The 144,179-nt window shown below is 34.4% G+C and overlaps 2 protein-coding genes across 2 annotated transcripts; one reads left to right on the top strand and one right to left on the bottom strand.

Annotated features, from left to right (window-relative positions):
• The first annotated feature begins 3,969 nt into the window (after nucleotides 1-3,969).
• On the top strand, nucleotides 3,970-13,115 carry LOC132553630 (peroxidase-like). The gene is made up of 13 exons (XM_060217887.1): nucleotides 3,970-4,180; nucleotides 4,328-4,457; nucleotides 4,915-5,129; nucleotides 5,973-6,152; nucleotides 7,209-7,263; nucleotides 7,426-7,535; nucleotides 8,142-8,243; nucleotides 8,964-9,056; nucleotides 9,584-10,076; nucleotides 10,518-10,742; nucleotides 11,445-11,614; nucleotides 12,066-12,168; nucleotides 13,016-13,115. The coding sequence occupies exons 1-13, from the start codon at nucleotides 3,970-3,972 to the stop codon at nucleotides 13,113-13,115; spliced, it is 2,187 nt and encodes a 728-aa protein (XP_060073870.1).
• A 10,430-nt stretch (nucleotides 13,116-23,545) lies between these two features.
• Nucleotides 23,546-121,104, bottom strand: LOC132553635 (potassium voltage-gated channel subfamily H member 2-like). Its single transcript, XM_060217895.1, has 20 exons — nucleotides 121,015-121,104; nucleotides 120,464-120,590; nucleotides 119,506-119,748; nucleotides 109,245-109,394; nucleotides 108,458-108,751; nucleotides 107,064-107,111; nucleotides 103,053-103,282; nucleotides 100,098-100,130; nucleotides 41,975-42,412; nucleotides 38,439-38,835; nucleotides 37,631-37,830; nucleotides 36,835-36,922; nucleotides 30,179-30,343; nucleotides 29,610-29,803; nucleotides 29,167-29,278; nucleotides 28,089-28,331; nucleotides 26,619-26,746; nucleotides 25,927-26,126; nucleotides 24,194-24,443; nucleotides 23,546-23,860 (listed from the first exon to the last, which is right to left on the bottom strand). The coding sequence occupies exons 1-20, from the start codon at nucleotides 121,102-121,104 to the stop codon at nucleotides 23,546-23,548; spliced, it is 3,945 nt and encodes a 1,314-aa protein (XP_060073878.1).
• Nucleotides 121,105-144,179: the final 23,075 nt, after the last annotated feature.

Genomic DNA, 144,179 nt, shown 5'->3' with positions numbered 1-144,179 from the left:
TACATTAACACGTACAAAGATGACGTATGTCTCTGACATAAGTTATTAACGTCTCAAATGAAGACGCCAGCAAACTGTTGTTAGTTTTATACATTTTTTTCATTATAAAGGAAAGCCGACATTACGGCAGATGTTTTTGACGTTGAATAATCTTGGAATATTAGTGTATGTGTACTCACTTTTCTGAACTAGTTTAAGATACAAAAGAAACGTTCAAACTTATCTTTCGCAGTAAACAGTAAACTTTTAAAGTTGGAAATACATAATCGACGAGAGTAGCATGAACAAGGAATGATGGACACTGGTCCATGATATACATACACGTGCAAAGATGTGATAATGGTCACTTATGATTTATTTATAACAGGGAGAAAGCGTCATATAATCAAAGGGATAATGAAAAACTGGCATTGTTATTGTAGTATTGATGACATATGGAAATATATTAATTTCGCACGAGAAAGCAAATTGGCATTTCAAGAATAAATCTGTTCAGATATATTATCTACCTGATAAGACATTAAACATATTTCATCGAGTGAATAAGAAAAGATAATATGTTTCCGTATTATATTGCCCCAATATACCATGTGCCCGTGACCACAGAAATGTACCAGCAACCACAATCTGTTGTTGAGGTGCAGCCTTCAGAGCAAACACATGACAAGTCATGCGTAATAAGCCTAATTTAACTGTTTCGAATAACTATTTTGTAACTTTACAATTCTCGCTATCCATATATGATATATTTCCTTTGAAGTTTTACATAAAATGCAATTTCATTCGCATGCAATTTTGTCATTGTTCGAGCACACTACATTAAAGTTAATAAGCTACATTTGCACGATATTGCATGTATATGCTCAGACGATAAACTTGTCAATAAGTAAGTAAGTAAATAATACTAATATATGCACAGCTGCTGCTTCTTACTTCATTCGAAATAAATTTCCATAATTCATATTTATCCTCTGCGTATCTAAACCAAACTGTTTTATCCTTTATTGATTAAAGACTTAAAGACAAAATATTTCTACCTGAAAGATAGTTCGTAAAGAGTCTTCAAAAATAATATGTTAGTCTCCGGAGCAGCCAAGTACAGTGAGGTAAGTTTAATTTCATCTGTTCATAAACTAACAATATCATCTGTACAAACATAAAAGTGATGTTGACTTTTTATATACATATGTACATGTAGCAAGACCATTTTGTCATTTCTGAAATCTATCATATAGGAATCTGCCTGTTAAAAGCTTATAAAGAAAATAACATTACAGAGTAGAAGTTGTAACAAATATGTTTTTCTCAAATATTGATCGGACAAAACAAGTACAAACGAGACAAGATTATTAGAATATTTACATAGAAAAATGAATTATTTGATTTATATCATTTATCATGCAGTGTAATAACGTATCAGCGAGCGTATTTGGCGTAGAAATGTATTGCGTATGAAATTAGTTATATTCGTTTTGTGTGTTCATGTATTCTTAATTGGCAAATGTAAACCGAACAAGATTTTAAGGCTTGTCTTTCGCGGAGTTATCAGCATATATATGGTTTTCTACAATTTTCTAACCTTTTCTAATCATGACAAAATTGATTCTCAATGGACATTTCGAATTCAAACTCGAAAGAGTAATACGATTTTTATTGCTGTTATAGTGGTACAGTGGTATAGTGGTAGAAATATACATCGTCATCTACAATTTTCAAATTTTAAGCATGGATACTTTCATTTCAGATAGCTATCTTCATTGTTTAAACAAATCCAACTCTTTATTTGAGATTACACTGGAAAATGTGGACAATGTTTATTTGACATCACATGATATTAGAAACTCAAAATTGACAATGATACCTGGTCATCTACATAGTTTACTTCAACCAAAAGCTGGAATTGACGTAACAAAGCAAAACTTTGGCACATTAATGTCATATAAGACAATAAGCGTTAAATTTTTGGATATGATAAGATTGGCAGATTCTAATACAATATGATGTGTAGTGTAATTAAGATGTTTTTACCAACGTTGCCTAAACCTAGCGCAAACAATTGTCCTTGATTGTACAAAGACTTGGATGATGCAACGAGGTACAACAAGATCATTTTTTCATGAAATCTTTAAACCTCTATAACATCTGTCATAACAATAACGCTGAAAAATTGGTTTTAATCACACGTTCATATACAACATCATGTTTTGGCTTTTATTGAGTGTTCGTTCTGTGTGGAGTCGATATACCAAAGTCTTTTGAAAAGATAGTGACTGCTCTCTGTTTAATACTCAGCATTGTAGGAGAGTAACGACTGGTTTGCCCATTATCACTTAACATAGCCTGGAGTAGTGTTTTGTTCATTCCCTTCGGCATTATACTTTCAGTATGATTGCGCTATAAAAAAAGCATCCGTGCAGCCCAGGGATGATTACAGGTGCATATACCAGCTCCTACAAGAAAATGCCAACAAGTGAATATAATCATAATTCAAATTCCAATTGAAGAAAAAGTGGGCAAAATATCAACAATCTGCAACGCAACTCAGGAAAGAGTACGAGAGTAAAACACATAATCCGGAAGATTAAACGTCTTGTTTCATTGACGACATCCGCCATGTAAATATTGGTCAATCCAAGCGTGTAATGTCATGTTCGCAAAAGAGAACGAAGTAAACAGTAACGGAACCAACAGGCAAACTCACCATCATCAACCACGTCCAGCTTCATATCGCACAAGGAAATAGAAAATAATGAGATCACTATCATGACCGTACAAATACATGCACTATCTACACTGAACACGTTCATAATTTTACAATTTGCATTCATGAAACTCTTAACTTGTACTATTTCAATAAAGAATTTTGGGCTCATGTGAAAATCTTAGATATTTTGTTCAATGCTACTGTGGACGGTTAGTTCTTTGTTTAGGTCCGTGCTGTTGTGTGTATGTGCTTAAGAAAGACTTTGTCCCAATTGTTTTGTATATAATTCAGATGATCTCTCGTGCCTTGTGGTGTTCAGTTTGGTAGCCCTCAGCTTCTTTAATATGGGAACTGTACCTCACAATGACTCTGACTGCCCACAAGCATATTCAGCACTAGATTTGAAAATGGCAATCCAAGCATTCTTAGTATATGACACTAGAGCCCATGTACCTTTCTTTATTGGGTTAATCCGGCCAGTATAGAATCTGATGCGGTCGACACATGTTGCTTACACAAGAAATGACTCTATAATTTGCATTTGACGACAGCATTTAATCTTCTTTTCTCGTACGTAAACGTGTAATACAATAACAATTAATTATTGATATGATTATATTATCTTTTCATATAGTGAATAAGGTTAGCTTAATCTACACTGGACACGTACATAATTTTGATTCGATTAATTAATGTTTGAATAATTAGTGCAAAGATAATTTTGTGCAATCCGTGATAATTGTTTTATGAAGAATGCACTTAATTAAAGCAGTCATATCTTAGCACCGCGAAAAGCGCTGAAATAAGATTACTGCTAAAATGCGTTTATAATTGCATTCATGAAACGATTCCTTAAACAACAATGGAGACGAATGAGATGCATACTACAATGTTATCACAAATGTAACTACATGTACAGCAGCAACATGCAGCAACATGCTATCCAGTCATATCTATACGGGTTTGCCAGTCTATGTTATGACTATCAAGCAGAGCATCCGTTAGCACCCGTAGAAATCATTCTGATCCTTTCTTGACTATTCGGTTCATCACCTGTAAAGTAAAATACGAGATGTCATGTTCCCCAGTAGACCAACCAAATATTAGGTCAGAACGTTTTTGGGAAATTGTTTTAATACCGATCTACAGCTAAACTCATTCTCTCTCCTTCCTCGATATACAATAAAGCATTTGAAGCGCTGATCTTATAAAATGTCTTCTATCCGCAGCACTAACTCTGCCCATCGTGTGCAGATCTCACAACCATGGCGGCTTTCTGGCGGGGGCTTATCACGTTCATTGTGGTGATATGTGCTCTTTCCCCAGTAGAACAGGTTGGGGCAAGAATTCACAAAAAAAAGAAACTGCCAACAGAAGAAGAGAAACACTTTGCGGACCTTATCAAAAATGCCATAGAGTATGCCAAACGGGCATGGGCCGAGGATACACTCAGGAAATCGGAATCATACCAACATGGTAAGGTGTTAATGATACTGTATATTGCATGATATCCCGTTCATTGGACGTAACCCTGAAAACCGGACTATATGATAAGTGCCTGAAGTTTCGTTTCATTAGTTAAAGTCACATAGTACATTTTTGTCTCTTTGCGTGTTTACTTAGGTATTGATATGAAGAACCAAAGAAGCACTAATGGGCAATCAAGCTTGTTCGCTGATGAGGACCCGAAAGGTCAACGTCTTGAGGAGCTGGCATTTATTTCACTAGAAGCTACAAAGAAATTGGAACGATCGTAAGAAAAAGAGAATTTGAAAAGAACAAAATTTGATTTATCTTCTATCTATCTATCTATCTGTAATCTTAAATGACACTGCTGTTACACATAGGGCTAAATTGAACGGGACGAGAATGTCCAGTCAGTAGAGCGTCGATCTTCGCATCCTCGGCTAATGATCTGAGGTTTGTGGTTCGACGAACTAGAGACGGTTTGTATTGTCAAGAAATCAGAAATTGTGTGTTCACTGAGGTAGCCAAAACCTACTTTAAGCTTCTACATAAGGATGTATCGATAAATATTACATACCATTGTTATTACGTATGATCTATATTGGTTTCAAATGCCACGTGTTTGCAGAGTTCGCGACTGAAGCTATCGACGTAAACTAAAAACAAATTATTCGGTAAAAATACAATATTATGTGAGAATTGTTTTGATAGTCAGATTAAAACGTAGTCAATATTTCTTGTAGATCTAACATTTCAATTGCAACGATGCGTAGTTCCAAGACCTGGTTAAAGATATGGAGATCTCTGATACACGCATACTGCGATAAAACAAAGATCACATGTGACCCAAAGGCTTTGTACAGGTCTGCGAATGGCTCGTGTAATAACCTACAGCACGTCACATGGGGAATGGCATTCACCCCTCAGCAGCGCTATCTACCACCAACGTACGATGACTGTATGTATTTTAATATTTATTATCAATTTCACTTTTGATTGAAGAATATTGCTTCACTGAAAAGAGCGAAATATGTCAAATGTAGCGCGAATATTGTAAGAAATAATTGTTTATGGATACAACCAATCGTGCTCTGTGTAATGGATCAGGTTATATGTTACCTATATTGTTGTAGTTGATTGATTTTGTTAGAAAAGTTGGAAAAGTACATTTGGGCATTAAACCATGACGAAAATTGCAAGTTCAACTATAAGGGTAATAGCATGAGCAATATCTTTATAACAATATAATTTATATAAGCTGATTGAATATTTTGTCTAAAATAAAACAAAAAAATTATTTTACGTATAGCAGTACACGCACAGTGCACACAACAGGTTGATAACCCGATAACAGAATACTCCGTTATCAAGTTGTCAGTTAGTCACTGAGTAGGGATAATTTGAACATGGAATCTGGTACACAATTACTGATGACAGTACTTTTAAAAGTTAAATAAATCACTAATCTGTAGAAAAGATGGTATTGTGAGAAAGCTGCTTATACTTAGAACTGACAGCTGATCATGAGAATGTTTATGATAAAAAACATTTGAAAGCCCACCTTGCTTTGGCTGAAATGTATCATAGTGAAACACTACTGTTTGTAAATAAACCTCAAATGTACAACTATATGATTTAGGGATTCCCATATTCACCAGTTAAATGACATGAAAACCTTTTTTTAAATTTTGTTGGGAACAAATTATAGAAGTATAAAATTATATTTAAAAATACATTCTTTTTTTACATTTCAAGTTCATTTAAAAAGGAGATATTATCATTTATAAAAAAATCTAAACAGGGATTGACTTACCGAGAACAAAATGCCATGCCGGACGCCTGTTACCCAGCCCAAGGAAGATTAGCAATACCCTGTTCTGTGAACATGGTAAACCAAGGATTGCTAAGAACCACACTATTATGGTGATGGCTTGGGGGCAGTTCATAGATCATGACGTAATCTTCACACCCCTCCCGAAAGGTCAGTCTTGCATCAATGTTTACTTTCAATTAAAATTACATGATAATTGTTTAATTTGGAATTATGAAAAACTCCTAATCCTGTGTTTTAAATTAATTGTTTGCAGAAGACGATGAATATTTATCACAAATGTGATCAAAACAATGTTCTTGATTAATGATCTGGTTTTTGGTTTTATATAAGAAACTTACAGATGACGCGTTGAAGTTTATTGTTGTAAAACGTTCACCGTATTAAGATAGAATAAACCAATGCATTATCACGTGCAACTAACATAAAAAATAAATATAATTTCAATTCATATATGTTAATTTTTAGTCCGACAAATTATATTTCAGAACGATTTTTGGTATTCATGAATATAGGAAAAAACCATACAAACAGAGAGCAGAAAAAGTATAAAGTATTCATGTGTGTATAATACATATATAAATACTCCAGCTAAGCCTCGAACTCTTGAGCAGTAATCGGTCATCTCGCCACAGTTCGCCACTTCTATGTAAATTACATATTCATTGTGTGATAGCCTAATCTTGTCATTGATGAATGTTTAACAAAAATCATTCATAAGGGTTGTATACTGCTAAACAAGCATTTGGTGCCGATTCCCTATTCGACATCGATGCGAGCCTCTAGACGCCGCTATACTGGTACCACAAGGCAGGAAGCAGTTTACGTTTGAACATATTTTAGGATTAAATGTTATTTTCCAAATATTGTGTTTTTGTATCAAAAAGAAATTTATTTGATTGTAAAAAATGTATTTGTCTTTTCATGAATAACATAAAATTACAGAGCAAAACACAGCCTAAACATACGTATACTCTGTACAATGTCCACGAGTGGTCAGATCATCTAAATTCGTCACGATGTGTTTAGATAAGTTGTTTTAGTTGTTACTGTCAAAATTATAAAAATAATATTATCATGTTAATACGTATTTTACTTTTCTTTTTAAAGTCTTAAAACGTCATGATGAAGACAATAGAAAACAAAATTCAATATTATACTCAACGATTTTTTGTATGAAAAATAAAGAACATTAACTCATTTCAGGAGCTAATGGTTCTGCCATAAGTTGTTGTGATAAGGAGTCCGGCAAATCAAAGAGGTATGCGAATTCAGTTACTTCTTGGTAAATAAATAAAAATGAATTAGTAAAGATTAAAACAGATACAGTCTCTTATATAGATACAAGTGAGTACTTTTTTATAGTTTGTGTTATGCCTCTATAGTACATATATAGTGAACTGATATGATCTACTACACACAGGCCTGAATGCTTTCCTATAGACATACCAAAGGACGATCCTCATTTTACTAACAAGACGTGTATGAACTTTCTACGGTCGACTGCAAGTCCATCTCACTCATGTCTTCCTGGTAAGCATGCGATATCGGTCACAACAATATCATTATCATTGTTTAATTTCTTTCTGATGAGCACCATTTCAACTTTCTAATTTAAGAAGCTTAACACGACTGTTCTTTCCATTCCGAACAATGGGTAAAATGATCATGATAAAATAATACAATTATTACATTTCAAATAATATCTGGTCACAGCGTATCCAACCAGATTAGATTGGTTCATTTCAATTTAATTTGAGACAGTTTCCATCTACGAGCTTCAGGTTGGCATGAGGTAATACAAACGTTAGCATAGCAATCAACTACCTTTTATCTATTCATTTATTTATTCTTTTCCCTAATCCTGATAAGAAAACAGGAAGTGACGGGAGGTGAAAGTGGACAACATGTTTTGCCTAATTATAGTTCCATACCAACGGTGTCCATTTTATAAAAAATAATTTTTTTAAAATATGGTTAATTGAATTTTTAGATAACATACATCATTTAAAACAATATCGTTTAAATTGTAACTCGTATTAAAATTTGAAGATAAAAAATTCACATAGATATTTGGAAGCGAGATTCGCGTTAGATTTGTCGCCATCATTACCCTCCTTGTAACATCATTTGTTGCAGCACCTCGCGAACAGCTTAATCAGGTGACCTCTTTTATTGATGCTTCCACTGTATACGGGTCGTCTGACGAGGAAACCAAGTCACTCAGAGCAATGAAGAAAGGTATACACGTGATTTTATGTCTTCATATTTTACAAAATAATTTTCACGAAAACAAAGTAACGAGAAACTAAATAAAAGAGACAATCTCCAATTCTTTAAAACAATATCAATGTCCACTACTGCAATAACACATTCCTTCAGCTGGCTTCTAACACTAAGTTTGAATATTTCAATTTGTCTATCATGATTATAAACGGTAAAAGTTAATGATCTTGCGATTTTCATATTCTGTCTGAAGTTTATCTGAAGGGCTTATACTCTTATCCATGTCGTTATGATGGCAAAGGTTGCACAAAAGACACCGGTAAATAGTGCCTTTGAATGCCAAATTAGAGCCAAACAACTAAGTTCATCATACAGCTGTTCCGTCCTTCGCAGACTAGTCAGTGATACTAGGAGTCTGCATTTTTAAACATAGAAGTCGATTTAGAAAAAGCTGAAGTGATCGAAGTAAAAATCTAGATATTGGGAGTTCACTAAGTCCCATAATTCCACGAATTCCATACCTATTACTTATCTTTCATTACAATGTCAACTGCATGTTTATATTTAAACAAAGAAGTCGACTAAGAGAAATCCGAAGTGATCGAAGTCAAAATCGAGATGTTAAGGGTTCAATAAGTCCACGAATTCTATACCTATTACTTGTTTTATCTTTCATTATAATGTCAAGTAAATGTTTATATTCTGAACCGTATGTATATATGTATATATTTACAGGTTTACTGCTGACTTCCAAAGGTGGACTTCCCCCTGTTGGCAAAGAGAAATCATGTGTTCTTACACACCCTAAAGAGTACTGCTTTCGTGCTGGTACGTTGGTTTTAGGACGAATGTATTATGTCTAGTCCAACGAAAATCCGCATAACGCATTCAAATCTTTATCATAAAGAAATACATACATGTACATATGTCACCAAATGAATATGCGATTTCTAATGTAGAGTTTTGGAAATTATTATATTCGGTAATTTATTGAACTGTGATTTAATATGGTAATACAACTAGTATTCGAAATATTTTTTTTCTGTATGTGGAAGTTATATTCACATTTTTGTGTTTGAACAAACATGATTATAAAATTTTACATTGAATCTTATGTTGATATTTATCGTTTTCATATTAAATTAGTACTGTTTTCCTCAAACCATTATCGAAAAGCACATGTTATGAACTATAAGTATATATATTAAACGATGTTAATGATATTTTATGGTTACGCACTTTGTACTATAGCAAACACGTATAGCAAATATCTTTTCGAGTTGCTGCAATTTTACAATTCAAGAACGTTTGTATGTATCGTCAATTGTAAAGCGTACATTTCTGCATGTTTGCAGGGGATAAGAGAGTCAACGTTGTACCAAACTTGAGCGTTACACATATTTTATTTATCAAACAACACAATAGAATAGCCAGAAGACTGGCGAGGATAAATCGACATTGGACAGATGAGATAATCTTCCAGGAAACAAGAAAAATCATAATTGCTCTTATGCAACAAATAACGTACAGAGAATATCTACCGAAGACATTAAATGCTGAACACATGAGTCGGTATGGACTTAACTATTATCCAGGGAAATTTAACAATGTATATAACCCTTCAATTAATCCCGGAACAAGAAACTCCTTTGCTGCTGCCGCATTCCGTTACGGACATTCGCAGATTCCGCCAACTCAGTCTGTACTAGCTGCAGACCATTTGACGTACAAACATTATCCTCTGGAGGACACGTACCATAAGCCATATTTGGCACAGGAGGACGATGGGAAGAACTTGCCAGGTCTTCTTCGGTGGCTGTCAACAGAACCGACTACCTGCAATGACAGGTAAAATGTTTTCCTAGAGACCATCCCTGGTTTTACTTAGAATTAATTTATATATATGCTTCGTTCCCATTCTTTTACCTAGGACATTTGTAAGATATCTGTAAATGGTGTATGCAGTAAACAATTTTGGTGTTTACGATATTTCCGAATTATTCAAATAATAAGAAAAAAAATCTGTGTATCGCAAGAAGAAACCACATACACATAAGAACACTTCTTATACTAATTATATAATGAACGACCGAATGTTTCCGGAGAGATTTTTTTTATTTTCATCACCTGAAAAGTCATCGGTTTTCAAAATGATTTATTATCAAGCACATAATTCAAGTATTTTGGGTACTATTATTGGTATATACATATTACGTTAAGAAAACACATGATGCCAATTTTCATTTCTGAAAAGTTTCAAATAATTAAATAGCGTTTTTATCGGTTAAGGGTTTTTGAGCCGCAAGTGCGTGACCTGTTATTTCTTGACAAGAAGGGAAATAGTCTGGATTTGCCCGCCATCAATATACAGAGAGGAAGAGACCACGGCATGCCTTGTTATAACGAGTGGCGTGAATGGTGTCAGCTACCAGTAGCTAAACATTTTGACGCTAGAGAAGGTGGACTAGTGGATCACGACCCCGTGTGTGCGGGTCTACTCAAAAAAGCATACGGGTAAATTATAATCATGTATGATGTTAAGGTAAACATTGGTGTAAACATTTCGGGCAAGATGTCGTCAACTGACGGACAAACTCGTAACACAGGGTTTCAAAAGATGCAGGTTGATGAAATGAAGGGGAACTTTTATGGTCGCCATAGTGATCTAATTGAGAAATATTATATTTCTTTGTGTGATTTGAAGCTAGATGTGTTTGATGCTCGTTAATTTTCCTGTTCTGTTGTCTCTACCCTGTCGTAATTTGGGAACATGACTTTTCTTACTTGGGTTGGCCAAGGTTTACATGGCGGGTGTCGTCGATAAAGCAAAAGACACCGACTCTTCCGCAACACCGGGTTTTAACTCCTACTTTTTTAAGGATTCTCCATGTAAATCTTTATTTTCTTCATAGTTTGCCCTAGTTTTATGGAATTTGAGTTTGGATGATTTTGTTGCCACGTATATATTTTCTTGGTTTACACCACGTTTGGCATGATAATTCATTTTTTGTTTGAAAATTAAATAAAAAACCTGTTGGATAGATAATCGAACTCTTATCTACATTCAAATGGTGTTTAAAGTATCTTGATCACACAATTTCAATGTTTTTCCATTTATGTTCTTGTCTCATTTCTTCATATGTGTAATTATAATCTGTTATGTTATCAACAAAGTGGATTTCAATACTTTAAGTATTATCTATGTCTTCACTACAGGCATGTGAATGATATTGATCTCTACGCTGGTGCTATCAGTGAGAAACACATACCAAACGGTGAAGTTGGTCCTACCTTTGCATGTATAATTGCACGACAATTCCACGCATTTAAATACGGAGATCGGTTTTGGTACGAACAGGTTGACAAACCAACAGCTTTCACGAGAGGTAAACTTCGACATATCCGCCAAATACAATCGGATTATTTAAATTTGCTGCAACATTATCCTTCATGGAATCCCTTATATTTCTATACAATTGTCAAATAATTTACTGGCATAGATAAGCCGTTTCCAAGACAAAACCTGAGAAAATTATAAAATTGATTATTCAACAAATATAGAACAAATATGATTGTTATTTTGATCAGCTGATTTTACAGCCTACTTAACTTTTTTGTGAATTTTCATATGCTTAAGTATTTGTTATTCACTTGTACTATCGCATGACCTGTTTTTTTTCTCATACTAAACTATATATGTAGCATTACTTCATTAGATACAAATTTCATTATTTCAATATGTTACAATATATCATCTGCTTCTTATCTTAAATTAATCGATATTGATTATACATAGGTAAACAGCTTAAAGTAATCATGATTTTCAATTTTATACAGCACAACTGAAGCAGATAAAGAAAATCACTTTATCAAAGATAACGTGTGATAATTTCAAGATTAAGAAAATACAAAAGGATTCTTTTACGACCATATCGCCGAGGTAAGTAGTTTTACAATTTAAATAATACTTTTCTTAAGATTTGATGTTAGTATTGTATAGTATTGTTTAATTGCTTTCCATTTCAGTGTTTTGTTGCTGTATATAAGACACAGGTGAATAGCACCTTGCGATATAGTGTTTGTTTAAGATATTATACAGTAGAACCAAACACCGAATTAAACTTTTGTATATAGCTGTTTCTTCCTTCAGTATCAATAGTTGATATCGCGATACAGTTCTCCGAAATGTATGGTACCCTGTCAAAGTAGGGTATCTAATATTTCTAATGTACTGGTTTTTTATTCAGTGACCACAATCATGTATCAACATTAAAAGCAAAAACATGATAATTTAAATGACACTGAATACACGAGACTTTGATGTGATGAATATTATCAAGCTACAACTTGATTATGATAATGATTAATGATCGTTAATACCGACATTGAATGACCAAAGATCGATAAACATTTATGGCTGAAAGGTACATTGCATAAAAAAATGATATTGTGAACTTTTTTCACTGTTTTAGAATCCTTTGTTGGGAAATGAAAATGTTTTGAAGCAATAAACTTTCTGATCTCATCTTTTATGTTTAAATACCATGTATAACCGAGTACATTTATCGATTGTATCAACTATAACCTAAACTGTTGTTGCGATTTTTTTCTTCTGACTGTTAATGCCCACTTAAGCTTGTTCTGTTATATTTGTATATGTTTAACATTTAAACATTTCGATGGTTGCCTTCTACTTTACGCTGTTATACTTGTCCGTTTTCATTTTCTAGTTATTTTTGTATGCCTTCTTCACTCTACACATATTTTTGTTTCTCTTTTACATTCAGCAATGATCTAACTGCTTGTAACAAGTTACCCAAGCTGAGACTGAGACCTTGGAAGGAGACAGTTGCTCAAACAAAAAAGAAGCACGGCTCGAATTATTAAAGAACATTACCTGTTTCTTCAATATTTATTGTTTCATTTCGTCAAACAAAACTTAAAAAGTGTATTTCTTTCATGATAATTAGGAGCTCGCCTTTAAAATACATGCACTCCATTCTATATCCAAATAGCTATTAAGAACATCAAAAAATACCAACATGGCAACATAATCCAAACTCAAATTACATAAAACAAAGGCACAATATGAAGAAAAGAAAATTTTACACAAGGACTCCTGAAAAAGTAAAAGGAGAATAAGACCAGGTGTTCTGGAAGGATAAGTGTCTTCTGCTACATCGACGACATCCGCCATTAAACATTGGTAAATCGAAATAAGTTGTCACGTTCTCAAATGAGAACAAGGTATACAACAACGGAACCAATAGGCAAACTAACAAGCTTCAAAAACGTCCAATTTCATATCGCAAAAAGAAATGCAATATTTGTCACCGAGATCATTAAGGCTACCATACACAGGGAATGAGCCATTTTAATACAAATATAGAATTAGATACAGTATATCCAAATGATACATCGAACTGCGTCATCCAGCTAAAACAATTCAAACTTTATAATTTTTCGGCACCTAGTCAGTAAGGTATGAGAGTACAACAACCAAATCCCCATAGATTCAAGCCCAAAATCGACGAAACGCAGACAAAACATGAACAAAAAGAATATTTTATTTCTCCTGATAAAATATAAGAAGAAAAAGACAAAGTATTCTGGAGGGTTTTTCGTCTTCTGCTTTATCGACGACATCCTCTACATAAACCTGTATTAATCAAATACAGTTAAAATCGCAGATCTTTTGTGTTTTCTTTTCATTTGCTCTATGGCTGACAATTGATTTCGAGAAAACAGTACTAACAAAATGCCGCAGTGACCATTTCCTGGGCAAATAAATTTGTGGACTGACATTATCTTCAACATTAATGTTATCCCACGAAAACTAAAACAACGCCCGATTCTCCTATAACACCGAGACCACCAGGTATACCTATGATCATGGAATATATCATATTAATTTTAAACATAAACCACGAAAATTCTAACGATGTCATTCTGCCTTGATAACAAACAAGCAGGCATGCAAAAGAGCATCACAGACATAACATCAGCGATCAGAAAGTATATCTGTTCAAGAAGCATCGACAGATCATACGTGGATATTTCTCGACAAACCTCCTTGAGGCATGCAGGCAGAGTGCACATAGCAAATATTTAATAGAAACTTTATACCAATGCCAGAAAATGCGGTTTACCGTCTCTGTATATGCGAGTCTAGTAAATATTCAGGTATAGGCCAAACGATGAATGAAACACATACGGGTATTGCATGCCTTCCAATGCCAATGTTATATTATGAACCGATTAATTGGATATACATTTCCCGCAATAATAGCATTTTGAGGTTATATTGCTGGACTCAGATACGATATAATTATAGTACAACTACAAACGAATTGATCAAGTTATAGCACGCAGTTTATCAGAAGAAACTTGTTTTAAAAATTAAAGTTTGCAATAAGAAAATGCTGAAGTACGAGAGGGGACAAGTATACATGTACTTATATTATAACTTTGTGGAACATAAGTTTTACAGGCAAATATCGAATACACACTTTCCTTTCGTGAATGTCGCGACAATAAGCAGCATTTTCGAGGGTACAATAAACCTGCAGAAATAGAAGAAATTTCGTTTTACTAACAAACTTATTTTCCAGTGTTCTCTTTCTTTACATATTGATCTGTCTGTCAAAATATCACAAAAGAATTCAAAATGTTAAGAGTCATTTTATAGACATAACAAGAATACACATTTTTCAACAGCGACAATGGTCACATATGAAAAACGCGTTTCACGACTGGCAGAGAAGAGCTTCTTTTTGATAAAACACTTTTGGAAAAGGGGCAAAATACGTTTCGTACTGCGACAGTGGTCGAGTCCATAGACCACCGAACCTAGTCCACGAAGGTACCGAAGACTACACAATAACATGTCACATGATGAAATGCAGCATTTGGCTAACCATTCGGCTGTGTCAGCGACCAGGGAAATTTAGTCGAAGAACCAGCTCCACAGTCGTTTAGGTTTTTAAATTTGTCTTCTGATCATAAAATAAATCAAAGCACATTCCTTTCAAGTTGTTGCAGTTTTCTTCAACCAGCCAGAAAGAAGCAAGATACACATATCACAGTATTGGTAAACTTTATTATAAAACTGTCCAGACTCCACGGATTCTACATACATAATTCAATCTTGGGTATTTTTTTCTTCATCATGAAACAAACATGTCAACAGAGACTCATCAGCTGAGTAGCAAAACATCATGGTAACCAATTAACTGAGTATCTATAAAGACGTAAAACTGTTAATTGGTCATTAAATATTGCCGCTAAGTAGACTGAATATCGGATTTGTACCCTAATTATCAGATGATTGGTCAACAGAATGATACATTGTTGATATCAACACATTTTATACAACAATTGTATTCAAGATCATGCAGCAAGCCTTGGCGAATTTCTATGCTCATTTGTCATCTTCCCCGTTTTTCTTAATTTAGCCAAAACATATGCCAAATATTTCTTTTAATTCTTAACTAGAATATTCTAAAATTTGTCAACAAATATCGATAATGTATTCAATGAACAATATTATAGCATTCCGTTTGTTTCTGAGGCTACATTGTAACTTCCATACACATACCGTAACTTCTCTATTCCGATGTTACTCTGTTGCGAATAAGTTATATAGTCACCATTGACGGCAGCTGATATCTACTCATTTCAGGAATTAATGACGTAACACATGGATGAAGAGAGCATTTATTTACATACATTATTGCATAGCAAATTCTAATGCAGAAACTCTTAGATCTACACAAGACAATTCAATGGATTTTTCTACAGAAATCTACTAAATGGACTTTGCTGATACCATCCAAAGACTATACATCAATATCTAAATGTGAGAGCACTGAATGAAAGCTTACAGCACATTAGACTAAATCTCAAACTCCCTAATATCATTCAGAGAAAATATTTCGCTCTGTACAATGTACTGTAGTCTAACGTTGTCTGTCTAGACACCAAAAAGGATGGTATTTTGGCTACCATATGTGTACAAAACAAAGTAAAATAAAAAATTTGGCAAAATGAATAAGTACTGAATCTATTGTACGCATTGCATATTTTGGCAAATGCACGGTGTTGAACTTAATTAGCTGATCTATAAATCCATGGATAGAACTTGAGACACAAGTCAGGAATTCAAATGTGAAACTGTTTTTGGCATTCTTCCAATGTGTATTGGGATATAACATTCTCTATATTTAAATTAAAAACGAAACTGTTGTGTGGAATTTTAATGAATTGTTTTGCAAACTAGAAGACTTGATGCTCTTACATGCTCTATTCCCAATATTCGTCATATGTCATCTTCTAAACAAACCTTTTTATGGTATTTTGGTTTGCACTTATTATTTCTTTAACTTAAAATAGTTGGGATATGTGTTCAAGCGTAAGCATTGTACGTATAGAAAAACCTTTAGTTTGAGAATATCATTCATTCTCTTGATTTGACTTCTGTGGAAATACGTAATTTTTTGCAACTGTACAAACTTTGGGTCTAAAAACAATTCTGGAGATACTGTAAATTTAATTATTCAAAGTGAAATTTTAGAAAAAAGATAGATTTTAAATAAGTGTGCATCTAATAAATAGCCTGGATATTTTTAACTATGTAATGATGTCTGAGGAAAGTTTAAGCGAATTATCGAGCAGATCTAATATGAAGTCGACATTGGTTTACAGATATTGCTTCTAGCAAGAATTCAAAACTCTACACAAAATACTGCTAAAACACAGCCAATCTTGTTTTCAACATCTAAGTAATGTGTGAACATTTGGTCAAGTACATTGTATGAAAAGTTTAATTATGGTACATATTTTCTGGTTTTCCTTTTCTGGAAGCTTAAAACAAGTTTATAACGTGCACTGTATTCAAGGATTCGACGTTGTTTTAACGTACATATTTTTTGTATACCGAGCATGATATGTCTACCAAACAAACCTTTCTTGAATTAAAGACCAAATAAAAAAAATCTCCCAGAGAAAATAAAACCCGAAATTGTTAATGTTGATTTAAAAGGGTTTGAAATACATTAACATCACTTTACAATATCCATAAAGCTGGACATTGATATGCAGAATTATTAGAAAAATCAACAGTTGCAATTAACTTCCGTCCAGCGAACAAGTTCTGATTCTTACTATCTGATTACCTAGCGATATTTTGTTTTAAAGTTATTTTACCCTATCACTCTCGTAACAATAAGTAAAGTTGTCAATGTGAGGAACACTTTGATTTCCACTACAATCAACAAGACAATATGATAAATGTCAAGGAAACATAAATTTAAAATGTCCTTGCTCAAAATCATACATGTATACGTACATGCTAATGACTATTTTCGGTGAGCACTGATGATATGACTAAGATGTATTGTATCATTTTTCGTAATATACAATCAGGTCAGTTTGATCTTTCCTAATGTCGTATTTGTTTCTTAGGAAGATAACTCACATGCAAGAATAATTACGACAGTACAGCAACCGTACAAAACACGCTAACGTAATACAAGATGATGGCATGCCTCTTAGTTAGAGATAGAGCATAAGGGAACAGATTTGTCAAAACAAACTGTATACAAATTTGTCAATGATACAGAATCATATTTAGAAGTAACTGATATTGAATTTATATGCTGACAGTTAACCTGAACTTGGACGCTACATGGATGAAAGGACGGACACAGTGTAAGCTTATCACTGTGTAACATTCCTAAGTTAGATATTTTATTGCTTGGTTGCATTGTTAGGTAAAAAATCTACAATGCTATACAATATCATTAGACAGAAAATAACATTTCTCACTATTCAACAAAGGTAGTGGCAATGGGCGAAACAGAAATACGAATTCAATCTCAGAATTCTTTCCTGTTTGCGTTAAAAAAAATAGAATGTAGCAGACGCCAAAATGAAAGAATGCAGAATATATTACTTTGCTGAAACGGACAAGACATATACGGATTGTAAACATCACGTTTAGACATCATGGAATGTGGGGCGTTTCCAGAGAAACCGAATAAAGGTAAGAATGGCATAAACGGTTACCAATGACAACATAGATCATCACATAGCAACAGGACAGTTTACAATTGATTTTAAAACCAAAATATCTGGAGTATTAAGTATTTGATTTCCTTGTAAAATCTACATGACGGCGATAACACTGCCATGATACTATTGTAACAATAACTGAAGTGAGCGCGTCATGATTTTGTCAGCCATTTTGCAGTTGAAAAGAGGTAAAAGCATAGCTAAATAATTCAACCAGCAATTTCCTTAAACTCTATACTTACCACAACCAGATTTTTCGTTGTCTCTTTTGTCTAATAAACACACATGGGATAATTCAATTAATTGTAAGAACTTGTTACCAGCGAAGTGGATCATCTTGATAAGATACCTCGTGTGATATTCAGTATTGATCACTATATAAAAAGTCACGTGACAGCTGCAATTTACATCTGCAGAATTATTTGATTTCAGATTATTTTTCTTATTCTATAGCCATAACTTTTGACATAAACCAAATGTATTCAAATACTATCATCTATGTATACCATGTATGTATATGCTCAAGAGTTATTTGAAGTAGGGTAATTTAGGAACACAGCAATAGTGAAAAAAACCCACTTTATGGTGCTGATATCCTTTCAATGTATTTAAGTCATTACATAAAAACTGATTAAGTATTTAGTGTCACTACAGCAAAATACCACTTTTGTTTTAACATTATGGATTAGTGTGAATACTTTGTGTAGCTAACATTATATCTATTCCATTATGATACCAAATGGAACATTTTTTACATATCTCTACCGATCATCAAAATCTTACACTTTGAAAAAGAAAGTATTGTGTCAGTCTATTTAAGTACAAATCCTACTGGGTGAGAATTTAGTGATTGTGATAGATGAGAGTTCTACTTTATACACTATGTATGTACTGTAAAATCATGTATATTTGTGGTGAAAAAATTTCGTGATTTTTCCATGGAATTTCTTTTTCAAGGAAAATTTAAGTATATGGATAATAGTACCCACATAATCTGCTAATACTACACATCAATGTCAAATTTTTAACAGGTTGATAATTTGTGGACTTTTCAGTGGATTATGAGAACCCATGAAATCAACGAAAATAAACCATCCACAAAAATCAAACATTTTACAGCAACAATGATAAAGAATCGTGCCCATGGTTATATTCCCTTATGAAAATATTGATTTACTCGCACTTTAACATGCATTATCAATTGAGTTTAACATAAGTTACATGTTATCACTTAATACATTAAAACCCGACGGTCATTCACCAACATCAGGTGTACAGTGAACTTCAGCAGAAAACTAACATCTTTGAGTATGATGGCGGGTGTGATTTTGAGCTGTAGTTTCCATGCTGGTGAATGACCGAAAGGTCTCAAAACATAACATCATACATTTGTATCATACATGTATGACAGTTTAGGCCGGTTGTTCAACATAATATATTCATTTATGTACAACACATACTTTTGACTTAATTATCATAAAAACAATTAAAAAAGGATCTCACCAAACATTTCGCTTTATATTTTTCTACCTTTTTTGATTTTCCAACAAAATCCAAACATAATGAATTTGGACAGTATCAAACCATCTTCAATAATTCTGTGTATTTCTAAACAGCAATTCCTGCATGAAATCCTTTAATGAATTATTATTTTGCCTCTTACAGTTTTAATAATTCCATTTTCAAAATCTTATGAAGATAACATAGCATTCATTTCATCAGACGGAAAGTGTGGCACTACAATTTTACTGGCTTAAATAATACTGAAACCTTTCTCTGGCATATTAATCTTCCCAGCATGCCTAACAGGGCCCCTGGAGCCATTGAAAATGCAAAACATTGCATAACGTTTCCTGAGATACACTTACCTACGACATGGATGTGAGCCAGATCATATACTTGCTGTTCAATAAGACCATACAGTTTCTTTATTCAAAATATAAAAAGATTACCAAGGCTTAGATATCAAGTTAGTCTCCAGAAATGTGATTTTTTTCAATAGAAATTTATCATGCAGTTGTATCATAATATGTAAAATGTCAGACATCAAACTTTTTGTCTCATTACTTTTTGTTATTTTTTAAATTGCCAATCAATATTAAGTAAGGTCATGACATAGTACACACTGTAACAAAATTTGCTTGTTTACAGAATGAAAATATATCATCTTCGTCTTTCTTCAAACGTACAGTTTAGATATGATTCACGCAAGTCACATAATCAAAATACATACTTTCTATTATATTATAAGGCTTTTAAAATCTAAATTTTAAACATGGAAACATCATGATTAAAATTTCAAAATCTGTTGATTGGGCAACTTTCAAAATGCTCATTCTAGAATGATTTTCTGGAGAGTACTGAACATTGAATTGAGAAAAAATAATCTGGCTCACATCTCTGTACAATAATAACAAATAACCAAAATGTGATTTTTATAAGCAAAACACTATAAACTCAGACTACATGAAATTCACTGAACAAAACAGTATAATTAACAAATAACATGGCACAGCATGAACAACATCATTCTTATCCAAATATTTATCTTTTCATTTCTGTCCTCTTCGCCATGTCCAATACCTGTATTTTCATGGTGTGTTTTGTTTTATTCTGAATGTCTTTATTGCAAATTAACAAAAGAATTAATGAATTTACATGTCTTTAACTGAAAATTCTAGTAAATAAAGATGCCGGTATAAATACTCCATTGTACTCTTGATGAATTAGCAATATGCAATATTGCAACCATCATGTTTGTGACATTTAAAACTTCTTTACTTCAAGCACAGATAATGTTTAAGAAAACACTAAACTTAATAAATATTGGAAGTTTAAAGGAATATGAAAGCTGAGCTAGTTTGTTTCAATAAATAATAAATTATTGCAAATATTATTGCAAAATAATTTCAGGGACTTCTGAGATTTATTACTTATCTGAATAAGATTTTTTATTATTGTCACATGAATTTAAAATTATAATGCAAATTCTGTGCAAAAAAGAGAATTACACATATAATGCAGTTATAGAAATTATATATGGACCTGCCAATAAAAAAGTAGAGCACCATAAATATTATTTGATAATTAGAAACTGCTTAAAACTGCCAATATAACTGTCTTCAAATAATTAGTAATGTAAATAAAATTATTACCATTACAAGTTTTTATCAAATTCATTTCATGTGTTTTGATAAGATGTCAATATGCCACTTGCTTATCGACAGATGGCAGATAAAAACAGGTTGTGAAAAGTCATCTGATATTTTGTCTGGGATGGCCATTATATTTTGTCTCCTTTCTTTGTTTTTTTAAAGATAAGAATATCAAAATGTATAATTATTTTTCTCTGTCTTCAGTTTTCACTTTCTTATTTTATTGTGCGTTAATTCCTCTCAGTTGTTACCTAAATTGTTTTAACTGTATCCTATTTCCTCTCAATAGTTAAATAATCGACTCAGCAAAATTCTATAAAATGAAAATATCTGTGGGTCATTTCAGCTTCCTCTTACACAAGTAAAAACAGTACAAAACTGTAACTTAAACACTGTGAAAACTAAAACATTAATCAATATATTCTTTTTGATTTTTTTTTAAACACGAATAAACATATCAGTTAATCTTAAAAAAAAGTTTTGAAATGTCATTTCATTTTGTGGTGGATCGTGGTAAATAAATTTATCTTTATTAAGCCTATGTAACCTGATAGGATTAATAGGGCAACTACATGCTAATCTTTCTTGTATGAACATTGGATATCTTAACATGAAATATAACAATGAGTAACAGCCTAGAAGGGATAACAATGGAATATATTCCTATCACTAAATTGTACAACATCTTTCTGCACTATTTCCTTACATAAATATCACATTGTCTTGGAGACAGACATAACATTGTCTTTTTGTCATCTTTTACATTACTAGTCTCCTGTTGTCAAAAATTGACAAGATTTTTTTTTTAATTTTTTTTTTTCAAACCATTATCAATCTCCTATTGTCAAAAACAATATGTAATCTTTTACAATATACATAATCTTTTATTTTAAATCGTGACAATCTTTCTAACACATTACTGTAGATTCAAGTTTGAGAAACCACAATCATCTGATTTTGCATTGTATTTGCGAAATAATTCTGATACATAACTGTGCTTTAAATCGTCACTCTGATTCTATTATTCTAACCAGTCCTACCACACTACATGTTGTTGTTTTGTATATTATCACTTGCAATAATATAGAATTTTCAGATCTAAAGTTTTTAAATAATTTTATCATTTTTTTCAAATATACAATTTTAATCACTAACTGAAAATCCTATTCATTAAGATCAGAGCTACAGTATGCAACTTTTTAAATATTAAGTCTTTAAATCATTTAACAGTATAAATACATTCTATTTGATGTAATGGTTCTAGCATAATTTTTTCCTCACTTTCGGGTCATAAGCATTATCATTAATGAATATATTCTTCTGAGGTAGCAGATTTTTGCAACATTAAACAAACATGCATTTCAAGATTTCAGAACTAACGAAAAAAAAAAAAAAAAAAAAGCAATTTTTGACAGAAAGATCCAAAGAAGAGAAATTGATTGGAAATATCTTTCAGGTACAGTGTAAATACTTCTGTTTAACAAATTACTTAAAAGTTTTCTCAAATCATATCAGTGATGAAGTAAGTCCATCTAATTTTGTTAGTATATCTGATATCTATTCAACTGATGAAATTGAAATTTCCTTCATTAAGGATATAGGATTTCTTAAGTCTCCTGACAAAACATACACTTCAAACAATCCATATTTATATTGATTCTGAGTCCTTTACAAATTTTGTGACTAATATTTTAAGGTTTTGAGATCTGTGAAAGCATTATTAATTCAATGAATCATCATATCTGAACTAGTACAGAACTACTGGATTATTATATAATAACTAAAGTTAAATAAAAAATTAACACGAATCCACCTCAGAAGAATAATTCAAACGTTTTAATTCGTAAAATTTGTTTATTTGTGGATATACTTAACTGTAAATACAAGTGAAGTATATTTATAAATAATAAATCAGATTAAAACTGTATGTCATTTTCTAATTATGTGTTGAACAATAGTCATCTGACAACTGACCATCTCAGCTTACTTTTTTTCACGTGAACATTTTGGCGAATGTCTGGATAAGAACGATTTAAAAGTTGGAGTGCCATATACTACAGTATATATCAACTAAAAATAACAACAAGATAACTAAACAACAGTGTTCCTCATGTCCACACCATCAGGTATACCCAAACGACGACGTGTCGTTGGTGATAGAGTGGAGGATTGTGATTGGCTGATTTGAGATTGAGCTGGATCTTCTGATTGGCTGATTGGAGAAACTGCCTCAGACAGAGGAGACACAGTTTGTGATTGGCTGAATGAAGATGAATGTGTACTGTCTGTGGGATCACATGGGGAAATGGAATTGTCACTAGTGGGAATATTTGATAACGGAGAAGCAATATCACAATCAGTCCGAGGCTTCCACGGTCCATCCTCACCATCTTCCTGGTCACTCTCCTGAAACAAGAAACACGCAAACAATGCTGAAGTGAGAGATTTCAAGTCAGACCCGTAAGATTAGCAGGAAGAACAATACTTAAGATTTATTTCTTTATCTATTACAAGCTTTCATTTTTATCTTCAAGCAGATAGGATTATATCAATATGAGCCTCAAAGATAATACAGACTAAATATATACGTTTGCACTGGTCAAAAGAGCTCCAACCTAGGCACGGTAGTATAATACATATTCCAGTCAGATAATGCTATGAACTGGCTAAAAACTCGTAATCAGAAAATATCAAGAGACTGAGAGACAAACAATGAGGAAAACAGGAGAAAAATGTTACCGTCTTGGAGTGTTTTGCAGAAACTTGTGCCTTCCCTGATTTGTCTGCAGCTTCCTGATATCCAAAGGTATCATCATCCTCCTGGATTTGGTTATAGTCTGGGGGAGGTGGGAGGTTGCCATCAGGTGGGGTCACGCGGGGGTCGGAGGGTATCTGTGTAGAGTGGGAAGGTTCCACTGTCTGGGAGCGTAGAATGTTCAGGATCATGGCAATATCACAACCCATTTTTCTCTCCAGTCTTGTCAGCTGCCTGTAGAGAAACCAATAACAGGAATATTCTCAGTAACCTTCTTCTACTGGGAGATACATGTACATCACTTAAGATATAAAACAAGTGATTTATTAATGTACCATATCATGACAAGATTTGTCTCAAACATAGTTTAGTATATACCATAGGGGAGATAACTCTCCCTATTAATCAACTTTCTCAACAGTGACGAATTTTCTGATTACAAGTAACATCAATTTGTGAATTTGGTAAACGTAGTCTACCTATAAACATTTTGCCTTTGATTTACCACATCAGAGTACCTCCTGTACATTCCACATGCATAATTTTTTGTTCACCGCTATTTCAAACTTGTCAATGAATCATCCATTTCCCTGTTGAGTTCCTCCATTTTCAGATAAACTCATGGCCTGGTTAAGTCATCAATGAATTTTTAAATTCGCCCTTCTTTGTCATAAATCTACTTCATATTTTTTATATGTATTTGAAAAAATTCTGTCAGACAAGTGCTGGTATTCTGTAATAAAACCTCATTTGAGGAAAAGGTTAGAATTCAATGTTACAGAATGTCAGCCTGACACTAAATAGACCAATATATCACACATGAGGTAATGAATTATCCTTACAAACACAACTGTGCCAAAACTGCACAAAATCAATATCAACTGATGGATATTGGAATTCTTAGATTAGGTTGAATAACTTCCCTTGTGGGTTTCTAGTCAGATAACTAATTGGGTATGTCTCAATTAAAATATTCCAGATATCTTGTAAATGTACTAGACAGATTGTACAATATGGAAAATCTTGCATTGGGTAGTATGTGTAGGTCATCTCCTATGTCTACAAGTTCCATCCAATATCTATCCACTTACCACGATGTTGTCACATTCATTGGCTATGCACTCACCTTGCTTCCACACTCATTCACTTTGTCATATCCATTGTCTATCCACTTACTGTGATGTAACATACAAAATGTACATCCACTGGTTATCCACCTACCTTGCTGTCACATCCACTGGTTATCCACCTACCTTGCTGTCACATCCACTGACTATCCACCTACCTTGCTGTCACATCCACTGGCTATCCATCTACCTTGCTGTCACATCCACTGACTATCCACCTACCTTGCTGTCACATCCACTGGTTATCCACCTACCTTGCTGTCACATCCACTGACTATCCACCTACCTTGCTGTCACATACACTGGCTATCCACCTACCTTGCTGTCACATCCACTGGCTATCCACCTACCTTGCTGTCACATCCACTGACTATCCACCTACTTTGCTGTCACATCCACTGGCTATCCACCTACTTTGCTGTATTATCCACTGGCTATCCACCTACCTTGCTGTCACATCCACTGGCTATCCACCTACCTTGCTGTATTATCCACTGGCTATCCACCTACCTTGCTGTCACATCCACTGGCTATCCACCTACCTTGCTGTAATATCCACTGGCTATCCACCTACTCTGCTTTCCACTCACCTTGCTAATTCGTCAAGTCGTCTCTCAACATCCTGAGGACTGGAATGGCCATCATTAGGGTCACCTGGACAGGTCTCTGTGGGAATGAAGGTTGTCTGCCCTTGTGCCTCCTCAAACTGGGACTGGGTCGAGGGACTGGACACAGGCAGTGTCATGGACGAGGTGGACTTGGGCATACTGGAACTGGACATCCCCTTGGGCTGAAATAGTCACAAGTTTGAATACTAAATTTGTCTTCTATAATATGACAAATAAGGATGACATCACTTCACAGCACAAAATCAAATTTACCATACATGGACTCCATTACATGTTTTGCATATAATCAATTTTGAGGACTTGCTTTGCAATAGAATATATAGTGATCTGCAGGCTGCAAGAATAATTTCTGAAGAGGTTGTTTTTCTATGGTTAAAGCTTTCAAGAGTAAGTCATAATTTTGAATCAACTCCATCAAGTTTTGCATATTTTATTTCAAATTTTTTTTTTTTCATATCTTTTTCCTAAAACTGGCAAAAAAGAAGATAAAAAAAAAGAACCTGCACAACAACGACCTTACCTGTAATGAGTTTTTTTTACAGGATTTTTCTTTTCTTTATTTTTTCCAGTTTTTAAAATCTGATAAATCAGGGGAGGTAATACTCCCTCTATATATATATAACCAGTATACATATACACCTTTGTGAGCGTACCTGTGTGTCAGAACTCTGGCTTTGGTCCTGTAGTAGAGGTGCAGTGTCTTGGTCCATTTTCTTACTCTGATGGTCATAGCGTCCAGTTACGACATTCATCAGGTTGTTAACATTAGCTAAGGCTCCAGCTAATAAAAACAAAATTGATTTTACTTTTCTTTACGAAGATATCTTGATAACTACAAATAATTATAAATATTAAATTATGAATTATCAAATCTATTTATTTTACGACTATATACCAGTAATTGTGAAACTTATACAAGCTTATGTTAGTATACTGATCACTTTTGTGGACAGAAACCGTTTTCAGCTCATTGGTCATCTGATGCAATACTTTCTCATGTCTGATAATTAAAGGGAATCAAACCCCGTGTGGACTAGATGAAATGAGAGTGCGTTACTATTGCCCAAACAATAATAACAGATATAGACAAGAGGCCTTAACGGTCACCTGAGGAATATATGTCAATAATCTGGGGATTTTAAAATGTTGCAAAAATGTAACAACCCTTGTGCAGGACCGTGTGTAAAACATCTGTACCAAGTTTGAACATGATCCACCCAGTGGTTCTTGAGAGGAAGTCCAAAATGTCTTAGCCAAACAGAGGCCAGGGTTGCACATTTATATAAAGCAAATCCTGTTTTCATTTACAAGTTGAAATATAGCTTAGTAGATACATGTATAGCTAAAGTATACAAAAAATCAGATCAATTTCAAGTCTACCCACAATCTTTTCCTTGCCTAATACAATAAGGCATCCAACTAAAAAGACTCACGAACTTAATCTGACTGTTGGTTCATGCGAAGAAGATTTTTAAAGATTTACCTAATTTTACCCCCTTTTCCCTCCTCCTGGGGCCCCTTTTGGGGCCACACCCTTTTTTCTTAGCAAACTTGAAGCGGCTTTCCATGGGGATGCTTTGTGCCAAGTTTGATCAAAATCCATCCACTGGTTCTTGAGAAGAAGTCATTTAAAGAAGGTTTTTACATATGGCCACTTTTACACACCTTATGGACCCCAAAGGGGACATTATCACTTTTTTCAACTTAATTTCATATGTCCTTCACTAAGGGATGCTGAAGAACATTTTTAAAGATTTACCTAATTTTACCCCCTTTTTCCCCCTCCTGGGGTCCCTATTGGGGCCACGCCCTTTTTCTTCGCAAACTTGAAGCGGCTTCCCATGGGGATGCTTTGTGCCAAGTTTGGTCCAAATCCATTTAGTGGTTCTTGAGAAGAAGTCTTATATGTGAAAAGTTAACAACGCATGACGGACGATGCACGACAGACAAATCATGATGGCAATAGGTCACCATGAGCCTAAATATCTAAATTATTTGCCACACGTGGGTTTGAAAAGACACAGAAACCATTTGAAACTGTTTTCTTCCTGATCAGAGATATGTCAGGAGATGTTTCTTCCCCCATCCTCCATATTTGAAAAGTATTTATTTGTGAATGTCACCTGCAATGGATGAGAACCCTGGCCGCTTTTTGTCATCCTTGGAATCAAATTCAAAGTTTGCAGGAGTTATGTCTTGTCCAGCCTTATTGGTAGAAAACTCCAATATTCCCGCCCCACTTTCCTGTATATCCTCTTCGCTCGAGTCAAATGATGTAGACATCATCTGTCCTTCATGTTGGTTCACATGTCGCCTTAAACGACGAGCACGTGATGGGCGGAACTTGTATTCTTTGCTTCCTTCATCTTGAAATACATAAGATACATATATATAATTATGTTAAAAGATAGCCTCAGCAAGATTTACCATACGAAAGAAAGAAAAATTGGTTGTTGTCGTCTGAAATCTTATTTTCTATGAGAAAGAAATGAAAAAGAAATGTTTTTGTGTCTCTTTGGACAATTGCAATGAATGTTTTAAGTCTAAGCCACATGGGTGTCATTTGCTTAATAAAAATACCCTAGTCATCAAGAATAATAAATTTTGAAATAGCATGGCCAAATAAATGATATTCTTCTTCCAAAATTAGAGCAGGTATTCATGTCTTGACAAGAGGCCCACAAGACCTGCATCAATGATCTAATATTCATAGTCTTTCATGTATATCTGATATACAATGTAACTGACACTCAAAACTGGGTATAAACAAATTTATTTTAACAAATTTTAATGTTAGCCTGCTTACACAGGACAAGCTATGCTACTTTAGCAAGATTCGTCCTGCTTAACCCCTGGAATCTACAAGCCAAATACTATTCAAGTTATCTTAGTTATCAGAAGAAGGCATTTGAATGCTTTAACAAATCTGACATAGTTACCTAGACAATTAAGTGTCAAGGTCATTTCTATTTGTAACCTTTACTGTGCTTCAAGCAAAATAAACTACCAGCCACAAATTAGGATTCTAAGGCCTTTTGGTTAATCAAAAGACGTTCAAAAAGTTTTAATAAAAGTGACTGCTGTGACCTTGAATATTTTCGGTCCAGGTTTTTCCTTTTCACAAACTTTGTCAGGCTTTATCCCAGAGAAGTTGTTATATGACAGAGCAATGTATCCCTGGAAATAACATTATTGACCAACCTTGAGATCCTGACCCTGAGGAGTGGTCAGATTTAATGGACCGCCTTTTCCTCAACATTTGTCTAGCCCCGTAGTTATTCTCATTTTCAGCCCGTCGTATCACCAAATCCTCCTGCAATAGAACATCATACCGATGACTAGAAAATGCTAGTAAAATTGAAATTATATAAAATTTATTTTATATATCATATTAAAACTTCATTATTTTCTAAAACTGAGAATGCTTGATGGCCTTTGTTTGAAAATGATTTTTGAATGTGAAAAGAATCTTTCTTGTAAATTTACAATTTTTTGTCTAAAAATGATGACCTTTTGAAATTCCTCTACATACATGTCTGGATTAATTCCAAAGTATCCAAGACTGAAATATTGTGTTCAGTATCTTTTAGTCGTATAGATTTTTAACACTGGTCTTCTAATTACAAAAGCGTTACAGTACTCACGTCTCGGAGGTCAAAGGTGACCTCTAAGTTAGTGGTAAAGTGCTCAGCAAACTCGGGGTACATCTCTAGTATCTCCATAAGATCATCGCGATGAATCTTGTGTAGATCACAGTAGGTCAGGGCACGTACGTTACAACTTGACTTGCCAATTGTGTCGTGTTTACATATATTTTCCCCAAACACATCATCTTTACCTGTCACAGATACACAAAACAGTGATTTACACAGTGAACATAATGTATATACAGACAAACCTGCCTTTAAACCCACTTCTATACCAAGACTGCCCTATAAGGCTATTTGTTTGGTTTTCAACATAAAATTATTCATAGTAATTGAACCTGTCTATAAAGGTCATTTTTCTCTGCTCCTTTAAGTGACCTTTATAGACAGGTTTGATAATATGTCATCACCTATTACACCAAGGTAAGGTTTTAAAGAAGATTTTAAACATAAATAAATTTAAATTGTTAGAGATGGTAAATTCTGACATGTATCAATACAGAGAATCTTAAAAGTGATTTACCATAAACATATAAAAGGTTTATGATTTTGTGGGATGTAGTTACCCAGTATTGCTACAACAATATCCTCCTTGAGGATCTCAATGGAACCTCTGGAGATGAAGTAAAGTCCTGTTAGGACGTCCCCGCGATGTTGTAGAGTGTCCCCAGGTGGGACATGTGTCGTCTTAAACTTCATAGAAAGTGCCCGCAAGCAACCCGGACTGGCACCTGTAATATAAACAGAAAAACTAACTAGAAAAATAATACATGAATTTATTAACTGAGTGAAAGGTTACGTACTGGGCAGTTGGGATTTTATCATATCTATCTTGTAATTTGCCCAGGAGCTCCATAAGCTATCTCAAGGTGGTCTAATTACAGTACAATATAGAATAGTATTTGTTCATGTTCATAATGATAATATGAACTTTTCAAATTCTTTTGATCTACAAAAAGATATCAAAGTGACCTCATACCTGTCCACCTTTTTGCTGAGAAAGATGATAGGTGCACCTAATCAAGATTTGTGAAAAAAAGTGCTAAAAAGAACTATGAAGTGTTCGGTTTTTTATTGCATTGTCTTAACCAAGCCAAATTGCCATCTAAGTTCACCTATTTCTCAATTCAAGATCATCTATAATAAGGTATAAACTAGAAACGTATTTTGTCTTTATCAGACTTAGTACAATGGAGGTAGATGCATAAATGCCATATAACCACATTTTGCCGTTTTCATTTCTGCAATGGTACACCTGAAGAATAATTGATACTAGATCATTCTATATAGAAAAACTAATTTCATTTGGTTTTTCCTACATGTATGAGTAACATCAGAAAATTTGGGAAAAGTTTCCAGCTGATATCTATATGAAGAATTATGGATGATTTTTAAAACACACCATGCGTTAAGCTTGGCCTATTGTTTCTAGGACCTGGTGCGATAATAAATCCTAAATCATGATCTCTAAACATAATATATATATATTAAGATTCACACTAGAATAACGAGCAATATCATCAGCCAATCATGCCATTCAGCAGTTTAAATATAAGCCTACTTCACACTCAGGGACATATATTCACAGGATGATCTTAACAGTATTCATGATCTTGTCCAGTCCAATTCATTAAAACATATTATCCTGCCTTCCTCTCAGTTATGAAGTGATAACATTCTGAAAGACCTGTGGTATATTTTTATATTAATGAAGTTTTTGATATTTCTTATTGTTAAATCAATATAACATTCAAGATGGTAATTTTGATATATATATATATGTTACTAGCACACAAAGCATTTGTTTTCCATCATAACAAAAATCTAATTCTGTCCCTTGAAAAAAGCATATATTATTAGTGTCCTGGCTTCATATGTAGTGACGATGCATTTAAAAAAAGGCTATAGTTGTGAGGAATTATATTCCTACACACTAACTCAAATTTACTTATAACCTCCAACCCACATGTTATGTACACCAACTTTCTTTAACAGAATCAAGCTGCTTATACAATCTTGACTTTGGCATCAGAAATTCATAGATAATCTAACTTTCCCAAAACAGACTATATTAGGCTACAATTTTACTGCTGCGGATCACCTGTGTAATTCTTTGCAAAAACTTTTTTTATCCTAAAACAAATCAATACAAAATAAAATTGGGTACAATATTACTATATACCATACAGAGTAACATGTGCTACAATCTACATTGTACTGGTCTTGAAAATATTGATATTGTAGCAATAAAATTTGAAGGATTTGTTATGCAGTGTTAGTAAAAAGATCATCCTCCATACTCCAGGGGTTCTGATCACTTTCACTCTCTGCACACCTGGAACATGTCATGGCAAAATTCAAGGCATAAGCGAAGTAATTTGATTGGTTCCAGGAGAAAAAACTGACCAATCAAAGGCTGGTATGCTCCTTTTAAAGATACAAAGAAGCAACACCAAACTTCAAAGCCAATACAATATACCTAAGTGACCATGATATTCATTTGATGTGTATCAAAGGATCAAACTAGTCTCTTCATCTCATCCGCAAGGTGAACGAACCTTCAATTTTGTCATGATATATTCCAGGGGTGCAGAAAGTGAAAGTGATCATAACCTAAGGAGTATCAATGATGAAAAAAAAAAAACTGGCTCACCAATGTTTCTATAGGCAGTTAAAGGAGAATGAGGCTAAACATTTGTATATATAAATCTACAGTAAACAGCATAATATATGATGAACTCACTGATATGATGCCCTTGTTTTATGACCTTCTGAGCCATGTGAGTTTAAACACGCGTATAAAATGAGATTGTAAGATTTTTAGTTAGTTTTATCTTCGATATACATTTATTATAACATTTCATGTGCTTATACACACATACCTATACAAAGAGTGATATTTTTACCTTCTTAATAAGAAATGAAAGTGCTTAGGAATATCTATGTCCAACTACGGGAATCTGTGAATGATGTTAAAAGTCTAATGACTTTCATTTCTATCTACATGGACATCTTTGTAGGTTTGATGTGAAGCATAGACAGTGTGACTCAATCGCAGGCTGATACCTACGTAGGTATGATTGTATATGATGCAACATTTGTTGTTTTCCAATGTGAAGATAAAAAAAAGGGGATAGCAATTTTCTCATTTATGCATTTCTAACAACTTGTGATGAGACGTAAACTACAAGTAGTCAATGTGACAATGTGTGCAGTTCTATCACCTCTACACTTCTGTGTATCCTGATGTGTGCAGTTGGACTGGCCCCTGACGCCATTCAGTGCTGATGTGTGCAGTTTAATTGGCTCGAGACATCAGTCAGCTATAATTAGTAGCTTTCTTTGAACGGTCCTTAAAACGTCAGTCAGTGCTGTGTGCAGTTGAATTGGCCACCGACACTATTTAGAGCTGATGTATGAAGTTTGATTGGCCAAAGATTATCAGTCGGTGACAATGTGTGCGCTTTAGTCTTCAGATAGTGCTGATGTGTGCAGTGTGACTGGCCCCCAAATATCAGTCAGTGCTGATGTGTGCAGTGTGACTGATCCCTAAATGTCAGTCAGTGCTGATGTGTGCAGTGTGACTGATCCCTAAATGTCAGTCAGTGCTGATGTGTACAGTGTGACTGCCCCTAATGTCAGTCGGTGCTGATTTGTACAGTGTGATTTGTACAGTGTGATTTGTGTGTGACCCCTAATGTCAGTCAGTGCTGATGTGTGCAGTGTGACTGGCCCCTAATTGTCAGTCAGTGCTGATGTGTACAGTGTGACTGGCCCCTAAATGTCAGTCAGTGCTGTTGTGTGCAGTGTGACTGATCCCTAAATGTCAGACAGTGCTGATGTGTGCAGTGTGACTGGTCCCTTATGTCAGTCAATACTGATGTGTACAGTGTGACTGGCTCTTAAATGTCAGTCGGTGCTGATGTGTGCAGTGTGACTGGTCCCTAATTGTCAGTCAATGCTGATGTGTACAGTGTGACTGGCCCCTAAATGTCAGTCAGTGCTGACGTGTGCAGTGTGACTGATCCCTAAATGTCAGTCAGAGCGGATTTGTGAAGTGTGACTGGTCCCTTATGTCAGTCAGTGCTAATGTGTACTGTTTGACTAATCCCTAATTGTCAGTCAGTGCTGATGTGTACAGTGTGACTGGTCCCTAATGTCAGTCAGTGCTGATGTGTACTGTGTGACTGGCCCCTAAATGTCAGTCGGTGCTGATGTGTACAGTGTGACTGGCTCCTAATGTCAGTCAGTGCTGATGTGTACAGTGTGACTGGTCCCTAATGTCAGTCGGTGCTGATTTGTACAGTGTGACTGGCCCCTAATGTCAGTCAGTGCTGATGTGTGCAGTGTGACTGGCCCCTAATTGTCAGTCAGTGCTGATGTGTACAGTGTGACTGGCCCCTAAATGTCAGTCAGTGCTGTTGTGTGCAGTGTGACTGATCCCTAAATGTCAGACAGTGCTGATGTGTGCAGTGTGATGTGTCAGTCAATACTGTGTGTACAGTGTGACTGGCTCGTAAATGTCAGTCGGTGCTGATGTGTGCAGTGTGACTGGTCAGTCAGTCAATGCTGTGTGTACAGTGTGACTGGCCCCTGTCAGTCAGTGTGACTGTGCAGTGTGACTGATCCCTAAATGTCAGTCAGAGCGGATTTGTGAAGTGTGACTATGTCAGTGTGATGTGTACTGTGTGACTGATCCCTAATTGTCAGTCAGTGCTGATGTGTACAGTGTGACTGGTCCCTAATGTCAGTCAGTGCTGATGTGTACTGTGTGACTGGCCCCTAAATGTCAGTCGGTGCTGATGTGTACAGTGTGACTGGCTCCTAAATGTAAGTCAGTGCTGATGTGTACAGTGTGACTGGTCCCTAATGTCAGTCAGTGCTGATGTGTACTGTGTGACTAGCCCCTAAATGTCAGTCGGTGCTGATGTGTATAGTGTGACTGATCCCTAATTGTCAGTCGGTGCTGATGTGTGCAGTGTGACTGATCCCTGTAGTGCTGATGTGTACAGTGTAACTGGCCCCTAATTCTTAGTCGGTGCTGATGTGTGCAGTGTGACTGGCCCCTAATTGTCAGTCAGTGCTGATGTGTGCAGTGTGACTGATCCCTAAATGTCAGTCAGTACTGATGTGTACAGTGTGACTGGTCTCTAATTGTCAGTCGGTGCTGAGGTGTCTTATTGGCTCTTGACTTAAGTCAGTTATGATGTGTTCAGTTTGATACAAAACTCCTCTCATTTTAACTTGGAAATGACCAAATAATCCAAGTGAGTACTGACATGCCTACCCTGATGTGATCCTTGCAAGGGATGGAACTCCTTAAATCTAACTCCTAGTTTACAACCACAATCCTTTTTTAGTTTAAAATATGAAGAATGAAATGAGATATTGTACATTTCTATAAAATGTTGTTTGCAGTGACTGGGAAGGATGACCTTGCATGGGCCCTCTTAAAGTTTAAGTAGGATTCTTTGATAACAATTTGACCATAGCATTATGACTTTGATGAGTCTTCTGGATGTGAATATATCTACATGTAAATTTTTTATCTTAGAACAGTCAACAACTTGACCTCTAGGACCAACTTTTGGAAAAAAAGTCACGATATAAATATATACTTCATCCCTGTGACCTTGAAAGTAGGCCAGTAAAGTAATTTGCATGTGGCCGCTATATATAGTGCCCCAGGATGGCTATATTGGCATGACCTTTGACCTGCTGGTACTTTAAAATTTTATCTTTATAAAATTTCAGCCAAAGCTAACTTTTCACCATTATAAATATATACACAGCAAGTGCTCACTGTTGACCTTTAACCTAAAAAAAAAATCAAACTTTAAAAAGATTTTAGAAGATCAGGGTTATTCATATATATATAAACATTAAAGGATCTCATCCTAGGTACATATTGGAAAAATATTAGGACGTGAGCACTGTAGTTTTGTAGAAGATGCTACACTTTATACCAGAAACTATACATTGGCACTTTTACTACATGAGCTCTACAACAGCGACTTTCACTATCAAAGTTATTGTATCACACTATCAGTAACAGCAATGACATATCTTAATGGTTCTTCATATAAAAAACAATTTCTATCTCGCTGCTTCTAGGTTAAGTGTGTATTATCTTGATAATGTTAAAACATTTTAAAAAGTTTCAATCGATATTGTTTATGTTTTTTTTAAATTGTGGTTGTAACGGGACGGTCAGATTTAAGCCATGCTGGAAGTAGAACAGCATCACCTATCATGCATCTCCCCCTTAATATCATAATTACCTGACTCCGGAGAAAACAGCACTTTGAAAGTCAAAAACAATTTCTAAAGCAATTGAAATTAAATTGAAAGAGCAAAATCCTTGTTCAAAATGAAAAGTGTTTTTCGTTGAACCAGTCACAATAAAACCTGACCTGGGGGATGAGAGATTATCTTAAATGTCACACAAACTTTTCAGAAATCATATTCGGAATATATGTTAGAGAACGGAATATATGTAACAGAGAATCTTAAGAATTAGCCAAATTTTAAAGCTGTTTGTGGAAAATGTTCAACATCACAGCACCTATTCTGATAGACATGGTACTATATGAACACCACCAAACTTCAAAACATATTGCAAAGACCTTTTTCCTTCATAATTTTGAAAGACCAAAATGTTGTATAGGAGACTGGCGTTTAAGAGGGGTTTAAGGTAGTTTTAGCACCCCTCATATTAACTAATTATTGATTTTAATTAAGGGGACAAATTGGCCATAATTGACCTTGACCAGGTTATTCCTGTGTAAAATGAAAAAGAAATAAATACATTTTTTGTACATTGCTTTGAACACTATTAAATTTTGTCACAGATTTTTAACTCAACTTTCAGAAATTCATTTCTCACGGAAAGTTCGACTCAACAAAGACAGAAATATTAGCTTGATGACAAATAATATTAATCTTCATGTTAATTTTATATTTGCTTAAATATGTTGAAATCTGTTCTAATCACTAATTAGATTGTACAAGTGACACACAAGTGAGCAGTACCTTTCAATAAAAATTGAGAGTTAGATGAAATAACTGCATTATTTCCGAGTCCTTCTAGAAATCGTCAGTAATGCTAAGATTTAGATCACACTTTTTGACAGTTAGGAGATAAGATAAAGGTTATAACATTATAATGGCCGGTGAAATTTTAGTCAACATTGAGTATAATTCAATGCCATTTCAATCTTACCTTTAAACGCTTGGCAATTGTTGATCAGCGTTTTATTTAAATGCAGGCAAATATCAGCCTGCAAACATTCTGGAAAACTTTTCAGAACCTGTAAGTTAAAACAATTTTTTTAATCCAAGCTGTTTAAAGCAATATACAAGACATTTCAGTTCTGGGCTCTATATCAATATTTTAAAAATATTTACACGCATGGAATGTCAGATTAATTGCATTTATTGAATATTAAAATCTGAATTGTATCAATATGAAAGATGATATCATACTCTCCGACAATTATATATATATATATATATATGTAAAACTGGATATTTAATCAAAACATGTGTCATTTCTCTGTCATCCCTTTAGCTTTAATTTACATTCAATGTTAACATATAGCTATGAAAAGTCAGTTCACTTCATGTAGAAATATTTTATACCAACAGAAGCAAACTTCATCCTAATACAATAAAAACTTGACACATCATCAATCTGAGGCTTTCATTCTGTCAAGTTTTATAAAATCTGCCTTTAACCAAGAGTTATGCAGACGAAACTCTTGTACTTATTTTCAACCAGGGATCATACCTCAATCAGAAAAAATTTTTAAAAAATTAAAAAAAAAAGATCTCAAAATGTCCAACAGCAGGGCAAAAAATCTAGGTAAAAAACTTCATTAAAATTCTTGTACGAATCTAGGTGGAGTTTCCGAAGACAAATGGACAGATTCCCATCTTTGCTTTTTTAGAATGATCATGATTGAAACCAGGGAGGGTACAATGTGAAATTCTTGAATGATTTAGCGCCCTATACCAACCATGTTCATATCAATGCCATTTGTATAGGACCAAGCGTGCTGAAAGTACTCTTCTAGCCTCTGTCGAAGTGGGTTTGGAATCTGATGGAATCGGATGAATTCTTTTATGCGTAACATTTGTGTGTGGTATCGAGCGGTTCCGCTGTATAATCTTTGAATTATTGCTGATACATTACCAAATATACTGGCATACATCAATGCTGTAATGGAAGAACGGGTTCTCAAGTTAATCAAGAGCTTCTATTACTTCATAAATTGGGGATGTCTGCTCAGCATTCTGTCAGGGTTACACTCAATTAAAACAAAAACACAGTTCGACAAAACATAGTTAAGTTTGCTTCTATAAAACACCTGTAAAACTGTATGTCAAAATGATCTCCTTTAATAGCATTTTGTTTAATTTTTTTAAAACCATAACATAAATATATGTCTGTTTTGATACCATAACTAATTAATTTCTCACAGGAACACTTTTAGAGTGACCACCTCTAGTCAGAATCTTGCTCTTCCTTTATCCTTCAAGTACAATTTCACAAGTTCTAAATGGTCAGTTGTCTCGCCTAACATATCACCCCTAAATCATGGTCAAAATTGTCTCCAATTATACTGTGGGGATAAAATTCATCCCCTAATAGTCCCCTTATATACAGCGGATAAAATGTATATCCCTATTTAAATAATAAGACAACTACAGTTGTCTCCCTTAAAGCAGTTGCAGTTGTCTTTTACAAATGATTAAGTTGTCTCCCCTTGTGTCGACATCAAACGAGCTTCAGATTGCAGATGTCGCCCAGTAACTAATACTTACATCCAATCAACATGATGAGGATGGAGAAAATCTTCTCAGAGTTTGTATTAGGGGACACGTTGCCGAAGCCGACACTAGTCAGACTGCTGAAGGTAAAGTACAGGGCCGTGACATATTTTGATTTTATTGTTGGTCCTCCTGTTCCATTTATGTATTGCTGATGAGTTTGTTCCGCTAGCTGGTCCAGCCAACCTATCTTTGGCGGAGGAAGATGAGGTCTTTCAACATTACCTATGGCGTACCATATACAGGCTAGCCAATGGGCTATCAGTGCAAAGGTTGCCATTAGCAACAACAAAACAGCTGCACCATATTCGGAATATCTGTCCAATTTCCTAACTACTCTAACCAATCGGAGAAGACGAGCTGTTTTTAAAAGTCCAATCAATGTTGCTGTCTGAAAAAAAAAAAAAAAAAAAGTTATGATTTGTAAGCCACGCTTTTTCAATATATAGTATAGTGCAAGGGATTTATTTGTAAAAACATACATAAAAAAGAAAAGTAAAAAGCGAAATCTCATTTCTATCAATCATGAAAAATCAATTATTGAACTTAATTCATGGATTATATAAAGCTTTCAGTGGAAACAAAGTGTTATTTATTTGAGTTAATTTAAATTTGAAAGAATATGAAAGGTTAAAAAGATTCCAGATACACTATTCTAAACTTTTTAAAGAGTGAACTCTTCACATCTTAAAAAATTGTGAAAACAGATTTTACATAACAGGCGCATCTCATATTATCAGATATATGTTACAAGATTACAAACTAAGTAAATAACATTGATATTTTCGTAAAATAAAATCAAAGATGAATCAATTGTTAACATCGTGTATATATAAAATATAATATCATTGAAAGTTTCTCGCCTCTGAACATTTTTAAACGTATATCACACAGCTTTTATTTCACTTGGTGTGATTCTGAATGTCTCTTCTCTGGTTCTCCTGTTATTTTGGTATCCAGGTTGAAGAGGGGATCCAGAGTTTATAAACATCACTCTCCTGATAGATTTTACACACTTTAGTTATATATTCTCCTCATTTCTTTATCAGTTCTTGGACACACAGAAACATACAATGAACAAACATATGTGTATCAACATTTCGTTCATAATTTCTTTTTCATCTGCAACATTTTCAGGTAGCTATGTATATTATGTATTAATGTTTTTTTCTAGTTTGTTCTTTACATTACAAACATCTATCTCATAAACAGTTGTATTAAATATGAATAGTGCTGGTTAGGAAAGCATTTGAAATTTGTCCTTCACTAATGTAACTTCTATCTCCTGAACACGTATATTCAACATGAATAGTGCTGGTTAGGAAAGCATTTAAAATTTGTCCTGATATTCAAACAACCATTGAAATTTCATTATAAAACGTTTCCCATTTGTTTTATAATCTTACTCCTATGACATTACATACGAGATTACTGACATCTGTTACAGAATTTTGTTTAGAAAACTTGGCAAGCTGATTGTTTTTCCTTTTCATCATTTACTCATGAATTCATAAGATATGCCTGTCTTTAAGATTGTATGACATTAAATAGATATTTAGTTACAATAAAACAGGTTATAATTTTAATGTAACTATCACTTCAGGGTAAGTTTTTTTATCATACCTGCTACACACCACAGATTCTAATCAACACACTCCAAACAAGAAGAACTAACCAGACACCCAGACAGGAGACACTTCTGTGTTATGTACTTACCCTGAACGACTGGAACCAGCGTCTAAACTCATTTACACTCCCTAGTCTGTACAAGAGGCCTAAAGGACATGTATTGAACATCCAAATATCTAACCAAATACAGCTCGATATTCTTATTAACCTCCTTTCTGTTAGCATAATTGTGCTCATCTCGTCATACTTGGAAATTGTATATACATAATACTGCAAAGGTATGAATACTAATACAGCCAGAGAGTATGTTTCAGCTATCAGGGACCATTAAGGATCAGGTCTAGAACTTTTTTACGAACTGTGTAGGGATCACAGAAGCACACACAATTCAGATCTTCCTCAGACTATGATTGTGTTCTCCATTGCACTGTTACTGATTGAGCTGTCCAATAGTGTATGATGTGTATGAATAACATTGACATTTACATACAAACAAGAAAACATACAGGACACTGCACTCGTGTGAGAATTACCCAAGGCTAGATTCAGGAATAAAAGATACAGTCCTTAATATATGTTCAACTAGAATATTTGTACACCATTGTTAAGATATTTTAAAACTACATTACTAAAGAATGAAGATCTTTATAAACTATGCAGATCATGAATTAAGATATCTTTAAACTGCTAAAGTCATGAATTAAGATATCTTTAAACTGCTAAGTCATGAATTAAGATATCTTTAAACTGCTAAAGTCATGAATTAAGATATTTTTAAACTGCTAAAGTCATGAATTAAGATATCTTTAAACTGCTAAAGTCATGAATTAAGATATCTTTAAACTGATAAAGTCATGAATTAAGATATCTTTAAACTGCTTAAGTCATGAATTAAGATATCTTTAAACTGCTAAAGTCATGAATTAAGATATCTTTAAACTGCTAAAGTCATGAATTAAGATATCTTTAAACTGCTAAAGTAATGACTTAAGATATATTTATACTGCTTAAGTCATGAGTTAAGATATCTTTAAGTTGCTGAAATCATGAATTAAGATGTAGAGTCCTGAATGAAGTTGCTTATAAACTACTAGAGTTAAGAACAAACCACTATACTAGAGTCACGAATGAAGATATTCATAATCTACCAGTGTTGATGAATTCAGATATTGTTCAACTACTAGAGTCGTGCGAATTGACTTTTATGAACTACACAGACTCATGGAGTTATTACTCTACGAATATCTTGGACTACCAAGGGTCCTACCTGTAGTGTGCTGCCCCCTGGCATCATCAGCTAAACAATAAAATCTCAAATAGTAAAACTTAAAGTAAATGGAGGTTTCTAAATATTACAAAATATATGAATAGAGCTCTACATAGATGTAAAAATGTATCAGATTTACATCTAGCTCAGTCTACATGAATTACCTAGATTGCCTGAATGGTAATTGCCTTGGTGATTGATAAAATGGAGGGTTGTAGTATTATTTAGCTACTTGTCTGTTTGCTGAGTTTAAAACCCTGACAACTGGGTCTCCTTGCAGACTACCTGGTTGCTACCTCACTCAACACCATACAGAAGGCCCACCATATTTTATCCATAGCTATTGGGATAAAATGTCTACCAAGGACACAATCACAACAACACAGGACAAAGTCTGCGATATCAGCTTTCTCAGCAACACAAACTACCGGAGATAGGGATCAAACAAAACACAGCAGACCTATACTTCACGTTCGCATTATAGTCTGCTACACTACCAGCCAGGCTAACGAGCTATGTGATCTTGTCTTGTTAAGCATAACATCATGTTGGAATGATGAAGTATGATTTAAATTTGATCAGGTAGGTACTGCAATGACTTTATGCATTTTAACAGTTTACTGCAAATACCTACCTCATCTGTCTCCGATCCAAACAGTAGAAGATCGAATGGAATAGCAGCCACTACATCTATAAGAAACCATCCTTTGAAATAATGCACAGCAATTTTGCCCGGATGACTAACCACTTCATCATTTTTATTTACATATGTTGTCCTAAAGTTTATCAAAATGTCAATAATAAACATTATATCAACAATCAAATCTATGATCGTCATTGGATTCTGGTAGCGGGTCTCGATACTTTTGTTTCCATCTCGATTTCGGCTATTTTCTTCACTCAGCAAGAATGCTGCCGCATAGGGCGTAAATATGGCTGTGTAAATGACAAGTAGAAGAATTATCCAATCCCACACAGCTTTAAACGGAGAGTAATGGAGAATTGTGAGGCGATGAATTCGGGGTGACTGAAGCTTGTACTCTGGCAACACATCTGCCCCCAAAGACAAAACCTGAAAAATAAAATGATTTTGAAAACATGGCTCGATTGCAAGTTGATTTGATCAGGAGTTTAACAGTTTTTGTTTTATTCATTTAACAAAAACAAAAAATAATAATAAATTACTTTATTACAAAATTTTTCTTCAAACTCATTTTTTTTTCTTTTTTGAAAAGCAATACAAAATTTATATTCATATCCAAGATTCAAATTTTGAACTTTTTTAAAATAAGGATTCTAAGATAATTAAAAATATTCAAATACATATTTCAATAAATAATATAATTATATTCAGTTATCTAGGACTTGGAAGGATCTTATTTTCAAAACAGTATATCACTCCTAGAAAATTAAGGGAAAAAAAATAATTTACTCAATTACTTTATGAATATTATAAACTATGTGTTATTTTCATAAGAACAGCAAATCTCCTTTACATGAATTTTATCCTGACAGAGAAAATTATTGGACAATCAAAAATTGGTTTTTAAAATGGTGAATTATAACCTATTGATCTTTTATTCGGTCATGAAATTTTTTAATTAATTTTAATTTTAGAATAAGATTTTAACGTCAACTAACTAAATGTAATATTGATAAAATGCACAGTGACACCATGAATTTTCATCCTTTTTTCATTTTAAAATTTCAGATAAAACCTTTATTCAGCAGAATATATCAATATGTATATTTTTCTATAATTATTAAAAAGTTATTCATTTTTATTAAAACAAAATATATGAATCACTTTAATTATACCCACAAGACTGCACTTGACAAGATAGACATAAACAAAGACAACACAGATATACTGTTTTACTGCACCACAGCACAGACATAGCACTATACGTGGATATATACGGTACTGGTAAGCAGCCAAGGGAGGGGAGATAACTCTAGAGACTTCACACAATGGATATCACATGGTAGGGCGGATCACACTGGGACAGTATCTATATATGTGTGTATATATGCAAGGCATAGGAAATTTCATTGGGTACCTTTGAAAGGGAAACACTTCAAACAATATAGAGGGGAGAAAAAAAAAAAATCACTCCCAGCATGATTCATGTATTAAATATCATTTCAAGTAAATCATAAAATACCTTAGGGAAAATGAAATCATGTTTCAGATTTCATCAGTATGATTGAACACTAAACAGAATTTTCTAGATATATATCGCATTATGTATAAAAGATCAACAGAAGATTTTATTTCTTAAACTAAATCCATTATTTCTTCAGAGAAAAGTAGACTTAATATAACTGGAAAGGGGAGGTAACTTTTCAACCAAAAAGGTAGTAACTTTATCAGAGATCATAAATGACATCACTTTTTCAATAACTGATAATAAAAATTGTCAATGTTTTGTAAGCAGTAACAACTTAGAATTAGTGAACAATGCTTATTAGATTATAAATCATCTGCCTGGTAAGCTTATATCTTAATCCTAATCAAAACATATATAGTTTGTAGACACAGTCAAGATGATCTAAGTATATTAAAAGCATGAGCAAAGTAATTTTGGGGTGAATGAAATACATTGTCTCCCACATCCCCTAGCAGTAACCTATTTTTGAGTATTATATACATGTAAAGAGGATCTTGAAAAGTCGCTGACACAAGTCTACGTTCCAAGGGAAGAAAAGATAAATGCTTTATGTTTCATTATTTTAGAAATGGCATATTTCAAGTAAATACCAATTCTGAATATATAAAACTATATATAGTATGACACTCAGATTTATACAATTATATATATGTAGTTTTCATTGCGTTGTCATACCAGCTCTTCCTGTTTCCCTGCAAAGAATATTGGCAAAAGACTATAAAAACATTTTCTTCCAAACTGGGTAGATTTATTCAACACCAATTACTCATTCCAATTTTTGTTTAAAAAAGCATGTTATTCCATTTTCGGGTGAAGGGTCATCCAGTGTGAATTCATATTCAGTACCCTGAGAAACTTTACAAGTAGCGCATCAAGCTTTAACCAGGAATTTAAATTTGTTAAGTAGGTGATTGGTAAATGACCAGACTAAAGATATCAGTTGATATACTTCCATATAGGAAATTAACTCTTGAAGACAATCACTACATTTCTTATCACTGCCATACCTTCTATATACACAAGATAGATCACTCCAAAGTGTATTACTCAAGGGAGATCACTCCAAAGTGTATTACTCAAGGGAGATCACTCCAAAGTATATTACTCAAGGAAGATCACTCCAAAATGTATTACACAGGTGATATCACTCCCAAATGTATTACACAAGGAAGATCACTACAAAGTATATATCCATATATACACAAGGGAGATTACTCAAAAGTGTACTGCACAAGGGAGATCACTCCAAAGTGTATTACACAAGGGAGATCACTCCCAAGTGTATTACACAAGGTAGATCACTCCCAAGTGGATATCCACTTCGTCAAAATTGTATGTTGATTGTCAATTAACAATTTTATCCTTCCATTAAACGACTATAATCAAAAACATGTTTCTTCATTAAACATATTTTAAAGAAATCACAATTATATATCATATTCAGCTGAAATATTGCAAAGAATTAATTGGGGTTTTTTTCTTTGTTTTTATACTACATGTGTATTTTACACACCTGTGACATTATTGGCAGTCGAGACAACACTTTATATGAATTTCCATGCAGCCTCAGATTCTGCATTCAAATCTAGTGTCTTATATATACATTACATCACCACCACATCACCACCACACCAGCAGCAGCAACAGCAGCAGCAGCAGCAGTAGCAGCAGTATCATATAGTTAAATACATGCAGTGGAGGCTATCTTACATTTTCAAACAGTTTTTTATTTGCGAATTCTCACAATTGTGTGACAAATTATGATAATAATAATAATAATAATAATAATAATAAAGATGATAGATAAAGGTTAAAATTTAAACAGGACTTTGGCCAATAGAATTCTCTATCATTTCAACTATCTGTCATCCTGTAACCTCAGTTTTGTAATTTTAAATATAGACAAGGTTTTAACCAAATCTTAGCTATATGTCATTCTGTCTCATCATTATACAGAAATTACAAGCTTAAACAATTTAGAAAATGACAACATAAAACTCGCTCGACAAGTAAAAACTTTCAAGTGTGAAATCTAAGTGATTTAAAATTTCATAATTCAAGCTATTTAATTAGTCTTCTGCAGAATGTCACACCTCAGTGATTCTAATTTTAGACCAAGGCAGTGGCAGCCTTACATACACATGTACATATACATCCCCTTTTTAAATATACTTTAACAGAAATTTGCATCTGACAGTACTCACATGCTTACATTCATTTTCGTTTGTCTGCTGATCACAGGCAGAGAACATTTATTTTGAAACTGAGCTTAGAAATTTGATACAAAAACTAAACTTTTTGACTTACAATCAAATAAAAAGCACTACTGACAATCACATTTGGATATCTAGAAGTATAACTTTACAAAAAAAAAAAAATTCAATTCTTTCAAACATTGAAAATGATATTAGCAAGAGAGGGTGCCAGATTCTTCAGATTATAATTACTCAGTTCGCCAAAGCTTGTGACTCACAGTCAGTACAGTATATCATAGTATGGTGCAGGTGACATTTTACCTCTGCTGCAGAAGAGTTCTTGAAACCATCATGACATGTTCCCTGGAATGTTGCAGGTTTGACAAAGGACATGATAATTGAGTGACAAGCAGTTGGAGTTGGAGATATCTACAACTATTCCTTGCCAACATGTCAGATTTTCCATCAAACCAAGCAAACTTTCAGCCTCTCAGACAAACAGTACATTTTCCATCTCAAAAATAAGATCTTCCAATTTTTTAACTTCCTGGTCATGTGCACTATTAGGGAGTGATCATATCAGAGTCAGACTTATACATTTGGGAGAAATCACAGCATGGCCGACTTCATCAAGCATTAAGTGACCAGGTGTTTCAATAATTACGCTCACTAGCAATATGTCAACATTGTCATACATGATTAAAGCGTAGTTTCCTGAATGACTGTTTATTGATTTTGAATTGATTCACCAGCAAACACCTCACATAATGATGAACGCACACCAGAGTTAACCACACAGATTTGAGAAGTCAACACATTATCATGAATACACCCTACCATCAGGCAATTACCTGAAGAATAGTTAAATCAATGATGTATAAACACAAAAATCTGTCTTTTATCAGTGTCTGCATGTTTGTCAGTTGGTTCCTTTGTTGCGTACTTGTTCTCAATTGAGAACATGACATTACTTACTTGGACTGACCAAGGTATACACGGCAGGTGTCGTCGATGAAGCAGAATGTGCTTACTCTTCTGGAACACCTGGTCTTATTCTACCTGCACTTTTTCAGGAGTCTCTCTGCTCTAGTTTTATGGAATTTGAGTCAGGAGTATGATTACGTTGGTATTTTTTTGATGTTTTCTGTATATATTACAACTAACAATAGATCTCGGAGAGATCTTGGTGTGCACCATTGTAGGATCTTAATTGTCTTTTTCATCAATCAGATCTTTCCCTTCTATTCTTTTATCTCTCTGAAACTTATGATTTCTAAAGACCGTACTTTAATATTAAATTTCAAAACAGCACATTCAAAACTGTTCAAGATTGATTAGCAGTGACCATGAAACTACAACTTACCTAATCCAGAAAGATCATCTTGCATTAACTGTGTTATTCTAATAAGGCCCAAGGTGAACAATGCACAGTGAAGGACAAGGAAGAACAATATATCAAGCCTAAATATATGACAATTCATCATGGCAGAAAGTCAGACATTTCTTTACAAGGAATTTTATGATCAGACTCAAAATATATACTACACAATCAAGGAAAACTCTTTAGGTATATGGTTATGTGATTTGGGAAAGATCCATCTTATAAATTTTTCTAGAAATTGTGATATCAATCTTTAACTTGTCAACCATTTTCCTTTTATGATCAGTCCAAAAACTTGAAATCCCCATCTTGGAACCAAAGGGAGTCTAGGTCTGATGATATGGCAATAACAAACCTCAACTTTTAAAATGCAATATGGCTACCTGCGAGCCTTTTTGTTAATCTAATCAGTCAAAAAATTAAAATACACTAGGGACTATAGCAAGTCTACATACAAATTAATTTCTCAAGAAATAGCGAAAGCTGATGGAACTTAAACTTTCAAAATCCAGCATGGCTACTAGTTGGCCATTATTTCATCTGATCAGCCCAAAAAATTAAACAGCCACAAGAAGGGACCAAAGGAAGTCTACAAATGAATTTGGAAAAATCTGTTCCGTACTTCTCATGACAGATCAATATATAATAAGATTGATAAAGGACAGGGAATCGATGGACTAAACAGATGAAGAACTGGGTTAAAAATTGCCCTAATGATTAAAGTAAACAAACCTGAATCTGACATTGCTCACTGAGGTCATACTGATTTCTCTAATAAAACTTTACTCCTAACATCCTCTAATTAAAGCCCAAAACAATACTTTAAAGTTGAGTCAAAGTAGGGAGTGGGCTTATTAAAGGACAGTCATTTATCATTTTCTTGTATCTAAAATGAGTTACCCACAATGTACATAAATAGACTTTAATATCTATACAGGCTCTTATGAAACCTGTCAATTACAACCACCTGAATCATACAAACCTGTGACAGAAACCTGTCTATTGAGACCATACATATCACAGTATCTGTTTATAACAACCACATATGTATATGTATATATATATAATCAGTGAATAAGCTCAATAGACTGTATTAGTCATAGCTATACACACTGATCACTGATCATTAATAATGCAAAACCAATAACCACTGCACCATGAAATTGCTAATGCCTATATATGTTTATGATCCACTTCAGTGCACACACATCAAAGAACAATTTTGTTTTAAAACCAGGTGTTTAAATTCCAATGAAATACAACCATAAAACTGTTTACACATGTTAGGAAACCAATCTCTTCCAAAGCCTTTCCTCAACCAATTTGAAGATGCTAAATATTCTGCTTTGATGTACCTGACGTAAGTAAAATGATGTCTATCTACAATGTCATCCTTAATTGTAACTTACATCACAGTAATAAATACATTATTATGATATAAAATATATACTGTATATTTTGGACATGGTAACACAAGTAATGATAACTCACAATCTACAGCACCAAATCACCTCGCCAAGAAATTCCAGACTGCCTTACCATGACATCCCCAAAAAAGGATGTTTGAAAGATGTACTGCTAGGAAGCTGGAATTTTTTCAACATGATCATAGTGGCAAATTGTCTAATTACATCATATGAACATATGGATCACAATGTAAATAAATGCATGGGTTACAGATTAACTGTATCTGTGTTTGATTTACTAAGCATTTGCTGTATATACATATAGACAAATACAAAAACAACTCTATAAACTAACTTTATTATTACTTGAACCAGGTTTGTATATACATGTATACTAATAATCACCAAACTGTAATCCCCCATCCCCATCCTCGAAAATCAAATTCAACCAAACTAAAATTAGACTTCGAAAGTTTGAAACTGACTCACCATTAGATAGAGGGCATTTAACATCCTGAAGTCATCATGAATTTGTGACACCTTAATGGTTTAAAGGATGCATTTCCTGACACAAAATTATTTCTACATGTTTTAGAGTTGGAAAATACAAAGTTGATGGAAACTAACAGAACTAAGGATCAAAACATTCCACATTTTGTTTAATATTCTTACTCAAAAACCAACACTTGAACAATTCTAAATAAATTTTGAGTGATCTACGTTCCCCTTCTGGGACCTCTTTAAATCAATATCAACTACTTCAATATAAGACAATCCAGATGGTATTGCTTTTCTTTTGGGAAGGTTTCCAGAATTATAACCAATGTGTGGAAACATTTAAACCTAGGGCCCAAAACATTAAATGTTTGGTGCTGAACCTTCCAGCTAATTGGATAGGTGTATAATCATTTAGCTTTGAAAGGGAATGCTTTTATGAGAAAAAAAGGAATATCTGAAGTCTTCCAGATGGAGATCAAATGTTCTAAAGCTGGTTGATGTAAACATTGATGTACATATGTTGATTATACAGGGTCAGAGGTCAGATCGTAGGATCAGAAGAAATATCAACAGTTATATGTTAAGGTTCATTGGAATCTTAATAATTTTGACAATTTACTGTACACATTGCCTAACATTCCAGATTTATCATTTTCATGTGAAAGTTTAAACAGAATATGTTAAATGCAATGTAATAATCCATGTGTTGGAATAAGAGATAGAAATAAAGTTTTTAAGATTCCTATTTTCTTTAAAGGAAACCAAAGGGAAAAAGGACATTAAATAGTTCCTTCATGTTTCTTTAAGTACTGTCGGTGTTGTTTATTCTGTGTACTGTTTGTTTATCTTTGAAGTTAAAAGTGACATTTTTTTGTAAATGATCACACAGTTAAAAATTTCTGCATTACAGAATGCCCTGGTGTGCTAAAATATAAAAAGAGAAATGTGAATATGGTATTTTATTGATATCAAAAGAGGAAGTTTCAAAAATCTCAAATAAAATGGATACTAAACATGTTGATTTGTTTAAGTTGTTTCTCATATCAAAATTATCTCAGGCTGATCAGAAATTCAAAATGGTCTGTGACATTATCAACACAGTCAGAATACCAGGAGTTTTAGCAGAATTTTATAGTCAACCATTACCAAAAATGATTGGTGTATTTTTTATATCATCTTTTTGGCCAGAAAGTGTTATTCTAACATGACTAATCCCTGTTTCTGTTTTACAGACAGGAACAGGTGAAAATTATATACACATATTATAGAAAGAAGTTACTGCTTTAACGATACTGAAGTTTTTCTGAACAACTGGAAAATGTTACTGGGTATTTAAATCAAGACACTCACATAGCCAATATCACTCCCCTGCCCTTGCCCCTGCCCCACGGGGTCATTATCTACTGTTTAAAAACAAATTGGGTTGATTGAACATAAGAATGCTTCATAACATATTTGAACAAATCCAACAATTCCTATAAAAGTTCTTCAGGCCCCTGAGGGATCAGTCTCACTATTTATACAAAACAGAGCAATTTTCCCCTAAGGATGCTTCGGACTAAATTTGATAAAAATTTGTTCAGTCATTCATGACTAGTTGATGGAGGGAAGGATGCAGGACATGTATCACATAAGCTATCTTTGCCTTTTGTGCCAGGTGGACTAATGATATATCTAAGGGAGATAACTTCCACATAAAGTTTAGGTGTAAGACTTAAATAGGGAGTAATAAATGATTGACAGTAATACCTGATGGATATATATCCTTTATTTATAGAAAGGATTCTGTTATGTAACTTGAATCGAAGATTACAGTAGATAGATTGTGATAACATTGGATAGCCAGGTATTGCTTCAGCTGTGTGGTATACGAAAGGTATATATTTTGTCTCCTCCCTAAAACTTGCAGACATAAGTAAATATATATATATATCCCCCTCTGGCAGGCAAAACCAGCCAGCTCTATAAAACTTCAGCTGAAGAGAATTTATAAAAGTTATCATGACACAAATGGTTGGTTGCCAGAAAACACTTAACAGATATTTTCACCTGAAGAACATTTCTTTGCAAATTCTGCAATCTTGTTTTGGGTATGAGTTACACCTTCCATTAGTATATACAAAATACTCTGCTAAGACTTATATACTTTTCCAGCAATAAGCCCATGTCTGCAAATACACTCACTCCATACCTATTGCTGTTAATTAACATAACTAACAAATATTCTTTCTTTGTCCTGTAATAAGCCCATCTCCTAGTCAGATGTTATCTGTTGGCTCCTTGTGCTTATTTATGATAAATATGCTAGAATTATTGTAAGAAAAAATAGGAAAATCTGAGTAAAGACCTGTTAGCCTGCAAATAAGTGCAGCAAGAAGTTGGCAATAACATTAATTTTGACTTGCGATGAGAAATGTGCCAAAACATTATCCTGACTCACTGTGAGAAGTGGGCCAAAACATTATCCTGACTCACAGTGAGAAGTGGGCCAAAACATTATCCTGACTCACTGTGAGAAGTGGGCCAAAACATTATCCTGACTCACAGTGAGAAGAAGGCCAAAACATTAATTCTGACTCACAGTGAGAAGAAGGCCAAAACATTTTCCTGACTCACAGTGAGAAGTGGGCCAAAACATTAACCTGACTCACTGTGAGAAGTGGGCCAAAAAATTATCCTGACTCACAGTGAGAAGTGGGCAAAACATTAATTCTGACTCACAGTGAGAAGTAGGCCAAAACATTTTCCTAAATCACTGTGAGAAGTGGGCCAAAACATTATCCTGACTCACAGTGAGAAGTGGGCCAAAACATTATCCTGACTCACTGTGAGAAGTAGGCCAAAACATTATCCTGACTCACAGTGAGAAGTGGGCCAAAACATTATCCTGACTCACAGTGAGAAGTGGGCCAAAACATTATCCTGACTCACAGTGAGAAGTGGGCAAAACATTATACTGACTCACAGTGAGAAATGTGCCAAAACATTTTCCTGACTTACTGTGAGAAGTGGGCCAAAACATTAACCTGACTCACTGTGAGAAATGGGCCAAAACATTATCCCGACTCACAGTGAGAAGTGGGCCAAAACATTAACCTGACTCACAGTGAGAAGAAGGCCAAAACATTAATTCTGACCCACAGTGAGAAGAAGGCCAAAACATTAATTCTGACTCACTGTGAGAAGTAGGCCAAAACATATATTCTGACTCACTGTGAGAAGTGGGCCAAAACATTAACCTGACTCACTGTGAGAAGTAAGCCAAAACATTATCCTGACTCACTGTGAGAAGTGGGCAAAACATTATCCTGACTCACTGTGAGAAGTGGGCAAAACATTATACTGACTCACTGTGAGAAGTGGGCTAAAATGTTATCCTGACTCAAAGTGGAAAGTTGGCCAAAACATCAACTCTGACTCACAGTGGGAAAGGTGACATTAACATTCATGCTCTGACTCAAAAGTCAAGAGTTGAGCTTATCATAGGATAATGAACTGCATTTGGTGGTGATTCTTGTAAAAAGCTAAATGCACAATGTAGGGATGGGCTTATTACCAGGCATGGAGTATAAAGCCATGTGAACATGGAGATAAAAAAGGAGTTTATAGGTTTGAATTAGCATTTGTAGATCAGTTTTATTATGGCAAATGCAATGCAACTATAATGTTCCAAAAATTGTGATGCTGCCAAAGAATTGTTTGTAAAGCAAAAGAGATGTATTAAATGGCCTTGGAACATACAAATGAATTTCTCTATCAATATTGTTTTTTGTTTTTGAAGGTTATTATCTATCATTTGCTAAATTATTCTATCCTTGGAAACTTGAACCCATTGAAAGTAACACATTTATTTACAGTAATTCATGGCATGATGTTTGTTTATTTTATGTCTTCTAAACAAACATTAGATAAAATTATCTCATATGGAAACTGCCTCAATGGTGATGAGGCCACCCAGGGTCAAAGGTCACTTTGATACCATATTTCACCAGAATGTCTTTCCCTAGAGTTAACTCAACACCTTTATCATATTGATCTAACAAAAGACTACACGGTATATGTAGAAATACCTATCATAGGGACCAAACTGATACAAAACACAAAAGTTTTGTTTAATTTCCTAAGAGTGAGTACAATATGCTATCAGTTAAAAGATTTAAAAGTTGTGAAGCAGATTAAAGCCAGAAGAATTCAGTCTTCATAAATTTAGTAGAAAATTGTTTTATTACAAACATCGGGAAAAGAAAGAATAATGCAAAAAATTCTCACAAATCATCCCAACAGTTGTCTAGTATATATATTACCTAGAAACACATGTACATTAGATCACCTCCTTACATAAATTTTATCAGTTACCACGGTAACACGATAAACATGGAATTCTGTCTTACTCCGAGTAATATCTTTACAATTCTTATTATTGTAAATCTATATGTACTTCAAACAAAACATACAAACTAAAATTTACTCTAAATCAAACAAGTATTACTCAGAGTTACACAAACACTGGACTAAGACATAAACTCTGATGTGTATCAAAACATATTTTCACTGACATATGGAAATAAACTCAATTTTTACTTAATTCATTTACTTCATTCTTAAACCTGTATGTGAGTTTTGAAAAAATTTATCATCCAAACAAATAAAGTAGCATTTAAAAATCAAACAAATTATTTTTAAAACTTTTTATTTATTTTTTAGTTTGATGAATAAAACATTTAACATTACCTGAAGATCGTCTTGTAGATAGGTTTGTTCATTAGCCACGCTAGAGGACATCAATGATGCATTTTTTGCATTCATGTTTTTCCTTCACGGAAAATTTCTGGTCAACACAAACTCAGACCATTATCCAGAAATTTGTCAAAATTTTTGAAAAGAATTCGGTACAGGCGTTATTTACGAAGAAAATTAGTTGTTTCTTATGTACCTTAATAAAATTTCTTCCAAGATACAACACACCAATTGTAAATCCACAGAAGTTGGTACTTCCTCGTGTATTTTCTCATCCGTTTTTAAACAATCATTTATGTGCAAATTTATCCTCAATAAATATCTATAAAACTATTTCACAAACAAAGGGTACCAAGAATTCCACATAGAGGATACAGCACAAGTTTCCACAATTGATAAAGCCCTCTTCATGTACCACTGGCATCAAAACCACACTGAAATCATTTTATATAGACGTATAAAATTGCTCTGAAGTATCGGAACTTTGAAACAGTTCAGGTCAAGGTCTACTATGCATGTAAAAGTCATTATGACAGTAGATCTCAGTAGCTTGTGTGGTCTGTATAGAAATAGTCCCTTACATACACGGAATATCCAGTATTGTGGTTCCTACATCGTGAAGGAACACAGAGATTTATTCTGAAACCTGCCTGTGATTATGTAAAGCTGAGACTGCCGCTTGGCTGATATTCTTTAAGGTCTCTACCATTCCCATCATATTCTCTGAATTAACATTTGCAGGTCTATAAATGTACTGTAGACTCTGGTCAAACAGTCTATATTTATCAAAGAGATATGTACCTTTCAAAGTTACTGATATGGTTCAAAGATACAGTCATCTTAATAAATATCCTGTGACTATACAACCGTATAGAACATAATTCCTGAAAGTCAGCTGGCCGTTATAAACGATATCCCTCCAGCCAATTAACTTACTAGGTAGAGTGATCAGGATTTTGGTGGGAGAGAGAGGAAAAACAACATTAACAGAGGCTAAAGAGTGTGTTTATTATGGTGGTATGAATGCCATGGGATACAGACTTATTCTTTGTAGCATCTTCACACAATATTGCGTTCATAGCATCATAAACCTATGTCTATACATTGTTTTCTACTTTGTTGTAGATATTTAAATAATTTCAAAACCATAATTTTTGCGGAGTGAAGTAACTTTAATATGTCTGGTAGCTAAGGTAACACACAAAATATAGTTCAAAAGACATGGCTTATGTTATGTAGAATAAATACCAACAACATTGATAAATATATATATATATATCATAAACAAAAAAAAGTGTTATCACATGAATACTTCTTATATAAGGTCCATATGTGAGAGAGTGGATCACATACATAAGGGTCCATACGTGAGAGTTCGGATCGCATACATAAGGGTCCATATGCGAGAGTCCGGATCACATACATAAGGGTCCATATGCCAGAGTCCGGATCACATACATAAGGGTCCATATGCAAGAGTCCCGCTCACCTACACAAGAGTCCATATGTGAAAGTGGATCACATACATAAGGGTACATATGTGAGAGTGGATCACATACATAAGGGTCCATATGTGAGAGAGTGGATCACATACATAAGGGTCCATATGTGAGAGAGTGGATCACATACATAAGGGTCCATATGTGGGAGAGTGGATCACATACATAAGGGTCCATTTGTGAGAGAGTGGATCACATACATAAGGATCCATATGTGAGAGACAACTAATGTATACCCTACCTACTCAAACCAGTGTGCCTAGGAGTTGGTTTTGTATGTACTTGTAAAGTAAGCTCTGTCACTTATACATGCCCTGCGTATATCTATCAAATCATAATTTTTTTTCCTACAGACCTGCCAACATTAATTTTTGCAAAAGAGTAGTATCATTAAACAAGGGTCCACATCATTACTTTTGTGTCGAAAATATATGATGTTTTCTCAGTAGTCCATGCAGTCATTTCTCCAACAATTAATTGCACAAGTTTCTTTGTCATTCAACAATCTGGGAACTCTGTTTTTTATCAATTTTAAAAGCATGTTCAAAAACGGCAATGGGCATGTTGTGTCCAGTGAGTAAAGAGTTCAACAGACATTTAATTTTACAACTTTTACAATTTCACAAAAAAATTTTCAAAAATTAAAAAGTTTTGTGAAGCATGTGTCAAGTTTTATTCTGTTGATATTTTTGCAGTTTTTTAAATATTTTAACATGTCATATTCACCAACATGTGAAAAAAAGTCACAATGAAATGGCACATCCTCCATACATACATGTGCTACCTTTCTACTGAATTAAAAACATCGGGGTAGTGTTTAGAAAATTCCAACTTGAGATGCTGGATAAATTTATCAAATTTCTATTCGCTGGGGTTTCATCTCCATGGTCAACACACGCAGTCTTGTTTGCCATTTTTTATCAACATGCTTTTGATAAGGCGATCCTGATCATCAAGATGCTTTGCTTGTAAGGAAGTGCACTATTGTAAGCACTCCAGGGACAATGTAATATGATAGTACCCATCCAGAAATGGTAAAAAAAAAATCAGAAAAATCATGTTAAAATCAAAATTAAAAAAAAAAAAAAAATTGGGAAAATCATCCACAAAATTTCAACATAATTCATACATGTATAATAATTATGTCAAGTTCATAACAGTTGGCAACCTGTTACGATACAAGATAATCAAAATCAGCTAATAGGTTATAGACCATCGCCTGATGACAGTCTCTGCCTATACATAATAGTGGTGATGACAGTCTCTGCCTGTATATAATAGTGAATTTAGCTTGTTCTTTTCAAGCTTAAGCCAATGTGATCGTGAAACCATTATCAAGTGACAAATTATGAACAGTTGTTAGTTATATGTTGTTTTATTCTATAACTTCTCCTTTCTGTCACATACAGAAGTTTTGTTACAGAAAAGAAAAAAATTGGGAAGCCTAATTGTGTTCTTCAATGTAACACACGGACGTGAAAAGGTAAGGGGTCACCTGCCCGACCACATGGGTTTCCCCGGGTACTCCGGTTTCCTCCCACGATAAGACCCCTTGCGCGCTTACATCCGGGCCAACAAGAGTGATTAGTATAAGTTGACATAACTTATTTCGTAATTGTTGTAAAATAAATAAAGTTTATTATTAGTAACACATTTATTGAAGGCCATTTGAGTAGTTTATGATTTGCTCAACATTAGGCTAGCGAGATGAAAACTTTTCAAATCTATTTTCTGGGTATATACCTACTTAAATATGTAAATATAGTCAAATTGACCTTTATGGTGATATATATTTTTTAAAAAATCATTCACAATCACGGATAATATTTCCTGAAAATAACTGTTTATGAACATATATCTATATACCTATATCTTAACTAATGTTTATAATGTGGGCTGGTATTGATTAACAGGGTCTACAGCTATATGACAGAAGGAAGAAAACATTTCTATGTTAAACAGATTATACAGTAAACTAGTAGAATCTCATTAATGGCTTTTTATGTTTTGTCGGCAGCCTTCATCGACTAAACAAACAATGATTCTGCTGACAATTAATGATTTTAAACTGATTCTTTAGGTTAAGTCAGCTGTTGACACAGTATTTACATTGAAGCTCCTATCTCCCAGAGGGACTAGTGTTTTAGACGTTCTAGAAATATGTATTGGCTATTGGCAAAATACCATATTTACCCAACAATATGTCTTCGAAGTGGGTGAGTGCAGGGTTGGGGTGGGGAGGGACCCTTTAAATCTGAGTCTACCCCCTGAGGTCAGGCTTATGACAAAGCAAATAAGCTGAAATAGTGACTAGATGGGGCGGACTTATTGCTGGATAAATAAGTGAGATTTTATTTGAAGTTGAATTAAAAGAGAGCAATCAACTGGAACACAAACCTTTAATATATAAAGCTTTATGTAAAATTTAGGTCTTTAAATTAATTCTTTATGGTAACATATACTCATATGCTAACACTACATAACTTAAACAGACCATCTAAATCAGAATACAGCATGCTCTGTATATCAAAATCTTTTTTGATAATATACTTAGGAAGTTTCACGACATCTGAAATACATTGTTTTACTTTTTACTAATTTTACCAGCCCTAAATATCCAACTACATCGTGTTCCAAGACAAAACATTTCTCATCAAGCAAAGTCACTCCCACACCTTGGATGTACCATGGCAGGATAATGACACGCCCCTTTCTTTAGTTATAAATTACACATTAAATGAAAGGCGTTTTCCACCGAACAAGACATGTAGATGTATAAAATTATTTCTCTGTGTGGTTTTGTTTTGTCTAAATGTCTGCAGTGCCAGACAATTAAGGCATATCCATGTCATGTCCTTGTTCTATTCAGGAGTTGAATCATCATACTGGGGCTCCTGTGTTTGTTTTAAACAAGAAAGACAGTGTAGTCTGACATTGGATTTGCTTTTTTAGAATTATTCAATTACTGTATTTATTCCTTAATGCTCATTTAGACAACACATCAACATTAATTCAAAGTAGAAGGCAGACTTATTACAGGATATTTTTTACTAAATTGCAACAATTTTTACTAAATTGCAACAAGCTTGCTTATTATCAGGCACATGGCTAATTGGTATTTCAGTACAACAAATTCAAATTGGCAGGTACCATGTTCATCCTACAGTGAGCCCTACAGACCCACAATGTAACCCTCTGGCTCAAAGTTAGGGGTGGGCTTATTGACAGACATGGTAAAGCATTTGTTGATAATTTTACTGAACAACAACAGATATCAGTGAGCTTATTACCATACATGGGCTTATTGTCCGATAAATACGGTAATCATACTTTAGAAAGTCTACTAATTTATCACACAGTGCTCATTTTACTTTCTGAAATCTGTCATAAGAAAGAATCTCTACTCTGCGTGATTTCTCACTTCAATTAGAAATCATCTCTACCCTCGCCAATTAAACAGGGTATTTCCTCCCTTCAATTAATATCATCTTTACACCCTCATGTTAGAAATTTGAGGTTTTTTAATGTAAAACCAATTTTCATGAGGTAATACTTACCATAACTTAAGTATGCAAATATGGTACCTACACCCATCTTTGTATCCCAAAAACAAAAGATTAAAAAATCCCGCCCTCCCTACGATCCATGAGCCATCAAGGCAGGAACATTGATTGATCTCCCTTCCTCTTAGCCTTTATGGGGCACCTGCTGAGGTGCAGCCAGGCAGATAGGAAGAGGGGAGGATAGGGTGGGACTCCATAAAGTTATGGTAATTATTACCTCATGAAAATTGGTTTTACATTAAAAAACCTCAATTTCATTTCAGTAATAATTACCATAACTTTAGTATGCAAATTCGTCTTACCATAGTGGTGACTAGCTGCCAGGTAGCTCATCTAACACAGCCGAACATGGTAGGGAGGGGGACAGAGTGCTGAGAAGCAGGAAGGGAACCTTCCCGTGAAAGAGCAAGTATCCCACGTGCTGCTGAACGGAAAAGACCAGCCCCAGGGCTAACAGAGAGGCACAGCCACAGACTGTGCAACCACCAGAGGCCCCAATGAATACAAACCTTCTGAGAGGGAAGCTAGGGACCGCAGATAAAATCTGTGAAAGTGTCCCTGCCCCGCCAGAAGGCAGCAAACATAACCTCCTGAAAGGAGGACCCAATAAGGAGGGCCAAGGACACAGCGAGGGCCCTGACCTCATGAGCCGGCACTTTCACCCTCGCCCGAGCCTGATTATCAGTATGCTCATAAGCATATTTAATGACTTTGCAAACCCACCTAAAAACCGACTGGGAGGAGATATCTCGCTGTCCCTGTTTGATGGGTAAAAACAGACGGGATCTAAAGATCAAGATAAAACCTAAGAGCCCGACAGGGACAAAGCAATCTATCTCCCTCCTCCGAGCTAGTCAAAGTTGGAATGTTGATGGGATTGGGCAAAAACCCCAAGACCTGATTCTTCGCAAGGAATGAAAGATCAGTGAGGAGAGTAACAGCAGCGTAGCCTCTGGACCAACGCAGGCAAGAAGGAAGTGACAAGGTGTGAACTTTGCTCCTCCTACGTCCAGAGGCCAGAGGCAAAAGGAAGACTGCCAGAGCGAAGCCTCTGATTAAGACAGAAAGAGATGAGGAAGAACCTATCTCCTTCCAGCCATAAAAAGCCAGGACACTGGCAAAAGCTGTCCTATAGCCAGCAATAGTGCCAGGTGCCAGATTGTGGTCTCTAAACAGAGAGAGTAGGAAGTCCGCAATCAGCTGTACAGAGGCTTCGAATGGATCAGCCTCCCTGCCGACACACCAATCACAGAAGATCTTCCATCGTGACTGGTAGACGGCAGAAGTGGAAGCCCTGATAGATTGCGCAATGCGATCTGACACCTCTCGAGAAAAGCCTGCCTTGGTGAGGCTTCCAGAGATAGCCTCCACGCGTGAAGGTGGTCGAGAACAAGTCCTAGAACAAGAGACCCTTTGATAGCCAGTCCAATGTTCTTGGCTTGTGCCTCATTACAAGATAATTTTTCTATTCACAACTTAAGGGTAACAGTTAAACTTTTGCCTAAATGTTGACTTATTTTCATTGGTTTTCCCTCATAAATGCTATTAAATCTAATCACACAACTACAACAAACACTCATAAAAAAAAAAAAAATGTGTCAAATTAAAAAAAAAAAAAAACCCAAGTCAATCACTATAACACTATATCACTAAATCTAAAATTTGTTGAATGACAGAAATGAGTTTTCCACAGTTGTTTTATCAGAGTGTTTGACCACACTGTTGAATGACAGAAATGAGTTTTCCAGTTGTTTTATCATAGTGTTTGACCACACAATAACATATAAATCCTATCAGCTTTAATCGACAAATTTTATATTTTACTTTCCACGTTTTACTATGTACAAAAAAAGATAAAAAAGAAAGATATTTGGATAATAAGTTTCACATTTTAGCTAAAAGCTACTACTGAGAGAACGACTACACTGTCTACTATGCATGTTCTGACACGTACGAGTCCACTCTTGACAATCGAGGTGCGTACTGCCGACTGTTGTTGCTTGAAGAATGACAAGGCTGCTTCCATGGTTTTTTTCGGACCGTCCTGTTTATTTCAATCAAAAATAAATTTCATGCAATACAAAACTTAGACAAAATGGCAATCAAAATGAAATTATCTGTTATAAGTAAAAAGCAATGTAAAATAACCTAAAAGTATTGATAACAAAATAAATTTAATTATATTAGGAACAAATAATAAAAACCATTAATTAACTGATAAAATAATTAAACTGAATTTTCAATAAAAGATTTTGAAAATTTATCAATCAGCAATTATTGTAATGAAATAAAATTTCCATTTTATAATGACAGAAAAAATATTAACTGGAAAAAAGATAAATAAATGAAACACTCATAAAAACGATTTTAAAAGAAGAACACATAAAAAATGACAATCAATAATTTAAAAAAACAAAATAAAAAAATAACACCATAACAAAACATTCTTTCTCACCCACAAAACACGTAAAACAGAACAAGAAGATTCAAAACTTTCTTTCCAGTCCAACTTCCCCAATCACAAAAATTAAGCATCACCACCAGGATAAATTTCAAGGGATCTTGTTCTGGCTGAAATATTTAAGACATTAAGAGAAAAAAACACACACACAGCACAGTTTACAAATTATCAAAATAATTTGTGTATTTGTACCTGGGCACAGAAAGCCAATAATAAACCTTCACTGTACACTGTGGATGTATATGTACACTGTGGATGTATATGTACACTGTACACTGTGGATGTATATGTACACTGTACACTGTGGATGTATATGTACACTGTACACTGTGGATGTATATGTACACTGTACACTGTGGATGTATATGTACACTGTACACTGTGGATGTATATGTACACTGTACACTGTGGATGTATATGTACACTGTACACTGTGGATGTATATGTACACTGTACACTGTGGATGTATATGTACACTGTACACTGTGGATGTATATGTACACTGTACACTGTGGATGTATATGTACACTGTACACTGTGGATGTATATGTACACTGTACACTGTGGATGTATATGTACACTGTACACTGTGGATGTATATGTACACTGTACACTGTGGATGTATATGTACACTGTACACTGTGGATGTATATGTACACTGTACACTGTGGATGTATATGTACACTGTACACTGTGGATGTATATGTACACTGTACACTGTGGATGTATATGTACACTGTACACTGTGGATGTATATGTACACTGTGGATGTATATGTACACTGTACACTGTGGATGTATATGTACACTGTGGATGTATATGTACACTGTACACTGTGGATGTATATGTACACTGTACACTGTGGATGTATATGTACACTGTACACTGTGGATGTATATGTACACTGTACACTGTGGATGTATATGTACACTGTACACTGTGGATGTATATGTACACTGTACACTGTGGATGTATATGCACACTGTACACTGTGGATGTATATGCACACTGTACACTGTGGATGTATATGTACACTGTACACTGTGGATGTATATGCACACTGTACACTGTGGATGTATATGCACACTGTACACTGTGGATGTATATGTACACTGTACACTGTGGATGTATATGTACACTGTACACTGTGGATGTATATGTACACTGTACACTGTGGATGTATATGTACACTGTACACTGTGGATGTGGATGTATATGTACACTGTACACTGTGGATGTATATGTACACTGTACACTGTGGATGTATATGTACACTGTACACTGTGGATGTATATGTAAACTGTACTGTGGATGTATATGTACACTGTACACTGTGGATGTATATGTACACTGTACACTGTGGATGTATATGCACACTGTACACTGTGGATGTATATGCACACTGTACACTGTGGATGTATATGTACACTGTGGATGTATATGCACACTGTACACTGTGGATGTATATGTACACTGTACACTGTGGATGTATATGTACACTGTGGATGTATATGTACACTGTACACTGTGGATGTATATGTACACTGTGGATGTATATGTACACTGTACACTGTGGATGTATATGCACACTGTACACTGTGGATGTATATGCACACTGTACACTGTGGATGTATATGTACACTGTACACTGTGGATGTATATGTACACTGTACACTGTGGATGTATATGTACACTGTACACTGTGGATGTATATGTAAACTGTACACTGTGGATGTATATGTACACTGTACACTGTGGATGTATATGTACACTGTACACTGTGGATGTATATGTACACTGTACACTGTGGATGTTTATGTACACATACCACACAAGATTAAGAAGAACCTTGTCGAAGGCCTAAAATAAATCTTGACTAAGACAATTAAGACTATTACTGACACATACCTACACTATATAAACACAATCCAGTCAACTCCTCTCTAACTAACCTTACCTTGTTAATCCATCAAATATCATCGCCATTATCCCTATCACTGCAGAAATCTCTAGAGAGGGTGTCCCCAGCATATCTACACCATTATCTAGTATGGTGTTCACATCAAACTCACTCATCCACTGTGTCTTAATCCCACCATGCGTATCCCACCACTGATATTAATTGGACTGAGATTTATTACCATTTAGATATATAGGCTACAACAATTTATCATCCGCCATCCTCAATATCTATCATATCATCCTCTCGGAGTTTTGATGGGGATATCTGAACCTTCAAATAACAATGCCAAAGTTGAAACCCTTTTCATTTTTTCTTCAACATCTTAGAAATATTATTCTAAGGTTGTAAAGACATCTCTGAAGACCACTCCTCAACAGATATATCGCAGTATCTACATAAAAGAAAGAAAAAAAAACTTAAGACAATAAGTAAGAATGACTGGAATACCATCCACCACCTATGACATTAAGAACACAAAATGACAAACACAGGAACTCTTCCATTTTGCCATTGTAAAGAATATGTCTCCAGTCAACTTCCTGTTTTTGTGTTTACCAGTTATAATATCAATACACGCTGACACCTTCCAGAGGCAGGCTATAAGTCAGTGTCAATAAAACATGTTGCATAAGCAGACAAATTGGCATTTTTGTGGACTTAAGCTGTCTGGAAAACTACTTCCTGTTCTAATGTTGCAGCACTTGATTCCATTATCTAAACATAATGAGGTATTGCTAAAGTACTTCCTGGAGATAGAATTTAGTGGTAATTCTTAAGTTTCCACACATCATCATGACAAAAAAAAAATCTGAAGTGTGCCATTCTTCGCAAAAGGTCAGCACAGACGAACGAATAAAAATCTATGTCACAATTAATTCAGCAGTGAGAAAATAAGCATAAACTGGCTATTTCTTGTAGATTTACACACCCAAGGGCCATAACTCTGGAAAAGATACAGCTTCATACATACAGTTGATTGTCTCCATTCATCAAAGAGTAAATGAGTGGAATGGCAGAGATATACCAGATGATGTTGATGTAGGAGACAAACCATTTTTCTGTTAGTAATATATTCGACAGAATGTTATACTCTACAGAAGATGATGCAGGTGGAATTACTGGTGGAAAATTTCATAAAATTATTCAAAAATAGCAATTTGAAAAGAAAACCAAACAAATCAATTCAAGAAGAAAAGTTAATTATTAGCAGAAAAGATAATTTTTAGTGTAAAATTACTTTAGCAACAAACTGGTACGAAAATACAAATGTATGTATCTTTTTAATTTGCTACCAGCCAGAAAACCAATCCTGGCCTGGTCAACACTTGTCCCTAGGGGTCATCTCACCACTCATCAACCTCAATCTCTAGTAAACAAAGTGACCATGCAGACCAATCCCACTATAACATCAGTGGCAGCTCTGCCTTTAATCACGATATTATTATTCCCGACAGACTATTTAAACCAACAGTATTTATCACACAAGCTATTACAGGATACAAATTCTGTAAGGTTGTTTTAGAAGGCATCATAAAATCAGCTGGATGTGGAAGGATCACACAAAATGGTTTCCACTGATTTAATGGCAGTGAACAAATATCTATCAATAAAATTCTGACATCTACAGTTGTCTGGAAACAAATTCTGACATCTACAGTTGTCTAGAAACAAATTCTGACATCTACAGTTGTCGGGAAACAAATTCTGACATCTACAGTTGTCAGGAAACAAATTCTGACATCTACAGTTGTCTGGAAACAAATTCTGACATCTACAGTTGTCTGGAAACAAATTCTGACAACTTCAGTTTTCTGGAAACAAATTCTGACATCTACAGTTGTCTGGAAACAAATTCTGACTTCTACAGTTGTCTGGAAACAAATTCTGACATCTACAGTTGTCTGGAAACAAATTCTGACATCTACAGTTGTCTGGAAACAAATTCTGACATCTACATTTGTCTGGAAACAAATTCTGACAACTACAGTTGTCTGGAAACAAATTCTGACATCTACAGTTGTCAGGAAACAAATTCTGACATCTACAGTTGTCTGGAAACAAATTCTGACAACTACAGTTGTCAGGAAACAAATTCTGACATCTACAGTTGTCAGGAAACAAATTCTGACAACTTCAGTTGTCTAGAAACAAATTCTGACTTCTACAGTTGTCAGGAAACAAATTCTGACTTCTACAGTTGTCAGGAAACAAATTCTGACATCTACAGTTGTCTGGAAACAAATTCTGACTTCTACAGTTGTCTGGAAACAAATTCTGACATCTACAGTTGTCTGGAAACAAATTCTGACAACTACAGTTGTCTGGAAACAAATTCTGACATCTACAGTTGTCTGGAAACAAATTCTGACAACTTCAGTTTTCTGGAAACAAATTCCGACATCTACAGTTGTCTGGAAACAAATTCTGACAACTTCAGTTTCTGGAAACAAATTCTGACATCTACAGTTGTCTGGAAACAAATTCTGACAACTTCAGTTTTCTGGAAACAAATTCTGACATCTACAGTTGTCTGGAAACAAATTCTGACAACTTCAGTTTTCTGGAAACAAATTCTGACATCTACAGTTGTCTGGAAACAAATTCTGACATCTACAGTTGTCTGGAAACAAATTCTGACATCTACAGTTGTCTGGAAACAAATTCTGACAACTACAGTTGTCAGGAATCATATTCTGACATTTGCAATTGTCTCACAGCCAAATCTACTGTTATCAGACAGCAAAATCAGATATTTACATGCATTCCACACAAAAAAATGACTATATATTATAACCAGCAAGAGGTCTAAAGGACCTGTAGTGAATTAACGTTAGCCAAAGCAACAGCAATATGACCATAATATTACCATCAAGAGGTCTTAAGGACCTGTATTGACACGATACCCACACATCAGGTAACCAGTTACACCACCAAGAAATCTTTGGGGCTGTATCATACTGACAATACTACACGTTAAGCTACCAACAAGAGGATTTACACAATTTCATCATTCATAGGAGATGAAGGCTTCCTAAGGCCAGTCAACCTGACAACTGAACACCAACTAACCCCAGAGAGCTGTACAATGGCGTTATAAATAGCATTCCAGCTCTGGTTATTTAAACTGCACATAGCCACTGTTTTTATATAAACCATCACATCACAATTATGCCATGTTTGCAAAACACATCATGTGTTTCAGAGTAAGTTATATTAAAGTAAAATGTTTTCGAGAAAATACTAATATATCTACGACCATAACTAAAGGGTAAAAAATATTACAAATGACAGGAAGGATGTAGGCCTGATTGGTACAATATCTTTGGATATTACACAGGATGGAACAATATGATGATCTGTACAGTTACACTGTCTTAACTACAAATTACGTTTAAGTCTGCGAAATGACAATATTATTGATTGTTATGTCTGCATTCTGGCCCGTAAATCTATGTCATTCAAACAGATCCCTTAAAAATATCAACCGTTTCTGTTGCTATGAGTCCCTCGACTCCTTATCATGAGATTGATGAAATAGTCTATATATTGGTGGAACACAGGAAATCTCAGTTTTCAATAATCTCACCCATTTTCAGCGGAATTCGAGGCAATTTTCAATCAACATCGAGTACAACTGCTCTTACCCTGTCTGATTGAGACAGAATTGACAGTGATGTGCTAGTACAGGCAAACAAGAAACAGAAAATTGGTATGTAATTACATAGATAAACTTCCTTTCCCAGCTTTCCCAGGACACATGGGTACAGGCCAATTTTGTACAACTGATGGATTGGTTTGTTACCATGGCGACCTTTTGACTAATAGATTTCATCAGTGAAATTGCTATTTTTACTTTTTGATAAGATTTTTTTCCTCAAAGTTTATTTAAACTAAGGCAAAAAAAAACCCAAGAGGTGGCATGAAGATAGACTAGCCATGGAAGACAGTATGTACACAAATTGTTGTGTACAGACAATGTGGAACAATGTTTGCTATATTATTATTGCCTTGTACACAGAGTAATTTTGAGGCAGGGTCTCATTGAAGTAGCTAATAGATGTGGATACCACACTGAACAACATACCAGAGGCCCAATATACGCCATTCAAATCAACAGTCTTTACCACTGACACAATCACTACAGGACTGTTCTAGTTCATCAGTTTCCTGAGAAACACAAACCGTTAATTACTATAAGCGCACGATGATCTATACATTTTTCTACATATCCATCTAAGAATGTAAAATTCATGCCATTATGTATTGACTGAGCTATCAATGCCGAAATGAGTAAAAAGGAAATTATCTGGGTAATATTCGACCCTACTAATTTACAGTTTTTATAAAACAGTCTTACATTAAATGTGACCTTGTACCAGATCTATGCACTGCCATAACAAAGAATCTGTGGAGTCTATTGACGATAATTTTATACCTCCACACGGTTTTATACGGTCAGAAAATCACAGGACCAATTTACAACACCCAAGGGATTGATCAAAAAGCTCATAACACAGTAATAACTTTGTGTCTGACAGAGAATGAATATATTCCATAGTTTCTCAGCAAACTTTGTACTGACAAGTTGCTTCATCTGTTACGGTATACATTTTTCATCGTCGCTTCAATCTGGAAAAAGAAGGAATGTCACAAACTTGCAGATCAACGGTAACATTGAAATTTTTTTGTTTTTTCATACCACCAGATATGAAAGGCGAAATAAAGCCATCACTTTCTAAACCCATTACTTTCTTATTACTCAATTTGTCTTTATGGGCCATGTGACATGATCCATCCCGTTATTTTACGATATATTCAAATAAGCATGGAGACTCTCACACCATGGCCTACATTTAACGATTCCTGAATCAGAACAGTTTTAACCCCAAAAGCATTTAACATCAGAAGTGCTCAAGTACCTTGACCGGTTATGATGGGGTTTATTTAAAAGAATTGGTCAGAATATATAAAATTATCAAACCTCAAATTTAGGGTAAATATGGAAATTAGGAATACATGATAAATTTGTCTATTTGTAAGATAATTGTATGGTATAGGAGAACAATGTAGTACTAGGTAATTAATCATTCATATTAGCATACTTAACTCCATTTGTACTTTAACAGTATTATAATTTTTTTTTTCAATTGGCTCAATTTAAAAAAAAAAAAAAAAAAAAAACTTTTGTGGACACGAGATGTTGTGCATCAATAGCTCAACAAATCTATTTTTACTTATTTTATGAAATCCGGATTAAAAATTCACATGGAATCAATGAAGATAAGGCATAGAAAATGAATAATTTTACAGTATAAATATTTTTTCGAATTTTCTCACAAAATATCAAATTTATGATTTCAGATATTCTCGCCTTCAGCAAATCTAGTTCTTATGTTCTGTATAATGTGCATATAAAATCAAATATGATTCACTCTTACGTAATTTACATTAATTTGCTACAAAACTTGTAATTACAATGTAAAAAATCTATACATCTGTTGATGCAGAAGATCTTGACAGTTCATTAACAATCTGAGGGACTCAGAAAAACAGAAGCCTCATTCATGTCTTCTCTTACTCAATGAACAACACCAACAAATCTTTCTATATCCTGGTTCAAAAACATCTACAGACACCAGAAGTCTATGTACATTGCGATAATTATATTCATGCTAAAGGGTACCATATTTAACCTACTAAATGCCCATAGGTCAAAAATCAAAGTTTTGACTCAAAGCTGGTTACAGTGAGTTTTTTATTGGAAATAAGTTCGTATATATCATTTTCTATGGGGTTCATTGTACAATGGAACATGTAATTTCCACTGGAAGAGCAGTTATTCTAGAAACATCATCCAGAGATTTAATTATATGTATCTATCCATTTTCAAAAGAAAAGTTACCAAAATGTGTTGTCACACGAAAATGCTTTGTCTCAAAAATGAAAAAGAAATAAAGATATAAACTCTAAAATTCAATTCTCTGAATCTTAATTTCGATGTCCATATCATCATAATGAACAATGATATTGTTTGTTTGAGCAAAAGTAAAATATCTCCAAAGATCCCATTTTGAATACTGAACATTCATGTTGAAGGTTATGTTGAACTATGGAAAATTCCTTTTTGATCAAGTTTGATAAATTTCAAGAAATAAGAACAAATGTCTAGAACATACAGAATCTATAATGGTGATCAAGACCGTCATAATTCAAGTCATGGAGGATTGAATATACCATGCAGGTCTGTTGTTTCAAGCTAGCAGATACACTAAAGGTATATACTGTCTCAACATAAAGGCAGATCTTGTTTGTGTCTCCATCCAACCACACAGTCTCAACATAAAGACAGATCTTGTTTGTGTCTCCATCCAACCACACAGTCTCAACATAAAGACAGATCTTGTTTGTGTCTCCATCCAACCACACAGTCTCAACATAAAGACAGATCTTGTTTGTGTCTCCATCCAGTCACAATGTCTCAACATAAAGGCAGATCTAGTTTGTGTCTCCATCCAGTCACAATGTCTCAACATAAAGACAGATCTAGTTTGTGTCTCCATCCAACCACACAGTCTCAACATAAAGACAGATCTAGTTTGTGTCTCCATCCAACCACACAGTCTCAACATAAAGGCAGATCTTGTTTGTGTCTCCATCCAGTCACAATGTCTCAAGTCACAATGTCTCAACATACAGGCAGATCTAGTTTGTCTCAACATAAAGACAGATCTAGTTTGTGTCTCCATCCAACCACACAGTCTCAACATAAGGCAGATCTTGTTTGTGTCTCCATCCAGTCACAATGTCTCAACATACAGGCAGATCCAATTACAAGACATTGAAAGTCTAATTCTTCTTGGTTTGAAGTTTGACTTTAAATATCATCACATTTAAAGTAAATTATAATCTTCCTCAATATTTTTATGCCTTAAACATCATCAAGCCAACTAAGTGACCCCTTAATGTCTCAAACCTTGACCTTAAACATCACCAAGCAAGACGCAAGTTCTTAATGTGTGAAATCAAAGCATGACCTTACAACACTGTCCAACTAGTAGCAAACCCTTGATGTCTCAAAACTTTACCTTAAAATGCACTGAACTAGAAGCAAAACCCAGAATGTCTCAAAGCTTGACCTTAAAACCTCACCAAATTGGAAGAAAAACCCTAAATGTCTCAAAGCTTGTACAAAAGACACATAAGTGATAGCACCTTTTCATAATTTCGAGTGAGATGCAAAAAATGAATTAAACTGCATCAAACAGCTGTTTCATCCCTGTAGGACTTGTCAGTGATGCTAAGGGCCTAAGATTTAGTCATCATCAAGCTAAAGGCAAACCCTGAATGTCTCAAAGAACCTTAAAACATCACCAAACAAGAAGCAATCTCTTAATGTCTCAAAGCTTGACCTTAAAATATCATCCAGCTGGAAGAAAACCATTTCTGCATCGCCGAGCTGAAAGCAGTGCATTGCTGATTTGTCGTTAAGTCAGTAAACCGACTTAATCTTACCCTAATAATGGATAACAGGGAAAGCAAAGCAATAATATCAACTACATTGTTAATCTTGTACAATGAAATGTCACCGCGGAGATCTGTTGTTAACATTAAAAACAGGTAAACTAGGAAATAGTTTCCTACACCAAATGTCAGACAAATTGTCTGCTAATGAGGTGATGTATCGCGCAGGAAATTTGTCTTCTACTCCAACCGAAAGAAAATGTCTCTACGAGTTTGTAAACACTGTATCTATATATATGTACTACCAGTTAGTAAGAGTAAAAACCTACAGGCTCTAAAACCTATGTCTTGTAAAAAGCCTACATATATATTTGCTGTATAGAATAATTCATGCACTATAAACCTGGGTGTTTTCACAGCAGGTTATTTTTGCCCTTTTATCCAATATACATGAATTTGCCTCGTGATTATTCCACACCCTGAAGATTATATAACAGTTATATATAAATGTAACAAATCTTCATCCCCTTCTTAAATCCGCCCTCCCTATTTACGGACAAAAAGGGCAAAAATTAAATGAGGGCAAAAATTAAACAAGGGCAAAAAATTCCTCAGTATACAGTATATCATTGTCCTGTTATAAAGCATTAAGACAGATGTTTATTGTGTTGGCCCCCGGGATTTATTGCTGGATAAATATGGGTAGTCTGTCCTCAACACATCAAGATCGTAGATAATCCTTGATCCCTCGGTAAGATACTGCCAAATTACCTGGTAGTAACATGCTACGTGGATGGTTAACACTGTACAGGTGCTGTCTCAATGCCAGAATACAGCAGCCACATATACCTAGCAGATTCTGAATGCCCTGTTCCCGTTACATATAAATCATAACATCTCACGTAACTTGCTATATTTTTTTTTTTTTTTATTTCAAGTGACATGATACAAGGTATCAGTATTTCTATACAAAGATACAGAATTCCCTTTCAATTCTTCAAAGTCTTAGCTGTAACTGTGTCAATACTTCTTCTTAAAGAATAATTTTGATTTTGAGTTGAACTCAAAAATAATCTTAGCCATGTTTAAGAAGAAATTATGCATATCAAAATATTTTTCAAAATCATTGATGATAAAAAAACGATTTATGAAGAATTAACGGGCCCCACTGACTGTAAACTGTGTGATAAATTTTAAATAGGACAAGAAAAGTATTCACTAGACTCTATGTTATGGATGACTTTCTTTGAATACCCTTGATTAGCCTAATTTATTACAACATAAACAAATACCATATTATCAACAAAGCTATCACTATCTTTAAATTTCTAAAATCCGATAATGTTTTAGATACTTAATTGAATTACGATTTCAATAAAAAAGGATAAGAATAACAAATACGATAATTATTGAGAGACTGATAAATCAGGTAACCTAAAGACACACTAGATGTAAATCGGTCAGAAGCAGTGACCCTAGTTTCTTAATCTGTCAGATTCTAGCAGCATCACTGAGGGGTTCTACAACGTAGCATTACTGTAGAGTGTTGTGTAGCCGTACGTCTCCTCTTACTCCAACCATGTTCCGATGCACAGATAGCGATACTATAATCTCTACGGACAGACAGATACAATGTAGATCACAACCTTCCTCCATACATGTACCCTGATCTAGCAAGAATCAGAAACCTTTCTATAACACATGATTTATACAGAGTCCACAATCCAGTTCCCCACGGACACATTCATTAACATGCATTGTCAGATTCATATTTGTTCAATATTACAACCATCATCAATCTATTACAGATAATTTTCATAAGTGGAAATTCATTATAGGATTTCTATAGTGTACAACAATGCTAGAAAACCCTTCTCAGACGAAAGGACATAACAGATCTGGTAGATGTCTGCAAATGTTGAGATAGGAACAGCAAATGACAACAGGATTTAAAATGGTATGACAAGGGACATAACTCTTTACTGAAAAATTGTTAAATCTTGTTTTTATTAGCCTTAATTATGTCCATCCAATAAATGGAATCAAAGTCAATTTCAACTGAAGAAAAAGCAGAACTGAAAATTCAAACGAGGGAACTGAACCCATTAACAACTCTCACTCACACAGTAATTTTAAAAACGATTTCAGAGCAATTTAATTGCTAATACAACACAAAAAGCGTGTGTTTTTTTACTTCTTATCATGGACATTTCTATCACATATGTCAATGTCTGCCAATCACTCGCAGACAAATTGATTTGATAAAAGAAAATGTCAAAATGTATTGTATTACAACGTTTAAGGTAAAACTCTCCTTGTGGAAGTTTTTGGCCTTCAATAAACATTTGTTTTCCTGTAGCTGCAGGTAGAGAATCCATAGACTGAACTAATCAATTTAAAAAGTGTTTGAACTGTCACTTCAGATCATTATTTGTTGCTATACAGACTCCATGCAATGTCCAACAAGGACATATTTACATAGCATTTGCCTATAACTCTCAACACTCATTAGGAATGTCAACATTTGGGTTTTTATTGATAATTCAGAACACAAGTACTAGTAAACATTATTTCAAAGCATCTTATCAGTTTCATTATAAAGCAATTATTACGCAGTTGAAAGATATTAATCACATTGATATGTGTATTGTGTAATGTTAATAGGAAAAAAAAGTGTAGTCAAGGAGACTTGAAGCTACCTACAATAGCACTATTCAAACAGTGTTATGACGTTAATGTATAATACTAATTGGAATTGTGGAAAATTATTAAAAAAAACTTGTTTACAGTCGAGGTTCCATGTGGAATATGTCTTTTACATCCAAGCATATTAATTTTTTCAAATTTCCACATCAAGGGTTATTTGTCTGCTTAGTCTAAATATTGCCCTGTGAACAGTCATGGTAATATCAAGGTAGGGCCTTAATTCTTGTAGTTGCTGGTGACTACCACACAGAATAACATGTGGAAGGTCCACCAAAAGTGAAAAACAAGAACACAACCATTACAACACAAAACACTTGGTGATGTCAGCTTCCTAAGAAACACAAATCGCTATTACCAGGATTCAGACACCTTCGATCTAAGGTTACTTAAAGGCTAATGTCTCATTGATTCAGCTATACTGGCCACATGCATTCATACATTCAATCCATGAAGAGGGAATGTGAAGAATTTTGAACACTCAGAAAAATACATTTATTGTCTTTATATTTCAAATTTTATAAAACATATTTTGTCTTTGTTTGCTTTTTTCTGGTGGATTACATATTCAGAATATTTTTCAGCAATAAAACTGACAATTCATGTTGTGTCAATTTTTATTCTTTATTAAACACAGCTAGTTCAAAAGTTTTCATCAGATCAATAACTCAATCAGGCATAACTTGCCGACTTTATAAAACAAATTTCTTTGAACATTTCATATTAGTAATAACAAGCAGTTATTGATTTAAATAAATATTCAATAAATAAGTTAAATGTCTATTTCATGTACTAATAAGAATTTTCCACATGCCTGCACACTACTTACTACAGCAGCTGTACAGCTGCAGAAAAAGTTTTCAAAATCCTCAAATAATACCGAGTATTTATTTTATAGGTAAAGCAGCTTTGATGTTTCTGATATAGCTTTTTACCACCTGGGATAAAAGCAGTTGGAAGACATTGAAATATTAGAGTCAGCTACAGAGCTGTTATATTGTTTAAAACATAATTAACACATTGAGAACAATTACCAGGTATTTAAATAGGTTCTTTTCTTGTGAACAGAGATTGGTTAAACCTTCTGCGTACAGTAAACAGGGTTACTATTAACCTTAAGTTTCCAATTATTCAATTCATATTACGGTCACGTTGATCCACTCATTCATCAACAATCAATTATAAACAAATTTGTTTCTGAAGTGGGAACAAGCTGTTAACATATCTAGATCCTCCACACAGTTTAAGATAAATAATTTCCACATTGTGTTTATTAAACTCATCATTTTCCGAAACAATGGACAAGAATTCTTAGACACACTGTATTATACAAATGTATACAAATTCAGAGTAAAAAAAACGGCTTTCTTATCTAATTAATTCCTATAAATCTACATGTATCTTAAATCAAATGTTTTGATATGTAAGATGCTGACTACTTCGCTAATTGTTTCAAAGACAATTGAAAATGAGAAAATCCCAAATTATCAACATTTAAACTGATACAATTCAAAAACAGAATAAATTAGATTTTTTCATGCAGTTCATTTTTGGTAGTTTTCTGAAAAAAAATAGCATGACATTTGATTTCATGGAAAACTAAAAGTTCAACAAATGTCTTTAAATCGAATATACAAGTATGATGGACATATGAATTAGTGAATAATATAATGATAGAAGTATGATGCGTGAAATAGTATTCTCTTAATTAAATAGTCTGTTGATTTTTAAAGTATCACATATTGTTATGGCAGAAACCCTAAAAATTCAGAACCTCTAACTCCTAGAATCAGAAATAGCTAGTTCTACACAGGAAGAAAAACAGTGAAAATTACTTCTTTTTTCTTAAATTTTATTTCCCTTCAGATTTCAATAAAAAGGAGTCAATAATGACAGTAATTATGGAAATACTGAAGATCAGACAATAACTACTGGGAACTTATACACATGGGAAACATATTGCACATCAGAACAGTTAAAAACAGACATTTAAGCTATAAATCACCAAAAAACCACTCTGTTTGGTTGAAGAGCTTTCAATTTGTATTTCTTATGACAGAAATTATATGCATGGTAGGTGTATGGATTCTGTTACTTTCCACTTAGCTAGTCATAAGGAATTAGTTTGTCTGTCAGTAGAAGAAGTTTTAGCAATGTTCTCTTGAATGCCACTTCCTTCACATCCAAACAATCACTGGTGTTGTAAGAGATGGAATGGAAATCTAGCAACAGATTCCTAGGTCTCTTTTTCTCTCTCGTGTGTTAAAGAAATAAGTTACAACATGTATCAATTATTTTTTGTAATTAACTTCAACTGACTTAAAGAGCTATCCTGCATTCTTATATTTTTGATTTACTGTTTAAGAGTTATCTCCCTTGTAATCAATTTTTCCACATCTTACCTGCCAGTATATGATATAACTGTTTTGCAGATAAGGATATATACTGTACATTAGAAATTGTACCTGTGACATACTGTATATTATAGTAAAGGATGTATGCTACATATCAGAAATGTTGAGTGAGCTGTGTCATTAACATACTTCTATAAATGCCATTTCCCTAAAGGAAAAGGCAATTGTCCATACGTGGAGATATTCAGTCTCATCTTTAAAACCTGTGAGAACACAAATGTCTAGTCTTTTTTTTCTTTCTTTTTTTTTCAATTGAAGCTCAATATATACGTGTCCTGCCAATTTTTTTTTTTTATCCAAATCAACTTTTTTTTTTCCAATTTTTCATTTATATTCCATATACCAAATTTTAAATTTTCAATATTTGTTTTTTCTTTACTTACATAGAATGTATATAAACTGTATGTAATCATTATTTTAACTACTACATTGTAGTGCCTCTACACAGTAGTATAATAACCACTTGTGGTACACAAGTTATTCTATGTTAATGACTGAAATCCTATTACATTCGTCAATCCGGGCCAACAAGAGTGATTAGTATAAGTTTAAATAACTTGTTTCGCAATTGTTGTAAAACAAATAAAGTTTATATATTTATGTTAATGACTGAAATCCTATTACATTCGTCAATAAGCTAACCATGCTTTGCCACAAATCCAAACTCTTATCTTTTTTTGCCATTATCTTTTTCCTGTTTTTGCACTTCATCATGTGAATCTCTGATGTCAGTACCGAGTACAATAACTTTCACACATGTAGATTGTTCAAAGTCTTACAAGAAGAACATTTATTTGTAAATTCCAGCCCGACGTTAATGACGTTTGACCATTAACAGGAACATAATATTACACCAGTCATTTCTGTAACGACCATTAAATTAGACAGATCCATTATGGAAGACAAGTTCATGGTCATTTTGCCAAAATATTCCTAAAAATTAAATTATCTCCATAATTTCATTATTCTAGCTGAAAATAGAAGGCTTGTAAGGTCCACTGACGAGCTAATATAAATCACAATGAACGGGTTATCTAGTCTCCACAAGAGTACTGATCATCATTATGTATCAACATGTGTAGCGGAACTGGACGGGTCAATTGTCGATGACTAGTTAGGGAGAGCATCCGTCTAGCATTTGGAAGGTCCCGGGTTCGAACCCCCAGTCTGGCCATGCATTTTCCCACTCCTGTTACATATGTATATTGCTTTACCAAACCTTCAATTAATAAGGCTTTCTTCTCTGTATTAACAATTTTTGAATGAGATTCCGATTGCTCAGTATGTATATCAAATTACATAAAATCTAAAATCATGGAAAACTGACTGTAGTTGAAAAATATCTAAAACTGACAAATTCTGTCAAATATTTCAATTCAATTATGGATATTTACACTTGGAATGGCCAAAAGAGAAAATAACATTTATTTTTACGTAACAACAACGACCTGATCACTGCAGCTGCCAAGTGTAGTAATACACCAAGAGTAAATTACCTTGTGAATCAAAACATCTGCTGTCAAACCATCAAAATTTTTTCTTCTGTTGGTATCAGAAATGAAATAAATTTTGCATATATGTTTGAGTTGGTCTAAAAAATAAATAAAAAATAATTTTCCTACACTCAAATGTTACTAAAGGTGTACTGTGTTATTGTTTTGACTGCCACTAATTACCATGCAATCAAATTCTCAATGAAAGATCACTGTATTCTCTGCAATGTCACTCCGCCAAACAAACATAGTGAAAGCCTCTAGTGTATTTGCAAAGTTCACCAACACATTTGCGGTAAATTATAATGAGATAAGGAATGATTTTTGTTTTTTCTACATTCATGAGGTAATGATATCACTGAGTTTCTGGATATGATCATCCAGAATCGCTAAGGTAATTCCTAAATATGTCTAGAAACTCAATGTTGTTATGACTTTATAAAATCATTCCTTAAACAATTGCTATTAAACTGCATAATTATAACATAGTGCTTTATTTCATCAATATTATGTCTTCCATTCTATTAACTCTACACTACAATAAATCTCTTCAGCAAATTCAAAAAGAGAAAAAACAGTATCAGTGCAATCACTAAATGCTTCCTGAAATGAATTTCATAGGACAAAAATTTTAGCAAAGGGAAATAATTAGGGGTTTCAGACGCTGAATTTGGTATGACCAATGTATTTACCAAGTTTTAATATCCTAGTTTTACTGCAAGCGAAGTAAACTAAGCTCACACAATCTTAATGAAGGAGGAGTCTTTGAATTTGGTATACTACACATTGCCTTAATGGTACAACCGATATACACACCAAGTTTCTTAATGCAAGTAGTTAAGGATTGTGGGCTACAACATTGGTTCACTGCACATTGTCTTTGTATGACCAATGTATACAACAAGTTTCATTACCATAGTTTAAATAAAGATTCAATGCAATTTTCTTTGAACACAAAAATTTAACCAAGGGCAATAACTCTGTAATTAAGGGGTTGTGGGACCTGAATTTGTTACACTGCAAACTGCCTTTGAATCACTTAAACACCAAATTATGTTATGCTCTGGACAAAAAGGTACAGACGGAAAGCAGGATGGATGGACAATGCAGCGACTATATGCTCCCCTTGAAACTTTTGGGGAGCACAAATAATGCTGAAAACAAAATTGTCATGACATCACGAAACTTATAATACAGGTATATTATAAAGGAACGCTTTAGTTTTAGTGTTGTTCAGATTTTGTAAAACTGAAAAAAAAAATTATGTCCCTTTGAACTGATCCTGTTCAAGTGATATCCTTTTACCCTAGATGGATCATATTCAGCTTCAGAACACAACATCAAAAACCAATTACACATATCACTTCACAAAGCGAGGAATTTTATCTAGAAAAAATACTGATATCTCTCAGAAATATTCCAATATGGCCATGGAGATTACTTCTCGACCATGTAAATCCCCATTTATATGCCACATCTGTGGTATCATTTTGAAGTATTATTTTGCAATTTTTCAATTTTCTTTTTAATCAGAATTTTCAAAATTGTAGACATTTTCAATAACTTGGTTTTCTCTGATCCTGTAGAAGCCTTTGACAGTGTTAATTTGGTTTAAATCATTGTGATGTAATCAATTGTGACAATTTAATTAAGTTTAAACTGGTGACAATTTAATGAAATCTTAAACATGCAACCTGTGACAATTTAATGGGGTCTCAAATAATAACAAATATGATGAGGTCATAACTGGTAGAAATTGAAGGAGGTTTTCATTGGGGACAATTAAAAAAGGCATTTAATGGGGTCAGTATCATTACCTCAGAAAGGATAGTATAAATTTTAGACACTTTTAGCATCTTTATCCTGAACGTTTAAAATCTACATTGAGGCTGGTGGCATAATGTACTTTACTTTCAATACAATTAACAAATAAAGATGTTCAGCTAAATTTTAACTAGGAAACCTGAAACATTTAGATTTTAATTACCTCAGTGATGGCAGATCGCCGCCTGCTGAACCGAATCGTATTAACAGCATCACGTGCTAGTTTGTTATCCTGTTCCTCATGTACGGGTTCCGTAGATGGGATTGTGACGAACACACTCTTGCCTTGTACTTCCTTCATTGAAATATATCCCATAGAACTTAATGCTGTTCTTCCTGAATAAGCATCTATGAGTGAAAGTTCTAAATACATTAGGTCTCCCTCACAAGATGTCAGTAATACACAGTTAGCTAGGTTTTGGTATACTGCCTATCAACTTGTGTTAAATCCAATGAAAAAAGAACAGATTCATTGTCTAAGGTTTTCTGTCCATGTAATGTAATATGAGACACATCATTCTGCAGACATTAATCTTGACCAGTCAACAAAATGCATTTCTATAACAAATTTTGATATGATAGTAATTTTGTCTCCTTAATATATCTTTATCGGGTATACATTTTTGCCATATGTAACGACAAGTTTGCTGTGGACAGAGTATAGTGTAACTGTACAGTTTACGAAATAGTCAACATCACAAACCTCATGATCTTGATTATGTAACATCCAATGTAAGACAAAGTATTATTTCAGGGTTAGTACCTCTTCCCTGGGCAACGGTTACTCCGTTAGACAACTGGACGAAAGTTACGGACTATACCATGGTCATCGCTGCATTGATGCTCAAAGACGTGACATGTGACCTACATACGAGCTCATCACTTAGTGTTACATCTTCACAGTAGTATCACTGTCAACTGGCAGTAGAAACTTGTGGTAAATATTCTAATATTCTCTTGTCGTGTATGTGTGTTCAGCTGTGTTAGCTTTTCTGTCACTATCTCTGGATTTGACTGTCAATTCGAAGACTGATTTGATCAGCTGTTTTTCATAACTCCACAAAGACAGCAAATCAGACTTTATCCTTTGATATGAAATAACAGCATGCCTTGAATTTACTGTCAGTGGAAATCCTTTCGTCCAAGTAGGAAAAACACACCATTATAGAAACATTCCATTTCTTTTCATTTCTCTTAAGGTTTTTACCGCAGATCTTTGAATTTTTTCTGCTAAGTCTGCTGATAAACTTGTCACTTGTCACCAAACACACGATCAGTATTTCGTCAGTCCAGGATCAATAATAAATCTTACTACTGTGCAATGACGTAAATCTATGGCTCTGATGATCCTAGGCCAAGAATAATATCAAGATAACACAGTTTCAATCCCCTCAAAGATTGCAGTTATTGGCATTTTGTGAAAAGTTCACTTTCAAGAAAAGATTAGTTCTTTCACTTTTATCAATTTTATTTTTTTTAATTTTTTTTCCCCCGAAAATTTTCAATTAATATGAAAACTCAATGAAAAGTTTCAGGAAGAAACATGAAAAAATATGCTGAAAAATGTATGTAACTCCCATATTTTCTCAGAGTTTTCTTGATAACACATTATATTCTGACCTCATAATTTTCACAAAAGTCCATCCTTATGTATACGATAAAGAAGATCATGTCGAAAACATCTCACAAGAGAACTTTGGTTCATTGATCGAACAATCCCGGGAAGTCTTCCTGGAAACAACAGTACAAATATTACTTTTGTCAATAACTATTGACAACTATTGATTTGAATCCATTTGTATATAAATTCATCATCAAAGGTTTAACATCCATTAAGTGTATATCCGTGATCCAATGGCGCTGATTATTCACTGCACCTGAGCAGACTAATGGAGATTTCCTGTCCACACAAATAGCCCCGTTTTTGTCTTGTCTGTGAATTGTTACCTTTAGGTATCTAGTATCTATCAACAATGTAAATAAAACTAACACTGGTAATTCACACAGCAGTAAGCTTGGAGAGATGCTGCGTGTACAGTGCTGTGTTAATACAAAAACTCCTGGTATGTGTTCCATCACCTCCCATATCTAATACATGACACACACCAGTAGACCCCCTGGATCTAACGGACTGGCCAAACTCTGTCCCCTTCACCTGCCCATGAACACTGCTTCTTTTAATGTCACTCAAATTTAGAATCAAAGCATGTTCTAAAGCGACAGTATGTACTACACTGCTACCAATAGTATGTGCTATCATCACTGAAAGGATGGCTGGATACTGAGAGATATAGCTCGTATCTGTTGAATATAGATTCTCTGGTTTAATTCATAACGCAACAGGCTGTCCGGTAAGTCAATTTCATACACAGAGGGGAAAAGTAGATTTAATCTCAGAGAATCAATTCTACCAATATACCATTACATTTTGATGATATATCTTAAACATATTTCAATCCCGAACAAAAATATTGCTTGTATTTTGAGGGATTTATTTCTAATCTGGTGATGAGCTTTCTGGGAATATCAACAGAGGGCTAAAATATTTCGATCAATTACGACATCCCCACAGGAATAAGACTGTGACCTTCTTGTACGTAATTAGTCCTTCTTAGAGAGATGAAATCATAATTTCATGCATCAGGGTCTTTGGTATAACAGCTTTGAAATTCGGGATTTTAATAAATAATATTTGTGTTTACCAGAAATCGTAATTAGAACAGAGAAGAAGAAATTAGTAAATCAATACGACACGGAGTGATAGTGTTCTTAATCGTCGTTGCTTTGTAATTTGGAATCGGTTCACATCTTATCTCTCAAATCCTTTTTCAAAACATCTATCTTAGTTTTAAATACACAGCATTAGCTACAGACAATTTGTCGTCAATAATGAAAATCCATCATAAATATGTATTCAGTAAATGATAAAAACAGGCAGTTTGGTAACAGATAACAGTGATTAAAGCGTCTTGATGTCTAGAACAAAACCAAAATATGTAATGTAGTAATTTCTTGCCTCAGTAATTTAATCAATATTTCATTCTATAGTTTAACCTCTAACTAACTGATAATATACTAACTTTACTTCTTTTCTGAGATGTTTAAAGCACCAATTAAAAACCTTAAACTAATAGAATTCCTTCAATTTGACTGGCCAATATATCTTATTTTAGTTTTTGGTATATGATAACAACTCAACAAACTCCTAACTCTTTTTCAAAGTGCATAAAATGAAGACAAAACTTGAACAAACAAAACCTTTACCTTAAAAAGTACAAGGTGAATATTGATAAATAAGTACAGATGTTTTGAAAGTGTAAATATCTTCAGCTTCATTCAAAGCACGATAGCTAGCTGACGCAATGGAATTCTTTTCAAGAACAAAGTCAACAGCAACGGGACATCTGGCATACCAACAAACTTTGAACTCATCTAACTTCAAATCACACCAGGAAAAAGAATAAATTTTCTAACGATATCATGGTGACTACCATAAAACTTCTCCATAACATGCTGTCAATTTTTCGAAACAATTGTATAACAAGATTCCTCTCTTTTATTTTCTAAATTTTCCCTTGATTATACATATAAGGATATACCTATAGACTTTAAGCTGGCAAAATAGGGTTTTTGAGTGTTGTTTTGCATGCATCTTTGAACATTTATGATATGTAGTGACGTATTGAAGGAAACAGGTGATGAACCAGGAAAATTTTTCACTGTGGAGATATAATGACAGTCCTGGACATGAACTTCCAATCTGCCAATTAAATTAGCAGAAAGGCTGACAGGCTGAAGTGTAACACTGACTTGACCAGTATATACATGTAACAGATGGACACTTACAACAACTGGGAATAATCATTGACATAAATTTGATGCCCACTCTGTAACCATAGACTACGGATCCTTGAATTCTATATTGTCCAATCAATTCTTCTGATCCTACAGGAAAATTTGACAGGAGACATTGCCAGAGCGTCACATAGTGTAACCAAATTGGTTACATCACCAAGCTGTCATACATCCACGACCACATGTGGACTATTGGGATACAACGTCTATATCTGGCTATATATACAGCTGTCATATTCAGTATTGGACAAACAGATACTATATATTATACTTAACCTCTTTGATTGGTCAAGACCAATGAGTAAATCGTCGTATCATGAAAGTCTTTCTGTTGATTCCCAGTAAGGGTTTAAATGAATATCGTGTTGGTATCTCAACTAAATAAAAAATATGACCCAGAAATAATGTCCCTTGAGGTGTGTGACACTCAAAGGTCAATTCTTAAATAACAAATGTGTTAATCTCTGGAAGCCAAGCTATTTATTCTCTCTCTCTCTCTCTCTCTCTCTCTCTCTCGCTCTCTCTCTCTCTCTATATATATATATATATATATATATGTTTATGGATGGGGATTTTACTTGTTTCAAAGATATCATCCAGAAATTAAGTCCAGAAAGGTGGGGCCACAGTTAAGGGCCAGTTCCTACATTGTGGATGTGTTTATCTCTTGATGCCCAGCATTGCCATATATGGTTTAGGGGAGGTGATCTCAACTGTCTCAAACATATAACCATGAAACCCTTGGAACCTAGGAGTGGAGTCATACCTCAGGGCCAGTTCTTGCATCACGATTGTGTTTATCTCTTTATGCCCAACCATGCTAAACATGGTTATGGAGTGGGGATCTAACTTGTTTTTAAACACATTTCTCCTATTGAGCCCCTCCCCTCCTGCTGGAGCTGGGATTTACCATTAATACAAAATTGATTCCCCTTCACAAATACATGATTCATACCAAATCTAATCCAATCATTCCTACCAGAAGAGAAAGATTTTAAGAATTTGAACTATTTCCTCTATTGAGCACAAATCCGTCCTTCCCCAGGAGACCAAGATCCGTTGATTCCTCTTCATCCAAACATGATTCACACCAAATAAGGACAAAATCCAATCGTCATTGTAGCTCTATAAATCCTAACAAGACATATCTATATACTGATATGTACAGTCAGAACTTTGATTTACAGCAATACCACTGATAGGCTTTCAGCCTATCACAAAACATAAATTTTTTAATTCTATCACTTAAGTGATGTCTTTCCAACTTGACTTTTATCACATACAATATATTGGATATATTTAATATTTACGTTTGTTAAAATGAGAAAATAGAAGAAAAAATCTCATTTTTTAATAATTTATGTGTTTGCTAATCACAATATTGTAAAAAAAACCTGGTGATTGTTTCTTGTTTTGCTGCTTGTCTAAAGAGACCAAAAAAAAATACCAGTTGAAATCACGAACTACCTGTCTTTAATCTGGAATTGTTGCAAATAATGTGTAATCTGGCATATATTGATCATTATTTGCTAAAAGGTTCGATTGGAATGTTAAAATGTACCTGGCTCTGCATCAATGCACATCATGTATTCCTGAACAATGTACCTGATTTTAGCAGCCTTGTGTAAAATATGTAAAATGTTATCACTGTACGAAATCTCAAACTTCAGTCAGTCCAAAATATGATCCTAATTATGCCCTGATAAAATATGTTGTATATATAAAAGCGGCTGTTATACCAAAGCAATCTTGAAATACCTTCCATCAAAAACAAAACACTGTAGAATCTGTAAACAAATAGTTAAAAAGTATCAGGTGTCAAATTTTCCATCCCTTCTCAAACCAAAACCAAACCTGTCTTATTCAATTTTCACACATCAATCCTGCACACGATTAAATCACTCACAAAAAATGTATCCATTTCCATATAATATGTGATACACTATTTTAAGAAAGTCAACAAAATATTGCCCAAAAACATTATACTACCCATGCTACACATCTCAACACAACTCCCTTGATACCTACCCTCACCCTCATCCCCCTTTTCTAACCCTCAGATCCCCCATCTACTTGCCCACCTTTGAGTTCACATTGTAACAGTTCGGTAGCAGTAAACTGATAGTTTTATCACATTTATTGACTGTAATAACTTACTTAACGGTCAAAACTTATCCTTGACTCCCAATATTGACATGATAAATGATTCCTATAGTTACTAGGTCACAGAATTTCATTTTGAAGCATCATGTTCTCCAGATAATGAGAGATTACGCAATTTTCAGTCTGAAAACAGCCCACAATTATCACTAAACTTTTTATCTACCTTGCCTTCACTGTCAAAACTTTTTCTTTTTTATTTTCAGTACAAGCTGCATAACATTTTCAATATCACTGAATACTGATATAAACTTACATTGTTTCAAAATCCTTTGTTCTCTATTGAATTCCATTATAAACCAATTTGCCATCAAATTATGTGTCCTTCAAAAAATCCTCATCCCAATTCAAAATAAAATCTTTAGATGTACTGCACATTAAAGAAAAAACACTTCATCATCATTGTGTATATTTTGCGTATATTATTTAACAAGTTGTGTCTGAATGGTTTTAACGATGACTTTTTTTTATCCCTCTTCTTTGAATCATTTTCGCCACATACATTTAGCTCACGTAATATTCATAGTCTTATAACATTCCATTTCTACAGCTAAGAATACCCCAGCACCCTGGCATCAATGTTTGGTAAATTTCTATAAATAGTAACATTGATATTTTATCACCTTGATACAGTGAAACACAAACTTACATAGTTTAACTTCTGCATAAAGCTTAATTGATAAATATCTGAAGAAATGGAGTTGGGACAGGACATGATGGGATGGGGAGGGACAGGACAGGGACAGGACGAACAGGTTGGGTTGGGATGGGATGAAATAGGACAACTTTGAAGGGATGGGATATGACATGTTTGAAGGGATGGGCCAAGAAGGAATGGGACAGGCTTGAAGGGACTGGATGAGATGGGACCAACACCAACGCCCCACTATTTACAGCTATCATTAACAAAGATTTATTTTTTAAACTTCAGCTACAACTGATATTTATATAGGTAACTTCAAATTTGGTTTGCAATCAATAAACAACAATAAAATTCATCCAAGATCAAATTAATCTCTGATAATAAGTAACCCATGCCTAATGCTCTTCAGTATATTTACCATCAGTCTCCCTGCAGACCTTCAACAGAGGTTACCTACGCGTCCCCTGGGCTTAATGTAGGTTATATTATGTCTATCAGTAAATACTAGTACTATAAATCTTATAGATCATAAACCAATTTTTAAACACCAAATTTCAAAGAAATCACTGTTATAATCAAGGTTTACCAAATGCTTGGCAAAACTTTCAACATTTTAAGCCAAAAAAAAATCACAAAAAAATGAAATTCTTACCAGAACTATATTTGAATCATTCAATCAATTTACTTGTGCTGGCAAATTTAAATGGAACCGTGGATATGGTCGACATTTCCTTCTTTACCAGAAAGATGCCGTCATTAGCTTGTTTTTAAGGGAATTTATGTTGGAAATATTGGCCTCCACATCAGGAACTGAAGGGAAATAAATGCCAGCCACTTAAAAAGCTTCTGTTTTGTACCAATTATATAGCTAATGGACATTAAACATCTTCAGTTCGTAAAGAAATACAGGAAAGTTCTGAGACACCACTGCTTCCCAGGATGTAAACATGTCCACAACTAGGTGCTTTATCAAAGTTCTTCACAAGAAAAAACCTGTCTGCCAGGCAGTGATAGAAGTGTAATCACTATATGTGTGGCAGGGTGAAATATTGAATATGAAAGTCATAATTATCTTGATATCCTCTCGTTCTATGGCAAAAACATATGTGAACATGGATCTCCCTCCCACCCCTGACCCGAATATATTTTCACTGATACAGACCTGTAGCTAGGGGCAGCTGAAGATATATACTGTATGGCATGCTGGAAACAACTGCGGCATGCCAGTTTTCTAAAATATACTACAAACACAGTATAAGTATCAGTATATACTGCATCTAAGCATCATTGGTGGGATATAATGAAATGTTCAAGCATTACAGTTTACAGAAATTTTTGAAAATAATATTTAATGCAATTTGCATTGTGATATATATATATATATATATATATGCAGTTCATATGGACAGACTTCAACTATCAGAAGATGGCGGGCTTATGAGGGGATAATTATGTTTGTTTAGGTATGTGTACTAAACATTAGGAAGAACATGAAACTGGTTATAATTGACCCAGCTCTCTGATCAGTGTCATTGTAATGTTTACAACAAATGTTCCATCAGTTAGTATACAAGTGATTACACAATGAGAACAAGAATTTACCAATTATTTGCACAAAGCATGTACTGTATTTCACCTGAAATGCAATCATGAAAGAGACCCTGTGGACCTGCATCACTCACCTATCATCTGTGACCTACAAAATGGTTAAAGGTCAAAAATTATTTGGTATCTTTGTGTTTGAAAGCAGGAAAGTGCTGTATTTCTTTCAAGGGATGCATGTTCCTTTGAGATTTTTCTAGAAGAAAGTTGCTTGATAATTTGACACCTGTGACTTTGAAAGTGCATGGGTCAAGGGCATTCATTTGAACAAACTTGGAAGTCCTTCATTACAGCATGCTATAGCCAAATATCAGCTTGCACTGGTCTCTTGATTATTGACAACATCTTTTTCCAAGATAAGTATAAACATATTTGACCCCTTTGACCTTGAAATAGTGTCAAAGTCATTCCTTTTTACAATGTTATTGGTAAGCATGTCATCACAGCATGAAGCAGGCCCAATATCAGAGCCTTGCATAGGTTGTTTAAAGATTTGTAATACTTGACCCCTATGACCTTGAAACTGGGTCAAGTTTATTAACACAGGTGAAAGCCCTTCATATAAGCATGCTACAGGTCCAATATAATTACCCTGGGCCTCTCCGTTTTTCAAACAAGTTTTTTAATTGAAAAATGGTAACTACAGACAAGCAAACGACAATACACGATGGCATAAGTTTCACTGCCCTTTAGGCAAGTGAGAAACATTGTAAATGCCCTTGCTCCTACCGCAAAAAGACTGACTCTCTTTATATCATACCCAGCACATCATCATGGGTATACAGGTCTTTGATTAAAAATGTTGGGAAGATGTTTCGGAGATGTGTCATGGCAGGCAGGTTTTAAATGCCAACAAAATAATTTCATGCAAAGAAAAAAATGATTTGATTAAAGAAACAAATCAGTATTGTCACCACCACTCCTTGAAGACCTGTCTGACACTCCCAGATAACCAATAAATGTCCTGTTATGCCTGTCATTTGTATTTAGCTATACCGTTGTTCGACAGTTGACAGGAATTAATCTCACTATAATGGCGTATGCCAAATCCATCAACATTCTATCGTCATGCCTACCTTCAGATAAAACTGACAGTACAATCCTCCATTTCAAATTCTAGGATTTTGTTTTTTTTCATATCATCAAACTTGTCTTTAAAGGCCACTAAAACGACAGCAGAGAAAAATGGCCTTTACAGACAGGTGGATTTATATAAAAGCTCACATATAATGCAATTTGATCTATTACAGTGGAAACAACAAAGAATTAGGTTTCTTTTGTCTGGAGGAAATGTGACTAAAAGTGAAAAGTGACTTAAACAGTTATAATGTTTTACAGTATGTCTAAACCCCGAAGTAAATTACATGTGTTAAACTGACCTAAAGAAATTGCTTAAAGACAAGAAATTTGTAATATACAAGCACAGTGTTTTTCTTTAAGTTTTGTTTGTTTATTCTTTGAAATATCTAACCTACTATCATAGATTATTGTCATGTCATATTTACTGTTTACACATAGTGAACTTCGTACACAACACTACTGTGTCATCAGCTGATATTTTGCTGCATAATTCATTCATCCATAGCTGTATAAGCTTTATAATAGGGCATCAATACATCAATACAGGGCTCTTGATCTGCCAGATTTGGGGCCGATATTCTGCCCCATTCCAAATGCAAAATAGTATCTTTTTTTCCCAATTTAGACCCCAAGTTCTCCCAATTCTAAGCAAAACACCATTATTTTTCCCAATTCTAAGGGCCCCAGGCCCCAGTCCCAAAATGGGGTGTGAGAGCCCTGCAAGTACACAAATGATATACATATACAATGTGTATCATTGCAACATTAAAACCTGTTCAGAAGATCACTTTCGTCACACCAGAATTAGCCAACCAAGTGCCCAGTTTCATTGGCTATCATATACATGGTTATCTTTCAATGACCAATTAAATGCCATGAAGGGAAAACCCAGTTCGAGAACATTTTACAGTCACCTTACCAGTGCTCATAATAATTCAAACAATTAATGATTTGAAAAAAAAAATTAAAAATGTCTATGGCTTGATATTATGACAAAATGGATTCAATTTTCATCTCATATGATGTATTATGTACCCTTATCAAATTGTCTGGAAAAGATTAATCCATTATCAGCAAAGACATAAGCAGCCCTGTGAATCTTTTTGGGGTGTGTGTAATAAATTTTCATATTCGATTAATCCATTCTTCATTTCATGATACTACAAGTTTTAATCTGCTATTTTGTAAGCCTCTTAAGGTTTGTATCGGAAATTGGTTCACGTAGATTTAGAGATGGTGTCTTTAACGACGATGACCATGGCATGCTGCGGTTTGGTGTTCCATGGTCCACTGTAAAATGAATGTAAAATCTGGTTTTTTTTCATGGTGTTGTCGAAATGAAGTGATATTAAGCGTTGCCCAAATGAAAATAACATAAGCTTAGAGATCCTTACAAATTTTCTTCCACAAAGTATATTTCATCTTAACTTTAGTCATAATTCTTTCGGTCATTCTAGATAAGTAGGTTTTAAGGAACATTTTTTTGTTGACATGATACATTCGCTCCAGGTGTAACATATAAAAAATGCTTTGGATCAACAGATTGCATTGAAATATTACAACAGAAAATTACTTCAATAAGAAAAACCATGAAATGTGAAACAATATGGAAAAAAACACAAAGTAAATCTGTTATATTTCAAAACCGGGCAATAGTATTCTTCTCTGTTTTTCAAACTTTTTAATGCTAAACTGTAAATAAGTTTTTGCCATGGTTAAAATTTATTTTGTTTTATTAAAACCTAGAGTTTGTCCCTAAATGTTGATTTTTTTTTCATTTAAACCTTGGAACATACCTTTTTTCTACCATTTTTTCCTTAAATCTATCTTCTTTTTAGGGAAATTTCATTACATTCTGGAAAAATTCATAATTCATAAAATTCATAATGTGTATATTCGATATCCAATGCATCTCACTGCTTCAACAGATCTCATTCCCATTCTAATATCAAATATGGCCGGAACAAGACAAACAGGTCAGTGGTCTCCCAAGTCAACCAGAGGATACACAAGCATATCAAGTCCATCATGCTATCAGTACTAGCCATCAGGAGCTGGGGATGTGATAGACAACAGCAAGATGTGGTCATCCTTGTAGACTGCCCACAGATCATACAACCTGATAGTGCATGTCCTTATCAATTATACACATCACAGCCTCAGAGTCATTGGCATTGACCATGACCAGACAAATCTAAGGCTCTATAATGGTCAGAGCCGGTCTGTCAGAAGATCAGAGTCCATACTGGTCAAAGATACAGTGACGGACATGTTTGTTTGGCAACTGTGCATATGCAATATTACTCCAACAACTGCAAAGATACACACATTTACCTGAATCTTCCTCTTAGTGTTCAAGTTTCTTCAGTTCAAATTAAAAATTCGTCATATCACATGGTCATGTCCCCTAGCGAACCATAGCAACTGTTGTAGGCAACATGTAGGGCTACGGGTAGATTTCCATGGCAACAGTAGCAACCAGATTCAGTCAAATCTGAGAAGGAAGCAAAACACATCCAGGTACTAATTGATAGCTTACAATGTTTCCCACTGGATTTCAGCTTCCTGCAATCATTCCTTTGCAAGAAAATGGTAACCATAGTAACATGGATCTAATCAAACTAGAAAGATGTATTAGACATGTCCAAGTAAAATGTCCTTAAACGCCTACATGTTTCCTGTACAGAGACAAACCGAGTGATAGATGGACATCTACAGTCTGGGACGTCCTTAAACACCTACATGTTTCCTGTACGGAGACAAACCGAGTGATAGATGGACATCTACAGTCTGGGACGTCCTTAAACACCTACATGTTTCCTGTACAGAGACAAACCGAGTGATAGATGGACATCTACAGTCAGGGACGTCCTTAAACACCTACATGTATCCTGTACTGAGACAAACCGAGTGATAGATGGACATCTACAGTCTGGGACGTCCTTAAACACCTACATGTTTCCTGTACGGAGACAAACCGAGTGATAGATGGACATCTACAGTCTGGGACGTCCTTAAACACCTACATGTTTCCTGTACTGAGACAAACCTAGTGATAGATGGAGATCTACAGTCAGGGACGTGATAGATGGACATCTACAGTCAGGGACGTCCTTAAACACCTACATGTTTCCTGTACGGAGAAAAACCTAGTGATAGACGGACATCTACTTTCAGGGACACCCCTCCATTACACTGCATATCAAATTAAACCATAACTTCGGAAAAGCATGAAATTAAAAAGATTTTCTGGTTTATTAGGTCTATACAGTAAATCTTAGTACAAATAATTGAGGTGTTTGGACTGTTATAACATAAATTACCATTTAGTTTGACAAATAATATTTTTTCATGAAAAAGAACCATTTGTACAAATAATTGAGGTTATTTTAACTATATAAGTTGTTAATGACACAAGATTTCTCAATCAACATTCCAATATCCTGTACATCACAATAAGACATCCATTATTACAACTATTTGTAATCGAACTTTCTGTAAACATCAAAAATAAACTTTATCTAGTTGCACATTGGACCCAGGAAAGATAGAAATGTCGTCCACACCTTTGTACATCACAGAAAATAAGGATTAGAAAGCAATGTGGGCAGTAATTATAGCTAAGAAGACAACGCAGATGACACAAATCTACTTGCTTCCAAAAATTAATTGATTATTTTGAAAACATAAGCATATTTATCAAAAACAACACTTAATTACGTAACTAATAAATATCTCATTATTATCACCTTTAATTAGGTAACTAATAAATATCTCATTATTATCACCTTTAATTAGGTAACTAAGAAATATCTACTTTTTGTCATATCTCAGAAAATTAATGTCCGTCTGTATCACACAATAATTCCCTGGCTGGTGATAATTATAAAACCCATCACGATAGAAATACTATACCATTCTGCCACGAGCCCACATTTAGTTTTTGAGTCAAAATTTCAATGTAATTGGTGCCTGTTTGTTTCAACTGAACTTCATTTTGTATCATCTTTCAGAAATATTTTAGCATATTTGATATTTTTATTTTGAAGAAGTCATTTAACCTTTCAACTATAAAAAGACAATGGGTAAAGAAGGCAAGAGACTCTACTGAGCATTAAAATCTTATCTCAAGTGTTGAGTTTCTCTGTCTACACAACACAGAGTATACAACTTGTGCCATCCTCAGTTGTAACATGTACTGTTTAGTCTAGCATGATCCAGTTTTTAGTGGTGCAGCATATCACGTTGGTTTTTCCAATTATAGTCTTAAAATACAACAAGCTAAAGGTAACACGAAACAAAGAACCTTCTTGTCAAAATTTCAATAACGTAAAATCCTCCCAAAAGTTGGTAAGAAATATTTTATTAACCGAAGAACAGATCTGAAACAAAATTTAATTTGAAAAGTCCAGTACATGGTGCAAAATGGCGAAGACAATTGACAGGCGAACAGACTTTAATGGAAAAATCTAATTTGAAATGCCTGGTACTTGGTGCAGAAATGAAAAGACAACAAATTAGGAGAGACTTTAAGGAACAAATCTGATTTGCAAAGCCAGGTACCTGGTGCAAAATGGCAAAGACAAAAGAGGGACAGACTTCAAGAAGATAACTTAATTTGAAAAGCCGAGTACCTGGTGTAAAACGGCAGAGAGAGTGGCGAAGCCGGTCAACAATGCAGAATAAAAGGAAGAAACATAGTATTGTAAGCTTGTTGTGATTGATTGCCCATCTTAGTTCGGCAAAGACAACTGACAAACAGATAACAAAATCCAATTGGACGAAATTTCCACCATCCAATGATACTGAAGGAATAAAGATATTTTGAAAGAGAATAGATAACTATAAACAGTAAAGACAACGCTGAATCATCTTTCTGCAAATGTTTAGCCATGTATCATTCCCTTCCCTACTGGAGAGTCCTGTATGTCAAGTTCACAAACAGTCATCCAGACAATGGCGGCACGAGCACCATTATTATGAAATTAATCAGGGATTTGTAAGCCATTCTTAACAGTATCCGTCCTTTGTATTGCAATGAATTGAGGAATATGACATTTATAAGCACTGATAAAATGACTAAGTTTATCGGTGATTGTTTGTCACTTTTTCACTATAACACTGTAATGACCATCCAGTAAATCATAAAAAATACATTTTTGTATTACATTTATAAACAAAAGAGGCCCAAGGAGCCCGTAGCCTATTCTACTCACCCGTTCTGCATCTTACATAAGGAAACTTTTTAATGGAATTTTATTTTGTTTTAGACAATATTCATGTTTTAATCCTAAATTCATGCCACTTCTGTCCAGTTTCAGGTTGAATTACAGTAAATTGTCTGGCCCTACGACAGAACTATTACAACACAGACTGGTCCGTTTATTCAGCTTCCCGAATAACACAAACAGCCATGGGTAAGGTCAGGGTCAAATCGTGCGTCCCATATCTTCTCAGTTTTTGTAACCCAACGCTTTACTGAGATATAACAACCCTAACAATAAATGGACACATGATGCATGTCATATTACTAGCAGGTGATCTAAAATCAATGTGAACTTACTTGTTCGTTTTCGGGAGAAGACTGCTCATCGGTAACAGAAGATTCGCGACTTTCATCCAAAATGTCAGCTGTCACGAGAGAGACTGAAGAAACCTTTTTATACATTGTCTGAGTATCACATTACAGTTTTTCCTTCATCCACATTTTTGAACAGAAGAATTAAAAGACGATGGAGATTTTCTAGTACATGTTAGTGTCAATCAGCGCATCATTTAATGAAGAAGATCACTTCCTGTCGAAAAATAAGCTCTATTGAAGTTACGAATCTCTGATTTAAATATCACCGGTCCATTTATGTATGTACTCGTGACTTTGATATCATGAAATATCAGAAACATGGTCACAGCTTATCTTAAAAAAGATAATAGATTCTATGTACAGAAACCAGAAGGATTCTATAAACCTCTTATTTCCGTTACAAAGGAAACACATCAATATGAAATGTAACAGTGAAACACAACCTATTGAAGAATTACCTATTGCCCATGCAAGATGGCATGTTTGTGATACTCAAAACTCTCACTTCCAAACAGGAGTGCATCTTTTGATGATATCTACTCTAGGGCAGTGTCAAGTGAATATTTCATAACTCATACAATAAAAAAATGCCCGAGTGTAGGCATTTTCAATACCTGTCCAATGGTCAGGGCGAGGCATTTTCAATACCTGTTCAATGGTCAGGGCGAGGCATTTTCAATACCTGTCGAATGGTCAGGGCGAGGCATTTTCAATACCTGTCGAATGGTCAGGGCGAGGCATTTTCAATACCTGTCGAATGGTCAGGGCGAGGCATTTTCATTGCCTGTCGAATGGTCAGGGCGAGGCATTTTCATTGTCTGTCAAATGTACAGGGCAATCAGTATGCAAACACTGTCTTGGAGTACTTTTGTGTGGTTCAGCATTCACTATTGTAGTTTGGCAAGTACCCAAAATCTGTGTTGTCCAGTTAGGTCTGTACTTAAAATCTGTCTGAAGGTGAGTAAGTATCTTAACAGTACTCAAATTGGTCTGGAGGTCATTCAGTACTCACTTTCTAATTCTGGAGGTTGGTCAGGTCTGTCTGAATGTATTCTCTGGAAGTCAGCCAGTGGGTCAACTATTTCTAAAACCTTGATTTCAGTTCTTTTCACTATAATTAGTTTCATAATTCACAGGGCGGTTACAGAAAATGAAAACATCGGCCAGGACAACCAAAGTTATCAAAATCTGCTATAATTTCTACAGTAGCTCCAATTCTGATTCGCCACAAACCCATTTCTAAAGGATATTCAATACTTTTTTCTGTTAAAAATCATATACATTTTGTTAGTAATAACACAATATTAATACAGTTAATGTGTGTTTTATCAGTGAAATATATATAATATTCACAAGGACTTAACTACATTTTTAAGATACAAAAAAAGTAACATGTTGATCCAAAAAGTGCAGGAAAAATTTACATATCCTGACATTAGATACTGATGACAACAACAAGACAACTCTATATTGATTAACTGCAAAACAGAATATTCTGCCAATTTATGCTGTTATCTGCTAAGAATTACATATAAAACTGTTATTAAATATTATTTTAATGAAAATCCCTTGTATACACAGCAAAAACCCATTTATTTAACATTAGCTTCAATGCCTTAGAATAGAAAATCTAGAAATTTCAGCCCAAGGAGTGAGACCCTATGGTTCTGATTGGTCAAAACTTTTTAAAATCTTATTATCATCATAGAAGACATACGATTCATTGTATTTCACTAACGAAAAAAGCAATGACTACATGATATTGATTGCAGAATAATGAATTCCAAGCTTTCCCTTCTTTTTTAATTACACAAATCAACAACATATATTTACTTTCTTGATCAATATTGCTTTAAATCAATATTAATTATTTTGAAATTACTAGCTGAGAAATGACTATGAATGTATGTAGTTATAGAATGCATCTCAGTATTGTTCTACAGAAATTACTACAAAGGTGGTATATTTACATACACTGACCCCTAGGTCCTGGTGACAGATCCAACACTGTTAGATCGATACCACGTGTCAGCCCCTACTCACACCATGGATCAGACAAAATGTCACGCTGTCCAAATCTTTGTTCTGGTGTTTTTACTTTCTTTGTGAAATAATTATATCATAATGTCATCTATTTATCTAAAATCATTGGAACGGTTTCTCTAAAGCAGATCAACAAGAGAAGTACTGTATATTGTGTTTATCTTGCAACAAGCCCATGTCTGGTAATAAGCCCACCCATACTGTAAATTTACTGTTCGTTAATATTACTCCCTAAGGACTCTTCAGTGACATTAAGTTAGTGATAAAGACAATAGCTTTAGAGGTAACAGTAATCACATGACATTATGCTAAGGTTATGTGTTGCAATTATGTTACATCAAAATTCTTCACAAAACTCCATCATGATTCTGAATCTTATTTTAATAAGTTATGTTACATTAAAATTCTTCACAAAACTCCATCATGATCCTTAATCTTATTTTAAGTTATACCAAAATCTATATCCATCAGATTAATGTTGGCTGGTAGAGAAGTGTACAGAGGGGGGTACATCTCACCAGACAATCTATTTAATCTCACAATAATATTCAGTTAGGTATCCTATATTCATTTTTTTTTTTTTTAAATTATCAATAATTTCTATTTCATTGAAATGTTTGGTTTCCTCAGCTTTGTACAAGGTCATTGAAGCTGATAAACCCATCCATATCTACTGTTGTTAAACAGAATCACTCAGGGCTCTCGATCTGCCAGATTTGGGGCCGATATTCGGCTGCATTCCCAATGCAAAATAATATCTTTTTTTCCCAATTTAGACCCCAAGTTTTCCCAATTCTAAGGAAAAGGCTGCTATTTCCCCCTATTCTAAGGGTCCCGGGCCCCAGTCCCAAAATGGGGTGTGAGAGCCCTGTCACTATCAAATATTTATTACATAGCCCTCCAATATCTACCCCACCCCATATCTTTGAAGCAAAAAAATATGTTTGAAGCAAAAAAATCTTTGAAGCAAAAAATTGTATAGAACAGAAGTTCTTATAATACAACTAGTAGAAGATAAGTGTGTGACGTTTTGATGACAGCATGATCACCTTCATCACACAAATGTGGAGCATACTAGCTCTGACGTACATAGTGTATGAAATGGTAAGGAATTGACAAATTGAAACTGTATGTTGTACCTTTGGTTTATCACAGGGATTGAGTACTGTTGGAGGAAGCCAGGGTGACCAGGAAAAAAATCCATGTAATATCTAGTAGGTAACTTTAGATCCTGTTTCACATTGATCCAATCAGGGAATCAAACTGAAAGGTGACCGCTTCCTCCTCAGTACCATCTCACTATTCCAATTACACTTCCTAACTAACATCAGTCTTTTACAACTGTGAATAGGCAATAAAGAGAGGTAGAGATGGGGCTTTGTGGCAGGTCACAACCAACAATATTAGACTTTCAGGTCGCATGTTCTTTTACTGATCAGCTAAATAGGAAATTACCTTTTGTCAATGTTAGAAATTAAGATGGTTTGGCAGCAATGCTAATATAGGGTGGCTTCAGTACAATGTACAGCTGATACTGTTTATACAATTAATGTCTAACCAAAAATTACATATGCAGACACCTTATAGTTGAGTAACAACTATGTTGATTATCCTTCAGTGTAATTCAACATTTTGTAGCAGCCAGAAATGACAAACATGACATTTTGTAGTAGCAATGGCATATGTGATAAACTGTAAAGCATTGTTCAGCAAATATGTTACCAGAATATTGCAAACATGTTGTTTCTGTAAATAGATTTGTCGGAACTTTTTGATAATTTCAATATTCAGAGAACCTCTAATTTCATCTCTACACCTACCAGTGCAGTTCAGAAACTGAGAGGGGCGGGGTTGAATCTAACAATAAAAATTAACTAAAAATATATGACATCATTAAGACTGAAGAGATAGTATTTGACAGCTAAAAACTCCTGTGTGGATTTTGAACACTTCACCACACACTCATTAGATAAGAAGCTAGCAAATTTCTACCTGAATCATTTTTCCCTTGGAAATCAATGTCAACAAACTCCCTGTTTTTTTTCAAACTGCACTAATGTAAATGGAATTACTTTTTTTTTCTCTTCTGAATAAGACTTTATTGTGTACAGATATGTTACTAATCTAGCCATTTTAGTGACACTGAATGATTTCAGTTTTTCAGAGACAGACACCAAATACACTTCAGATAAAGTAAAAAGTTTTCAGCATCAGGAACCATACATTCTTAAGGCAAAGCGAAAAGATTCCAGGTACAGAATCACACCACACATTCTTATATCCAAAGCCATTATCAAGAACCACACATACTGAAGATAAAGTTACGACTAATTAAATGACAATCCTTTTAATTACTGATTTTTTTTTTTACAACACAAGTATAAATAAAATGAATATGAACAAAATCTCTCAAATATGCATATACTACATGTTCAAGAAAATCCACAAAATTACAGAACCTCAACAAATGTGAAAACATATTTTTCTTTGACCTAGGTCAAAGGTCAAAAAGCAGGACAGAGTGACCTACTTTTGATACATGACACACCACCTCAGCAAGATGAATTCATATACCGATTAAGAAGTTCTGGTGAAAAACTGTGCAGGAGATAAGAGCCCAGAGAAGACACTGTAGAACACAGTGTAAAACTGTAGTCCCCCAACCCTCTGGTTCCTGGTGGGCGACTAATTGTATCATAACCATCTATCAACAGCCTAATTGTATCATAACCATCTATCAACAGCCTATGTGAAATGCTTGTAAAATGCATAGAGATTTTGTTTTTTATTTAAGAAATTTTTTCAACCATAACGAAATCTGCTGGCAAATTTCTCCGTGAAATTTGTCAATGAGTCGGATCCTGAAACAAATTAAACCTGATGTAACAACAATGATTAGAGGTTAACATACGGTTGTGTGTTTCTTAATGAAGTCATGCTTTTCCCCTAAGCATGATCGCTCAAATACATCCCGAAATACACTGACAAACCTAGCTAATTCTCAACAGCAACAATCCAACAGGGCAGAGTTAGTTGAAAATCAAACAGCAAGGGAGATAATCCAACAGGATTGAGTTAGTTCAGAATCAAACCTCAGGAGACACAATCCCACAGCAAGGAGTTAGTTGAAAAGAAAACCACAAGGGAGATAATCCAATATATGGAGTTAGTTGAGGATCAAACTTCAAGGACCACATTCAAACCTTTTGAAACATTATTCTTAAGGAGTTGGTTGTTCAAGTCATCCATTCACAGATCTAGAGGATCACTCAAGAGGTATTGTTAGTTAATTTTATAAAGAATTCAAAATTCATCCAGTATCTACTTCTATACATATCAACTACTATGTCCATTTTTAAGCTTGTTACAATACATGACTACCAAAATATTTAACGATATTATAAGTTATTAGAATAAAAATGACACAATTTGATAAGTTATAGAAATTCTATCATTATTATTATATCTATATATCTTCTAGGTGTTTTCATCTATTCTGATTTTATGGTTTTTTTAGAACAAGTTACAGAAATTGATGGATGTAATTCTAAAAAATAAATAAGAAAAAAAATTGAGTTCTTTGACTAAAATAGTTTTTTAAAAATATTTTGAGTGCTTATTGTATATTCCCAAAAAATAATTGTTTTCCGAACTCACTCTAAATTAAATCTAATTTAATATTCTAAAAATAATGTACAAATACATTGCAGATAACAAGACAAAATTGATTAAATGTTCTCAATACCCCCCGAATGTATGTTTATGTTTGTTTTTTTGCTTTTTTAAATTTTTTTTTAAAACTGTCTTCCACTACTATTTCATTTTTTATCTTTTCTTTCTCTCTTTCTTTTTTTTTTCTCCTTCTCATGATTAATTTTGTTTTTTTTTTTTTTTTTAAATATGTTTTATGTCTTTTTCCTTCCAATTTTTTTTTTTTTTTTATTATTTCTTTTTTCTAACATATAAATATATTTTTTAGATTTTCAGCGTTAGAAGGGGATCATTTGTATGGAGCTTATCTTACCATTTCTTCTATCTGGGCCTTGACTGAACTTCCCTGTAAGGAAATTAATATTGTATAATCTAGCATAAACCCACATGCATATCACCATAAAGTATCTAGATCACGGCTGTATACCACCAGGACCTTGTAGGAAACAGTTTGACCTCTGGTAAATTAGAGGTCAAGTTAGTTTTACATTTTGAGTTCAATAATATTGTGTACATTGCAAAGTTCTTTTTCCAATAAAGGCCAATTTTTTTTTTCCTAAGAAAATGTATGTATATGTCTGTATAAGTCTTGTGATTTGAAAAGCTACATATATCTTACTTTAATTATATGAAACTGCATTGCTGAGCAAGCCTTTGTCAAATTTGGTTTCCAAACTTCCAAAATATCTATTAAATCTATTTTTTTTAAATTTTCTTCAAAAAATTTTTCACAAACTTAGAAAAAAAATCTCAGAGAAAAATTCCAAACAACAATTATTTTCGGATCTATATCGCCACTGATTAAATGTTAAGTATCGAACATCATATTTTCATTTTATTTCAAATTTTCTGTTTATATTGCATCTTTAAGGAAATATAACAATTTCAATCAAACCTACATTTCTGAATATACATTGGATGCAACATAGTTTGTTAAATATCATGAAATTGAATATAAACACTGTTTTAAGTTATCAATAAATCACATATTCGGACAATCGTGTTACTAGTTTACACCTCTTCCCTCATCTAATGTAATGTTATTAAACATCAAATGATAATTTAGAGAAAAAAAGTAAACATCTGTTAACAATTCATTTTTTTGTTTTCTTTTTTTCTTTATGATAAACATTTTTCAAATGAACAAAAATGATGTAAAATGATAATTTTTTTTTTAAAAGTTATAGTTATAGTTATGATTATAGAAAGGAAAATCTTTGCAATCCACATAATATTTTCAAAATGATTTTTATTATCCAGATCAAGATCTAGGTGATTCTAACTACCAGAAATATATACTGTTAATATACAAAGTCTAAGAATGACTTCAGTAACAGCTACTAGGCTCCGACAAAATGCAGAGAATACATAACAATTTCAATATCGCACTATATATTAGTTACATTGCAGTGTTCATGTTACCAAATCTATTTAATTATACTATCAATTAAGTAAATATAGAAAAAAAATATATATAAACATTTTCTTGATAATATGGTTAAACACACAATTATAACATGTAAAGTTTCAATGAATTTTGTAGAATAAAAATAATTTAATTGAAATGTTGAATATTATTTAGAATGCATGCATTATTGAATATAGTAATGGAAAAGTACATCCTAGCTAAAACACAGATTAAATGAAACACAGTTTATCATTTTCTCTAATTAAAAATTAAGATATTTTATAAGTTCATCCAAATATGAAAGCCTCCATTTATAGTTTTTCATTTTTCAATAAAAAAAAGATTACAACAGATATTTAATATCCGTTATTATTAAGTTAAATTGACTTTCGATTACCGCTATGTGTGCAGGTGAATTCTACCATGCAGCATCATCAGTGAAGAATACTTATCATAGAACCTGTGAGAGTTGCCTCCACTTTATCAGGTTTTCACAACTTTTGCAGTTGAGAATCCAAAATATTCACCAATATTGAAAACAATTATTTCTGTCAACAATACCAAACAGACCAGAACCAAGAGGTCATCAGATTATATAGAACTCAAACAGAAAATTTTACATGAGGCCAGATTGAAGTGCATACACCGAAGGTGAACCAACCTGAAGCATGCAGACCTACAGACCTTGCACAAAGAAAGTCATGAAGGCAAAGAATTGTAGCTCAAGTGTGCAAGATGTTATCTCCCTTTAAATCAACTACACCAGAAAATACACCTTATATTTTAATGTTTCTTCCAAGAGAAAAACTTTAAATTCCAAAACATTAGCAAATAGAGATTTTATCAATTATCAATTGTGAGAGACTTTCAACTGGTGTTAAAAACGCAATACAATATAAAAATAATTTTCACTTTCAAACTCAAACTTTAGATGTACATTTGTCAATTATCGAAATAAAAATCTGTGTGTATAGTGCTTTGACAAATTAATTTTGCGCCGAAGTGATCAAGACAGATCGTGTTTTCCAACATATCATCACACATTTATAATCCTCATCCTCACTCATATCTAAAACATTGTCACATGACTCTTATCAACCAATCAAAGATTCCCTAACATAATCCTTTCCATATCGCTCCTTGCTGAAAAGCAGAGTTAATTTTTCTCAAAGACCCTTTTGGATTTTCAGAAAATTTCATACATTATCTGGTATGGCATGATTAGGATTTAGCTATTTATCAATTATGCTAGTTTATCACTTACACCATTACATGTATAATTAATCCATGCTATACATGTACATATCTTTCTGAATTATCCTTGGTACCAAAAGCCAGTGACAGCCAAAAGGTCATTATGCAAAGAAGATAAATTTTTTATTTTTTAAAACTAAACATTTAACAATTTTTGCTATTTAAAGTCTCCTGACCCTCATTCTGAATCCATTTTCTAGTAATATTGAAAGTGAAATTCAACAATATTTGTTAACACAAGAACAGCATATAGTTTTTTAGCATTATCTTGATACTCAGTAAAAGTTGTAATATCATTAGAAATTTCTCTGATACATGCGACATATACAAAACATTAAAATCAGTTAAACAGAAAGAAGTCATTATTTCTTAGCAAATCTTGTCTTTAAAACAAACATTTTTCAATAAGATACAGTATATGATAAATATATACATAGGTAGAGATGACCAAATCTGACTGACCACAAAGAAAAAATAAACACATTGAAGAGACCTTCAGAAAAGACAGTAGGACAGATACATTGACAGATCATTATCACTCACATGCTCCCCATGCACAGTACAGACTATTCTATACACGTAAACAGTGATGTGACCAGGACTTACCTGGGCCACCTTTTCAGACACATTATGCTTCATATTCTGGACGTTCGGAAGGAAGACACCTTTACCAGATCCTGGCATAACTCCGTCCCTTTCTGGGGTCCAGCCCACCTGAAGAGAATCCGCTAATAAATTCCCAGAGCTGTCGGTCAACTGCTTAGTTCTGTGTTTGGCAAGTTCTGAATCACTGCAGGTCTGATTTATACAGTTGGATTTCACATGGTTCCCTGTCCCTAAAAACAATCATAAAAACAGCATCATTGTAGACGTGTAGCGTCATGATAGTGAAAAATAAATACACAAAAACACAAACAAACTAAACCTCATTTAAGTTAACAATCATATTTATACTTCCATAAGTCTGCTTGATAAACACATATTATCTCTGACTAGAAGTCAGTGGGTGCAGGACTTGTTGTAGCAGAATAAAAAAAATTTAACTGGTATTTGTACGAAATATTTATCAAATATGAGTGAACCTATTTCAAGGCTTTGGAATATTGCAGGACAAATAGAAAATTTAAGGTAAGGTGTCAAAAACTTAGGATATAGAACTGAGAACATCTAATTTCATTGGACACCAAAAGATGTTTAACAATATTATACATGTTAGAGTTGTCTCCCTTGATGGCAAGACTTGATGTTACTCCAAAATGTTTTAGCTGTTAACTTTCAAAACTTTTTCTAAACTGTATTTTTAGAACACATCATAAATACATTGAGGTATGTGTGGCATTTATCGATTGATGAACATGTATGTGGGTGACAATAAAACAAGAAAATTTGTGTTTCCTTGCTGTGACCCTACCGACCTTAAAATTTTGTGCAATAATTCTTTACACATTTTTTACAGTAATTTTCAAGGAAACAATGTCAATATCACCATTATTAAAGGTTCTTTTTTCTTTTTTAGTTGTTTTTTTTTCCTGATAACATAAACATTTTCTTTAAAACATTGAAATATGCTCTGTATTTCTAGCCTTATAGATTAACCGGTGTGTGACAAGTAACTGTCTATTGATACATGACCCTACAATATCATAGGATACTGGTTTGTAAATAGGAGTTACATTTATATGTCAAATGAAGCACATAACACACTCCTGTTGTTGGATAAATCAGGAGGGCTTCTCATAGGCTTGTTACCAGATAAAATAGGAGGTCTTAGAATGGGCTTATTGCCAGATACGTAAGGAGGGTTTGTCATAGGCTTGTTACCAGATAAAATAGGAGGTTATAGAATGGGCTTATTGCCAGATAAATCAGGAGAGTTTGTCATAGGCTTGTTACCAGATAAAATAGGAGGTCTTAGAATGGGCTTATTGCCAGATAATCAGGAGGGTTTGTCATAGGCTTGTTACCAGATAAAATAGGTCTTAGAATGGGCTTATTGCCAGATATGTAAGGAGGGTTTGTCATAGGCTTGTTACCAGATAAAATAGGTTATAGAATGGGCTTATTGCCAGATAAATCAGGAGAGTTTGTCATAGGCTTGTTACCAGATAAAATAGGAGGTCTTAGAATGGGCTTATTGCCAGATAATCAGGAGGGTTTGTCATAGGCTTGTTACCAGATAAAATAGGAGGTCTTAGAATGGGCTTATTGCCAGATAATCAGGAGGGTTTGTCATAGGCTTGTTACCAGATAAAATAGGTCTTAGAATGGGCTTATTGCCAGATATGTAAGGAGGGTTTGTCATAGGCTTGTTACCAGATAAAATAGGAGGTTATAGAATGGGCTTATTGCCAGATAAATCAGGAGAGTTTGTCATAGGCTTGTTACCAGATAAAATAGGAGGTCTTAGAATGGGCTTATTGCCAGATAATCAGGAGGGTTTGTCATAGGCTTGTTACCAGATAAAATAGGAGGTCTTAGAATGGGCTTATTGCCAGATAATCAGGAGGGTTTGTCATAGGCTTGTTACCAGATAAAATAGGAGGTCTTAGAATGGGCTTATTGCCAGATAAATCAGGAGAGTTTGTCACAGGCTTGTTACCAGATAAAATAGGAGGTCTTAGAATGGGCTTATTGCCAGATAATCAGGAGGGTTTGTCATAGGCTTGTTACCAGATAAAATAGGAGGTCTTAGAATGGGCCTGCTGCCAGATAAATATGAAGGGTTTGTCATAGGCTTGTTACCAGATAAAAGAGGAGGTCTTAGAATTGGCTTATTGCCAGATAAATCAGGAGGTCTTCTCATAGGCTTGTTACCAGATAAAATAGGAGGTCTTAGAATGGGCTTATTGCCAGATAAGTAAGGAGGGTTTGTCATAGGCTTGTTACCAGATAAAATAGGAGGTCTTAGAATGGGCTTATTGCCAGATAAATATGGCAATCTACATAACAGGTAAATAAGTTTTATATATTGCAATGAATTTTACTATTTTTGTATTATACTATTTTCCTGTACAGTTTGTTATGGTTTCACTACATTTGTGTGGAGGTGTGGACAAGGGAGATAACTCAGGTCTCACTAGAGTAGATACCAAAATGATACAGTTATGAAAAGGAAATCCAAAAGACAAAATAAATATTTGTTTAACATTTTGAATATTGTTCCATAAATGTGAGATTGTGATCAGTCAAATTCGTTTCAGTTCATGTCAAAAAAAATTTCAAAATTTTAAAACAAAATGAATTTAAAATGAAATAAATAAATCTTTTGCACACAATATCCCATGTACCCAGGCTATAGAAAGATCATAATAAACTGACTTTGTTTACCAATACTGAGACCGCACGATTGAATAAAAGGGACATCAATAGCAACCATTAGGACAAAAACTCTAAACGATGAGTAGTAAGGTTGGTTACATGTATACTTTGTATATGTGAAACAGAATTGTTGAGTACAGATAAAGAAGTATATTTGAGAATTTAGAACATCCTGTATACTTGTTTATATATTATATGTATGTCACATATTGTAGACATGTAAAATCCTATGAAAATCCAACAAATTTGGTAATAATATTAATGATAACTAAGAGAAAAAATTATTGTAGCAGAGCTATGAGAATTCTTTTATCATATTTTCAGAAATGAAAGTATTGTCTGTTTCAATTACCTGACCTTTGAGAAATCAAGTTCAGAACTGAGAGTAAACATACTTACTGTTTACATATCCAATAATTCAGTGCAAAAATAACAGTTTAAATCAACACAATCGTTAATTAGTACACAAACTTTTTTTGTACAGCAAATATATTTTGAAAAATACATCATGCAATATTCAATAACAATTCTGCTTTGTTTATTAAAATACACAAACCACATCATATTAATAGTACGCAAAGTGCAAATCATATTGTTACGTCCATTACTTTGTAAGTATGTTTACGACAGTCTCTAAAGAGTTATCTTCCTTGCTTTGGAAAACCAGCATATACATGAAATAGGCAAAATGTTCAATATATCATATTCATTTTCTTGCATTCATTTATAAAAATTTACATATAATGATTTCAAAATGTCGTGACAACCTCATATAAGATCAAGGACCACGTCAAATGTGAAGGAAGCATGCATGCATGTAAAAAAAACGAAGGGAGTGAATATTTGTATTAAAAGTGAAGTTGTTGTTGCCATGGTTTTAGAAGTTTAGTGAGCAGAACATTCTTCATGCCAATGAAGAGAGAAGAGGACAGTCCAGTCATTCCATTCTGGTCAGGAAAAGTTGAAGAGATTATAAGTACCGCAGTTACTAGTTGGAAACACCTTTTCGCAATCGCTTGTGATTATAAAAAAATAGGAAAATATCATTCAAAGTTGGAAAGGAAGGGGAAAAAAAGTTGGAAACACATTTTTTTGTTCTGAAATCTATCAAATCTTTCCTACACCAGTTTTAAAATATAAGAATTGGCAAGTAGTTTTTTCTTGTTATAGAACAACGTTTGGAATTTTTGATTGCTTATAAGGATATTCCAAGATAACATGTAAAACAGTTTCCAGGCTGATGCAAACATGTATAAGGCAGAAAACAGTGTCTCCTGAGCACATGATCTATCTACTCACATGACCCTACGGTGTAGGCCCGCGCCCGACCATTGGCAAAATATAAGTCTGCAACAGAGAGTTTGTATATCTAATTGGGAAACAGAGTGACCTCCCTTAGACCCAGAACTGAACAACATGCTCTGGACAAGCTGAAGTACTACTGGAGTTACTCCCCTTGGAACAGGCTCTTCAGAAAATGTTTAAGAAATATCTTCCTTTTCATTAGAAATTATATATATTTTTCTTATCATATTGGGAAGGGGATATCTTAATGAAAACACACAATCTAACACCACAGGTACAATCTGATCATGCCTAAGAGAAAGCCATTTAAAAGTACTTTTCTTCGATAGATTTGGCTTCTAGATGCACTTGTATATATGTTCAGAGAAAAAAGTCACCAAGGAAAACCTAATTATGCATGTATTCATGACAATGTGAATATGTATGACTGGTTGGACAGGATACACGAACATGGATTGATATGTGTGCAAGACAACATCAATTGGTTATATGAAATAACAGATGCACAAAATTAATGTCACTGAACATTTTTGTACACATTTTGTCTATTACTAGGGAAGCAGTTTGTTAAATTATCAAAGGAAAACTTATCTTTTTCTTTCAAATAACTACTGGTTAAGCTAACTGTTCAAATATGGAACAAAAATTCTTTATATACAGATATACTACAGAGCCTGAAGTGGGAAAAATGTCTCTATAAACTGTACAGAAAAAGTGAAAAAACTGAGGGGAATTTTCTCCAGTTGTCTCTCACTCAATGTCAAGTAACTAGATAAAATAATCAGTAATCAGATTGTCCTTTCTATAGATCATAGAGTTATAACCCTCAAAATACAATAGTTTCTTACAGAATGTTTCACACACAGTTTGTGGATTTCAATTTCCAGAGGATTCCATTTGGTTTTCTCATCATAGCTTCCTTAATGCTATAGATAACGTAATCTCTATCCATCACAGGTAATAGTGCAACTGGGATTGAAATCTTGCCTACAAATCATACATTCAGCCCAAAAGTGATGAATTTGGACCTATTTTGACATCTACATATATTAATGCGTTTTTAACTGACATTATCCTCTCCCTGTGGCCTTGTCCCCCATTACCCTGTCCTTGGAACTATTTCCATATTACATCTAGCTAATATCTGTGACCCTCCTTTGATTTTGTCCATGTTGCTGTTGCCCTTTACGTTACAACATTTTCCCTACAGTCACGCTCCTATGACATTTGTTTCTTGCCCGTGTGACATTGCCCCTATGACCTTGTCTCTATAACCTTGTCCCCATTATCATTCCCCTTTGACCTAGTGACCTTGTCCCTTGACCTTGCACCAATGACCTTGCTCAAATGACACCTGTATAGAGAGTGTTCTATAAGAAGGTTATCACCTGACGAAGGTGTCAACTGTTCGCCCTCGAGGCCTTCGAGGGATGATGCACGTCTTATGTAAGCACCGGTCCGGGAGTTTGGGGCTGGAATGTCTGAACCGGTCTTTTTGTAACGGAAAATTGGCGAGTTTGGCGGAATTTCATTATCAAGGTATGGAAGTGAATTGAGAGGGACAGCCTCCTCAGGAATGGGTGGGTTCTCTGGGTCTGGATTCTTCTCCATCCCGCAGGACTTGAACCGGTTGAAGTCTTTTCGTATTGATGGCAGGCGAATTTTGAAGCTTCTTGGGCGACCTGAGCGTAAAAAAAATAAATATTTACACTAACATAAAGTACTAATTATGCATTGTATACAAAAATATGACAGCCTATAATTGTGGTTTTAGCACTTTTGAAGATTTATATAGTACTCTATTCTAAACTATTAACAAGTAAACCAACTTCAACTGATTAAAAATGTCCTATCCTTTACTGATATCTGTTCAGAACAAGAGGAACCTGTATATCAAGTAATCATGACAACAAATTCTAAGTGTTTAATTCAAGATGACACCTATCATATCATTTATTTTTCCAATGGATGTCATACAACTAGGAACAATGAGAAACCTACATGTGACAACGACTCTTCAAATTGTTCTCAACAAATATCAGTAGCAGCTGATTGACAGACGACTGACCAGGGATGAAGGGCAATTGATTTGCCCACCAACAGAGGACGATGGGCTAAAATCTATTATCATATTTTCTCTTAATACATGACCATCCCTACCTTGCTGCCAATTACCTGATTTGCTGTTTTTGACACTGTTTTCGGGTTTGTTGATGGCAGTTGTGGCATGCTCTGAGATGTCTTCATAATTGATGATAAACATGATAACCTCCCCTTGTTCGTTTTTCACAGGTGCCGTCAGGACACTGCATAAAAATTTGGAACCTGAAAAACATAGAATTGTAGTCATAAAAGTGTCTCTTGTCAAGGGATTTAGCTTCTTGTACCATTAAGAGTATATGCTATTGTGTAAAAAATTTTTGTGAAGAATTTTACACTTTTTTTAAAAAGAATCACCAAACCATGAACGGGGAGATACTCCTAGCAGTGTTTATAGGAGGATATTCTGTGCATATATATGGAGAGACACTCCTTGTGTATATCTATTAAAATGGATATCCTTCTGTGTAGATCTAGGGAGACACTACTAGCTAATATATATGGAAAATATTCCTTGCTTTACATATCTTTGGGGAGACACTACAAGCTGTGTAGATCTATGGGAAGATATTTCTAGCTGTACATGTCTATGGGGAGAAATCCAAGCTGTGTAGATCTATGGGAAGATATTTCTAGCTGTACATGTCTATGGGGAAACACTCCTAGCTGTGTAGATCTATGGGAAGATATTTCTAGCTATACATGTCTATGGGGAGACACTCCTACTTGTATATATCTACTAAAATGGAAATCCTCCTGTGTACATCTAGGGAGACACTACTAGCTAATATGTATGGAGAGATACACCTAGCTTTGTAAATCTATGGAGAGATATTTCTAACTGTACATGTCTATAGGGAGACAATCCAATCTGTGTAGATCTATGGAGAGGTATTCCTAGCTGAACATGTCAATGGGGAGACAATCCTAGCTGTATAGATCTATGGGAAGGTATTCTTAGCTGACATGTCTATTGGGAGACAATCCAAGCTGTGTAGAGGTATGGGGAGGTATTACTAGCTGTACATATCTATGGGGAGACAATCAAAGCTGTGTAGATCTATGGACAGATATTTCTAACTGAACATGTCTATGGGGAGACAATCCAAGCTGTGTAGATCTATGGAGAGGTATTCCTAGCTGAACATGTCAATGGGGAGACAATCCTAGCTGTATAGATCTATGGGAAGGTATTCTTAGCTGACATGTCTATTGGGAGACAATCCAAGCTGTGTAGAGGTATGGGGAGGTATTACTAGCTGTACATATCTATGGGGAGACAATCCAAGCTTTGTAGATCTATGGAGAGATATTTCCAGCTGAACATGTCTATGGGGAGACACTCCTAGCTGTGTAGATCTATGGGGAGACAATCCTAGCTGTGAAGATCTATGGGGAGACAATCCTAGCTGTGTAGATCTATGGGGAGGTATTCCTAGCTGTGTAGATCTATGGGGAGACATTCCTAGCTGTGTAGATCTATGGGGAGGTATTCCTAGCTGTGTAGATCTATGGGGAGGTATTCCTAGCTGTGTAGATCTATTGGGAGTCATTCCTAGCTGTGTAGATCTATGGGGAGACACTCCTAGCTGTGTAGATCTATGGGGAGACACTCCTAGCTGTGTAGATCTATGGGGAGGTATTCCTAGCTGTGTAGATCTATGGGGAGGTATTCCTAGCTGTGTAGAAGTATGGGGAGGTATTCCTAGCTGTGTAGAAGTATGGGGAGGTATTCCTAGCTGTGTAGATCTATGGGGAGGTATTCCTAGCTGTGTAGATCTATGGGGAGACAATCCAAGTCAAAAGTTTTAATGCAGAACAGGTCATATTGGTGCTTTTAATCATTAAATTCATTGATTATTTCTGTGCAGATTTGTATCTGGATTTCATCAATCTCATCACACCAAGGAAAGCAATCTAATATCTTTTTAAATTTTTTGACAATTGAATAGTGAAGATATTGTTTACCTTGAGGTTTTATAAATGACAGTATTTTCAATTAAATGAAGTTGATCCTGTTCATAAATGATGACTTTTAGTGTACCACAAGGTTACATGCAGCCATTTGATATCTCCAACAAAGACATTTATCAGAAGCACAGAAAACCACGAAAAACAATATTACTAAACAAGTAGGAGCCAGTCTAATAGTGATAGATCATACAGCTCCGATTCCCTGTCAGGCCTCCTCGTTTCTTTATTTGTTTCACTGATAATAAATGCTCTGATAGCTCAGTGGCTTGAACAGTTCCATGGTGTTAAGGTTGACAACCCCTACTGTTCAATAGTTCCATGGTGTTAAGGTTGACAACCCCTACTGTTCAATAGTTACCATGGTGTTAAGGTTGACAACCCCTACTGTTCAATAGTTCCATGGTGTTAAGGTTGACAACCCCTACTGTTCAACAGTTCCATGGTGTTAAGGTTGACAACCCCTACTGTTCAATAGTTCCATGGTGTTAAGGTTGACAACCCCTACTGTTCAACAGTTCCATGGTGTTAAGGTTGACAACCCCTAACACTGAACAGTCCCATGGTGTTAGGGTTGACAACCCCTACTGTTCAATAGTTCCATGGTGTTAAGGTTGACAACCCCTAACACTGAACGGTTTCATGGTGTTAAGGTTGACAACCCCTACTGTTCAATAGTTTCATGGTGTTAAGGTTGACAACCCCTAACACTGAACGGTTTCATGGTGTTAACATTGACAACCCTTATTGTTGAACAGTTCAATTATGTGAAGGTTGATAACTTCTAACCGTTGAACAGTTCCAAGGTGATTGGGTTGACAACCCCTTCCATAGAACAGATCCATGGTGTGAAGGCTGACAATCTCTTCCACTGAATGGTTCAATGGCGTAATGGTTAAAAACCCCTAACACTGAACGGTTCAATGGTGTTAAGGTTGACAACCCTTATTGTTGAACAGTTCCATGGTGTGATGGTTGACAACCTCTTCCATTAAATGGTTCCATGGTGTGAAGGCTGACAACCCCTAACACTGAACAGCAACCGCTACACAGGGCAGACCAACCTGTGCTGTGATTGTCCTTGGGCAAGAAATTGTACCTCAATTTCTAAATACATACATAATGTCCTTACATAGTTTAGTGAGGCAGCCATCAGCTACTTCAAACACCTCACTTCAAAACGACCATTACAATTCACATGGCTATATACCCAGCAAACAAATAAACTGATATAGGAGTGTATTAAAATCTGATAGTGTAGTATTTTTACATTAACTACACAGGTTAGCACTGTATCAAAACATTACCACATCCTTCCAGAATGAAGTGATCTGGAGGTTTCCTGACAAATTATTTAAACCAGACAAACCCAAGGAATGCTACTGGGAACCAGAAGAATAACTCTATATAGTGGCTTGTTATGTGATGTTGTATTCAAATGAGAACACTTAGAGATAACTGCGGCTTCAGGGGGAGAAATGAGGGCAAACATAATTCATGAAAAACATGGCAGAAATTAGTTTTCTTCCAACAAGGGAAGGTCCCTGCTGACAAGACACTATTCCTGCCAATAAAAGAAGCCTTCATATGAGTTTTGTATTTCCAGTACCAGTTGAGTGAAGATTCTTCCTTAGATTGGAATATTTTAAGCAACTGGTCTCTAGATTTATGTATTGGTTTGTTCCTAACATTTCTATGTGTAAAATCATTACTATTCAGTAAGGTTCAGTTCAACAATTCCGAAAGAAATATGTAAATCTGGGTACAGAAGTCTTGTTCATAGGACTGTATTCATTCTTTGCATTAACATCATAGCACATGTACATATATAGTGATTATGTCAATCGATAGTTACATTCCAGAGCTGTAGTCAATTTCTGTAGTTACATCCCAGAGCTGTAGTCAATTTCTGTAGTTACATCCCAGAGCTGTAGTCAATTTCTGTAGTTACATCCCAGAGCTGTAGTCAATTTCTGTAGTTACATCCCTGAGCTGTAGTCAATTTCTGTAGTTACATCCCAGAGCTGTAGTCAATTTTTGTAGCTATATTCACGAGCTGTAGTCAATTTTGAAGTTACATCTTAGAGCTGTAGTCAAATTTTGTAGCTACATTCACGAGCTGTAGTCAATTTTGAAGTTACATCTTAGAGCTGTAGTCAATTTTTGTAGCTATATTCTCGAGCTGTAGTCAATTTCTGTAGTTACATCTTAGAGCTGTAGTCAATTTTTGTAGATACATTATTAAGCTGTAGTCAATTATTACAAGACTTTGTGACACTGCTCAATCACTGAAGCTAAACTTTCTGGCACATTAATTTCTGAAGCTACAATTTGTGGCATTAATCAATCTCTGAAGCTATACTTTGTGGCACTATTTAATCACTGAAGCTATACTTTGTGGCACTATTTAATCACTGAAGCTATACTTTGTGGCACTATTTAATCACTAAGCTATACTTTGTGGCACTATTTAATCACTGAAGCTATACTTTGTGGCACTATTTAATCACTGAAGCTATACTTTGTGGCACTATTTAATCACTAAGCTATACTTTGTGGCACTATTTAATCACTGAAGCTATACTTTGTGGCACTATTTAATCACTGAAGCTATACTTTGTGGCACTATTTAATCACTAAGCTATACTTTGTGGCACTATTTAATCACTGAAGCTATACTTTGTGGCACTATTTAATCACTAAGCTATACTTTGTGGCACTATTTAATCACTGAAGCTATACTTTGTGGCACTGTTTAATCACTGAAGCTATACTCTGTGGCACTGTTTAATCACTAAGCTATACTCTGTGGCACTGTTTAATCACTAAGCTATACTTACTGACAAAAGTCAATCTCATCACCTGTACTTTACCACTGTTAACATTTACTGTAGCAACAGCCTCCAGACAAATACGAAATCTATCTTGTTTTGTCTTTAGAAAATTACACTCTTACTTTATTAGAGAAATGAAAACAGATCGGAAAATTTGGTGATAGTGTTTGTCTGGACCCTCAGTCAATATCAGCCAACAAGTATTGGGGTACTATCTAAGAAATCCATTCTCATTAGCACTACACTGTGCTCATGCTACTTACATGAAATACCTTAATGAATATCTTAACGAGCAACTAGACACTGTTAGATACCTTAATGGATTGTTTCAGGTGAGAATGGGGTAGCTAAATAGGTTATTGAGAACATTTTACATCTTTTTACATATGGTATTTAATTGACAGCTAACTCTGTACGTTATAATGAACCAACTTTAATTTTAAAAACACAGTTTTGGTAGTGATGTAAGAAAAGTAGCTACAACCAGGGGTTTCTTTTTCTTTTTTTTTTTTTTTTTTTGTGGAGAGGAGGGGTCAAATCTATGTGGTTTTCCAAACACCTTCAAACATTGTGGATTAATTTTTCTCTTTAATTACTATTGCTTTTATTTTTACGGTATCTATTTTTCATAGCTTTGTTCCGTCCTGTAAAATAGAGAAACATGATACCCCTTAATACATAACCTTTATGGTACCTTGATAAATCTTCAGTGATAAAATAAATTACAATCCAAAATGTCTTTACAAATTAAAAAACCTTTCCTGTCTAACTGTTACCAAAAGTATTGACTCAAAATTGTCCTCTTCAGGTGTCATCCTATATATTTAACTTTATCTATTTATCTCCCTTGAACTTCTCCTCCAGACATGGAACAGACAGGAAGAAGACCTATTTCGATGGTCTGATGTGGGTTTTCTGCACTGCTGAAGATGTCTATTCATTCAAGACTAGCTTCAGATTTCCGTTTGCAAACAACACATGCCTAAACAATCAATTAATAGAATTTTGAGTCAGTTAAAGAAACACAACTAACTTATATATAAACACTACAGACAGAATGACTGATACTTATAAGAACAAGAGGTCCATAGGACCTGTATTGCTGCTTGGCTGAAATTGCTTTGCTAAAACTAAAGGAAAAAGAATTCTAAATATCCAAGCACACAGTACACATTACATATCTGTTTTAATATAGGACCACCAACCCTCTGTCCCTATGTGGGTCAGCCCAACCATCCACATTTCAGACCAAATCAATCCTACAGGAGAAATAAGAATTTGCTTTGTTTCAAATATTGGTATCCTGCCCATCCTTTCCCAGGAGATATTGACCCACCATTTTTACAAAACTTGTTCTCCTTCCCTAAGGATGCTTCGGATAAAAATTGGGCAAAATCTGCTTCAATGTTCATGACTAGTACCAATTGGTAGAAAAAGTTGATGGAAGTTGTAGTATGCCTTCAGCCAAAGTAAACTAAAAAAATTCAGGGGCAATAGTTTATTTAATTCTAATTCCATTAAAACAGAATAAAAAAGCAATTACTATTTTTGTCTTCGGACAAAAAATTACAAATAATCTATTAGTCTTTTCAAAATAATTTTCATAAAATTTACAGCAAACAAATTTCATGATGAAAGTGTTTCATTCCTTAAAAGTTTCTATCTTTTAACTTGTATTATTAAAAAAAGAACTGAAAATAATTTCAGAGCTCTAAATCCATTAGCTCAGTAAATTAATTTTTGAGAGAAGAGATACAATTGAAGTGCATGCAATTGTCAAAATCAGTGTAATGTATAGCACTGATATGTTACAAACACTTTAGCGATACGGATCTGTCAGCTGTACATATTGGTCCAAACTACATGTTGCATGTCACTTTCATCTTGTCGACATTTCTACGTTAAAAGCATCACCTGACCTTATGCCATAATTGCTTTTTTTTAAATTCTACATTGAGGTCTAGGTGAATTCACCTTTAGCTTTTACAGTTCCCGGTATTAATTTGATTTTCCAGAAAATGATAGGCTTTTGGTCTGCTTTTTTCATTTATTTCGGTTACAAGGTACATTAGCAAATTTTTTATTTCAATTTTGTATCCGGATGGGAATTACTACTGCATGCACTTAATGACATTGATCAGGAAAGGAACTTTGACGCATGTTGTCTGAATGCAAATCGTTTGGAGACAAAGCTATGTAAACTGTACAATGTAATAAGTACAGTTTTTTTTAATTCTTATAAAAAAAAAAGAAAGATTTATCACACTTACATCCAGTGCACTTCTAAGCCACTTTGCCATCCTGAGACGGCCAAAGTTGTTGACTGGATGTTTAACAAAATACATACTAAATATAAAACTAAGCCACTAAAGATCAGTTATAAAGTTATAAAGTATTGCTTTAACACACTGACACATAATAATCCTTAAATCAGGTCATCAAGCTTCAATATTCATGGCAACCACTGGTTTCAACTATTTATCATTGCTTTACTTAAGCCACCTTATCCTTGCATCAGTCTCTACTGAATTAAGTTTTAGGTAAAATGTTTCTGAAATATTATAAGACGAAGCTGAATCAGCAGTATTTATTGACTATAGACCTTATGTTTCTTTAAAAGAATTTGTTTAATATGTAACCGGCAGATGGGAGCTCCCGGCCACTTTAACCCTCGACTGCTCCAAGTCAGGGTCAGGCTTACTCCAGGCCGTGCCTGGACGGATGAGGGTGGAACTCGGCAGAACACCCTCGGCAGGAATGCTCAGAGGCGGAGGACTTACAAGGCTTGTTTCTCCTACCAGAAGAAGAGGATGAATCCCTCTTCAGGGTGGAAGTTTGCCAAACAGGAAGGGGGGACTTGACAGTGGACTCTGTGCAAGAACAAAGCGAAGCATCACTGCAAGGCCGGCACAGGGGACAGGCATCATGGGGGTTCTACTCTCCAAAGAAATGGGAACACCCATGTGCTGAAACCAGACATAACCCAGCACAAGCCATACTTGAAAATATAATAAAATTGTAAACTTCATGTTACTGAAACAGCAAAACACGTGGTTACACACTTGAACACAAGGAGAAAAACATGGCCGAAAATAAGCAGAAATAAACATAAAATCAAGTCATTAACGAAAATATGAATTGGGAGATGGATAAATAACTTCAAACTGAGGAACAAATAACACTCAGATAATGAATAAATGTACTACGAGAACTGAAAGTACTCGGCTAAAAACATCCGGACTCGTCGGCAGTCATAAAGGAGAGAGGAGGGGAGATCACTCTATGTCTCTGCCGTGATGACTGACGGATCGTAGGGATTTGTTTTTGGGTGTAGGTACCATAATTATTACTGAAATGAAAGTTAATTGCCAAATCCAAGATGGTCATCTGTCAGCCATTTTGTTTTTAGCGTCTAAGTCAAATGAGCACAACAAAGCACCATAGGGAATCTGAATTCGATAATAATCTGAGAAAGATATTTCCAGTATTTCTCAAAAAATAGCGACAACAAAACTGTCACTGTCAATTAGCCCCGTCAGTAAAATTTGTTTTTCTGATCTGTCCCAGAATCAAATGGACGTAACTAGGGTCAAGGGGAACATGTATATACGATTTGAGAAAGTTCCATCAGCACTTCTCAAGGAATAGCAATTAAAAGCTTTCCAATTCAAAATCCTAGATCGTTGTCTGGCAACCATTTTATTATTCTGATCAATTCTTTAAATCAAGCTGGCAAAACAGGAACTATAATATGAATATTCAGAAAAACCCCTCCAGTATTTCCAAGGAAATAGCAATAGCAACCTTTCATTGTCAAACCCATGATGGCAGTGTAAGCGCCAGTTGGTTTTCATGATCAGTCCCCAAATTGGACAGGCACAAGTGACCACGGGGCACTCTCATATGAAATTTCAGAAAGATCTACGAATTTTTTTTTTTTAAATAGTGATAAATAACCTGAAATGTCAAAATTGATCTACTAGGCACAACTAGGGACCAAGGGAAACCTACATATTAAATTTGAGAAAGATCCATCCAGTACTTTCCAAGCAATAATGAAGGACAGAACAGACCACGGAAATAGAATGATTTAAATAGCTCAACATAAAAAAAATGTTTGCTAAAAAAATCAGATAACATTTTTACTAACACTGCAATAGAAGATGCTTTACACTTTTGAAACATATGGTATTATCCTCTGTGTAATTCAGTTAATTTTCAAGGGTATCAATATCTTTCCCTTGCTTCGTCAGTTTTTAGTTGAAATTACTGTTTTGCTAATGTGTCAGTATTAATGGTTAGAGGTATCGGCCTAGTGTTGGATAATACAATATAACCATGACATTATTTTAAACATTTAGGAGCTAACACTGACTTAATAGTACATTCCTTATGTACTATACATAAATATTCTGTGTACTTGAGTTTTTTATTCTAAGATTGAACAAAACAAATGTTACAAGATATCTACATCAACGCCTGTAGTGATGCGTGGTGTTTCTAATTCCTACCAAGCTAGCATGGTTTGGTATTCATTTGATTACAATGATTCAACTAAAACCCTCTTTGATCACAATATAACCAGCTCACATAAAAAGGTCTCAATTCTTTAGAGAAAATCATTAACTTGTCAAGATGAATTCATTTGGGGACACACATGCCGAACTGTCATGCACATCTTTTACATAATACCTATGTACATACATGTAGATAACACTTATTGCACGATTCTATAGATCAAACAATAATTTTTTCTTGTACTTTTAGACTTTGGTACCATATTTACTGAACAATAATTTCATGTGTTGAACTTGAAGCTTACTCCATAGAAAAAAAAAATTAAATTACAATTTAGTGAAATTATGAACCTTTATTATAAGCCAAGGCTATTTCATAACCTGGAATAGGCCCCTGAAATACACCACTTGCAAACAAAGATTCATATGGAGGTACTCAAGGGCTGGCTTAGAATCAAGTTATTATCACCTGATTATGTAGTTGCCTGATGGTTTACCAATTGTTATTGACTTATTGTATAAAATGTTTATATCTGTGAAATATATAACAGTCCAGAGACAATCATCTTAGCTCGAATATCTACAGATAAGCTAGTCCACCTTATGTCTTATTCAGCAGATTTATGAAAACTGTTGATTGCTTATTCTCAAAAACTATAATCCTGCAAAAAACCAGGGTCATTTTGTAAAAGTTTTATGAAAAAAGATTTATGAAAACTGTTGATTGCTTATTCTCTAAAACTATAATCCTGCGAAAAACCAGGGTCATTTTGTAAAAGCACATGTGACGCTTTGTCAACAGTGGGTGGTTTCCTCATTGAACATCATACAGGAGACCCATTAAATTATATCAAAAAGAAACAGTGTAGAGAGTCTTGTCCTTGGACACAGCATAACAACACTGGACAGTTCTCGATCTCATTTTCTTAAAAAAAAAAAAACAAAAAACACCATAAGTAGAGATTGTGCACTAAGCTCTATCAACAAGAGAGAGTATAGATGATGGCCTTTAACCAGCAAACTTACCATCTTTTCTGTAGTAGAGGATTTCCACTTGCTTCTCTTCCGACCCCTGTAGGGCATCTTTAATCTGGAGAATGCCAAAGGAGCTGGTGAGAGGGCCATGCAGGAAGTCACAAATGCAGGACTTTTGTATGACCTCTGCTCGTGAAGAACCTGTGAGTTCACAGAATCCATCGTTACAGAAGAGGATTGGACAGGTCTCAACTTGGGCATTTGCAATCACAAATTTACGATCTGCAAAATACAAATAAAAGCAAATATAACCTTTGGGTATTTCTTTTAAGGTTTCTTCATATCATAAATTAACTTGCATGTTTTTGTAATTTTTGAGAACTGGATAAATTTTCAAGAAAGGTTTATGATGCCACAAAGCCGAGGACAGGATGTAAAAAGAACGATTACTTTCGAGGAGGTTCTATGAAACAAATCCTCAAAAATATCACAAGAGTAGCTTCCCTTTAAAAATCTGCAAAAAATGTGAAGACAACAATAAAACATAATGTGAAATATGATTAGAATCTTGGTTATTTACACATGCTGAAACTACAAAATGATACAGAATTGTTTCACACAGAAACCCGAAGGAATTATTTACTATCATACTACGATAAACTTAAATAACTGATACAAGTTAAACTATATTGACCTTGATATGTCAGTGCCACAACACAATAAAATCTGACGTGTAATGATAAACAACGTACAATACATCCCCAAGTCAGCAGGTCATGAATACCAATACCAATTCAAGTCGCAAAGTCAAGTGTGTTAATATCGTTATCATTTCAACTGGCGTTAAACGGTGACATCTGGCTTTATTTACAAAGTTTATTTTCCTTATAGTCGATGTGTTACTGGCTCATTTTTGTATTTTATGATGAGAGTATTGATACAGACTAGTTCTCAAGAGTCTGCAGAAGCTTTTTAATGACAGTGACACTCCACATACGTAATCGTGGAAAGCTGCTGTGTCCGAAGTTGTGGGCATAGCCGTGGCATGGCCAGCTAACGAATACATACAAATCGTAACTGTAGAGGATCTCTGCCAAACAGCAGGACAGTATCAATGCCACTAGCTGTCAATAAGATAAACAAGATATGATGTTTAGCTATCTATTATATCATCATCAACCAAGGGCAACATGCAATAACACCATCCAACAGCCACATAATCCAGAGTAAGGGCCATCTATCAGTTACCGAATTCAGAATAAGGGCCAAGGTATTGGAAACTTGGGAGAGATAAACATACTGAGTTCTACAGTAAAGGACAATATTTGGTGTGGTAAATATGAAACAAACAGGATGGCCTGAAATAGTTTAATTTTGCATATCATGTTATCAACACATGGCTGCATCTGTATAAAGAAAGTGATTCAACAATCAAATATATTATGTAATAGAGAAAACCATCCAAGACTTACACAAAAAAAATGTAAATCTGGAAATTTATTCATGGCATGTCATTATAGACAAAAATCTATTGAAATGTAACCAAACCCTGGGGGACTTTTCATGGACTTCATGCCAGGTTCTAATGGTAAACAGGAATACCCTTAAGGGATCCTTGCCAAGAGAAGACTCTAACATTGTAGATTCCTTGTTTTGCAAATAAGACCTGGTTGAGTATTCAAGGATCCACTTTTTAGGTTTCTTAAGGGAGGATATGTAGTGAGGAAAAAGTGCCACTTGGGACTTCCTGAAGAACCTTGGCCAAGAACTACTTGAGGATTGGTTGGTTGAGACTTCAGTAAATTAGTGAGGATTGAATCTTTCAAACAAGCCAAGCACACATTTACTTAAGGATGGGTATCTTGCTTGGCATAAACTCGATAAGAATTCCTTGGAAAAGAATATTCCAGGCGAAGTTTTATAATTTCAGTCAGAAAAGATTTTTCATTGTGAAGATTACTTTGATAAAACGTTCACTATCTTAGACAGAATTGTAGCTAATGACCCTTCCTCAGACGTTTTGTCATTCAAGGGGTACTTTTAAGTACCAAACAAGAAAATATAGCAATGTCTGCAAAGTTACATAATGTAATGGTGAGGGGTTCAGTCCAGTGCCCCCTTCAGTTTCTTCAACTCATTGTCACTCAGAGAAGCGAAATCATCAAGAAGAAAAAAAACTTCAAAGATCTGTCCTTCATTTCTCATGTTTTCACCAGTACAAGCTTCTTTTGAAGTATCAAATTTACATTTCTGTGATAATAAAATTTTCCTGAACAAGTTTGGACACAATATTGATGTCCTTAAACTTCCTTGTTGAACAATTATGACTCCAAGCCAGCATTAATCAGGATTCGATGCAGAATGGTTGTGCTATGTTCCCGAGTAATGCTCATGTCATTCAATTAGATAATTAATACACTATTTTTTTCAAGAGGAAATTCCTTCGAAGGAATGGATATTGAATGGGATTTGGAAGAACATCATTTATCTCGGACTTATTTGGAATATGACAATCCACGGAAATCAACAACAGCTATAAATGTATGTAATGGTATACAGTGTTCTTGATTTTGTTTGTCTCTGAAGGATGAGCATAACAGTTATGTATACCCGAGTCCATTGTATCTGTCGTAAATTTAATAGCTACGTATCTTTTAGATATTTGATATACTGAGTGGTTCGAGTAGAATATTTCAAACAAATCCATTATTTTCTTCACACACCATGTCTTAGTTTCTCACACAATATTTTTAACCAGCGATACATGTAAAACCTTGGCTTGTAATAAATCCATGCAATGAAATAGAATTACTCATGTATATCTCTACACCATTTGCCCATTCTTTTACTCACTGCCAAATTTCATATCAGCATATTACAAAATAAACATGAAGTGTTAAACAAACAAGATTTACCATCAAGTTTCTGTTATACAACAAATTGACATTGTAAAACACCATTCTACTGCCATCTGCAAACTTGCAGTATTCATAAATCTTTAAAAATCCAGCTTGCATACACCCAAGGGGCCAACGTCCACATCCTGATTACAAGACAGGGGGGAGGGCATGTTGCAAAACATTATGCTAATGAAGCATTTGTTTTGCAATTCTATAGAACAGCAATGGACATTAATGGTTCTGTTACCAGACATAGGCTTAAATTGTATTTACTGATAAATACCAGATTTTGAGTTAAATTCATCCCTGTATCCTTTTGAAGAACAGAATTTTTTACTGAAAAGGACCCCTCTTGCTTTCAGTGTTCATTTACACTATACAGAAGTACCAAATTTCTTCTGAAAAGGACTCCAATAAAAAAATACCCTATGTTAACTCCAACCCTTAAAACAGTCACCTTGACGCCAACTTTCTGGTACTGCTGTTTACATTCAGAAAATCAAATACAACTTGGAAGAATTCAAACCTTATCATATTTAATGACCTTTCAAATTTGTCTCATCACTTGATTTCCTTTAGTTTTTGAGCAGAAAATACAAGGTGACATGACATCATTAATTCAATGAATTCATCCTTCATGTTCATATTTTTCCATAACTATTATTAATGTTTTGTAATCAATATCTTATAGGAAAATAATCACTTTCAAACGAAAAGAACCTAGATATCTATAACTAATTAGATGTAAATTATGTCGTTGATCTTGTCTCTCTATGATTACAAAAAGCGCTCTGGAATGTTGGGATCTGAAATTATTGGTTCAATACTACCGTACCGATAACCCCTCAATTGACCTCTAGTAAATCATCCTCTATTAGTGTAATCTGGCTGTGTATTGCACTCAAACAGTCAGTGGACTCTGATCAGTACCGAATAACCCACCGTTATCAAAAAACAGTCACTTTACTACTGTGCTATTTTCAGATAATATCTGTACTGAACATTTTTATAAGGAATGTGTTTTTTTTCATATCAGACATAATAACGACTTTCAATTGGGTTCATGTTACAAATGCATCAGCCAAATTAAATGAATTGAATATTTCTTTGTACAGCGTAAAGTCTAAACCAGGGCATGATGGGGTTAAATAATTAAATTAAGGGTACATTATTATTTCTAATTACCATATTTATACAACAATAAGTTCAAGTCTGGTAATAAGGCCACACATAACCATTAACTAGGCCACCCTAATTAAATTAAGGGTACGTTATTAATATAATTACCATATTTATACAACAATAAGTTCAAGTCTGGTGATAAGGCCACACATAACCATTAACTAGGCCACCCTAATTAAATTAAGGGTACATTATTAATATAATTACCATATTTATACAACAATAAGTTCAAGTCTGGTGATAAGGCCACCCATAACCATTAACTAGGCCACCCTAATTAAATTAAGGGTACATTATTAATATAATTACCATATTTATACAACAATAAGTTCAAGTCTGGTAATAACCATTAACTAGGCCACCCTAACCCATTACTTGTACACTGCAGCATTTTTTGCATATACTTTTAGGTACTTATTTCAAGTCCCATAAAAAAAAAAAAAATTCTCAATTTTCTTTTTTATTTTTTTTTTTTTTTTTGAGTCACTTATTACATGGTTAAAGTATATGTCTATTGTTCAAACATATCTCTGTTTCATTTACATAAAATATTTTAAGTTCTTCACGGTTACAAACTGTCTACCTGTTATTGTATTCTATTAACCCGTCTTGATACGTAGATAGAAACAAAAATATTCTAGTAATATAAACAGTTACACAACGCACAGACAATAAAATGTACATAATCACTTTTAATTTTTTCTGAAATTTGTTCACAAAAACAGACCACCAGTGACTTGAGAATTCTAGTCTTAAAGACTTTTGTGTCAGAAGAAATATAATTCACACCTTGACTATATTAAATTTTGGCTAATTGTATGCTTTGAGAATTACTTAATCCTAATAGTCCACGGCATCAAACCGTAAAAACGATTTATTTTTAACATTTTCTGTCTTACAATTACAAGTCATTCTAGCCATCATAATTCAAAAGAGGTCATAGTTTATTTCAATGCTTCTGCCAGAATTCAATCCTGAAACTTGTGTCTTCATTTGCGAGTTAAGCACTCTCTAGCTAAAGGAGGTATTTTGTGGCTTGTATTTTACCACGGTTACTGTATAGCTCCTTCATGATATTACTTGTTCTGGAGCTTTCTGGGGTTACAATGATGGGACATGGGTAAGAAATATTGTATATGGACCTAAATGCTGAATTTTTTCAGAAGTTGGTGACTGTACCATTGGTTAATATTGACCAGGGTTACAATAAAATTGCCGAATATTTCTGAAATTGGTCACTACAATGCTATTGCATAGTGATAATCATTTTCACATTTGTTTCCCTTAAAATCCAGCCACCTTTCATCTTTACTAAAATTCAACATCTGAAACAGTTTAATTTCTTTTATTAAACCGTCTTTTAAATGTGATATTTCTCAGTTAATATTTACATAATTTTCAAAACAATTGACTATCTAAATAATAAGCCACAAGCTGTGTCTCTCTAGGGATGACAGATTGAATTCAGAAACAACACATATGTAATCTCCTAAACTTGTCCATACACTGCTAATGACATTTGAGATGAGTACAAGTTTATAATTGAAGAAACCTAAACTCCAGTGTTGGTTTGTAATAAACTGTCCATGTGTTACCCTTGATCTGTTTATCTGTCACTGAATATTTTAAACTACGTAGTATGACACTTTTCATCCAAAACATGATATAATACTAGATTGTTATCAAGTTCTACCACAATGAAGTAAACATCTTATTTTACAAAACATGCGATTGATGGTATTGATCAGATATTTCCAGAACAGTATCAAATTTTGCTCAGTGAGCTGAATGCATCCCGATCACACAGCACATAATCTTGTGAATCTGATAATATCACAGCTCAGTAAACGTTTCCTCCACTAGTCGCACATTACTATAGAACATTTAATTATTTTGCTTGGTCGACCATCAGACGAAATGGTCTCCTAAATCGTAACCAGAGACTGAATCCTGGATTTTATCTTTTCATTTATTTGTTGATCCGATATCTCCCCTAAAAATAGTCATTTTTCATCAACTTCACATCAAACCGGTCAGAATGCGTGGTTCAGGACTGTACAGAATGGTCATCAATATGATAATGACAACTCAAGGTTGATCAATGATACTCTAGTGTTGATTCACTGAAATGTCAGGACACTCAGGAGTAACAATTCTAGAAGCTTGAAAACAAAGTACCCACAATGCCTCAAAACTGGCCACTTCCTGTATTCACCAGAATCCCTGGTCAAACAATAAGCTTACCCAAACCTAGGACTGTTACAACATTAGATATGTGTGGGTTAATATCCTCAGGTATAGGCATGCTGCCATGCAAATATGGTTCTAAAACTGCAACTTCTAAATCAAGTCATGTCATAGACAAGTGGGCTGTGGCCCTTAATGGTCATCTGACAATCGACGAATGGATGGACAAACCACAGAATTCACTGATGGTGGTCTGACAAGTCTGATGAATCAAAATTTTGAACACTCCTTGAAAGTATCAACAACTCATAAATGGTAGGTTCTGTGCATGAAAAACAGTTGCACCACCATGTTACACGAAAACTTCTGTGGTTACCATATAGAAGTTTTGATCAGACTGGAAAGTAACAACAAATCATCTCTTTCTTTTCTGTGAAGAAATCAAACTCCAAATATTATTCTTGTTGGTATGAATGAAATATGAGAAGTTCAGACTATTTGTTCAAGATGAGTTATGTTGGATTTGGACCAAACCATAACAACAAGATTTGGCCAAGACAATCTCAGGATCACTTCAGGCATGTTTGATATCACTGCCACTCCCTAATAATGTTTCAGGCCAAATTTGGCATTAAAAAGGGGTAGCGGTTTTTTTTCTCCTATTAAAATCTATAGACAGCAAATGATGGACGGCACATTAGGATGGACTATGCATGATAGCAATAGGTCATTTTAACGCTTTAGGTCAGATGACCTGAGAACAGAATCCCTTTTCCAAATAATTTCAAAATATACACGAAATGAATCTGACATCATGCAAGACTACTATAAACATGGACTGTCAACATCATAGAGAAAGCTCTCATTTAATTGTGCAGATGTTTGTCCTTGGTTTACGTCGACTGTAAAAATTGTCATAATTAAACATCAAAGAGATTTAGACAAACAATCAATCAATAGTTGTCATTTCAAAACATAAATTTAGTTTGAGATGAAATGTGTTCTGTTTGATAAATATGATGTTTATTTTTACACAATATATTGAACCAAACAAACAGCCCTGACAGAGGTATAGAAACTCAGATATGTAGAAGATCGACAAAATTATCTTGTGTGTCAATTCATTTCCAACAAATTTCATGACAGGTCTATTTTCAAAACTGTGAAAACTTCAAAGTGAAAAAGAAAAAAAAATGAAAAAGAAGACACAACATGGTGTTTTATTTTGAAATCTAATGCTGTGGCTGAGTATGTTTTTAACCGAATGGAATAAATCATCGTAAACGAAATATCGTTCCTTTATGTAATAATGTTTAATTTGTATTGTGATATTCACATGCTTGATTGATATGTTAACAGTATAACGAGTGAAAATTTATCGGCCAATTCAAATCTCATTACTGAAAACAAAGCTTATTCCATATCAAAACATTCTTATAAAGATCTGTAATAGATTTTTAATAGCTGAGTCATTTCTTTCTTTATAAATCTTATGAACTTTTTAATATTTTGTTTTAATTTTATAAAAAAAATCCTATCATTTTTCTTTTAAAACTTGAAATCGGCAATCTCATTAAGACAATTTAAAATTGACTGATGTGCAGGCACTCAACACAACTTGAGCTCTGGATCTTCCTCTGAAACCTTCAAAATTTCCTTTAAATTTCATATTCCATTTGGATATCTTACTAGTAGATTGCAAGTTGACAGTCACTTTCATAAACCATAGAAGATCAAGAACCATGAAGTATTCACAGTATACTGTAAAACAATTCATTTTGTTGAGTTTTTCATTCCCAAGCGCTCTTTACGCAATTTTATTCATCTACGCTACCCACAGATTAGCAAATACTTAAAAACTTGAAATGGACAATCAGTATAAGGTTTATATATAAATAGGTAGAATCAAGTGCAAAAAGTTCAAGTGTCACTGATAAGTTTGATGCTAGACTTTTTCATTGACCAGTTTCAACTCTTTGATCAAAGTTTATTAGGTTATTGTGTTTGTATATGTGTTAATCAATGCATAGAATAAATATTATTATCTTAAAAAAAAAAACAGCAAAATTTTAGTCCCACAAAAATAAAGAATTATTCGGCATATTTCATCCGTATGTTGACGACCTTGTGTGGTTTGGCTGTTATTTCTGGCTAGAGTAGATGAATCAATGAAATAACCAGCGAGAATGTTACGGACAAGGATCTATACACCATTAAGTACCATACTGCTGAGGCCAGGCTATACAAAGGATTGACACTCCAAAGTCTTCTTGATTTTTATCCTGAGTCAGTCATAATTTCTGGTGTCAGGGAAGAGGATTAATAGCAGATATATAGCCATGGTTGTAAAGTGTTTTTGTGACCAGGATCTAAAGCCATTGCTTATTGCATCAGAATCAAGAAGACAACTGACCATGATGATCAGAGGTATATACTAAGGATGCTAAATCATGTCAAAATTAGTCTGGTCATAATGATCCTAGTCTGGACTTTGAACATGAGTAATGGACAGAATTCACCATGGAAGTCACTGACCAGTTATTTATACACGACAAAAACAATTCTGCATTAATTCCACATTTAACAAATTGGTGTTGCTGTTGTGAAACAAAATGGCGTCTATGAAGAATATGTAGGATCTTGTATGAGCATCTATTGGATAAATGGATCTATGAAATGTGATTGAGAACTTAACATTATAATAATCCTTTTGAAAGCCAAAGTGAAAATCATGAGACAAGTTCCACAAATCACATAGAAAAAGAAAATGAACTAAAAATCTCTTTGATCACCTGATCAATTTTTCAAACAAATATTAATGGAAACATACATTTCTACGTCAAATATGACATCATGTCCACCCTGTATTTACGGTCTCCCATTGTTATGTCGCAATGACGTCTGTGAATGTGCGACGTCATTTGATAATCTAGTGACATCACATTAAGCTATATTACACATGTGTAATACAAATATTTATGATCTGTTATATTCAATAAATAACAAGGTAATCAGGTGATAGAATTTCATTCTATTTTTTATGTACTTTACAACAGAATTGGTGATTTTATTTCATTTTTTTTTTTTTTTCCAAACTAAATTCAATTGACAAATTGCAAGCCTGTTATATCCTTGGATGCCCGTAATTTTACGTTTCCAAGCAAGTCTTCAACTAAAAATTACAAATTCTTTTTTAATTTCTGTTGTCAGCTATTTGTCATTTATCACCACATAGACAATGCACGCAGCCAGGATCACCTTTCCGGTGGGGTACCTGTGTTGTAGCTGGTGGCTTTCCCACTGAACAACATGTGGGAGACTAGTAGCAATGAATATCCTGAACAATAACCCCACAACTGTCTGCCTTGTAATGTAATTCTGATCTTCTATATTTGTCTTGATAAAAACGATTATACTGAAAAATTTCAGTGAATTTTTTTCGTCACTTTCGACTGATACACCTATTACACTGTCTTTGCAGGAGGAGAGTTCATAGATCACAACTGTTGATACAAGTATAGGTGCGATAGACATATCTATTAGCATTGGCCTTATCCCTATATCACTACAAATACGTCTGAGGTTTTAGTCCAAACAATCGGTCAGTTAATACCACGCTACATCAGGTTTTACATCAAGTGATATATATCTGTAGTCTGAAGGGTTTAACTACGATCTCAATAGCTGAAATTCTGCCGCCCAAACTCTGAGGCATTCTGTCATCCAAATTCTATGGTATTTTGGCATCCAAACTCTGTAAAGGTTTCTATTAACAGTTCATCATTGTGATGTATAAATACAGTTAAAGAAATGACCCTCCAATGTCTAGAATCTCGTAAACAACATTACCGGCTTCTACAACTAAACAATTCTGCTATCAGATCATTCATTTACAAGGCTGAAAAAACATTTTAAGATCAACCAGAATTGTTTAGAATCAGCAGGTAGTATGTTACCATGTTTTAATACGTATATTACTGTTGGTTTACTACTAAAGGTTTTTCTGTAACTGCTAGGCTGTATGACCGGGAAGTAAAAGTGTGCATATGACCTGTAAGGAGGTGAAAGGGTTTCAAAAAATGATGAAAAATGTTTTTTTTTTTTTTTTATGAAATATTTTGTGTTTGTTATTTATTTATTGTTAATTGTAGACATAAATCTTATTTTTAACTTTTAAAGGTATTTAGGCAACTAATCAGTCTCCATCTCCTATCTTTGTCGTTTTTACCCCCAAGGTACCCTGGATATGTACACGATCATTACCTACGAGAGCCCTTCATCCATGTAGACATCCATGCCGTCACTAAAGCATAGAAAATAGATACCTTATTCAAGTCGAGACAATCGCCAGACCTATGTACCCCTAAAGAGCAGGAGCGTATTGAGTGTCTGGCGAGACAATAGAAATGGACATATACATGTCGTAATGGACATTGTCAACAACAAATGAACAAACAATACCTAGGTATAGACCATGAACAGCAAGTAACGACCAGTTGTCTGACAAACTGAAGCCTTCTGAGGGTCAACTCATCGTGTTGGATACTCTCACAGGTACTATATACAGAAAGGAAGGGATTGAACAGATGATATGGGAGTAGCTCACTCTGAATTGTTATCAGATATAAAGGATGAGGAAAAAGCTTGCTAGATTTTTCTAATGAATGAGAGAATAATAACTAAAGATAGAAGTAAGCTATACATGTCTCTAGAAAATGTAAACACACTTAGACAAAATGTCGATGGTCTGTTAGTCTTCGACAAGTGACTGTCTATACTCCTATAGACGTGCTCTGGAGACCTGGACTATGAATAGTGATGATACAGAAGTGTCCAGACAGCCAGGATGCAGGTTTTTTAATTCACCTCTATCATGATTGTTGGGATTGCTGGATCTAGTGAGAATGAGGTAGAATTATTCACTTATTTACTTGTCAAGGCAACACTGCCAACAACATGCAGACACTTGATCCCTACTCAGAAACACTATGGTTTAGTGTCAGAGATTTGGATATTATTGAACTGGACAGGGATTATAATAGAGAGGTTGTCAAACTGGACAGGACTGTTACATTGGACAGTGCTTTTAATAGAGAGGTTGTCAAATTAGACAGGGGTTATAATAGGGAGGCTGTAACACTGGACAGTGTTGTAATATTGAGGTGATGTCATATGTATTTGACAGTGTCGTAATAGAGAGGTTGTCAAATTAGACAGGGGTTATAATAGGGAGGCTGTAACACTGGACAGTGTTGTAATATTGAGGTGATGTCATATGTATTTGACAGTGTCGTAATAGAGAGGTTGTCACACTAGACAGTGGTTGTAATATGAAGGTTGTCACAGGTATCTGACAGTGTTGTAATAGAGAGGTTGTCACACTAGACAGTGGTTGTAATATGAAGGTTGTCACACTAGACAGTGGTTGTAATATGAAGGTTGTCACAGGTATCTGGCAGTGTTATTATAGAGAGGTCACACTAGACAGTGGTTGTAATATGAAGGTTGTCACAGGTATCTGACAGTGTCGTAATAGAGAGGTTGTCACACTAGACTGTGGTTGTAATATGAAGGCTGTCATTCTGGATAGTGGCTATTACAGGGAGGTTTTCATGCCAGACAGTGGTTGTAGTAGGGAAGTTGGACAATGACTGCATTAGAAGCAATGTAATTAATTATATACCAGAGCTCACACTTCTCACCAACACTCACAAAACAACTTTCCTAGTATAACCAACCATAGGTGGAGAGGGTTATTGTAGTCATTGATATTCCAATGGGAGACAACTCCGTATTATAAAGTCCAGCCATTAGAAAATGAATACAGGTTATGGCTTTTAATCAAGGAAATATGATCTATGACTAATACAATATTCAGACTTTAACAGCCTTATAACGGAGGTGTATCTACAATCCACATACCATTCAATGCCCCCCTCCCGAGGATAGCTGTAAAAATATTACTGTCTTAATTAAAGATCTATACATAATCATATCAACTTCAATAACATCGAGCTACACGTACAATAACATCGAGCTACACGTACAATAACATCGAGCTACACGTACAATAACATCGAGCTACACGTACAACAAAGTCAGAAGACTAACATTCCATGATGAAATTATTCAAGAATAACGACACTTTCTGAAAATGTTATTCATAAGACCGTAAATATCAAGAGTTCAAAGGTCATGAAGATTGTAATCATAATCATGTTAAGGTTTCAGTATTATTAATTACTAAACCAATGCAGTTTGCCTTCAGTTGAATATCCAGTTACGTTAAATGCATGAATTCACATTCTAAAACTCATGATTTCTATACCATGTTTTCAAAGGACTATTTTCCAAAACATTCAACAGTTTTTGATCATTAGATAGTACATCTAGATTTTTCTTGATTTTGGTCATTTGTAGAAAATTTCTTGTTCAGAGGAACTTCAGAAATGATAACCACACAGATAGTCGTATCCTAATCCCATCAGATCTCATCATATACAGGACTGTAATGCATTCTGGAAAACTTGTATGCAATGCTCAAGCATGTGTATAAACAGAATCTGCATTGCACTCTGGGGAAATAGTTTTTTTTTTTTTCACAATTTTACTTAGCACTGAAAAACATTATTTTGTGTAATCTCTTCTTTCCTCATCCATAATACATGTCAATCACTGATTCCACAGTGAAAACCAGCCATTTCATTACGACACCGGAAAAAAAAATGATCAAGCGAGTTTGCCCATGGTATGGTCTCGTGGGATCTGTTGTCGTACATCAGCTATATTATTACGACGCTCACATCTATCATGGACATCAGTGTAAAAGGTTCAACCTCTTCCAGATTATTAAATCAGATATCCATCACAGAATCCATGACAGGGGAGTGTGCTGATTCTCTTGTTTAAAGGATACGCTGGACATTCAAAACATTGATGATTCATCATATCGTACACTAAAATTCTTCAAAACAGATTCCTCATAGCTGAAGATTTCTAAAAAAAATATCAAGACAAGAGGTCCAATGGACCTGTATGGCTCACCTGGTATTCAATGTTTTTTTTTCAAATAAGTACAGTAACGTCTTATATGATCGACATTCAAAGTAGGTACATCCAATTAATTTTAAAAGTTTAAACACATTTGACTTGTAACCCAAATATTGTGATTCTAGGCTCTTTGGCTGACCCATATGCAACTCTGCATAAGGGCCGAGATAATTTCAATTGACAAACTTCATTTCAACAGCCTACCAGCAAAAATACCATGTTCTAGTCACAGCTGGATCCCCCTGCCAAATAATGATCCCCATAAAACACCAGATAAAAGAATCTGTCTGTAGGCTTCTAAATATGTACATCAACAACAAAAAAATATATATATTTATTTGGTGAAAAAAAACAGTGAAATCAATACATTCCATGATCTCGAAATCATATTTTTCTTGTTGACTACAAAAACATGTTTACATTTCTGCATATTTCTCGCTTGCACATCCTGTATCAGCTAACTATAATGAGATCTTTTCTTTAAAATGATTTTATTTCATAATTGAAATCATTTTGGTTTAAAATAGTGGTCATTTAGTATTTATTTGTGAGATGGAAATGTCTGGAATCAGATTTTACCATTAAATAACCATAGAAACCTGTCACTTAATTGATTTTTCCTTGTTAGGATGTTACATTTACAATATTTCCAAATGATATGCAGATATACGGTGTGTTGATTTGCAGCAATTCTGTATATGTTTTTAATGTTGTGCTCTCTGTATGAGGCTGTTTATTTAAAAATCGAAGGCGTATCTTCTTCAAAACACATTTAAACTAAAGCACATAACCACAGAATTATTGATAAAATCAACGCAGAAATTTAAATAATTTTTAGAAGTATTTATAGTTTTTTTGCTAAAATGTTTCTCTAAATCTCTTCTGAAGAGACACGTGATATAGATCAAAATGGAACCAGGAAAACTCCAAAATGTAGACATATTAAATTTAATCATTTCAAATCTATAGTCAAATATACATTCAGCCGATAAATATGATAAGCTGAACTACCAGGAAATGGTTAATTTTTTTTTCAAATTAAGGGAGCATGGGGGCGGTGGTGGGCGGGTGGTAGAGGTTGGGAGGTAGGACTTATTACATGACACTATGAAATGTAATTAGTTTATTTACACAAAGCAGCAATATCTGATGGTTGGCTCATGGTTGTCAAATAGATATATTATGTAATTCTGTACATATATGACCTATAATATGTAGAAAAATGCAAGACAGAATAGGATTCCAACCCAGGTCCTCCAAACAGCACTCTGCTAATATACTATATACTAATATGAACATGTACATGTTCCCTGCTCTATTGCCTGATGTGTAACTCTCATGTTTTCCTGAAATAAGCACATGCCTTATTTATTACAAATTCTGACTCCATGGAGTGTGTGTAGGGGTGGGCTTATTGTAGTGAATCATGAAATAAGGTGAATATGTTTTATAATTCTAGTGGACAGTAATGAGTAGGCTTATTGACAAAGACTGGATACAGTTAATGCAGACATTGGTTTTCATTTCCTTTAGTATCATATCAATAAGAATCTCCATGAAGCAGATTTAAGTCAGGTCCCAACAAAAAGTTAAAGCACTGAAGCACTCCCTGGTCTGAAACACTGATCTTAATAACCTCAGTGATGTCCAGATAAGAAAAGGTCACGCACTTGTCCATCAAAACAAACAATCTCTGTTAGGTTTTACTTTATCTGACCAATCTCTGATGATTTTTACTTTATCTGACCAATCTTTGCAATGTGTACACAACATGATTGAAGTCTCTGCACTACTGCCCTGTGTTACTTGGACAAGCTTGAAATGTCGATCAACAGATTATCTCCCCTTTCAGTGATGTTAAGTTGTCTCTGGCCGCAGAATCCTGCTGCCTTTAATTCTTGTATTTCTGTATTACTGATATTCGTATTTAGTATTTTGAATATCACAGGACGTTTAAATATTTACCTAATGCTGGACATAATGAGCATGGTACAATGTCACTTCAATCACAAGTTTCAAGAAATTTTAGTATTTTGCATATTTTTTTCTTTTCAATTTCTCCATCACAAAGCATTTTTTAGAGATCTCAATCTGAAGCACTGAATCCATAACAATTCACAAAAAATTTACATTAATGTACTTTTAACCTATGATAAAGGAAATGACCAATTTACAGGCATGTATCTCAACTTTCAAAACTGTGAAAAAATGAATTCAACAGAATACCTCAAAAGTCAATTAATAGTGAGTATGTAATTATTACCATAGTAACAGAACATCTTGATAATTCTCACAAACATCTGTTACTTGTACTGTTACAAGCACGTGATCAACGCTCGAAGACAAAAATACTTTCCTGAGTTTTTAATGTTGATACGAACTTTATAAATGTACCAAAAAACCAAGACATGTAATGGTTTTAATGAAAACATAAAACGCATCGTTTTACATATAAAGCATGTCCCCAAGAGGGAGAACATTACAAAAACCAGCGTATCTCAGATCACAAGTCGTAATAAGACAATACTCCAGAGGTGAAGCAGAAATCCAAACATGTACCCCTGATTTCATCTGCATCAAGGATATATAGTTGTATCCCCGAGAGCAGTGCATCTTGACGCTAAAACTGATGCACCAAGATTGATCAGAGCTCTTCTGCAGAATGAGTGAGCAAATCAGTGACTAAAAATATCCCTTCTCTGGTTTCCGAGAAACACATACAGATGTCAGTATATATGTTATATACACCAAAGATAAATAAGAGGCACGCCACCACCTCAACATTCACTTTTTATCCCGACATTCAGATGACCTTTGCATAACTAATATTATGGATATTACTGATAAGGTTTTATTTGTTTACAATTGATGATAAGTTTCTGTAAACAAACACACTGGCATTCTGGTAATCAAAGCATATATGATACCTTTATGATATAAACACAGATTTTTAAACCTCCACTTCTGATAAATATATATTTTTTTTTTCTTTCAAATATTTTTTGCCCTCCTCAGATAATGTTAAATATACATAGCACAGTGGACTCTGTCTAAACAGGACTCTATGTAATCCCAATTTCTGCCAAATCCGGTCAAATAATTATTCCAATAGTATTGTAACAATGGACTTTCAACAATCAGGAACTCTCTACAAACTGTCAAATTATTCAGTCCCAAAGGTGTCTGCTTTAGACAGATTCCATTCTATATTCATTTCTTGATTCTAATGTGTTTTCTTTATTAATATGCTGTAAAATTATAGCTCTGTAATTTATGATGAAGATGACTATCACTGATCTAGATTTTGAATATTTGTACAGTGAGAATGTTGATGCCTTAAATAGACGGATGATGTATATTTCCATCATAGATTCTGTCATACAATTAGAGATATAGAACTGGTCTTGTCGAATCCAAATCTTTATTTTAGTTTTATGACAAACTTCAATATCTTCAAAATGTGAATCTTTATCATAGCGGCATGGAAGAACTCTGTTGGTTAAGACAGGTTTAATTACCAGCATCTTTGACGGAGAATCCAATTGCTATACAGTAATACATGAATAATAAGTCAAAGTCGACCAAAGTGTGTTTGAGTTTTACTGTATGTATGTACTATATAAGTTAGAACACACAGTTATCTACCCAATCACTGTTATTACTTTCAGATGTATACCAGGGCTCTCAATCTGCCAGATTTGGGGCCGAACATTCCCAATGCAAAATAGTATCTTTTTTTCCCAATTTAGAGCCCAAGGTTTCCCAATTCTAAGGAAAACACCATTATTTTTCCTAATTCAAAGGGCCCCGGGCCCCAGTCCCAAAATGGGGTGTGAGAGCCCTGTATACCATCATCTCAACTGACCTAAACAATCAACCCAAGCAAGGTTAAATATTACAGGTACCTGTAATGCCTGATTATCATCTCAATTTTTACTTATCTGCAGTTTAGTGATTTTTTTTTTTTTTTTTTTGATTTAGAGACAAATATGTCTGATCTCAGCTTTGTCTCAATAAAATAATGAGTAATTTTCAGCTAACAAACACACCATAAGTTTTGGGTTGTCTCCCTTGTAACCTATAACCTATATCAGCATATATCACTTTTCACATCGACCAAATCACCACACTTAAGAGGCATTACTTTAATACCTGGTAATAAGCCCACCATTTCTACTGCAGGTCAGTAAACATGTTGCCATATTCCTGTGCCCCATTCTTGAGTTAAACGTGGTCGTTTTACGGGATAAATACAGTACACCAATCACTCAACAAACAATAATACCTAGCTGATATATAGAACTACAGATAAATAATAATTAATGCTCCCCTCAGCTTCCCTATGGTTCAATTCTGTACGTTCCTTTGATATTTTCTCACTCACCATTAGATGTTAAAGATTGCAATTATTCCTGGTTGATGGTGTTCCCCAGTAAATGGCCAGTCCTGTGATCTACAATGTACCAGATAGCCCCCTGTGTCAATAACTAGTATATAACCATACACCTCCAATTTTCTGAGTGGACTGGTGATTACGAGAGAAAAGTAAATCAAATCTACACACTTTAATCTTGCTTTAACAGACAGAAATTTGCAGGCGTAATGAATATTTTAAGTTAGCCTACTGAGAATGAAGCGAAAACATGGAAACATTCTCTTCCAGGTCTTACATTTTTAGACTAAAGGAAAGGTCATGCTGCTGGATAACATATCTAACAATCTCAAGCCCAAATAGCTTCTGGAAACAGTTTTGATATTATTATTATCAGTCGTAATATTTTGTAGTTTGTTTGTTGTCCCATGAACAGCCAGGGTCATTTTGAGGCAAAGTCTCCTCGTAGAAGCTAGTGGCTACCTCACTGACCTACATATGGGAGGCCCACCACCAGCTGTCATGAGTGACTAGTACAGTGTCTTGCCCAAGGACAAAACCGCATCAGCACCAAACGTGGTCTTTTTCTTAGCTTCCTGAGAGAAACGTCTCACCATGGGCAGGTAGTATCAAACCATGAACCTCTGAGCTTCAATGGAGGTTAAATATGGAGGCTAAATCTAACTTACTGTGCTGTTGCATCTGAGAATATGACTGATGGTTGATGAAGAGAATCAAAATTTACTTTCCTATTTTTCTGTACAGAAATAGCCACTTTCATGAAGTAACTGTAAAATTTCTCATCAAATTTAGTGAAAATTACAGAATCCACCATCCACTAAAATCAGGAGTGCCAGAGAATCAGTTAAACTGATGGCCAAACCAACTTTAATCATAGCTGTCATGACATTGATTTGTCGATAATAACTGCAAAACTAAAACAATAAAACTTTCCAGTTCAGACATAATTATACACCAGACAAACCTATAATTTCCAATTCTGTTTTGTTTCAGTTGTGTGTTTGTTTTCGAGGTGTAACTTTGTGTTTGTTTTCGAGTTGTAACTGCTTGGAAAATTCTACAGCACGAAAATAATTGGTTCCAGAAGAAAAAATTGTATGGATCAAGAGTAATAATCACCAGGACCAATATGTAAACAGGGAAACCAGACAGCTGTGATGTGACTCCCCTTGGTTACTTAACTGGCTACAAGAGTCTAGGTGACCATGTGCAAGATATTAACCCATCAGGTGCTTATGAAAGTTTGACATCTACCATGAGCTATCAATGGGAAATCTGAAACAAGACTTAATTATGACACAACCTTGACCAATATCAGTCTTCTGAAATTCACTTAGTAATTTGTTTATTCCTACATCTAATTTTATACAAATATTACCAAATTACAAACCAAGAACACAAGTTTGTTTGAACTATACTACCAATTAAGTAAAAGAAAGGATACTAAACGTATCTATTCAGCTATTAGCCTATGTCTGGTAATAAGCCAATCATTTCTTTTACAAATGTAGATCTATATATAAATATGTGCCCTATATTCCTATAGTAATCACGTCTTACCAGTTGTACCAATAAACCTACATTGCAATATGAAAAATTCAATGTCTCTGAAAGGTGACATAATAATTTGTAGTACAAACATAGAATTTATCAATCCATTTCAAATTTAATAACATATTTCATTTCTTGATGGTAGAGTAAAGGACAGGAAGGAATGGGACAGAACAAAGTGTGATGGGACAAAGTGTGATGGGACAAAACAGAATGGGACAAAAGCAGAGGTGACAGGATTGGACGAGGCAGTTAGAGATCATGACAAGACCAGGGGTAGCAAGATGGGACAAACATTAATTGGCAATGACTACCTGCTCCACTAGTTTTGGTTGGCTTTAAATTGGCTGAGGCATAGGGGAAAAAATTGTATGAATGCAAGTATATATTTCTGAAAAATTGTGAAATACAATGAAAATAAATGAGGTGTAAAATAGACAAACTTTGCCAAGACCAGGATGATGAAGATTGACTTTGCCAGGCTCTGAATCTTCCACAGATAAAAAACATATGACTCAATGAAATATTACACTTGTACCTGTACTGTACATATGTTGCTTACAAGCTTGAGTTGTAAGAGTTTCTCGGTGCTGGAGATTAGATGTACATGGCCGTTGGGATTATAACTTATCTATGTGATATATCCTGATCTTGACTGTGTAACACTGTCTACTGCTCACCTCTGCTATATCTCTATACAAAAATTTCCAACGTAAACTCCATACCTTAGGGCAACTTTAAAAACAACTGTAGGGCCACTTAGGATTGTGTGTGTCAGTTATTGGTGTGAATTATACAGCTGTAGGGTCACTTAGGATTGTGTCAGTTATATGTGTGAATTATACAGCTGTAGGGCCACTTAGGATTGTGTCAGTTATATGTGTGAATTATACAGCTGTAGGGCCACTTAGGATTGTGTCAGTTATATGTGTAAATTATACAGCTGTAGGGCCACTTAGGATTGTGTCAGTTATATGTGTGAATTATACAGCTGTAGGGCCACTTAGGATTGTGTCAGTTATATGTGTGAATTATACAGCTGTAGGACTACTTAGGATTGTGTCAGTTATTGGTGTGAATTATACAGCTGTAGGGCCACTTAGGATTGTGTCAGTTATTGGTGTGAATTATACAGCTGTAGGGCCACTTAGGATTGTGTCAGTTATTGGTGTGAATTATACAGCTGTAGGACTACTTAGGATTGTGTCAGTTATTGGTGTGAATTATACTGCTGTAGGACTATTTAGGATTGTGTCAGTTATATGTGTGAATTATACAACTGTAAGGCCATTTAGGATTGTGTCAGTTATTGGTGTGAATTATACTGCTGTAGGACTACTTAGGATTGTGTCAGTTATTGGTGTGAATTATACAGCTGTAGGACTACTTAGGATTGTGTCAGTTATTGGTGTGAATTATACTGCTGTAGGACTATTTAGGATTGTGTCAGTTATATGTGTGAATTATACAGGTGTAGGGCCACTTAGGATTGTGTCAGTTATTGGTGTGAATTATACAGCTGTAGGACTACTTAGGATTGTGTCAGTTATTGGTGTGAATTATACTGCTGTAGGACTATTTAGGATTGTGTCAGTTATATGTGTGAATTATACAACTGTAGGGCCATTTAGGATTGTGTCAGTTATTGGTGTGAATTATACAGCTGTAGGGCCACTTAGGATTGTATCAAAACTGTACTGCTGTAGGGCCATTTAGAATTAATTGTGTCAGCTTTTTGCGAGACTTATACAGCTTGATATCAATATTTCAAAGTCCCCTAAAGATGACAAAATAATTTGTAACACAAACAGAGCATTGGTAAAGAAGTTCTGGATTAATAACTTATATAAATTTTGGAAACATTTATCTTCATCATTCATGTCTAAAAACAGGAGCGAAATTTGGAACTTGGCTGAAGTAAAAAAAAAGATCAAAGATTTCATAAATTAACAGCACATGACTCCACGAAAACAAACCTACACCTGTTTCAACAGTGATAAACCAATTCTAATGGACTTTTGACCTTTCCATTCACCAATATTATGCAGACAATCTTACAGGTTTTACAACTCTGGCACAGGATCTAGTCTCATTAACCCTTTGTGTTGCTCTCTTTGGCAGCCAAACTAAAGGTAAAGAGAGAGGTTATCACCAACTTTCTCCTTACTGAATACAAATTGTTTTCATGGGGTTTTAATAGATCAAATACTACAAGTTTTTGTAACCTTAAATCTCACCTCAACAAATTTCTGTGTCCAGGCTTACATTCCACAACTTCCTTTGTCAAGTTCAAATGTAACGAAATATACCCAACACAAATATTCATTAATACTGGTAACCATTCTCGTTATTAGCCCACTCATAGCTAATGTCTGTAAAATTACAATCAAATACTATTACCATGTCCAGCAACAGGCCCACCCTCTGACTTTGTGTCAGAATTAGGACCTAGGTCATAAAGAGAATCTCTAAAAAAAAGTCGACTGGCCACTCTTAACAAATATGGGAGGTCATGACCATCTCTACCAAAAACAACTTACCAGAGTTACTCCCCTTACTTTTCATCACACTATAATTTACAATGACGACTGGATTGATGCTCAAAAATTACTTCATTACATTCTTAATACACTGACCAAGTAAAAACAAAATGGCACATGCTTGTAAGGTATACATATGCCAAAATACTAGAACCTTTAAAACAAAGTGACTTGCTAATATCCACAACAGTTTTTAGGACAAAAAAAAACAAAAGCTTTTCGATAATTCTATAATAGATGAAACAAATTATTGTTACTATTGTCTTTGGTTTTATGACATCTTGAATCTTAATATTTTTTCTACAATTTTATAATTTAGTCATTGATTTTTAAAACTGTTCATTTATGATCAATCAATTTATTTCAATTTTTCTACAGTTTTAAAATAAATCATGAAGTTAATTGTTTTTGTATAATCTTGTACATCTTTATCAATGGTAAAGTATGAAGATTAATTAATTCTATTTTTTTTTTACTTTCTATAATGATAAAATTGAATAGTTAATTTCCATGGTTTTTGGGGGTTTTTTTTAATGCTAACTTGTGTCTTGATATCTCCTACATGGAAATTTGCAGGTAATTTCCATAAACACTGATAAATTTGTATATGTGAGAATTCAATGTATATTATCCTGCAAACCCTGGCAGATGTTCACTAAACAAATACCACAATAACCCTTCTGTGGCTGCTGATTCAAAAGTGAGAAAAAACTGTATAGACATAGCCAGAGGTAGACCTCCCCCCCACCCCCCCACTAAAAAATAGGACAACATATACATGGAGTGTTATCTACATAGCATTTTAAAGAAAACGGAGGGCAGACATGTCCAGTGATTTATGACCGATTTCCAGACTGATTAATAACTACTAGATAATTACATGACTTGCAGACTTAATTTGCGGAGCTTAAAAACATGCTCTCAAAATTTCCAATATATTGGTGAAAAATGAAGTGATACTGAGCTATGATTTAGGACTGATACCGGTGGTCCCAATAAGGTTCCTATTCCCTATCAAAGCCTGGCCATTATCGTCTAGGATTAGCTACCATCAACAAACAAAACCAAAGTTCCTTGTATCAATGTCTGTCATGATAAAGAGTTCCAAACAAGTCCAAACAGCACTCTATATATATATATATTGTTTCCAAGCAATTCTTATCTAAACCATTGACTATACTTACTTTCAAAAAAAAAAAAATTACGGCCATCAACTCTTACTTCATTTTTATCTTTCTGTAATAGTTGTACAATGTGCATATATGATGCAGGGCATTAACTTTTAAACTGAATTTAAAGACTCAAGTGAAAGGCTCCAATGGACCACCATATATCCTTCAGAGCTTCATCATTTTGAAACATTCTATGAAAATGCTACATACATAATGATTATATAGATCCTGGACATTACAACGATCACTTCGGGATACACTCCATTGTGCGATATGAAGATAAATGAGTTAGATGCTTGTTACAATTTATAGCATGTCTGGCAGTCTGCTGTTGTTTACATTGTTGTGATTTGAAAGCATTTTAAGATATTACTTAAAACTAGCCGAGATTTATATTAACGTGATGAAGCAGTCCTGGTCTTATTCATGTTATACATATTTTTTTTATGTTTATAAACTTTATTTATGTTACAACAATTGCGAAACAGGCATTAACCGGGAATCAATCACTCTTGTTGGACAAGATGGAAGCGCACAAGGAGTCAAATCATGGGAGGAAACTGGGAAAACTAGCATAGTTGGGTAGAAAACTTCCCACATTTTCACATTGGTGAAAGGTGAATGTGTTACCATTGCGCCACCTGATCACCCATAAATACCACTTTTTACAATTTTTCCACTGGTCTTATTGTATCAATCTTTCCTTTGTTCATAATTTGCCCTCGTGCTAGTAATCTTCAAAATGTTTTATGTAAGCAGTTTTTATCAACCAAGAGTTAAGATAAGGTTGATTCACCGACTTACAAATTTATTTTGAGGTTCTGTATTTTACACTTACAATTGTAGCGTCATTATTGAACACAGGGTCCTTAAATTAACACCATACACTACAGTATTGCAACAGAAACACCAACAAATGTTATTTCACTGACCTCTAATAAGCCCACTCCCCGACCTTGAGACAGGGTTTTATTACAACAATCGAGTCAGTCTTGTTTAATCTAACCCCCTTATGCTTTCTGAAATGTAACAGTATCAATACCATACCTAGTTAGTGTAGTGAAGCAAACTGGTAGACAAACGTTGTAAAGGGAACCACTAATGACTTTCACTGTTTTCAATTTTTGTAATAATCTTACAATATATGAACAGAATGTTGACCTTTGTCTTTGATACCACAGCAAATAAAAACAAGATAACAATTAATTATTAATCTCCACAGATGAGGGAAAACTTCCCTGAAATTGTGTTTTTTTTTCGAGTATCAACTTGCAACATTTTTTGAAAACTTACTTTTTCCTGAATACTTAATATTGTGAAACAGATTCAAATAAAAAGGTATAAACAGTATAGTTATTAAACACTAGCATACAAACTGTTAAATCCACTCCTGGTTACTCACTTCCAAATTAGAACAACCCACGTCCTTGAATATGATTAGTTACTAGGGCTCTGAAAGTGACTGTTAATATATGAGTGTTCACAATGCGCTATAAAAACACTATATGTGAAAGGTTTCTGTTCCAAACAGACACATTAGCACTTAAGACCAAATTAAGCCATCTGTAGATGGATACACAATAGCTTAGCCACATATAGTTGAAATACAGTCAAACCTGTCTATTGTGACCATTGAAGGGGGCAGAAAAAGTGACCTTTATAGGCAAGTGACCTTTATGAAAGTTTGAAACCAATGGCCTTTAAAAAGAGTTTCATTTCAGTAATAATTACCATAACT

This window comes from Ylistrum balloti, unplaced genomic scaffold, assembly GCF_031769215.1.
Source record: "Ylistrum balloti isolate Yb309-2 unplaced genomic scaffold, AGI_CSIRO_Ybal_v1 Utg370342, whole genome shotgun sequence".
NCBI lineage: Eukaryota > Metazoa > Mollusca > Bivalvia > Pectinida > Pectinidae > Ylistrum > Ylistrum balloti.
Note: the sequence above shows the minus strand (reverse complement) of the source record. Positions and strands in the feature narration are given on the sequence as shown.

Coding starts and splice junctions, on each gene's coding strand:
- LOC132553630 (XM_060217887.1), top strand. CDS start 3,970: ATGGCGGCTTTCTGGCGGGGGCTTATCACGTTCATTGTGGTGATATGT. Junction 10,077..10,517: donor CCGACTACCTGCAATGACAG/GTAAAATGTTTT, acceptor TTATCGGTTAAG/GGTTTTTGAGCCGCAAGTGC. Junction 12,169..13,015: donor TTTACGACCATATCGCCGAG/GTAAGTAGTTTT, acceptor TTTTACATTCAG/CAATGATCTAACTGCTTGTA.
- LOC132553635 (XM_060217895.1), bottom strand. CDS start 121,104: ATGTTAGAGTCTTCTCTTGGCAAGGATCCCTTAAGGGTATTCCTGTTT. Junction 108,752..109,244: donor TGTCAAAAACAGCAAATCAG/GTAATTGGCAGC, acceptor TTTTACGCTCAG/GTCGCCCAAGAAGCTTCAAA. Junction 36,923..37,630: donor ATGGCATTGATATGAACATG/GTTGGTATAGGG, acceptor TTTAACTTACAG/GTTCTGAAAAGTTTTCCAGA.